Source organism: Sparus aurata, chromosome 18, assembly GCF_900880675.1.
Source record: "Sparus aurata chromosome 18, fSpaAur1.1, whole genome shotgun sequence".
Classification (NCBI taxonomy): domain Eukaryota; kingdom Metazoa; phylum Chordata; class Actinopteri; order Spariformes; family Sparidae; genus Sparus; species Sparus aurata.
In genome coordinates this window covers 6,085,674-6,229,852 of record NC_044204.1, presented here as the reverse complement: position 1 = coordinate 6,229,852, position 144,179 = coordinate 6,085,674, and the positions used below count along the sequence as shown (strand labels likewise).

Genomic DNA, 144,179 nt, shown 5'->3' with positions numbered 1-144,179 from the left:
TGTGCTAAGATACTTCAGGATGAAATGTTTCGATTGGCTCCTTTAGATTTTCTAAATGTTGTCGGACAGGAAGGATCATTCTGCACGGGTTGTGGCACTCAAACATGATTCACCCTTTTGCTGCTGATTCTTTCACAATGTAAGCCTATGGGGTAAAAGTGTTTTTAGGTCAGTGTGCCTCCCGTGAGGATGATGATGATTATGGTCTGGCCACAATATCATACTAACTTCAAAGCCTGGTGCACTCTGGGGGCTCGGATCCCCTTTGGCTTTGTCCCAATGTGTCAATGGCAGTGTTTGTCTATAGCTTGTCATCCATAAACACAATTGATCCATGTGTTTGTGTTAAATTATATGTTGAGTGCTAAGCTCTTAATCTTGTGGTGTTTATAGGCAGTTAGAAAATAACTTCAGGTGCTGTTCATGGACCTGATTCGCACGTAGACTTGTAAAACCAAGATGAATTGCAATCCGATTTCTGATCAGGTTAACGGATGAAGATGCACATGAAGCAAGATTTGTGATGACCTTAGATTCAGACTCAACAGTCAACCATCTTTCTCCAGAATCAATGATGCCGGGAAAACCTCCCGAACACAACAAAATAATAAGAAAATAGAGGAGAAGGGCAGGGTCTCTGCAGATACAGACACAGGTAATTACATCTGTACATTTCTTTGTTTTTTAAGGTAAATACATAATATATCATTAAGTGTAAAGAAAATAGTTTTAATTAACTGTTAATTGTATCTGGATATGAGACACTTGATCAGCTGTTGTGTGAAAATACACATCTGTGGTATTTTTGTCATAATCTGGTTTGCTCGGAAATCCATTGTCCTTGTCCTTGTTATATGATGAAAACTGGCATTCCTTTAATATCAGCGGGCAGCAAAGTCAAGTCACTTGCTGTGTGCTGTCAGTTCAAGGATTCACAGTGCGCTGAATCGAGTGTCGGAGGCACCCTGAACTCTCAGTGCCACGGGCAAGTCCAACACTCCTCAAACACCCTGATCTCATGGTTTGAGAGTCAAAGATGACTTTCCATCAGTGAAGTGAAAGGGACGTCAAACAGGATCATGTGAATATACAAGGCTCGTGTCTCAATTGCATAACTGAATTTCATTTTACTTTACTATGACTGTATAGCTTCTTTTAGTAATTCAGGCACAGATAAAGCTGTCCGACAGAACAAATTAACATCGATTATGGTAAATACATTTACTAAAGTGTTGTGAAATAGCTTAAACAAGCTTCAGCTCTGCGGGAGCTAAAGAGTAGATCCAATATAAAATCAGCTGCAGTGAACTGTGGGGAGCATAGAGTGAGTCAGCATGTGCTTTGCTAGTGGACAATTCTTATTTACTGATAATAGAAGGTGTTTTCACACACATTCTCTCTCATACACACACACACATACACAAAAGCATGATGTGTTTTGAAGCAACCCAGTTGTTCTAATTATCCAGTTAAACCTAGTTAAGATACCTGTGAGTGTGTTACTTTACACGATATATTAATGCAATATAATTATATATTACATACTTTCACTGCTTATTTGAATATATCCAACAAACAGCACTGTCAAATTATTTTGCAAGTACATTAAATTGCAGGATAGAGAAATGCCTGTACATAGCTTTCCCCAATGTATTGACTACACTAAGGTTCTATGATTACTGTAATCTGAAGTCTATATTGTTGGGCTAAGTAGTCAATTTATAAGTTAGGACTGTTGCAAAGCACAAAAAACCCAGTCTGTTTAAGCAGGGGAAATTTAGGAAGGTCTTCAAAAATTAAAAAAGGTGAATAGTTTTTTTTCTCTTCCAATTGTATAATAGTAAAATAGAGAATAACAGAGTCAATCCATTTCAGCTGAAAGGTCAGCTTCACACCAGGGCGCTCTGGGTCAGTCTGACATACAGCTACAGTGAAAGTCACAGTTTATAGAATACTAGAACAAGACAGAAAGGGAGGTTGTCCAAACGGCCTTGAAAGTATTGCAGTACCTACACAGGCTCAGCCATATTTATGCATTTAAACACGAAGAGGGGCTGTTGTGAGGAATACATCCGGGGCTTTAGAGTTTTACAGTAAAACAACCAATGAGCAAACATTACAATCATAATTCAATGCAATTTGCAACTGTGAATTCAGTTTTAACTAAACAATATGGGAGCTTAGTCTCTCTTCGTCGCTATAGGTTTTTGGCCTTGTTTTCTTTTTCTGTTCCTTTCCTCTTAAGTTGTTTCTCTGCGGAAATCTGGTGCCATTTCAATATATCGTCGTGGTCCTGGATGAACATCACAATCTAAGAAGGAGACAGTAGGAGACAGTTAGACGATCGCTCTCTGTTGCTTTGTGTCCATGTCTGCACTGTCAGGGCACACACCTTGTCCAGCTGCGTCTCTGTGTCATTCACATCCACAGCTTCTTCTTCTTTAACGTCGGTATATGACAAATCATAGAGGTTGAGGGTCGCCATCTTAATCTGTCCCAGGTAGAGGTTTTCCCTTGCAGCTGTTTTCACAATATGGATCCAATTGTTTTCCTGTGGACAGGGACAATCTTTTAGCAGTGTTCAATCTGGTGTTCTGACGCCAGATTGTGACTCATATTATTATGTCTGGCACCCATGTTTGAGTTTCAAAAAGCGCATCCTTCAGCTCCTTGTCGAGCTGGGAAAGATGGTTGTTCTTCTGCAGCTGCAGCGAACGATGCCGGTCCTCCAGAGTCCGAAGGGCCATTCTCTGCTGGGCGTCCTGCTCCATTGCCTTCTGGTTCCTCTGATAGAGCTTTTCTCTGAGGGGGAGGAGACTCGCCAAATAACCCGTGAACCTCTCTGCGCTGTCAAACTTTAACACACACAAAGATTACAGCTGGAGTCTCAAAAATCAAAGATGACACTTTCTTTTTTTCTTTCTTTTGGCCAATAACTATGTAAGTTTGATCACGAAAAGTGACGGCATGTAAAAATCCTTGCCTTACCTTACGCATCTTGGCTGCCCGCTCCATGACGTCCCTGAACATTCTGTGACTCTGCAACTGACGCTGTAGCTCCTGGTTCCTCTCCATCAGCTCAACATACTCCTCCTTCAGCCTCTTGATCTCCGCGTCCTTTTGAGCGCCCTCTTTCCGCTCCTCCTCAGTTTTCTCAGCAACTCGGCTAATTTCTTCATGCTACACATCAGGAGGTTGGAAAAACTGAACTCCACAATCTCCAGTCTATACAGGAGTCATGTGTGAAATGGTCCACATACTGTACCTTGACGAACATGTCATAGCTCGAGCATAACCCGTTCGCTTCCTCAGCTTTCTTGTTCAACTCTTCTATGCGCTTTAGCAAAGTCTCCAACACCAAGGCAAACACAGTAGTCAACAAGTTACATTAGGAATATTTATGATTGTTTGATTAATAATTTCTCATGTTCAAACAGCATGGCTTTAAGATCTGTGCCTTTGGAAAAAGGATCAGATGCAGACAGAAAACACAGAAAAGACAAATCAAAACAGACAAGATATTGAAATGATATTAAAATGCTTTATGATTTAAAATCATATTCTTCTTATAATGCTAAGAAATCCATCTCATTTGTATATTTCATGACTTTAAGGACATTCATATATAAACAAAATCATTAGAAAAATCGAAAAGGGTTCACTCTCATAAATGTTGATTTGATTGCCCAGTCCAACTCCCTTAGATACTGTTGCTAGTTAGGACATGCTTTACAAGATGCTTTTGGTGACGCAGGTGCTGCAGTGTTATATTGCCTGGTAGTGATACGACATAGCGCTAAGAAGCAGAAAGCAAGGACTGCAGTCCTGAATAAAAGGATATTTTAACAACGTAAAGTTTAATAAACAAGACAGAATGATGCAAACTGCGGCCAAGTCATACTGTTCTCAACAAAAATAAGTGAAGCCTTGACCTTTTTAACATTACCACAGAAATGAGGAGGAAGTAAACCTGACTGATGTTGGTGATCTGACATTAGGCTTGCTTATCTTGATGTAACGTTAGTTAATTGTCCCAAGATGTGACACTATTCAATGTGATGTGGCCGCAAAGATCGTGACTTTACATCGGTGGTGGGATCCACCAAACAGAGTAATCCACGGGTTACATCGCCCAAAATGTGTCTTTGGATACCAAATCAACAAAACAGCTCATATACAGTCAGGGTGTTTAGGTACATGTGCAGGTCCTCCATCAACATTAAATCTGAACCGTCTTGCCAAACAATTTTTTTCAAATGAAACAAGTCGAGCACTATCACATCCTGGTTCATCCTGGTACCAAGCTTGCTCAACTGTTGGAGCATGGAGCGAAAAAGCGTGGGACTATGGACGGATCAACATACATAAAAGCATCATAACCTTTGCATGGCAGAAATCCTCATAGCGTTGGCACGACAGCCTACAGTGATAACTGAGTTACCCATCAAATACCTTTTTCCATCCAGTCTTACACAATGATTTGTTGTCTGTTTTAGCTGCTACTGCCTCGCACCTGTGTTTTCTCCTCTTTCTTTGCTATAAGTTCGCCCAGCTCATTGTCTTTCTTCTGGAGGTCATAGTAGGCTGTGCTGTAGTTCTCCACGAACGATAGCAGCCTGTTCACACACAAGCAAGGTAGAAAATGATTAACACAGACTGCTCAGATTGTTTCAGGCAGCCGTCACACACTCTTATAAAAATAAACTCACCTTGAGCGCTGCTTCTCACGGACAGTCCTGGAGTTCATGACGCTTGGTTGTCTTTGTATATATTTCTTCCTGCTGTTATCTTCCTCCTGATATCTTTGTTTGCAGTCAACATTTGCCTCCAGCACTGTTTCTGTGGTAACCAAACAGAATTTGAATGCAAAGAAAACAACTTAAAAAACAAAGATTTTTATTTTCATTCAAAGCTGGAATGTGAAACTTTTGTCTCCTCTTTGTGGCAGTTAGGTTTCTCTGCCGTAAGCTCTAAACAGTTGCCGTGGCAACTCCCCTCTCTATGAATTTTGATGAAAAATGCAACTTTTAAAACTCTGATCTACTTCAAAATGTAAACTTATTTGGCAATTCCATTGCTTGAATATAAAAGACTTAATTTATATTTAGAAATTCCAAACTTCAGCTTCAACCTGTCAAAGTCACACTGTGCTGAAACTGAGAAGCCTAAGCAATGATTTGGTAACGACTGAAACCAAAACACAGCTACACCACTACTAAAACACAGGATTTAATCTTGTTGATCTATAAGTCAAACAATATTAAAACTGATAAAGTAGGTAGATGAATCAGTAAAACTAGTAATTTAAATGTAAACCAAAAGCTAAAACAAAAACTATAACGTCAGGCTGAACTCCCTGATGTTATCAATTATAGCTGAAAAGAGAAGTCGATTAATCAGTAGAGCAGTGATTCCCAAAGTTCAGCCGAAGCAAGAATTCAAGCCGTTCAAGCTGTTCAACTGTTTTCACTATTTACGTTAATTTCTGACAGAAGACAACATTTTATTGACAGTAACATCAAATTAAGTGAACAGTAATCAATATATGCTACTTTTTAGTTTGCCGTGGATAAAGTCCCCAGACTCTTTTAAATATGTGTTTGTGAGTTGTTGAGTTGGGGGAAACATAATAAACTCTGTGAAAGGGTGTCTATGAAAAATTCTTAACTACTTGGGCCTTCTTGTTAATCTGAAATACAAAGCATGGAAGTGAGATGATTTGAGTCCATTCATAATGAGTATCTGCATGAGCCCACCATCACAGACAGTTACTTCCTATGAGAATTGTGACCTTTTTCTCAGAAACAGTGAGAGTGAGGTGATTGTACATTTGAAGTTGTTAATATTTGAAACAAATCATTTCAAGTTTTGATTCACTCTCACTTTCTTTGTGCTGCACTCATGCTTGCTTTAAGTACAACCCTTAACCCTCATTTTCAACTGACAGCATCTGTCTCGAGCCCATCATGACAACGGCAACGTCATGCAGTCCTATAATAAAACAGAACAAGATGAGATTAAATGCTTCACAGTGATTACAGCCCTGTTGTTATGGCAGTCACAGGAAGACTCATGTAATCCAATGAACAATTGGATTACATCTCATTACATTACTGTGTATTAGATTACATTACAGTATAGCCGATTTTTCAATTAGTTCCAGTCATATTTGTCTAATGCAGAGTCCAACAACATGATGCATGTACAAAACATCGGCACTTTCTTTCTTCTTCCTAGTTAATCATTAATCTGTTTTTATAATAATGTTCTTGTCTCATGACTTGGGTTAGGTTTAGGCTTTCAATTGAAACACACCTTTTCTTGCTACCTCCACCTTCTTTTAAACATTTTTCCAAGTCCTGACTCTCCAACATCAATATCCCTAAGACCTTTAGTCCTCAGTAAATAGCACAAAGGCTTCCCTGACATGAGTGAAAGCATTGGTACCCTTTGGCCTCAGCCCTCGCTTGTTTAGATTTTTAAGGAAGGGTCGAGGAAGAGCACAGTTTTATTTACAGCAGACTTGCTAATACATATGTCCATCCTCGAAGAAAAAAAAGGAAAATCACACATTCCCATGATACATGCAAAAAACACAAGAGGAGTTGAAATTCACTATTCAACCCCTCTGCTTGTTTTTTTCAATCAGTATTTGGCAGAATATTTCTATGTTTTTAATCACAGCTGTGGCATTTTCTTGGCATGCTCAGTCTAGTCTAATCAATGGACTGAATTCAGTGTGATGCTGGTGGAAGAGCTGCGCAGCCTGAGATACTGAATATTGCTGCATAGATATTAAAAGAATACTGGGTATTTTCTTCCTTTTAATGATTTATCTGAGGAAGTCATAGTGCCGAATATGTATGTACACAGAATACATACCAAAGCACTCAATATACATCTAATATCCTCATCAGATTGAAGACAACATGATCTTAAAACAACTTGAAATGACATTAAGTAGATGTATACGATGAAGTTACAATAAGAAACAGAGTATTTGTACACACTTATACCTTGAAGCTGTGTTATTTCTATCAACCTCCATTTCATTATTTCTCGCTAACAATGTGTGATAAAAAAAAAGAAAAGAAAAAAAACACTTAATACCTTTTGCATTGTAATCATGTTTAATCCCTCATCAGCTCAGCGACTGATTGGAGCCATAATGACTGACAAAGTGTTTTCTTTGTCTGCAGGATGCGGTGACAGAACATTTTGTTGGCAGTACATCCTCTGAATTGCATTCTAATTAGTACTCCAAACTACTCCAAACTGTTATTGCCAGGTCCGCCCGCACACTTAGTTCACTCTTAATGGCAAGACACATTTTGGAAAGAAAAACTTTCAGACGCTGGCATTCAGTAAGGCTTTTTTTTTAACACCCTCCATATTGTTAAGTGCATCTATTCCACATGAAGTTGGCATTTCAGCATGCATAAGCCAGTATCGCACCAAGCAATTAAGAATTTAATGATGTAATATTATTGAGCTCATGTACATGCATTTAATTAGATCTGTGATGTCCAGAGTTTTACCATTGGAGGGGCAAAAGACCTATTTATAACTTATTGTATTGTTTCATTAGAATGAAAAATGGTAGCCCAGTTTCCCTTAAAACTACCTGTGCGTAGAGTTACTTTACCTGACAAAAAACAAAACAAGCACATACAAAACAAAAATCTGTGAAAGTGAACCTTATAGTGAAATAACTTTGGCCATTGGGCAACACAATGTTTTAACTTTTTGCAATACCCCAAAAAGACATTCCTGGATAATTCTACAGGAAACAGGCAGGGTGGTTTAAAGTGTAGAGAACACATACCAGTTGGCTGCAACATGTTAGGTTTCCACTATGGAAAAATGCCAATCACATATGTATGTATTAAAAGTTTCACTGTGACATTAATTTATCTTTACATGGAAACTTTAGTTCACATTTGAATAACAGCCACAATCAATGTGTGAAAATGTGGAATTCACATATGAGAAGAAAATGTCATGTAGATCCACAACACATGACATTTTCTTCTCATATGTGAAAAAAAGACAGTCACAAATTAACATTTGTAATTCACATGTGAAAATTCATGTTTCCCATGTGATATTTATATTTTTCCCTTTTCATTCATATCTGAATAACGTCATTAACTTGTTAAAATATCCACCTCACCTGTAGCCTTATTTTGTTATTAACCTGTAAAAATTTTAGTTCATGAGTGAAAACAGATTACAATTTCCACATGTGACATTTTCATTGGCGGAAAAACACTTTAATCTTGCAGTATCTACATCCAAACCCAGTCAGTTATTATGATAAACAAGTTGCAGGTCCTTCTGCCATTTCGTATGAATATGATAAGTGCAGAACGAAAAGCTAGTTTTTAACTTTGGGTTTGTACTGGTCATTAGATTATGTCATGCCTGGTGGTTAAAGTCTCATAACCAGGGATGCACAATATATCAACTGAACATTGGCATCAGCTGATATTTGCTTTGATGACTGCTATCTGCCCATCAGCAAATAAGACAACATTCACCGATGGCAGTGGACAATGTTGATCTGGTCACATCAATTTGCTGGCACATTCATTAGATGCTGGCTCGTGACATAAATCAAATCAGAATGATTTTATTTAAATAGCCCCAAATCACAATCACATTGCCTCAGACATCCTGTATCCTTAGACCCTCAGTTCAAGTAAAGAAAAACTTTCTATACTGTAAAATAAGATATTTTGAGCTATATTTTGAAACATCTGTGTCAGCCCTGAATTTCATATTCAGTAGAGCACATTCGAGACCGACATCTGATCAACAGGTCCACCTAAACTCTAAATCTGTGTGCAAGGTGTATTAAACTGCAGGTAACCATAGCAACAATGCTTTTGCTGAATGCTGAATTGCAAGATAATAACTAAGTAAACAGGTTATGATTTGAACACAGCCTACCTTGTGCTCCTTCGAGGAGTGTTGGAGGTGCCGACTTTCACCTCCAACGCTTCATGCTTGCAGAACAAGCAGTAAAATCAAAGAAACCGCTGTGACTCAGCAGGTCATCAGCTCCTCCTGTCCACACGTCAAAGTGTCCTTGAGCAAGACACTTAACCTCAGACTGCTTCCTGCATGCATAAGAGTGTGGGGAGAGTGTATTTTGTAAATTGTAAAAGGCTGACCCTTCAATTTGAACCTTAAAATGAAATGTGTTATCAAGACTCCCATCACCCTTTTTCCAAGGTCTCCCTGACAAACATCCTCAAGATTCACTGAATTCTTGCAGTTTTTACATGAAAATAATCATATTTTAAAGCAGCATATAGGCTATCTGCAGTTCGCCCGAACAAAGCTGCTATCAGTGCTTCCGAACTGTTTTACATTCATTAATTCTCATCCTATTTTGTGAAGAGCTTCCCGCTTTATTTGAGACAAATGCATCTCCAAGTTATTTGTCCACTCCTTCGGTTAAGTCAAGTCATAAATCTCTGCAGCTGACGAGGCTGCCTGGAAACACAGAGATGCTTTAAAGTCATTCCCTCACCGTAAGGTCGACAGAAAGGAGTCAATGCATCATTCATCATAATCATTCATCATAATACCTAAATGAGTTAACATTGAAATAAAGTCAGACATTTTTCTTGCCAAAGCTCATCATGTACAGCCTTTTTCAGATTTGATTTGCATGAGTGTAATGTCCTTGTTTGCAGATCTTTGGGGGAATCTAAATGACTTCTTTTCAGCTACTTTCTCATTTATGTGTGTTGCCTCAGTTTCAGTTGGAGAGATACCTTTCTCTGTTAAAGTAAACCAAAACATGGAGGTTGAAACTATTTAGCTTTTATCCATTTAGATTTATGTAGCAATTGTCAGTTAAGGCCTACACCAGAAATGTTGGTTTTGATCTGATACAAAGGAATGACAGGACAGGTGTTGGGACTTTCCATTCTAAGATCTTTGAATGTACTTACAGGAAGACAAAAGCCGCCTGTTACAACAGCAGCCAAGAGGCATATGAGACTTGTGTGCAGTCTACCTGGAACCTCTTACTTATGTCAACCTTTAATCCTATTCCTATTATATAAAAAAGATGTTACTGGGTCAGTCAATCAGTATTTTGGTGTCAATATCCTCGGCAGCAATCTTGGGACTGCATGTTGGATATATTCTCCATCCATACAGCTGAGAATTCTGCCCCTCATGATTTTCATCCAGTGTCCCCCTGGTGCTGGAAATATTATGCATTTAAATGCACAGTATGTAATTTCTGCAGCTATGTTCTGTCAATCAAAAAAACCCGAAAGGTAGAAGTTCTGTAGGATCTTTTATTCACTGTCTTTATTGTTGTTAGACCTGGGTAAAATGGAGGACTCAGATGCAGTCAGTGAACGGTGTTGACACACTTTTATTTTGACGTTTCTCTTAATTCTCGTCAGAATGGGCGACAAAACAGGCTGTGAAAAACTAGACTCGCCTGAATGGACGAGGACGACACACAAGAAAAACAGAAAATCACTCCTGAAGGAGGAAAAAAAAAAACGCACAAGGTCTACACTAATATTAGAATGAATAAATACGCTATGAAAATTACACAAAACAAAAAACCACTCTCAAGGAGGGAAAACCAAAAGGCAGAAAACTTAACTGAACTACTCTGAATAACAAACTACTGCAAGAACAAAGGACGCTCCAAAGGAGGAAACAAAAGGGTCAGCAAACAAAAACTATCTTCTAGACTAACCAAAAAACTATCACAAAATAAGGTCACTCTTCTTCAGAGGAATTGAAAAACATGAAAATACAAACTTGACAAGGCTCGAGGTTCTTGACTTGGACTGTGAAAAAGGCTGGAGGTACTCAACACGACGAAATACTCTGGCAACAAGACAGGGGAAGATGAGGACTATATACACATGAGGGAGGGTGACACAGGTGGAAACAATCAGGGAATCAGGGGAGACATCAGACCGGTGACACAGGAGGAAGGGCAAGTGACCTGAAACGAGAGGAGGATTAGATTTTCAACATAAAACAGGAAGTTTGCCAGACAAAACCCCAAGACAGGATATCCCTCACCGCGGTGTGACAATTGTTAAACAACTTGCCAACAACAAGTTTTGGCTAGTAGAGTGCATACCTCTGCCTAGGCCAACTCCTTTATCTGTTGTACTCTGTTGTTTATTGTTCTCACTCATAGATACCAGGTACCTTAATATGCCTGATTGTTTTAATCAACATCTTTGCATTAGTCTTTTCTGGGCCGAGAACCATCCTCTGTTCAAATTTCTTGGAGATTTGGTCTTAAGGTTTTTTTTTGTAATCCTGCTGACAAACTGACCAACCAACAAACAAATGGACAAAGGTTAAACAAAAAGCTACTTGCCAGGAATGTGAACTCAGAAATGTTGAGTACACCAAAGTTTTATGTTAGAAATGTACAGTATGGGTCTCCAGCATTAAGAAACTGCCGGATGCTAATTTGCATATGTTTGGCAATTTGCGTAATTAGCATTATTAGCATATATGGCTATATTTTAGCAAATTTTTGGCCGATTTGGACAATATTAGAGTGGTCGGGGTTACTGAGGATGCTGAATCCATTTCTGACATTTTCAAAATTCAAAATGGCAGCTTAAAGCAAAAGTGGCCATATTTCAACTCCCGGTGGACCGATTTTGATGAATTTTGAGTTGATTTTGAGATTATTTATATGCTTAATACAATGGACCTGCATTTCAGAATCAAGAGAGCACAAAGTCATTTGTGTGGATGTTGGTGTGAAAATGTAATGTATCTTCAAATTTCTTCAGTTCTTCTCAAATTTTTTGGCTGCGCAACTTTGTGTCATTGCCACTGTGGTTACTGCGTCAGGCGGAATACTGGTTGGATCGAAAGACGGACATGACAGAGCTTTTTTATTTGGATCATATCATCTTAATGCAAGTAAGTTGATCAAATAGAAGCAGATGTATGTAGTGCATATTTAATTGTATCTTTTAATATATAGCCTAATATCTCTATAGCCTGCTTCTAAACCATCTCTTGAGGTGGTTTAAATTGTTAAAATATGGTAGGAGTTCTTTTGAGTAAAATCCAGAGACTTAATCCACAGTAATTTATACATCAACAGTTAATGTTACCACAACTACCAAAAAAAAAGTTAGCCTACCTTGCTTCATCACCCCAACCCTAATAGCTCACAAGTTCTGGCGAGCAGAAAGAGAGGATGACTGGCTGTTGCAACAACAATGCCTTGAAGAGACGCTGCCCTATAGCTTTGCCGCCAGTCATCACAACTAATCAAGATGGATCACATGGCAACTGCACGACATGCAGCACCTTCCTGCTACTGCCAAGGATGACCTCCTCACCGGAAGCCATGTGAGCCCCCACTCAGATGGTGCAGCTGCAGTGAGTGGAGATATGTTTGGGGAGCAAACATGCATCAAGCAAGGGAAGGGAGTAGGAGGCATGAAGGGCATCTCCACCTACCCTTAGAAGGTCTCAGTGTGGATCCAATCTTTCAGCATCTGCTCCCATCTCTCCAAGTCATTGGAGAGTAATATTGTCCAAATCGGCCCTGCAGTTGCTGAAATATTGCCCATATAGGCGATTGATGCTAATTAATGCTAATAATGCTAATTATGCATATTGCACAACATATGCAAGTTAGCATCCGGCAGTTTCTTAATGCTGGAGACCCATAATGTACATTTCTAACATAACATTTTGGTGTACTCAACATTTCCGGGTTCACAATGGGGCTCTATGGGCTGGCAAATAGACTAAATAAGCTTGAGACGGAAGAGTTGTGGGTGCTAATTCTCTGTGGGTTTGTCAACCAGCACTGACTCACTTGATTAATTGTTCAAATGAAAATATTCATTAGTAAAGCTTTGGACAACTCCCCACATGGCTGGGAGCTCTCTGAAGCTGTGTTATAGACCACTGGGTGTCCCGGGGGCCCCTGACAGCGAACCACTCCTCCAACCTTTGTGCTGTGGAAGGAGATTGGCTGCAGTGCGACATTTGGTTCCCCAAAAGAGAGAAACATCATACCAAGACACAGCAGGGGAGTCGTGCAACACCCATCAGAGGGAATACTTAAAAGCTCTGCTCAGGGAAAAAGAAACGTGGTTTTGAAGTGGCAGTTTTGAAGATTTGAGCAAAAACCTGACGTCAGCGATGGCATCTGCTGCTTCATACATCTGCAATGTGTCTACATTATAGGAATATGGTTGTGTTTGTGTTTGTTCCACCTCTTACCTTCTGCTATTCCTCTCTCAGGTTTTAGCTCGGTGTGATTTTAGACATGAATATCACAATTTTCACAAAAAAAAAAAAAACATTACAATTCACCAAAAGAATGGAAATCTTCTCCTTTTCTTAATCTGATGCTGTGAATTAAGTACACTTGTAAAGACTTAGCTTGCTGTGCGTGGCATTACTGTATCAGTACAAGTGTGATCCGCAAGACAAAGTTCTTTATGTTCATTACAAGCAGACTCTGGGACTTAAAAGATTTCTGCGTGGGAGTTGGGAGCTCCCTACAGTGTTTGGGTTGTGGGAACAATTGCGGTGCGTGGTGTTCATGTCTCCCATGAGTTCCCCGGCCTCAGATGTTAATATTTTTAGAAATTGGGGGAATGACGCAGGTCTCTGATGAAAAAACAGGCATGGTATAAAGTCTGAAGTTGGTTGAGAGTGAGGATGTGGTGGAGGAGGAGGGAGAAGAGAGTGTTGGTGAATTACTTAGAGAGGAATAAATCATCTTTTTAATAGGATGTGATGGTAGTTGAGGTTATTAGCAAAGTAAGTAATAGAAGAAAAAAATCATTAACATTCACATTCAGACACCATATTTACATAATAAATCATAATACATCTGCATATTGTGTAGTTACTTTGGTAATATGTGGCTTAGAGAGTCCTAAAGCTCTGTCCCCCGAGAGAGTTATGACCAACCACATATCCAAACTGTGGCTGAATAAGATACAGAACCCAAAACTTGATGAGCTGCCTTTGTTTGTTATGTTTACAGCGAGGAGCAGCAAATGCTTGTGGCTTTACAGCTGTGACAAAACTCCCTGCAACCAGGTCTGGCTCCATTCAGCTCCACATAATTATATCTCTACTTCTGTGTTAGAAACAGCTGAGAAAGATTCTATTCTGGAAATACCACAGAGGGACTGAACCGTCTGATAAAGGAGAATCCTTTTCGAATATATGCTGGGGTCAAAGGTTATCTGCCTTGTTGTAATCATTCATTTTTGCCGCAAATCCTGCTGATTTAAGGTTGGGAAGAGCCTTGCAGGATTATTTGCAAGTTAACAGTTGCTGTATAACGATATGCCAGAGGGGACCTTAAAGGAGAACTTCGGCCGTTTTTAACTCATATCCCTGTTGATCGAGGTTACCGAGTGCTGTCAGTAGGAAAAATAATGTGAATCTTTTGCACAATATTGACCAGATATCAGGATGGCAGCTAAAGCGAACCTATTAATTAATTATTAATCATATCGTATCATGTGTATCTCTAGAGGCTTTGGGAGCTTGAAAATTTCGCTATGTGGACAACCTCAGCATTTCTGTAAATTGTAGGTCAGAGAGACACTGTTTATTGTGGTTCTGTTTATGCTAATTTAGATATGAAACATGTAGCAATATAATGGCACATAGCCTATGGCAAGCAGAGTGAAAATTATGTCATTCTTATTAGCCTATGCAACAAACATGTCTACACTAACAATGTCTGCTCGTTTTGTACGAGACTCATTGTAGGTAATTTCATTACTTAGTCTGCCGTGATGCAGCATACAGATTTTTGATTGTAGAAAGCTGAAGTATACACACATTGTTTTCAGGTACTTTTCAAAATACATTCTCACAAGACTAATAACATTACAGTTTCTATATATCTGCAACGTGCACACGAGCTCCCCCAGTCCAAATGGAGTCCTGACTGCAGAAACTCGTGTTTTGCGTCTCCTGAGAGAGTTTATAAGGCACACAGGTTTATAAAAATGGATGTGGTTGAAAGTCTGCACGCTCACTGCTCTGTGCAGACATGGTCCAAACAGCCCTGATGAAGTATTGATTTCTGGCCGGGTCTGGGTAATGAAGATAACTTTAAGCATTGACAGAATGCGTAAACGATCCTTTGGAAAATGCTTGACTGCCTCTGCTGCTGTCTCAGAGCTTGTCTCCTTCAACATTTTAATGGTCCCTGGTAAATATAAATGTAAATGTAAGCAAGGCAAATTGCTCACGGTGAGATTAGGCAGCAGTGAACAGAAACAAATCAATTTGGGCCACACAGTGCTTTAAAAACATAAATATCACAAAAACAAGTGTGAGTAATGTTTTGGGGGAAATTCACTTCCTCTAACTCATATGTCTAGTTTATCTACTGTCTTAATTTCTGTGTGTTTCACAGCTGGTATGGTTCTATATTCTCTGATTTATTGGCAATTTTTCATTTTGATTGCCTTGCTGATGCTGAATTCATGCCCTGCTGAAGGGATCAGGGATGGTTTCAAGATGGTCACCACATTGCAACATATCTAAATCCACCATATACTGAGAATAGAGAAGAAGCTTAATCTGGCTTCATGCAGGCTTTGTGGCATTCTTTCAATTCCCAAATATATTCCTCTCTGTTACTGTAAGTTGGAGCTAGCTAGGTAGCCAGCCCGAAGGCTCAGTTTATGTTTTTTGTAAGCCAACAATACATTCAAATCTGTAGGTTATATGTTCAACATCGTGTTACACGTTACACGTATATGAGCTCACTTTTGTGTTGGGGAGGCAGAACGGATGGTAGTAGACTTGCAACTATAGGCAAGAAGGCTGCAGAGCCAGTGACCACAGCTCTAGACTAAGTTTCAACATTTGGTGAGACCACTAGATATTTTAAGGAGACCTCGGGACAATTTCCAGCTGTGTCAATGGTGACAGAGACGGCCATTTAAAACCAAATCATAAACTTTTTCCAAAACCAAATGTTTTTTTTCTTTTCCTCCTAAACCAAACCAGACAATAAGACAACTGAATGTAAAGAAAGTTTTAATATACCTGTGGCACTGCCAACATTTATTATGGCAATTGGGTTGAGAAAGATCTTGATAACAGTCGTGCTTTGGCTACTTCAGCACACATGTAAGGAGAAAAATGGTGCAGTACCAACACAGTTTGAATGGCTATACCCTTGAAGTACTACAGCCTGGTGTAATGGAGTGGTCAGAGCGGCCCACTGAGCCAGATCCTCTGGCGAGCAAGAACAGCTCATCCATGTCACAAGTTCATGAACCAACGAAGGAAAGCCCAGAGAAATAGAAGACCTAAGAAAGGAAGCTCAGAAGGAAAGACAGGCATCAACTTTGACTTCAAATTCCACAGATCCCAATCCAATCAAGCATCTGCGGGACGTGCTGGAACAAGTTTGACCCATTGAGGCCCACCTCACAGCCACCAGGGCACGGAGGATCCGCGTACAACACCCTGAACACCAAAGGACACCCCCTAGAGGTCCTGTGTCCACGCCTTAACAGGTCAAAGACAAGTGTAATCCACACAGGGACCGCCATGGATCGGACATGTTCCGGCGTGTCCCAGAAATGTTGGAGTACAGTTGTTTACCAATTGCACCCATCTTTGATTACCCTCTAGAGCTTTTAAATGAGCACAGACTGAGGGTGGGCTTCTGGCTATGGATAAAGAAAAGACAATTTTAGACTTAGACCTTATCACAAAAATAAAGAAGCAGCAGTGTATATATAATACAGAATCACTGTCTGATCAAAAGGTCAGCATCATTTAAATCGTCCCCTGGGTAAGACACAGTCTGCTACCGTAAAGTGGCTTACATATTCAAGGTTTTAGTATTTCTGACCCTTTTTTGACATGTTCCACATCCTTTAAGCTTCTCCACTGTTTAGTAGTGTACAGCTGAAAAGCATGAGAGATGCGAGATTAGATGTTTAAGAAAAGTTATCCTTGCGTCTGAAGCCCCAGGATATAACAAGTACAGATATGAAACCACACACACAACACACACAATATCCCCTTTGAAATATGTGAAAACAGCGTGTTGTGTAAGTGCCTCCTCACTGCTGTTCATGTGTGATGTTTCTGAAGCAAGGAAACTCTTTGTAAGTTCCCACTTCAGCGTGCTTTTATAAAAGCTTAGTCTTCAGTGCACTCCAGAACGGATGTGAGGACAACAGACATGAAGGATATTTCAATTTTAGCCACAACATAACAGGAGATGATAGAGGCTACGTACATCCGACAGATCTCCATGCTTCAGTGTTTGAGGCTAATCTGGTGTGAAAGAAAGAGATAGAGAGCGTTTGAGATGTTTTTGCTTATTTGTCTATTCACATGTGAGCGCAGGATTTAATGTAATCTGTATGTATGGATTCGCTCAGATATCCATACATACAAAAATAGGCCAACATGGAGGCTTGGAGGTTTTACATTTGCCAGCGAATGCATGAATTTGAGCATGGACAAGTGAGAAAACAGTCCCAAAACACAACGGTGAAGAGGAGAAAACCAAGTTGAAGCTTCTAAAAAAGGAGCATTTACTAACTTGTTTGGGGTTGTCATAAAAAGTGTTTCTACAGTCTACAATGAGCAAGAACAGCACACTCAGAGTACAGAGGGTGATTATATTCTGAAAGGGCAGCGCAGACCTCCTCTGAAATGTTTGGATAAGTGGTGGCAGGAACGATGCAGACCAGGGAATAAAACATATAAAACAGTGGCTGAAGAAAAGTTAATTAACAGTTGTTCAGAATATCGATATAGAGAGTTGAAGTCAAGCCCCTTCACCCTTATTTCAGAAAAAACAAGTATATATGGTAGTGCAAGGCAAGACACACATTTTCTGATAATGTTTGAATTGTGCCATGAACTACATACATGATGTTTGTCAGTTTAAAATATAATTAAGGTGAAACTGTCATAAAATTAAGGAAATATAAGACTCGCTCACACTCGCTCAACTAACTAAATCTCCTTTCACATAACTGCAGTTATCAATGTGGCCAGAATGATTCAGATTTTCATCTTTTTTATTACATTTTCGGCGTAGTGGTGTTGTTGGTGTTGGTGACTAGCAGCTAAACACATAATTTCTTTTCGCCAAACTGTAACTTTCTTGAATTGGAAAATTATCTTTAAATCGACAAACGTCATATGTGTGATTAATGGCCTTTTTAAATGGGATCAAATATGCATTTGTCTCTCCCCAATGACTATAGTATTATCATCAGGTCCCATGGGGTCTACCGGATGAGACGTTACTATGCATCTCTCTTCCTAGAAGCCAGGGATAGTAATTATGTGAGTGCCTCTTCATCGCCATGTCAGGTCTTCAGCAACATGTTTAAACAAAGTTGACTCTGTTGCTCCAAAGTTTGGCCAAAACTTTAGATGAAAGTGTCACATCAGTCTAATAAGAGGGTATCATGTATGTGGGTTTGAATGCCTTATATATGAACTTGCATGGGCTCTGTTTTACATCTGAGACCTGAAGTTCATACAGTGTATGTGGGTGGGCCGACAGTGGGTAATTATCGAGCCCATTTATCTGCGGTGCTTCCTATGTCCGCCTTAAAGGTGGCAGCTGTAGAGAGTCGTCCTCTTTATCTGTGATGGATGCTGTAATTACAGCGGAGCTGGAGACTAAAATTGGCTGGAGATAAAGTTTGTTTTTGCCCCCATCACGGGACCCATTTACTCACTTCTAGTTTGTTTTAGATTAACAGGTTTTGTTTGTGACATCTTTACTTTTCAGACTCGAGTCCCAAGAAGCTTGAGTTAACTTTGCAACTCCATAACTGCTCATCCTGGGACAAATGTCTTCTGGGTGCAACAAATGCCACGGTATAGCCTGTCTGACAGTCTGTCATTTTAATTTACCTACATCAAAGGATAAATCAAGAACCTCTAAATAATAGAATACGCCATGGGAAGCCGCCGGATAGAACTCCTGACAGCTGCATTTTGTGAAACCTGCAGAGAGGGAGAGACTGACAGAAAGAGTGGGGAGGAAATTCCTTCGTTTAATTGCATTGTGTTTGAAATCCCCTAGTTCCTCAATAAGTGAACTCTCTCTCGGTCTGAATTTATAAACGATAATAAACTTTTTCTGCTTACGTGGCTGAAATAGGATCGTTTTCCGCTGACAGGAAATGTTTCCCCTGCAGGTAAATGGCCGATTGTTGCTGTTGAGCAACTAATGGTGAGGGATGTGTTAGGTGTGCAGGGAAATGCCTCACGTCTACACACATGCCTCGCAGCCAGCAACTGTTGGGGGAGTTCATCTGACCTTTCCTTGGACCACAAAAGCTCCAGAAGGACCAGGAGGATCTGCATACACAGTCCCATGCTTTACAGCTATTTTTCAACCCACCCGATGTTCCAGCAAGTTCAAGTCTTATGTATGGAGGTGCTTAAGGCATACTGAGATGATATGAAAACTAGAGATGATTGCTAGATAGCTGATAGAAGTAAGAGGGAAAATGAGTGCGATAAAAGACCCCAGTAACATTTTAATTACATGAAGTTAACTTAGACCCCATGAGGACACCCTCATAACCATACATTTCATACTTTTACTGTTATTTCTCTACTGACCCTTAATATACTTCTATCTGTCTTATTAAATGTCTTTTTTTCAGTGGGTCTAGAGAGAAGCCAGAGGACTTTGTTCCTGAAAAAAGGAAAAAAAAAAATATTAAGATTAATAAAAACAGTGTCTGGGTTGAACTCTCCCTGTCGGCCATCTGTGCGTCCCAAAACTGTAGTTTGTTCTTCCAATATGCGCAGAGCAAATGTAAATGTTCCCCTACACAAAGCCTCTGTATGCAGCCCTGTGTTTGTTTTACAGGGAGAACAACAGGCCTGCTTGCTGATTCACAGCGAGTGCAAACCCTGCTCTACTGATGCATGAATTTAACACGAGTAGTTTAATGTTTTTAACCTTCATACACCAGTGGAAGGGTTGTACCTTCTCTGTATTCAGTGCTTGGATTTGTAATGTATGAGCAATTTTCTACAGTTGGACCAAACCGCAGTAATTTCCCGTTCAGGTACTCGGTTCAAGGCTTTGAATTGTAAACCCTGCCTACTAACAACAGAACAAATGAGAAGAAGAGCGACCCGGTCACCCGGACACACAGCCATGCATCTCATACACAACCCACACATACAAAAATTGGGCGGTAAGTTGCAGAAGCATATCCGAGCTTGTCAACAAGACACTCATTTCTTTTCATTTGCAAATTGTTGGAGTTGTCTTTTTAAGACTATTCTTGCTTGCTTCCTGGGCTCTTCAAGAGGAGTTTTTTTTTTGTTGAGGGGAGTTCTATTTTATTTTAACTGAACTGCTGGTTGTAGAGTTTCTAATTCTTGCGTGTTTAGGGCTTGTTCGTAAGGAACTCACGAGGGTCTGTGCTGACAGACACGGGTCAACTGCTCCCAAACTAAAGCTTGATATGTCTCATCTCCCTGTGCCGTGTAGAGCGGATTGTTGTCCACTAAGACGTCAGTGAGCCACACAGTTGGTGGGTGGGATGTTCCTTCATGAAGCTTATTCTGAGTCCATCTCATGTGATGCACACGCCTTGCTTCCAGAAATACTCATGAGGGCACATCAATCAGCCGCTGAAAATAGTACCAAACTCATGTACTGTTTGAGTTACGTTTGCAAAAAAGACAAATACCTAACTAAAGATTAGTGACCTGTTTTTAGAAATGTATGTCTTCATTATGAACCAATGAGTTTGGGACAGAAAGCCACAGAGTCTTGACAGGGAAGTCCTTGGAGACAATCAAGTAGAAAGGTATAGAATAACACAAGCCTTTTATAGCAAAGCTTACCCCCTGAAAAAAACAGAATGAAGGAGTATGAATAAACAGAACTTGACAGAACTGAGATTTGAGAGCGAGAACCACGCTATAATTTAAACTCAGAGCATGATGGGACCAGAAAAACAAAAGAAGGGATGAGGGTTGGATTCAACAAATTGTCTGGATAACAAGTGAAACATTTTTTTTTTTGGTAAACATTTAAAAACAAACTCCCTTCATGCTTTACAGCAGAAAATACTCAACAGTGCTCCCTGAAACACTCGGCAGAGTTTTTCCAGCGCTCGCTGTCTCTCAGGAGTTCCAGCCTTTACCGGGCTAACTGAGCAGCTCCACTGGAGGTACGTGACTAATGTGCAGCTTAATCAAGGCAATCGTTTGAAAGGTCATCTAATGAGCGGGAGTGAAGATCATATGTTAGCCTTTATCCCTCTCTGTGGGACGTTGTGGTGAGCTGGGAACACCTGCCGTCTCCTGTCACAACATTAGCTCATGTTAATTACCCAGAGTGATCTCCTGGTTTCAGCACTTCAACTGTGAGCCAAGATGTGGGAAAGATCTTTAACAGATTCTTTATGAATAAAGGATGCATTCCATATATCATCTTATTTTAAAGAATTATAATAATGCAGAAGCTCCTGAATGGACTCTTCTTATTTTTTTTTTTTCTATCTATTTTCTTTTTTGAGCCAAAAATGTTTGACTAGTCTACATACAAGTATCAACATGTGTCACATAAAGTACATTACATTTATTAGAATGTGCACCTTCGCTTATCTACAGGATTTAATTCTGTTTTTTTTGTGTGTTTTCCGAATACATAATTCGAGTTTGTGTCAAATTCAATGTTTGTTGAATATTATTTGTTGTGAAACTAAAATAAAGCGTTTGTTCCTTAAAGCTCCTCCTCGCTTCGGGTTTCCCAACTCGTCAGATACTGACGCTTTCAGGTGGTGGCCGACCCGACCTTCAATCCTAAAGTGTCAGTATCGGACGAGTTGGGAAACCCAAAGCGTCAGTTTTACCATCTTACAAACAGGAGCTTTAAAAAAAAAAATCTGATCTGCCAGGGTGCAAAACGGCGACGTATTTCATTGCTCGAAGCGAGACTTGCGAGAAGATTTCTATGATATTTAAAGGTTATATATGTTTTTAATATGTGGAGTGGAGGTCGTCTGACTCGAGCACTGCCTAGCAATGCCTTGTTCTTCTCAGGCGTCCCCTGGATCCAAAAATCCTCACATGGAATTTTGTGAACTGTGATTTTGTTCTTCTGTTCTGGACATGCCACATCTATTGCATGTCAGTCTGTCCTGGGAGAGGGATCCCTCCTCTGTCGCTCTTCCTGAACTTTCTTCCATCTGCTGTTTTTTCTCAGTATGCCAAGTTTTTCCTCACTCGACTTCCGTCTTCTTTGTAAAGGTTTTCCTATAATCCTAACACATGAATAAAAGTGTGATCATTTGCTAGTCATTTTTGATACAATCTCAATAGAAAACAGCATAAAGAAAGTATATTTTATGTTTTACCTCACCAATTTAAATTACATGTTTATTCTGAATTTGATGCCAGTGACAAGTTTTGAAGAAGCTGTGACGGGAGCAACACGAGTTCACTGCTAACAGGTGATCGTGGGTGTGAAAGGCCCTGAGTCATTCATAAGCAAGAATAAGGCGAGGTTCAACATTTTGTTAGACACATGATTGTAAAAAGGATATCACTACATGGGCTCAGGAACTCTTCATAAAACTGTCAGTAAACAGAGTTTGTTTGCAAATGACAGAATTCCGTTTAAACTCCGCTTTTCTTTATATTCTCTCACTGTGCATTCTTTTACTTTACCATATGGAAAATACGGTCATTGAAGACCTCACCAATCATATTACTGGCACTAGCGTCAGTAAGTGGAGTTCTGTTACACCCTTCCTGATTTGTGACTCCTGAGTGAACCGGCATTGCAGCAGATTGCGTTTTTATATCCTCATGAATCATGATCTCGCTTGGCTGCAGTCACTTTCATCAGCCGAACCACACTCTTCACAGTCCTCTCTCAATGCTGTGGTACACTGCCAGTATTCAAAGCCAAGGCTCTTCACAAAGAGACACCCTCCACTGAAACAAGACACAAATAATGTTATTCTATAGGATGATCAACAGACGATAAGAAGTCGAAGATCAGCACGAGGCCAAAGCTGGATTCAATCAGCCTCCAATGTAGCTAGTCAGCAGGGTCAGGCTGTGTTTACACTGGGGTTTCCTATCATTTCCATGTATTATTTGTCGAGATGCACTGAGAGATTGACCTTGACATATCTGAGGATGTGTAGCCAGAGGACAGATGTCTGCCACTCAAATGACTCACCGACCTTCAGTCATCTTATTGTTCTTAAATATGTTGCCAAATCAGTTTCTGTCCAGGCCTCTTCCTCCCCTGGCTCCTCTCCTCTTCTCTTTGTATCTTCGTCTTTTTTTTCCTCCCCTTCCTTTTTTCCACCCTTTTCTGCCGTTTCTCCTTTATTTTCTCCTTTCTTACAATTTTGTGTTTTTTTTCTCCTCATCTCCTCTTGTCTCCTCTCCTCTCTTTCTCTTATTCCCCTCTTCTCCTCCATCCGATTTTAATCTCAATTTGTATCCTCATCATCCTTTTCTTTCCTTCCTCTCTCTTCTCCTCGACCCTTTTTGTGTCCTCCATATCTTTTCTCTCATCTAAGCCTTTCCTCTTCCCCGCTTCTCTTTTAGCCCTTTTTTGTTTCCTTCATCTCTTTCCTGTCCTCCCATCTTTTCCTCCTCGCCTTCTTCTCTCCTCCATCATTTTTTGCCTCCACCGTTTCTTTCCTGTCCTGTCATCTTTTTCTTTCCTTCCTCTCTTTACATGCGTCTCCTTCCCTTCCTCCTCACCTAACTTTACATATCCTCTCATCCTTTTCTCTCCGTTCTCCCTCCTCCTCAATCCTTTTTCTCTCCTCTCAGTTTCTCTCCTATTCTCTCTCCTTTCTCATATTTTGTTTTCGTTTTCGTCTCATCCTGTCACCTCTCCTCTCTGGCTCCTCGCGTCTCACTTTTCATCCCCCCCCCACCTTTTTCTCTCCTCTTCCTCTTGTACATCCTCGTGTTTTTCTTTCTTTCCTTCCTCTCCTCTCACTTCCACCTTTTTCTTTTCCCCTCTCATTTTCCCTCCCCTTTGTCACTTTTTGTGTTTTTTTTCTGTCCTTGTCACCTCGCCTCGCCTCGCCTCCTCTCTACCTCTCCCACACTCGTTTCTCCCCTCCTGTTTTCTCCCCGTCGCTGCCGACTCCTGTGTGTATCCTGTGGATACTGAAAGGTCAGTGAATGTGAGGCCATTAAATGCACACACATGCATCGCTCTGTGAAACACCGCAACATTAAAGCAAGGACACAAAAAAAACCCACACTTTTAAGTACACAGTGTGTGAAACCTCCACAGTTTATTTTACATATAATGCGACCTATGGACTGTGACATTTAACTCACTTTGTTTGTGACGCCACACGTAGAGAAATGGAAAGAAATTGGTCTGGATCTTTGAAGGAAAATGCATGACATTTATTTGAGTTGACAGGCTGACAGTAAGTTATGTCGCCTTTATTCACATACAGGCAACAGTAAGCGTCCTACTGAAACTGATGCACATCTCACTGCTATTGTGTGTAACCACGTCATTTTGCTAAGGTAACAACATGCTCTGATTCACTTTGGCCAGTTAAATAAGAGTTAATTATATTACACACAGCATGTGTGTGGCGCATGAATGCATCCCAGCGTCCCAGCGGTCCGAGCGGTTTTGCTTTTTTTCCGCCGAGTTCCCATCAGACATCAGTCTGATCAGTCTCTCTCTGCCGCTCTCTTACGTAAAACTCCGATCCTCCTGAGAATCCAACATCTGCGATCCAGCCTGCCGTGAAGTCCTGTCACACCCTGGACATCAAACTCATTAGTATTGTTTTGCCAATTTGAAAATAATCTTTTCTCAATCGCAGTAGCTGTTAAATGCACAGTAGAGAGCTCAAATGCAGGCTGAGATCTTTTCTGTGACTTCTACTTCATTGCTTCAATAAAGATTTCAGCACTGCTCTCATCAGTGTTTCCAGCAGCAGGCAACAGTTTTCAGCGGGTTATCTAAACTGATAAACTCCCAGTACATCAGCACATGGATCAGAACTAAATACTGTGCTGAAAAATGGCCGCCCTATTCAGCCCTGTGAAGTTGGCTCACAGGGTGCATATGCCAAAAAAAAGCCTCTACGAACTTCCTTATGCTTTTTAGGCCCATAGAGCATGCTCAGTAGAGTGCATCTCCAGCCAAGCTGGCTGAGAGCATGCATGTTCAAGACTTCCTCTGGCCAAGCAAGATGATTTCCTGTTGGCTTCCAGTAAATCAAGTGGGATTAAAAAATAAAATTGATTAATTTATTAATTATGTTAGAAAATGCTCATTTGAAATCTCCTGCAGAGGAAACAAAATGTGACTGTACTTTTTCGCTGTACATCATCCAGTCTGTAAGCTTTGTATCCATGAGGCTGCACAGGTTCATACAGCCTCTCTCCTGTTTATGCACACAGTGCACGTGAGACTTCAGGCATTGTACCTGAGCGGACTGTCTGGTTTGAAACGAACTGCCTCCACACAGTGAGTTTCTTCTTCTCCACGACACACTGGACGACGTCCTGTCAGAGAAGCCGTCTGTGAAGGGAGCCTTGTCGCCATTAGGCACAACAGTCTGCATGCCTCCATGCCTCAGTGGACGCCGCACTTTGCTGTAGTCCATCTCTCTGTGTGTGACGGACACACCGCCGTCGTCAGTAGCAAATAGTGATGATAGGAGGCGTTTGGCAGCTGCTGACAGGGATCTGCTCTCGAGGCAAACACCCAGTCTTGTTTAATTCAAAGCCCCTTCCACAGAAAGTTGGCTCAAAGTCAGAGAGCCTCTAACAAGCTTTAAAACTTATCCAGAATGCTTTCATGTCAGTGCTCATCATCTCAGCCGCCCGCTACTAGTCGCCCGCTAATGAGACTTTAGCCTCCACGCCGCATTCCTGGCCTTTCTCTCTGGTCGTTGGGTTACGTGTTAGACAGCGAGATGCCGGAGACGCAGCACGGACAAAACGCTTTTAAAAGTCTCATTTGCTGTTGTTACGAGTGATGCCACCGCCCACCCCCTCCTCAGTCAAACATAAAACACACACCCACACACACACACACTCACAAACACTGTGACTCTGCTGTGAATTGCAGATTCTCATCCCGTGTCCATGTTATTGTGTCAGATAGATCTAAAGGGATAAAAAGAGACAATGTTGGTGTGGATGTTTCTATTTCTCCGTGAGGAACTTACACATTTACTTGTTAGTGTACACTGATAAATAGATTCCACTTTTCATACATATTTATGATCTCAGCGATTGCCTGTATATATTTTTTGCATTGTATCTTGCTGACATTTCGTATTTGCTCTCTGCCTCCCTTCGTTGTACTGCCACTGCTTCACAAGCAATTTCCCTCGGGTCACATAAAGTTGGATGCTATGATAGCTCATCTCATTTTGAACTGAGAGTTAAATCCTTCAGTTCGTCGCGGAAAAACTGACCCGAGTCTTTCCCAAAGAAATCCACAGTCCAGAGGCATTAAACAGCTTAAACACATTATAGTTGTGCTTTAGACATTAGTAAAGAGTTAAAAACAGCCAAGTGTCTCAGTTTCAAAAAGTCAAACCATTTCACATCTGTAATTAAGGCTGTATAATCATGTGCACTTGTAGAGTGGATGTTTTGCATTTCCTCTAATTGGATCATTGATCATTATGAAGCTTTGGTCACTCTGAGTAAGTGGCAGTACCACCTGACAGAATATACTTTACAGGTCTTTATTTTCAATAGTCCTTCCATGGAATCATCTGCTGCTCTCCCACTGAGCAGTATGAAGTGTTGATGCCATGTGTTTATTTTTTAAAACACAGAATTAACATGATGTGATATTACTGTGCTGGCAGGGGTCCTGCTGGTATGTGCTTCTTTTTAAACACCTACCATGTTCCTTGGTCATGATGACCATGTCCATAACCTCACAGCGTGTACCTGCACTTTCCTCCATGACTTCTCTTCTTATATTGCCCTCCTTCTCCTCTCCTCTGTTCTCTCTGTTTGAGTCTCTCGTCACCTTCGTCTTTATTGAAGGTGTTGATTCCACTTTTGAGGCTGCAGCTTGTGGTGCTGTTGAAACGTATTGCCTTAGACAAAGAGGTGTTTCTGTAACCTCCCCCTATTGATATTAACAATAGAAAGACATAAGAGTGATGCATTAGACTGCATTCATTATACCTTGGTGTACGTGGTGAATGTGCACGTGTGTTATAGCATGCATTTTCCATTTTATCTTCTACAAATTACACACACATAGAAGTAATTTGCGCCAGCTCATATTTCTTTATGGAAACATACCGCTGCCATGATTTACTGTGAGACTCCAGCACACGCTTTGCATTGGAGCAAATTGTTGCGGGTTAACAAAATATGGGCAGCATTATATTTCCTCCCAAAATATATTAGCCAGTGCAAATTAGTTTTATGTTGATGTTAATTTCAGGTGACAAAGTTCTAAATATTCATCTCTGAAATGAGTTAATGTTGATGTGTATGTATACTTGCTATTAACCACAGTGTAGGGACCTTGACCTCCATCTGGAGGACAAAACTTGGTCCCCACATGGTTAATCATTTATCTTAGGGCTAAGACTTCTTGGTTTATGCCCCAGTGAGGCTCCAGTTACAGTAAAGTGAGTGTAAGCTAGGAGACAAAGATGTTGTTCTCTTAGAAAAGGTAAAAGCCACATACTGCAACAGTAACTGGCCTGTGTTTGAGGATCCACCCTTCACCTAACGATCCAAACGCTTTACTTTCTTGCAGCAAAAAACATTGAAAATCTCCTCTAATAGCACTGACTTTAAGCTGCTCTATGTTAATAGGTTCACACATATTATCTGGAGTATAAACTAAATCAACTACACACCGACCCAGGGAGGATATTGACCTCCACCGCTGAGGTTTTATGTCTTCATCGACTAGTGTGATTTCACTGCGCTGGCTGAGATTTTGTGCTGAGAGGGCAGATGTGGGTTCTTTTGTTCAGTGCGTGATGAAACAGGATGTGAGGAAGAAGCGATTGGCTCTGCTGAACTAAGGAAACACGATTTTTGTGGCAGGAATCTGAATTTGTGACCGTCCTCGTTTTGTTTCTGTGTATTTCATTCATTCGCACATTGTGTATTTACTCATTCACTGACCAATCCATTTCATGCACGCATCGTTAGGATACAAGACATGTTACCACCCTTTGCTTAATCATCATCTCATTGGACGCTGCTGGGCCCAAACTTGGTATAATAAATATAGTGAATTTTGTATTTTTAGAGGAAAGTCGGATGTTTTTCTAGAAACTTCTGGTCAGTCTGAGTTGTTTTGAAGCCTGTATCAGTCACTGAATCTTGTACACTGGCCTCAACATTCAGCCAAAGTGGTTTTGTATTCATTTCCACTTGCAAATGCATCCTCATGTGCCTTTTTGTTCACTAATGAGTGTACAGAGCAGATACGTTAATGTAAGGGTTTGTTGCATTAACATGGTAATAGCATACTGGATGAAAGCTGGTGCAGTTGGTCTGTGAGTGCACTGTGCAGCCATGGCTATAAAGGCAAGATGTAATAATTTGTCAGTCACAACTCCAGGTCTGGACCCTCACATCTTCTGCCTGTTAGTGATAGCCTATTAGTGCCTGCACTCACATTGCTCCAGCCACAACCGGGCCTGAGTACAGTTACCTCTTGTCATCAGGTCATTGCATGGTCACAACCAGGGGTGCTGCCAGGGATTTTGGGCCCCATGAAAAGAAATCTAATTGGGCCCTTGTCTAGGCCGGCAAAAACATTTGATGCGGTTTTATGTAAAACTGTGAATTTTAAGGATATTTTTGACTATCATTCCCATATTTGAGACAACAAACAACAACAAACAACATGAGAGTTACTTGGTTACTGCTCACTGTCTCCCTTGTAGTCCAGCAAGCAGGTCTAATTTATCTCCACCACAACTGTAGACTCACAGGTGGTAGCGTTGGATCTGGGGAGAAAAAATACATATATGAGGCTATATGGTCGTTGCTATTCAATCTTCTGATTTCAAGAAAATGTAAACATTTCTCTGATTGTACTGAGAGTTGTATTGAGTCACACAGTCTGCATGCACCATAATGTTCTCCTCTGTTCCTACTGCAAAGCAGGAAGGTGAGAGTCCCAAACTACTATCCAAACACTCTATTTTAGTGATAGCTAAATTTGAACTATATCATATATACATATGCATATGCTCTTTTTATTTCAGAACAGTTTTTAATACATGAAAATCATTCTGAAATGAATATGAATTATGGGCTATTTGCACTGATTAAATGTTGATGAAATGTAGGCTAACACTAGTCTGTAGCTAGCTAGCTTATGTCACTATGGACAATAGGCCAACAGGTTAATACCACTCACAGACTGAAGGCTACCCACCTTTCTTGGTGAAAAACTGGGATACAGATTGACACCCTTTCCTTTGTTTTTCCTCTCTCTCTTTCGTTTTTTTAAAACCAGATTTTGATTTAGGTAACATTGTAGTTCTGGCACATCTACTGACTGTGACTAAACACCGTCACTCATAACCAGTGTTGGGGTAACACATTACTTTTATAACCTGTAGTAAGATCTATCTACCTATCTACCTACCTGTCAGTTTCTTTGTAAAATTTGTCATAAAATGTGTGTGTGTGTGTGTGTGTGCAGTGGGTGTCACTGAAAAAACTCATACAGTACATACAATCAAGTATAATAATAAAGTACCCTTACATGTTTTATTGGTTTATGGCTTTTGTTAGTTCACCAAGAAACACACACTCTAACAAATAAACTGAACTAATACAGACTTAGGAAGTTCATGAGTCCTGCCACTCCCTGCTGCTTATTGAGGGACACTAACGTAAACTAGTATTGTTATTAACATCATCTAGGCCAAAGATTAGTTTCCATACTTGTGAATTACAAACAAATACATACACCAGTGGCATAACAGTGAACAGCAGCACTCTAAAGTGTATCTACTGTGTATGTGTGTGGAGGGGGGGGGGGGGGGGGGGTAGTACATGCCCTCTCACATCATGTGAGTGTGCCCTTAGTGATCTTAGGGGAGGGGGGGAGGATGGCAGGTTAACAAGGGAGACTCAATGTGACCATTTGCGAACACAGAGGACTGCATCCAACGTCATGCCTCCTGAAAAGCAAATTCTTTTTTTTTTCTTTTTTTTTTACACAGTGTTTAAACGCTGTGTTCCACAAAAAAAACATTTTTCTTTTCTCCTTCTGGCAGCAGATAAGATCCTGTTTGCATAATTCTGATGTGATAGTTCACAATAAAGAACTCAGTCATTATTCAGCCATCTTCACTGAGCCCAGATTGTTTAACTTTTTTTGTGACTGGCAGAGCTGAACGCACTCTCTCGACTTGCATATCCCAAACACCTCACATGTGGGGGACGCAGAAATGCAAACACAAAGAAAAACAAAAATCCAAACCCCAGAGGTCGATTCTGCTGCTGCATTGTGGACAGAATGCCATCTTGGACTGAGCTTTGATTAGCTATGGTCACAACAGTAACAGCTGACTGCATAACTCTCATCACTCCAAGACATCTAATCAGAGATGAGATGTGCGATCGCTCTCCGAGATGAATGACACGTTTCTACCAAAGGCCTGAAAGCTGATATGGCCGACGGAGCTGCCTATAACACGACGGGAGAAAACGAAGGAGGTTTGTTGTGTGTGCGAGCAGCGCGGCCTGTCAGAAAATGTATAGAGGGGGAGATGGCGCGACTGCAAACATACTGATTCTATAGTCGTATTAAATAATTCAGGGCTTTTACATCAGTAGTGGCATTTCCACTAATGGTAGCCGAGAGTGATCCTGCCCAGCTGACTGACTGACTCTCATTACAAACACATACAAACACACACACTCTACTCACACACACTCTATTCACTATAAATAGGCCGATGGCAGGTCCAGCTTGTTCTCTCTACCCCGGCTTGCTATGAGGGGGAAATTACAGGCTGTTAAGTGAAATCACAGGCTGTTGTACCAATAGTAGGAGTGAGCCATTTGTGACATGCTGTGTCATTCATTTCATGTCATTTCTCATCATTAGTGAGGACTCTATACAGCAGACAATCGCTGAGTCACTATTTGAACAGGAAAATATCCATGACAGCCGAGGGAAGCTTTCAGTATATTTAAACGGCTAAAGGGGTTAATGGGAAGGGGTGAGGAACACACGTGCCACGTCTGGAGTCGTCTGGATGCTCACCTGACAATACTAGAGTTGTACTTGAGAAAAACAACTATTCAGGCGGCTCAATCTATTTTAGTGGGTTTCATGAAATTAGTTTGATTTAAAAAAGAAAAATACATGAAATATGTAATAAATAAATCAACCGGACGAGACAGTGAGTGGGTGAGTAGACATGGTGGGCGTGTTGGCAGTTGGCAATGGCAATCTGTCAACTCTTCCACACTCAATTTCAATTCATGACTTATTCGTTTTCAAGTTTATTTTTCCTTTTATGTGTGCAGTATTATTATTTCGCATTAATTTCATGACAAGAATTTAGAATAATTAAACTCAAAGAGGTCCAGAGAATTTTTTTGTGCAGTTTGTAATTTTACAAACAAATGACAATTTGGCTTTTTCAATCACATTGCCTCAGTAGGCTTTATAATCTCTACAGCGAGCAACATTCTCTGTCCCTAGACCCTCGACTATGAATGAGGAAAATCTTACCAAGTTGAGAAAAAAAAAAGGAGGAGACACAAAGGAGGGATCTCACTCAACAGATGGACAGACAGCACAACAAAATAACAGTTTACAGATTTAAAGGACAGAATATCTGATTCAAGGAAATTAAATACAATATATGTGAAGGGTGTGGAGCCAGGAGGACGTCTGAGCAGGCCAGGGCATCGCCAAGTGGTGCACGACCTCCTCTCTACAGTGGTGACCTGGAAGAGGACAGGCCACTCAAGATAACTAGAAATAAAAAAAAAAAAATTAAATCAGACTGAAGAGGCGTTACGTTTTACAGATGTTCAAATGTAGGAGATAGTAAAACAGCAGAGAGCAATGATCCATCAGAGCCCAGGGTATGTAGATGTCACCATGGTATGATCCAATTAACATATGTCTTCTTCATATATGTAATTTGCATATTATAATGCTATCCTCAGCATATAATGCGCATACTGGTTAGTGTGTGTCTACATAACACTCTTAAATAGAAATAAATCCACAATGTCACTGTTGTAGTTGCCTACATATCATATTGTGTCTATTGATCTGGCTTGATATATTTTTTTATTATTTGAATCTATTTTTTATACTCGTTTATATTTGCCTCTACAGCCACGACAAAAGAGATGAGGACACAGACTGAAGGCAAAAAATGAGTAATTTATTTAGGTGAAATAATAATGTAGAACCCCTAAAATAAAGTACAATGAGATGTGGTCACCAGTCAAATCAGCGGCGTGGGTGCGTGTATGCATGAATGCCACGTGTCATGACATGAGAAGATGTTGGATGGCTGAAAACAGAACGACAATGAGCAGGGAGAAGAGAGAAAGGAAGGCAGATTTTATACACAGAGCACAGGGGCCCAGGTGCATCCAAGTATGTGATCAGCTAGCACTCCGCCCTCCAGATACCTGTAGCATCATAAAAACAATAGATTAAGCCAGGGGACCATCGCAACCCCATTCCCACTTAAAGCAGGAAAGGCAACCCGCCTAGGATTTCATCTGAAGTGTTCCATTGTACGCCACTGACGTCACGTTTCACAGCACAAGCGGAAAACAGTTGAGAAACAGAGGAGAAAACAATAAACCCACTGTGAAAAGCATCTGTAAAATCGTGGATCATTGATTTTGTGCGCCACTGCCCCTGCGAAATGATTCGTTTCACTGTCATAATTTGATCCATCTGGTCCGCCAACATTTTGAAAGTCTAGAAGAGCCACATGATTCACTTATTTTATCCCCTTTCAAGTCAGCTGGGTGCTAAACCGGAAGTTAGTCGGCTTGGTCAGAGATCCAGGTATTTTCACCACTGAGCAGCTTTCACAGGAATGAACAGGGCTCCGCCTCCAACACTGTGTCCAGTAATGAAACGTCCTTAGTAGACTGCATCCCAAATTCCTTCCTTGATTTACGCGCCACCACAAGATGTTGATAATGCATAATCGCTTTACACAGCGATCTACATTTAAAGATTATTCTGTCCTGTCAATTGAATATTGTAGTCAACTCATTTAAAACAAATACTTCAGTAGCTGTTTTAAAAAAAAGAAAAAGTGTGTTAATGTTTCATCTCACTGAGTGCTCACTTTTAAAACATATGCACACACTAGTCAAGATCTTTACGACAGGAGAGGACGGTGCTCATACTCTTTCTATCCACAGGGGCTGCTATAATCACAGACAATAAAAGTTTTCCTTCTTGCTGCTTTAATCTCACCGATCTCCAGTGGTGCTGCTCTGCCACTGAGCCTGACCTTCAAACTCGCTGTGAAGGGAAGTGCGGTTGAATGACCATTTGTGCGAGAGTTCAAATCCCAGACACGCATCCGAGCAACTTCTGTAGTGATCTTTATCAATCCACACTCCTCCAGTTGCTCCAGGGGTTGCATTCAAACTCGGCAGATCCCGGGGGTGCATATGAAGCCGCAGCATGTTATTGTAAGATGAGTCACCTTTTTGCTGACTAAATAAAGGTTATAAAAACCTGACATTTGTCCCACTCACTTGACGCCGCGGTAGCTGGCATGCAGTGGCACTGAGAAATGCCACAGCGAGCAGACGGAATTATGTGTCCTCTGTGGCACGAGATGCAAGCTCACGCTGCTGTCGTGCGTGACAGTTTTTTTCAAGTTGTGACAGTGCTGGAACATGACAGCCTATGTGTAAGCTGATCTCAACTCTCTACAGATAGAACAATAATACAAAAAAAAGAACTGCCTTGAAAAACTGAAAAAATATGGTTTTTTGGGGTGAAAGACATCCTTAGAAAGCAAGAGGGATGATGTCTGATGTGTCTCTGTGACACGGAGTCTCTGAACACTGAGTGGCTTCAGGCTGACAGAGGGAAACTGAGTTTATGTTCTGGCTGTACTTCACCGTAGGGGGATGAGACGGAGCTCTGAGACAGGCTGATGAGTGTGTGTGTGTGTGTGTCTGTGTGTGTGCGCTGATGTGTGTGCATGTCAGGGGGTCAACTGAGGCACAAGACTTTTCTGACAGGATAATGCAACCAAGCAGCTGCAGTGACATTGATTTATATCCAGGTCTCATCTGCTGCGTCCGCCTTTTTCATTCTAATACCAAATGTGCGAAAATACATGTACATCTATTCTTCCTGTGTCTGGTGTTTCGTTCAGTGTAGGCGCAAAATAAAATATTTATAATGCAATCCTGAAAAGCAAACGGGGCGAAGGAGGTTTCGAATCTTTCAAGTTTATTTGCACATGAAAGGAATATAAAAAAACTAAATTTAAAAGGAAAAGGGAAAGGAAGGAGAGGGTGAGACACAGGAACTCCAGTGGGATGAAGAAAATAATGTGACAACAAAATAAGAGGGAAGTTCTGTGCGGAATTGGGTTTTAGATTTGTGCTAGAGTGACTCACCTCATTTCAAGCTGTCAAAAAAAGGTGTTACATTGTCTCCATCTGCACAGAGATCCGTCTTCTCATTTATGGAAAATTAGATTCAACAGCAGACTAAATGAAGAGGAAATAGAGCCAGGTGGATTGGACAGAGACAACAACAATCCTCAACACACTGTTATATAAAAATGACACCAATTTTGGTTTCATAAAGCAAAGAACAAATCCCAGCGCTCTCAAGTGGCCTCGGGTCTAAACAATCTTTCAGCGGGTCCCATAGCCAGAACTGGAAATTACACACTAATGATAGCTGACTGCCTCCCCAGATCGTTGATGGAGGAAGATTGGACTGACAACACTGATAACGTTGATCGCTCCATCTTCCCCGCCGCTCTCGTTCGTCATTCGGCGCCACCTTCATATAAAGGTTACACATCTATCTGTCTCAGTGGAGCTGCGTCTGTCGGTCCTCACGAAGAAGTGAGGTCTTTGTCAGCAAGGTGAGACAGTAACCTTTTCATCCAGCGACCAGCCAATGAGCCCCAGTATTCCTCAACTAGCTGAAGTGGTCAGGGGCTTTATAATGACGCGTCAGTTGTGGTTAATAGACAGTATTCTCGTATATTTAAAAGAGTATGGATGCGAGAGAGAAGTAAAATCCTTTTTTTATTTGTATTTATCCGCTTATGCATGGTCTCGAGTACAGTGAGCATATTTGAAAGCTGTTTCTAACCATTTAAGCTCAGATACCATGTCCCAGCCACCCAGTGAAATATCCCTAAAGCCTTGTTTATAGTTCAGTCTTTGTATCTCTATGTCATTTTGAGATACAGCACATGAATGCGTTGTCAACCTGGATGCCCAGGCTCAGCCCTGCTTCCAATTTTGACTCTCTAAATAATTTATCCACCGTTTCACAGACGCTCCTTTCACAATGTTATGGGAGCTGATGGGATAAGGCCTTTTGGGGGCGCAGTGCGTCACATGACGATGTAATTACATGGTTTGGCCACTATGAAAACTGGCTTCAAAGACTGGCGCTCTTCCTGGGGGTTCGTATGTGCCAGGCGAGCAAAGCAATTCTCATTGGACTGAATTCTTTTCCATCATCTTTTGGTTCGGTATCTAGTTTTATTCAGATGGCATCATGATTTAAAATGGTAGGGGTAGTTGAAATGTTACCAGGGCACAGGTGAAAACAACTAAATAGAAATACTTTTAGTGCGATGTTAACATTATTTTTCTGGTGCTTCTTTTTTTTCCTGTCACTGAAAATACATGTCTACTCCAGTGTATGTTTAAAGGGTTCATATAACTCAATGTATAACTAATATATAACTTACAAATACTTACCGAGAATACTGACTTTTCACACAATATAACTCATAATCAAACAACACACTGTAAACTAAGTATATAGCAACACTGAGGCTGCTGGGAGGTTTCACTTGCCTACCTCTGATAATTGCAGCCGTGATCAGTATTACATGAGAGCTGATCATGGCTTTGAGCATCAACCCCTAATGCTCTTATTTCAAATTAAGAGCACTCTCTTTAAGATTACTTCATCTAAAATTCACAAATGAATCCTCGAAATGAATTTCAAGAACCAACAGATTAACAGATGTTTGAAGAACGTCGGCACATATTTTCACTGCCACTTCTAATGTTTTTAATCCACCGAGCTTTATCAGCGTGTAGACAAATACTCCATATATGGAGAGATATTAGAAACTGTGACCAAAGAAAGATAATGAATTACTTGATTAGAGTCAAAGTGGCTTTTCAAGTGAATAAACAGAGTTGTAAATTAGCTCCGTTTGAGCTTGTGGTTTTAGTGAAAGTCCTCTCTATGATCTGAAATGCTGCTGGTTTTGCGTGTAAGTGATTGAACACTGAGGCCAGGTACTAATCAGTTTGATTACATGGCTCGGGTGGAAAGCAGCAGGGCTTTGAATCCCGAGGACTGGGATTAAAAACCATTCTGTTAAAGCAATACAGGACTTATTTATAACAGGCTGATAAAAGCTTTTCAAAGCACTCCGGCCTAATCAGTGTTCAGCCTGTGCTCTAATCACTGAACCCTCGCCGATTTGTATCATTATCACCTGTGTGTTTAGAGTAAATGCTCTGGCCTCGTTATCGGAAGCAGAGGCGTTGCTGTGGTCAGTGGAGTGAGGCTCGTGCATTTTATGTTAGACTTATGTCTGAGAATTTGTTCTTCGCACCTTATTAGTTCCGTTTGTAAGCAGAGGAGCAATGTTGCTCTGTCTAATAAGTTGAAAATACACACTACATCCACACAAAGCACAGAGCGTTAGGGTGAACACTGGGTGAGTCCTTGATCTCTCGTGGGTCTACCCAGGAGAACCCTCTAGTTTTTAGGACAATATCTTGATATTGCTCCTGGTGACTCATAGTTGTTCAGAAGTTTGGAATCACCTTTTATATTGATGCTTTTCTTCTTTCCTTCAATAATGGCCTTTTACAAACAGAGATATGAAAAAGGGTAGTCAGATAGCAAGGGCATTTTTACATCTGAAATTTTGGCTCCCAGAAAACAGTAATTCAATCATTTAAAGTAATTTTAGTCGATGTCTCCACAACAGGGGACAACACTGGTGTAACTATTTTTAATATATTTTACGATTTTTATTTGCGTTTTTATTTGTCGAGAAAATGGTCCCTTCATCATCACTGAACCCACATTTCTTTGGGCCCTCCGCAGTGTGATTTTTCAGTATATAGTAAATGCTGTGATCAAATTGGAATAGTGCTAACCCTGGACCTAGATCTGTTTTTATCTTGAGGTTTTAGGATTGGCAGTGCTTAAGCAACACACCTTTTAATCCCAGCTTGTTTTAGGTATTATTGTGCACTTGTCACACTGTGACACAAAAACCTGTTCCTATTTAAATCTGCACAGATTTTGATGCTAATCCAACTATTTCTTTTATAACTATTGTATCTGTTGTGTTTTTATTTTTACTAAAGGATGCTCATTAACATCAGATGAAAGGAATGCTGATGAAAACTATCCATCCACTTAACTCAGGTGCACTTACATTTGTTTGAAAGTTGATGAATGTACACTGTCCTTATTGAAAAATAAATAATGAAATGAAATCTTTTTTTAAATCCCCCATCATGTAGTGAGATTTCCATGTTTTTTTTAATTTAGTTTTTTTAAATAATACAGCAGGTCTAGGTGCTAGAGTAAATACATACTGAGAAAGTATGAAATTGCTAAATCCATGGAGAAATGCACCTAGAAATTGTGCCTTCGAACGAGCTGTCAGGATTTTTTAACAGGATGTGATGTCACAGCTATACAGTTAACACCCTGGGGCACGCCCACAGCACAGCCATCGTTGTGGAAACATCCTCTGAGGCAAAGTGGAAACACAAGAGTGGGTGGTGCCTGCTCAGGCATGTAAGAGCTGACCAGTCAGAGCAGACTGGGCTATTCAGGAGGGGGGATTGAAAGGGACAGGCACTAAAACCGAGCGTTCAGCCAGAGAGTGAATAGAGGTGCTGTAGCAATGGACAGTATAAGTAAAAAATAACGATAGCGCTTCTAGGAGACACCCAAAATAAAAGCATGAACCTGAAAATAAGCATGATATGGGACCTCCGACTGTAGCTCAGGATTTCTCTGTCTGCGCTGTCTCATTTTAAAAAAAAAGTTTTTGCTGTCCATGAGCAAAACATTACTTATTTTGCAAAGCCTTCATGCAACACTATTAGAAAAGAGAACTTTCTACAACATGAAAGCATAAAAGACCATTCAAAAATATAGAGCAGTCCCCTTAGCCCTCTGACTGTAAGACTTTAAACTTAGACTTAATTATCCAAATAGGAGATACACACAAACAATCTTGTAGATTATTAGATTGATTCTTTCCTTCATTGTAGAGTAAAGATGATTCTTCTTACATTTCTAAAGCATCACAGCCTCTTTACAACAGAAGTAATACGAGTCTATGATAACAGTCTCACTGACAGAAGGGAGAGGGGCTCTCTGTGGACTGCTAACTAAAGAGAGATCTTCATGTTTAATTCATCTGTATCCTTGTTAATTTGGGAGAAGTGACTTGATTTCTTACTACTGCACATGGTCAGCTCCCCTGAACAGGGAACTTGACAGTTGCTTAGAGACACAGACCTTCCCAGCAACACATGAGCAGCTCTGTAGTTTAAACATGAAAGTGCATTCATAAGCTTTTGTATATAGAGCGAAGGCATCTCGGCGCTTCGTCTCTGGCTGGATGTACAATAAGTCACTAAGTTCACGAAGAGTTGTGCTGTCAGTGAGCCGGTCCTGTGTTTTATTAAAGCAGTGACACCCACAGTCTGAACCCTGGCTAGTAATAAAAGGAGAGCATGGATATTTCAGGAGAAAAGAGATTTAATACTTGCATCCACAAAGCGAAACCGAAAATATCTTTAAAAAACTAGGTTCAGTTGAGACATTTTGAAAATGCATTTATATTTTATATTATTGTGATATTGTGACAAATTTAAAGATACCAGGAGAATGTTTCCTTTTAATAAACTTCAGTCAACGTTCATATAGTTTTCTTCTTCATTGACTTTTGCTGGTGCATCACTGTGTTACTCTTCACGTTACCGCCACCTGTCAGTCAGTGAAATGATATGACACCAGTGGCAGTAACGTATATGTGCAACCTACGAGCCACGGCAGCATTGACTGATACTGTTTTCAGTGAGTCTGTGTGTGTCATCATCACAGCTAAATGTTGGCGTCGTCCAGGTGATATGTGCTGAATTTGAGGTGAATCGTTGAGTTTTTCATAAAAGCATGAAACCTGGTAGAGTCGTACAGTTTGGCGCCCTGAACATTTTCAGATTTGCAGCCATGGAAGAAACGCTTTCGGCTGTAAGTGAATTATGTATTTTGCTTCATATCTCCAAAACCAAATATGAAAACACAAATAAGGTGAAGACCATAAAGTGCTCAAGTAAACAGCTGATTGAACAGTAAATTCAGTGACGCTGTTAGAGGGAAAATCTGAAAACCTAGGAGTTGCATGCACATTGTGAAAAGCTTACAAAGCTTAATCCTTTTCATTCACTAACCCCGTTAATACAGCAGACTGGAGTCACGGGTCAGAATGTGATCATGTTATTGTTTTTGTAAGTATTTTTTGCCTTTTAATGGCTTTATTAATAGGACAGCTTCAGCAAAGACAGGAAACAGGATGGGGGGGGGCTAGGTCAGACTTGAACCCCGGGCTGCTGCAGCGAGAACAAAGCCTCTGCACATGGGAAACCTGCGCTACTAACTCAGCTAATGGATGCCCCAGAATGTGAACATGTTGAAGTGCAATCCCATCACAAACTGGTCTCCAGTGTTGTATATAAAGACCTACATATTGATGGAACATGATGATCTTTTTTTAAATTAGCTAATGCAGTACACTGATGAAGATAAGGGCTGAGGAAATTATGCACATTAGCCAGGAAGTAAATGGAACTTAAAGAGATTAAGCTCATGCTTATTTTGTTGTATATCAAAATTAGAAAAAAACATACATATTGAGCAAACATGATTTAATTTTATATATCTCACATGTTATTTATATATAAATAACATATTTGGTAATACTTTGACGAAGCAAGGGTCATATTGATACGATGCAAAAAGGTTAGCAGCATTTGTTTGGTTTTGAAGCCGATGGAGTCTTAATGGAACCACATTTCTCTGTGAGATTCTTAATGCATTGCTTCTCTGAAAGCAGATAGGACACTTGTAATCCTCTGCGGGCGAATAATTAAATAAAAGTTTCCCCACACGTCAGCTGTGAACTCACGATCCCTTTCAAACTCGTTCAACCTCATTTCTCACTGTGAAATCGAACAATCGCCACACAAGATCAGTGTTTTAAATTGCCATGAAAACTAAATTTGTCAAATCTCAGTAAAAGCCAAGTGAATTTCATGGCACGACTCTTCACCCCGCTGCAAGATAAAGTGGCACTTCAACAGCGAGCACAATCTACATCCCGGCACCTATTTTGAGAGGAACACTTTCACTTATCTGCCACTGTAATGTGGCCACCAGAGACCAGCCGTGTGCGCAACACCCCGAGGCAACGTGTGATTATGCTATCACTTCGCTATTCAACAGCCATTATTTTATTGTCGTGCAGGATGAGAGGACAGGGCGCACGGTGAAGCCGGAGGAAGTCGAGGCAGACTGGTGATCCTCGGGGAAGGACCCACCCCTTCATACACAGACACAGACACACACGCACACACTGGCAAAGGAGCCTCTAATGGTATAATGGATACAGCAGAGCACCGAAAAAACATTCCAATTGCGAGTGTCTGAAGATGGATGGGTGCTCTCTGAAATCTCTCTCCCTGCCAGCGTGTCTTCCCTGGGGCCGAAATAACATGTGAGATTTGAAACTGAAGAAGAAGAATGTTTTCCAGCATGCCAACGACATACCTTGAAAGCTACTGAGCAAATGTAAAGCTAATAGAGTCGATCATTAAGCCGCAGTTTGAGGAAATATTTGTGAAAAGGTTTTTACAGTTTTCTGCCTTAACTTTATTACTAAATAAGCATTTGGGATGTGATGAAAAGATAATGCAATTCAGTGGTGGGCTAGGCGCAATTTCATTGGCAGCAACGGGTTTACTATCGGTGCTTACAATCCAAAAGAAATAATCCAGGTGTGATTTGCAGTCAAACATGTCCCCTCCACTGGCGCCAACATAGGAAGGACAAGAAGACATTTTGTTCCCCCACTTCTTGGTGTAATTGTACAAAGTGGTAATGTTTGGTGGTGATGATATCTAAGCTTGTGGCATCCAACATGCAGCTTCTTGCAGTTTTGTAACTATCTCTCCTAGTGTGTGACAGGTCGCAGCATGTTGTCACAGTCGAAGAGAACTTCATGCTATTATTACTTTGGTAAGCCATAATGTGTGTAGAGAAGTTACTGAAAGACTTTGTGGTTTGGAGCCACAGTTCTGGAAAGATAATATACAGTCATTTAAAAAAATAATAATTTGGGGGCCATTTTGCTCACGGTGCAAAATGTAAAAAAAAAAAAAAAAAAAAAAAAAAAAAGCACTGGAACCCCGCCCCAGACCTGCAGGCTATTAAAGGCTGGACATACTGGATACGTGTGCAGCGATGCTGCGTGGCCTCGCGTCTCACTTTTCAGTCACTCTCATGGGTCTCCTGCCCCACGGCGTGCTGTGAGGCTTACCCTCAGAACATACAGTAGAAATATAAAAGACCAATGTACATTCCAAAAAATACATTAAAATACATTCCAGTGTGTTGTCATTTTCTTGTACAACAAAGTAAAAGAATATACAGAACATGCCAAAAAAACTCGCAATGCTAACATTTCAAATCAACATTGTTGGATCAAGATGTGAATGATTAACTGAATTAAAGTTATATTTCAGCTGTAACTTTCAGACATGATTCCAGATCCTGAAATGATGTCGGAAGGGTCGACAAAGCTTTCTGACCTACAATTTACAGCTTTTGGTAAAGCAGAAAGTTAAAGAATTGTTTAGTGTTGCGCTCTCCACGTGCCTTTGATCAGTTCCACAGTCAAATTACAGCAGATGTTTATGTTGTCAGTGCAACAGCTGAGTTGATGTGGCAGCTGTTTGAGTTTGAATGCTGTGGCAGACTGCTGAGACTGTTGTTACATGAGATCAGACTAGAAATTTGAAGCTGTAAAGGGCTAAACATGTGCAATGCATCAATTGTGAACTGCATCTAGGAATTTCCCTGTCCACATCTGAAGATAAAGAGACTATCAAATGAACCATCATTTACCACAAACCAAAGCGCAGCCTTCAAAATGCTATTGATTTTTGTCCGAGGGACTACTTTGATTCGCATTGACTGCTCGGTACAAATTGCATAGTCAAATGCATTCTTACATTGTGAGGAGCCTTTTAACAAGATGGATTTTAGGAGGCAATCATTAAGCGTAATGGAGTGAGGTGGTGAACACGCAGCCAGGACTGATTGCGCTGGAGCTGTGAGAGGGATTCCCTCCGTACAGATGCTCAGGATTTGGACTTAAACTAATTCCGTTTCACGGTTGGGAACAAGAAAGGTGATATCCTATCACCTTAACATTTTCCAAAGGGGGGAAAAGCAATTCAGACACATCCCACCATTACACTCACAAGACAGAGGATTGATTAAAACTGCATCAGAGAGTTTATGAGAGAGAACTTACAGGAAAGCAGGAGGAAAAGATTTATTGCCTTGTGAGAGCGTAAAAGACAAGGGAGTGAGTTAATCAGAGCAAAATGAGATGACCTTTAATATCATGCCGGATCTTCACTCAAATTCCCGAGGCGCTTTGATTGTGTTTGTCATGTTTTTGCTGCCCGGCGGCAGAGAGCCCCAGACTTCAGGAGAATGAGGTTGATTGTCGATAAAAGAAGTGGGAAGATGAGATCTCTTCCTTTCAGATAAGATCTGCTGAAGCTAAAGGAGGCCATTTGTCATCCGTGTCTGCAGCTTTTGTCTATGCTTTTCCTGGCTCCAAAGTCTCATCAAATGGAGGCTTTGTTTTTCTCATGAATACTATATTTCACTTTCAGCAGGTTCATGGTAAAGTCTAGTAAAACTGTGTCAACCAGGAATGAGATCAAATGTCATTTCGAACCCTTTATTGAATCTGTCTAGGCAAAGCTTTCAACATTTTTGATACTTGACAGCCCTGCATAAAGAAAACAGCCATGATCAGATCTGGTTTGATGGTTTCAACGCACCTTGCATAATTGTTTTTGGTGCTGGGGTACCAGTGACATCGGGGTGACATTGGGTTCCCAATGGGCCAATCCAATTGCCAGAATAAATGTTCTGCAAACCAAGAACATTTTGAAAATTCACATTTCTTTATTTATGTAGTGCCTGGTACTAAGACTACCTTCAAAAATGCCTGACAACGCCACCTCCCGCTAAGGGGCAGGAGGAACCCTTAAACCTTTAATGTCTACAATACAATTTGTGACCCACTCTGACTTCCCCGAACAGAAACAATTTACCAGAGGCGTATCCTGCGCAAAAGTTAAGTTGGCTTTATTACAATATATAGATCAAATTTCACTAAAACATAGGCATGAGGCAATAAACAAAACAATCTCATTGGGTGGTTAAAGTCAATCAGTTCTCCTCACAATAAGGGCGGGTCAGCCATACACAGCAACAATATAATGACTGTGGGAGACAGAAAAAGGAGACAGCAATTCTACCACCACACACATGCACTACACATGTAATAGCACTACACACTTAACCTCTATTTACATATGATTTATTGCAATGAATTACATGCAGTGTCACGACCAAATATACACACCACTACAGAGTGTCACCCGTGCAGTCCCACCACAGAAGGAGGCTGTGTGTCAGTGCGGACCCGGCCTTTCACAGAGTCAAGCTGTAGGTACAAAAAGAGAACAGAAACATTAAATGACATCACCATCCAAATGACTACTACTCAGTACTTTAAGTATTGTAGAAAATGTACACCAATTGCCCCAAGCCTACAACTCAAATAAACAGCAAAAAGTAAATTAACAGTAGAAAACAGTGGCTGGCCTGGTCCTTTAAAGAAAACACAGAATGCATTAGTTGCCATCCCAAGGTTCAATATATTGCACATAAGTAAAACACTAAAACATAGTAATACAAATATAAGCCTACTTTGCAAGGGCATACAAACTCCCGTAATTAAATAATGCGGGAGCAGAGGGAGCAATCCAGTGCATCAACTATTAAAAAGGAAACAAAGTTATAAATACCACAATCTAAAAATACATTTAAAAAAATACAGATAAACATGTATATTGTTTACCAGTATCTGTGCCACAGCATCCGTCAGTGGTCACGTCAGTCCTGAACTGAAACATAAATAAATAAAATATACTTAAAATATCTTTCAGGTAATGTTACCATTTCCACACATGTTAAAACACTTAACACAAAGAGCGCTGGCAGCACACGGACACATGGTGACAGGTGAGACACAAACAAAAGGCTAGCACAAACCTGAGCTATGTCTGGCTTTCACCCTGAATGAGAGGGAGAGTACACCACACCAGGGGTCCGTTTCACAAAGCAGGTTTAGTGAAAACTCTGAGTCTGTTAACCCTGAAATGAGGGAAACTCTGAGTTTTCCGTTTCACAAAGGGAGGTAACTCAAACCAGAGAAAGAGGGCTAACTCTAGCCTGTTTCACAGAGAGAGGTAACTTAAGCTCTCGGTCAGTTACCATGGTAACATACTCTCTGAACCTAACCTGGTCGGGACCAGGTTTTTCTCAACAAACCTCGAGTTTCTCTCTGTCTCCGCCCTCTTTCAGCCACACACGGTATTTGATTTCCTCATTCATTCAGTCAGCAGGCGAGTTTTGGCATAGTGTAGTTCTCATTGATCATTGCAAAAATCAGTCAGTAGGCCTTCATTAAAAGTTATATTAGGTGGCGACTATTTTCACTACCATGGCATGTCCTATTGATAATGATCCGTGGATGAAGGTGCAGCATTACTGCGCAGAGAATTAAATATTCGTCGGGAGATGATTATCAGACCGCGCATAGATGTTCTCGCATTTCCAGACAATTATCTTTTTGAGCGGTACCGTTTCACGTCACAGTCCATCATTTACATACACAACCTAATCCGTCCTTACATTTCCAACATTACCAACCGAAGTCATGCTCTCACATCCCAGCAGATATTGTGTTGCGCTGCGTTTTTTTGCAAATGGGAGTTTTTTATACAACGTCGGAGATGCAGAGCAGTGCGGTCAGAAAAGTGTGCCTCGCCCTGAAACGGCTACTAACCATCTTTATCATTTTCAGCTCCTCTGCCTCCGTTAGAGGTGGCGATGCTGGGCCACCACCCGTTTTACGGGCATCTGCTTTCTTTCTGTTGGCTGAGTAGAAGTCTGTGTTAGTTTAAATAGGCTTAATTATTTAACAGAACATGATATAGATGAGAAGACATTTATGTGTGTGAAAATAGCATTATGTTGGGGATAAAACAACTATACAGTCAAACAGCCACTTAATATTTACTTTACAATGTAAAACATGATCAAAATGAGGTACCCCCATGAGATTATGCAGAGGTCGAATGTTTTTATGTTTCATCTTAAGCTGCAGCCAAGTGCGCTTTTCAGCCGGGGTTGCACCTAAATGAAATAAATTAATAGGCTACCACTCAAGCAGTTTCCCCCTGTAATATTACTGTGATTGGAAAGGACTACATTTAAACTTACGCACTGACCCGAGCAGCAATGTTCTCCCATGCCGTCTCCCTCTCTTTTGCTGCTGCAGCGGTGTTACACTTTCTTTTAAAAACGTGCTCAAACTTACCGTATGAGCGCATTAATATTTCCAATTTCAGTGGGGTGAAAAACGTAGCCCTCCTCTTCCCTGTTGCCATGGTGACTCGTCGAATCAGGGCTCCATTGATGCTGTCTTTTTATACTTGTGGTGCACGTGCTTAACTCCAGGTTAAACTACTCCGAGTTGATCAAACTAACTCAAATCAGCTGTTCTGGAACCGAAAACTCAGATTTTCCTATCTCAGAGCAGATCAACTCAGAGTTCAGGGTTAGACTCAGAGTTTGTTGAACCTGCTTTGTGAAACGGACCCCAGGTGCTGCAGCTAAGGCAAAGGGCTCTCCACTGAGACAAGCAGCACTTTACCACTTCCTGATTGACAGCCGGTCACATGACTGCAGGCAATCAGCTGGTCATATGACCACGTGTCCATGGCAAGTATCACACTATCCCCACATTTAGCAACAGGCTCAATTAGATTTCATTTTGTGACAATGTTGTGGTGTGGTTAGGCTTAGGAACAAAAAGATCATGTTTTGGCTTACCTGGTTCTGTTGCCACTAACACGGCTGGAAAATGTCCCAAAATTATAATCAATGATACCCAGTGGTTTCATGCTGCCAAATGCTGAAATGCCATCTTGAAGTGGGGTCTCTTTGCTTACCACCTCCATCTTCTGACATGAAAGTCAGTTCATACACATGTGATGGGAACATGATATGTCACACACTGTAGTTGTTTATGCTGTTTTTAGAACATAAAATGCCAACATTTTATTCCAGCAACTGGGCCGGTTTCCACTGTTTCCCGTCTTAATCCTAAAATACGCAAATAAGCTTCACAGTAGCCTCAGCTATGTACTTAAACCACCAACATGAGAGTGGTATTGATCTTTTCATTTCATCACCTCACCTAAATATTGAAATATTCTTTTTTTTTTGCCATATAGATGTACAACTGACTTCCCGAAAAGCAAGCATAAATATATGCTCCAATAAGGTGATGCGGCTACATCCTGAGTTGAGGACCAAGTTCATTTATTGAATCTGGCCCTCGATGCAAAGCTCATCCCTGCTCATAAATTATTGATAGAGTTTGTGCCATGAAAGAGCAGCGAACCCCAAAAAGTCCAAATGTCACTGGTGTTAATGAGAAATCAACTCTTGAGTGTCTGGAGAAATATCACACTGTGGAGGTCAGATCCAAGCCAAGTATAGAGTGCAGAGGGTTTGATCTCATTTGCTCTGATAAAGGTGAAAAGTTTAGATTTTTTTGAAAGTCAGCGTGTGTGTGTGTGTGTGTGTGTGTGTGTGTGCTGCCATTTCACTGGGTTTTTTCTTTTTTTTCTGTGGAAGTAAAAATACATTCTTCTGATTTAGAGTCTGTCCTATAATTTGATTAAACCCCATCTGTAGGACGCTGGCTCAGCATTAATAGATGCATTTTTAAATAATTAATTGGCAAGATAGAGTGTAAATTTCCCCCTTATTATAAATGTATGGAATTGTTAAGGTTGTTAAAAAAGGCTCTATGGGGGAGGCTACGTGATGCAAAGAGGGTAGGAGTGTGAAGATGGAGCTCCCGGACTGAGCATGTTTTTTTAACATTTCAGAGATAGTTTAATACTGCCAAAATAACACCACTGAAAGAGTAATGTCGTTGCATGATTTTTGGACAAAAACACCCGAGAACAGACGAGTTTTGCGATCCAAACCTCAACCAAACAAGTCAAAACCAGAGACCGGCAGATGTGATAAGATGGCAGAAGACAAAGAAATAGACAGCCTGGTGGCGAAGGTAAGCGAAGGAGTGTTAGCTAAACTCAGCTCCAGTCTGGATATCAAACTCGACCAGATAGCCAAATCAGTGAACTCTGTGTGTGAAAATGTAAAAGTTGTCGAGAGGAGGGTGGAGGACACAGAACAGAGGATCTCCAATGAGTAGCAGAGCCTGAGTGAGGCTATCAACAGGCTGGAGGATCAGGAGAACCGGTCCAGATGCAACAACCTAAAGATCATCAGAACGCACGGAAGGAGACAACACCAAGGACTTCTTCGAGGCAAGGCTGCCAAGAATCCTGAACCTCACGGTGAAAACGACCGGATCAAGATGGACAGATGCCACCGCAGTCCTGCACAACTCCGGACGGAGTTGACGAGACTGAGGATTGTCTACATTCGGCTCCACAACTACACAGATAAACAACTGGTCATGCAGCGGGCACGAAGCATGGGTCAAGTCGCCGTCTCCAGGAGCTGCATACATTTCTTTGAGGATTTTTCACCCGCGGTGGAAAAGAAGCGGCGTGAGTTTCTGGAGGTAAGAAGTCTTTCCAAGCACTAGTGATCCCCTACAGCAGTGGTTCCCAACCTGGGGGCCGCGCCCCCCAGAGATCACAGGGGGGTCGCACAACTTTGTCTGTTCTGAGGTTGTGAGGTTAAAGTTATATTTGTGCAACCCTCTGAGGTCGATTGACGCGCTGGTACATCAAAATCACGTGACCTATTTAAGATGACGTAGCAGCAAGACGGAGCCTCAGTGAGTCTCGGTCCGACTTATGTGAACAGACTTCAAGCTGTGTACCAGTTTTTAAATTGTGTTGATAGGCCAAGTAAAACCCGACTTATGATAAATAATGTACGGCACGCTTTTTCGTTAACATTACCGTCACGTTTGCTGCGCATTTGGTGCAGGAAGAGACGGTCAACACGGACTTCTCTCACGAAAGTGTCGGCAAGCAGGAAAAGTTTGCGAGCAAAAAACACGTTCCTATTGGTGGAAAAAGGCACCACACCAGCCAATCACAAAATCACATGGCAAGACACGTGATTTGGTTGCTGGGGGACAGGAGGAAGTTGTGGAGGGACCGACAGTGACGGTGAGAGAGTTGAGAGATCCATCCATTTTCGTCCGCTTATCCGGGGCCGGGTCGTGGGGGCAGCTGCCTGAGCAGGGACACCCAGACTTCCCTCTCCCCGGACACTGCCTCCAGCTCTTCCGGGAGGATCCCAAGGCGTTCCCAGGCCAGCTGAGTGACATAGTCACATCAGCGTGTCCTGGGTCTTCCTCGGGGTTTCCTCCCGGCGGGACATGCCAGGAACACCTCCCGAGGGAGGCGTCCCGGGGGCATCCGAAACAGATGCCCGAGCCACTTCAGCTGGCTCCTCTCGATGCAGAGGAGCAGCAGCTCTACTCCGAGCTCCTCCCGGGTGACAGAGCTCTTCACCCTATCTCTAAGGGAGCGCCCTGCCACCGTGCGGAGGAAACTCATTTCGGCTGCTTGTATCAGGGATCTTATTCTTTCGGTCATGACCCAAAGTTCATGGCCATAGGTGAGGGTAGGAACGTAGATTGACTGGTAAATCGAGAGCTTCGCCTTTCGGCTCAGCTCTCTCTTCACCACGACAGACCGATACAACGTCCGCATTACTGCGGCTGCTGCACCGATCTGCCTGTCAATCTCACGCTCCATCCTTCCCTCACTCGTGAACAAGACCCCAAGATACTTAAACTCCTCCACTTGAGGCAGGAACTCTCCCCCAGCCTGGAGGGAGCAAGCCACCTTTTTCCAGTCGAGAACCATGGCCTCGGATTTGGAGGTGCTGATTCTCATCCCAGCTGCTTCACACTCGGCTGCATATCGCCCCAGGACATGCTGGAGGTCCTGGCTCGAAGGAGCCAACAAGACCACATCATCTGCGAAAAGCAGAGATGAGATCCAGTGGCTCCCGAACCAGATCCCCTTTGGCCTGTGGCTGCGCCTAGAAATTCTGTCCATAAAAATAATGAACAGAACCGGTGACAAAGGGCAGCCCTGCCGGAGTCCAACATGCACTGGGACCAGGTCTGACTTACTGCCGGCAATGCGAACCAAGCTCCTGCTCCGGTCGTACAAGGACCGTACAGCCCTTAACAGAGGGCCTCCGACCCCGTACTCCCGGGGCACCTCCCACAGAATGCCATGAGGGACATGGTCGAATGCTTTCTCCAAGTCCACAAAACACATGTGGACTGGTTGGGCAAACTCCCATGAACCCTCAAGCACCCTGCAGAGGGTATAGAGCTGGTCCAGTGTTCCACGGCCCGGACGAAAACCGCATTGTTCCTCCTGGATCCGAGGTTTGACTATCGGCCGAATTCTCCTCTCCAGTACCCTGGAATAGACTTTTCCAGGGAGGCTGAGGAGTGTGATCCCCCGATAGTTGGAACACACCCTCTGGTCCCCCTTTTTAAATAGGGGGACCACCACCCCGGTCTGCCAGTCCAGAGGCACTGTCCCCGACTGCCACGTGATGCTGCAGAGACGTGTCAGCCAAGACAACCCCACAACATCCAGAGACTTGAGGTACTCAGGGCGGATCTCATCCACCCCCAGTGCTTTGCCACTGAGGAGCTTCCGGACTACCTCAGTGACTTCAGCTTGGGTGAAGGATGGGTCAACCTCTGAGTCCCAAGCCTCTGCTTCCTCTATGGAAGGCGTGTCAGTGGGATTGAGGAGATCCTCGAAGTATTCCTTCCACCGCCCGACGATGTCCCCAGTTGAGGTCAACAGCTCCCCACCTCCACTGTAAACGGTGTTGGTGGAGGTCTGCTTCCCCCTCCCGAGGCGCCGGATGGTTTGCCAGAATTTCTTCGAGGCAGACCGGTAGTCCTCCTCCATGGCCTCCCCGAACTCTTCCCAGACCTAAGTTTTTGCTTCCGCGACTGCCCGTGCTGCCGCACACTTGGCCTGCCGGTACCCGTCAGCTGCCTCAGGAGTCCCCTGGGCCAGCCAGGCTCGGTAGGACTCCTTCTTCAGCTTGACAGCAACCCTTACATCCAGTGTCCACCACCCGGTTCGGGGATTGCCGCCGCGACAGGCACCGGAGACCTTACGGCCACAGCTCCGGACAGCCGCATCAACAATGGAAGTGGAGAACATGGTCCATTCGGACTCAATGTCCCCAGCCTCCCTCGGGATCTGGTCAAAGCTCTCCCGGAGGTGGGAGTTAAAGATCTCCCTGGCAGAGGGTTCCACCAGATGTTCCCAGCAGACCCTCACAATACGTTTGGGTCTGCCAGGTCTGTCCAGCTTCCTCCCCTGCCAGCGGATCCAACTCACCACCAGGTGGTGATCAGTTGACAGCTCAGCCCCTCTCTTCACCCGAGTGTCCAAGACATACGGCCGGAGGTCAGATGACACGACCACAAAGTCGATCATTGACCTCCGGCCTAGGGTGTCCTGGTGCCACGTGCACATATGGACACCCTTATGCTTGAACATGGTGTTTGTTATGGACAAACTGTGACTAGCACAGAAGTCCAGTAACAAAACACCACTCGGGTTCAGATCGGGGAGGCCGTTCCTCCCAATCACACCCCTCCAGGTAACACGGTCGCTGCCCACGTGGGCGTTGAAGTCCCCCAGTAGAACAACGGAGTCCCCGGTTGGAGCACTCTCCAGTACTCCTCCCAGGGACTCCAAGAAGGCCGGGTACTCTGCACCGCTGTTCGGCCCATAAGCCGAGACAACGGTGAGAGTCCTATCCCTGATCCTAAGGCGCAGGGAAGCGACCCTCTCGTTCACTGGGGAAAACTCCAACACATGGCAGCTGAGCTGAGGGGCTATAAGCAAGCCCACACCAGCTCGCTGCCTCTCACCACGGGCAACTCCAGAGTAGAAGAGAGTCCAGCCTCTCTCAAGGAGTTGGGTTCCATAGCCCAGACTGTGGGTGGAGGTGAGCCCGACTATTTCTAGCCGGTACCGCTTAACCTCCCGCACCAGCTCAGGCTCTTTCCCCCCCAGCGAGGTGACATTCCATGTCCCCATGGCTAGAGTCACCATCCGGGGATTGGGTAGCCGGGGCCCACGACTGCCACCCATATCCCACTGCACCGGCCCCTTCTGAACCCTCCCGCGAGTGGTGAAAGACCCGGCCACCAGGCGCTCGCCTGCGAGCCCCAACCCCAGGCCTGGCTCCAGGGTGGGGCCCCGGTGACGCCAATCCGGGCGACGTGAACGTCCTTGATGTTTTTTCTGTCATGAGTTGAGAGATGTGTGTCAAAATGAACAAATAACTGTACAGTCACACATGTGAAGTTGTGCTGAAAATAACACCAAACAAGGCAAGGTAAATAGTTTTTAAGGTGAAATATAAATGGTAAAATCAAAAATAGTCAAAATGGCCAATTATACCCTGGACTGCATAAAATCCCAGTAACACACCCAATCAAAACTCTCTATAATCCAAATTGAAACATATTTCTTGGTCCACATTTAAATTCATTAAGCTATTTATTACCAACACCCCTATGAGGTAGACCTATTCTGCTCTCTGGTAGGCCAATTCTGGTCGTGTGTGTGTGTTTGTGTTTGTGTGTGATACACCTGATGACACAAAAAGGAAGAAATGTATCTATATACATTGTAAAACTAGGAGAATATAGCTGTTGTTTATTTTTGCAAATAAAAGTTTGTAATTAACCACTTTATTATTTTAGTGTATGCGGGTTGGGGGGGCCTGGCTTGTCTTGGACACAGGCAAGGGGGGCTTCAAGGAAAAAAGGTTGGGAACCACTGCCCTACAGGATGCTCCGCGATGCTGTGCATCACTCATGATAACAAGGCTCAACTATTCAAAACCACAGCAGATGTGGAGAGGTATGTTGAAGAGTTGCGTAAGGACAAGACATGATGGACAAATCCAGTGTGATCCACATTTAAGTTAAACGAGTCCAGTTATGGACTGTGCCAATATAGAGTTTAAGTTGATATCATGGATGATGTTTCAATTCAGTGGAATGGACTATCTTGAGGTTAAGTCTGCTGGTATTAATATTAAGTAACACCATTATGATGTGTTTAAGGAAACAATGAATCCACTGCTCTTTTGGTTAATTGATTTTCAATCCTATGTGTAATAAAGACAGGCCTATTAGCAATGAGGATTCATCCTATGCTTCATGGCACATTCTCATTTGTCAGGGGTTAACCTTTAGAGAGCAAAGGGGTGCTGCTGAACATACACCAATACCATAGGTAATAAGCAAAAATAGAAACACCAGTGATGACGTGTATACCGAATGACCGCTATCTCGGTAATATGTATATATTTCACATAGAGCCTGGGGAGCTCTGTTCTATCCTACAAGTGTTTGAGTAGTTTTGATGTCTAGGAAGGAGGGAAAGAGGCTAGAGACAGAGTTAGTTACAGAGGAGCAAAGACCAAGGGGGCCTTGGAGTTCCAAACATTCGACTATATTATTGGGCAGCACAAATGCGGTACATATATGAATGGGTGAATCCAGACACTACAAATACATGGATTGATATAGAGTCCAGAAACTGTAGTATACTGTCACTGAAAGATTGCCCCTTTGTAAACCATAAGAAAGTGAAACTGGAGGTTCAAAATAACTTTATTGTTCTGAACACATTGAATCCATGGAATAAGATTAAGGCTGGTTTTAAACTTGAAAAACATTTTTCACTTCTGGCCCCAATATGGAGGAATCCAGATTTCCCCCCCTCATGCCAAGATATAGTGTTTAGACTTTGGCAGGAGAGTGGTCTAGACTGGCTTACAAAACTTTATGAAGGAGGAATAATGGAATCATTTGAGGGCTTGAAGAGTAAATGTTCTTTGCAACGGTCTCATTTTTTTCGGTATTTGCAAATAAGGCATTATCTATCAAAAGACCTAAATGCTGTAAACACGTCCTTCTTGGAAGACCTCCTCAATCAAACCATGCCAAAGAGATTTATTTCTTACATTTATGAAACCTTTGGTTTACATTTGAACTACTCTACTGACCATATTCGAAGGCAGTGGCAGACTGACTTCGAATGTGAAATAACAGACAATGTATGGGCATCGGTTATAGAAAACACACATACGTTTCTGTGCTGTAATAGTGATAGAGAGAGACAATTTAAAATATTACACAGGTTTCACTGTACACCATGGTTGAGGGGCCAACTTGGTCTAAATTCTTCCACATGTATTAAATGCAACTCTGAAACAGGTACATATGCACATATGTTCTGGACATGTACAAAGATACAAATTTTCTGGAGAGAAGTGAGGGACGAAGTGACTTCCCTGATTGGGTATGACTGGCAGCTGTCACCTCTTCAGTGTGTTCTGGCAGCTAGGGTGGACAGTGCACAAAACAACTCTAATGCCAAACTGATTGGAATACTCTTGTATGCAGCGAGAAAGATCATTCTCAAGCTCAAGCTCAAGCTCTAAGGACACCCCTTCACTGGACGATTGGTATAAGGAGGTACTGAGAATACTCCCACTGGAAAGACTGACCTACACCATTCATGACAATGTGGATGGATTTATTAAGATCTGGCAACCAGTACTGGATACGGTGGACCCCTCTAATCCGAACGTTGTCCTATCTGTTTAATGACAATGGAGCTGGCTACAGCATATCATAGTACTTTAAATGTAAAGGTATTATTCCGGTGGTGTGTGTATATATATATATATATATATATATATGTATTTATTTATTTATTTATTTATTCTTCCCCCCCCCTTTTTTTTTTATTTATTGATTTATCTTTTTTGTTTTGTCTTGTTTGTCTGTTTGTCAGTCCTGCTGTATTTGTGTGTTCTTGTTGATAATGTAGTTCAGTTGGAAAAGATAAAAAGGAAAAGGGGGTTCTGTGTATGTTGAACTAAAATGTGAATATGTGTTGACGGAACTCAATAAAAAGATTAAAAAAAAAAAAAAAGTCTCTTTTGTAATGACTTATAATACTGTATGACTTTATTCTATTTCATCTAGGTGCAGAGACACTTCACCACCAGGCAGACCAGGCTATGACATTCTGGATGTGTCTTTTACAGAAAGTTTCAGGCTTCAGACCGTTAACACAGCAAGATCGAGCTGTATTCGAACGACCCTGACTGAGTTTGAAATCCACATTTGTTCACAAATTATTAACACTTCGAACATTTCTGGTTTTACTCCGAAATACTGTCAACTATTTCAGGAGAAGGAGCAGTAAGTGAAGTCCATCATTCATTTTCTCTACATGCAACAGCAGCTTCTCACCTTTAACCTAATGTAGGGATGTGCATCTGAGTGTGGTCAGTAGATTGCGACATCACATTTGCTACAGAAACAGCAACATCGATTTTCCGTCTGGGATTAAGCATTGCATTTCAATCTTCTCATAAAATAACCTACAGGTCCTGTCACCTTGCGCTCATGGTCCCACCAAGTTCTTCTGCTAATTTCTTCACTTTCATGTAAATAACAATAAATAATAATAATGTTTAAATGCTGACTGAGACTGTGATGACATGTCCACATATTTTCTTGGTCATGAGTTGAGACATGGGATGGGAACCTGCAGACATTAGACATACTGTAAATGTTAAATGCAACCCTAACCCTTTGGCTTTGATGACTCACATGGTCATCTCTGGGCTAAAAGGTCAAATTTCTAATTCTGATGATTTTTGTTGTCCATTTACCAGCAGAGGTTATTTTGTGATATTCAGTAGATAAGGAGCGAAAAGTTTCTTATGTATAGAATAAAATGGTCTGTTTATATATGGTAACACTTACAAATGTAATGTCTCTTAAAGAAGAACAACCGTGTAGAACCTTATGTGAGTATAAATAACATAAGACAAAGATCCCTGTGTGCTCAGTCACGTTCAGCAACCATTAGTCTATTACTACTTTTTTGTGCGAGCTTGCTTCAGATTGTTGTTGTGCTTCAGAAACAGAACATTTTTTTCAAGCAGATTTTGTTTGCCAAGCTCGGGAGAGATGGCGGAATATATTGTTCAATACTGAGCTGCAAACTAAGCTGTAATTTTGTAATGAAACAAACTGTAATGAAATGTTTGACAGCTGCAACTGCACTGTTTGTGTCTTGTAAACCTTTGAGGGTTGGGCACTGTGTGGGCATGATTTTGAAAATGACAGACATCAAATTAAGGAAACTTTAATTGTATATAACTTTTCTATACAGAGTCACGAAGTGCAATAAAAACAGCAGTTAAATACTAAAGTATCTGCAAAAGTTAACCGTATATTAAAAATGTACAATAATGATATAATAATTAAGATCAAAATTTTTAAATAAGAACGTTAAAATTTGAGAAACAGTAGACTCTCTCAGGAACAATCCCATCAGACCAAACTGTTCTGGTGGAGCTGTACAGTCAGTGTTCAACAGACTGCAGTGGGCATTCATTCAATTGTGACTGAGTCTGGTCACATTAGTGATGGAAAGAATTCATGCACAGTCAACTTTCCCTGGAGAAACACGATAAGATAAAACAAAGTTTATTGATCCCTGAGGGAGAAAAGGCTCGCTTCAGCGGCAAAGAATAGAGATGTCAGTTCACAAAGAAAAGATCTTAAGATACTCGGAAATAAGAATGAAAAGGCAATGAGGGATTTAAAAGGAAGCAATAAAGTAGAACACATATTAAAGATCTTTCTGATTTTTAAGAACTACTGGGGAATAAATAAATGTCAAGGTATGATGTCATGTTATACTGTCTAAGAGGGTTCATATGAGGAGACAGAGGATAGAGAGAGTGTATGTGTGTGGGGGATGAAACCCAGATTCAAAATGATTCTAAGTCGCCCTCCAACACCTTGAGCTAATATGATGGTAGAGTCATGGTTCTAGGGATGGCTAACTTCATCGGTCAGTCAGTGGACCACTCTGGTCCCGAATGAAATATCTAAACATGCACAAAATGGAATGACATTGAAATTTCAGGGATCTTCAGGGATCCTCAAACTTCTCCACCAATGTCACCTTGAGCCTTGAATTTGTGGTTTTTAAAGAAATGTCTTCAGAACTACTGGACAGATTGTCATGAAGTTCTGTTCAGGCATTCATGTTACCCTCTGATAAAGATAATTGTAATGACTTTAAAATGATGTGACTTTTCTTCTAGTAACATTAAATGGTCAGAATTTGGCCAGCTGCTTCTGTCTATGGGACTCTTGGATGTGGGCTGTTGTGCCCACATCTTACAGAGACATGTCTCCACCACAGCATCCCAGATCAAGCTGTTGTACTCTGTCTGCGGACCGTGTTCTGGGCTGACGGAGCGCAGGACTCAAACACAGCCGCTGAAAAGTCTTTCCTAAAATGCTGACAATGTGAGAATGATCTCAGAGAAAATGTCTTCAAATTTTGCATAAATGTCCACTTTGACTCAAGTATATACTGATTAGAATGTGACACTCAAAGGTCAAAAGACAAATTTTTGGCCATTACTCCACAATTCATGTGATAATTCTGACAACATTTTGAATCAGTCTCTAACAGGATAACATTTTGAAATTATCCCATTTTATATCCAAAAGGAACTTCAACGTGACATCATAATGTAAAATTGTTCTGGCCATTATTCAGCACCATAGCTCAGGAACCGCATCTTGAATGGTGCACAGAGGCATACAACTGTGAAGTAGTAATTTTTAATGTATTCATTCTTTTTTTCTTTATTTTTTATGTATTTATTTTCACATTGTTCTATGTTTGTGTTGCATGAAGGGACTACAACTTGATCCATGATTGTGTCTGCTGTTGAGTCTTATCAGCTCTCCAGTGTTGGTTTGTGTGGGATTTAATGTTGCATAAGCTTTTTACTCCGGTGAATGGGATCTGGAAACACCTCTGCTCTCTGACATCATTCATCTCTTCCATTCTCTGCGGCCACAAAAGACATTTCATGTTACTTAATATCTTGCTTTAACAGAAGACGCCTGAGGACATTTTCTTTTTGCGGCTCTTCTCAGAAGTAAATCAGGAAAATGGGACTGATAATGATTTTCAAAATAAATATTGACATAAAGGAATGTGAAAGTCGCTTGGGGCGACAGATCCATTTAATGGCAAAAGGCTAAAGGGATTCTGTAGAGCTCAGAACAAAGGGCAAAGGTAGAGGATTCGATTCAGCATGTGTCTAAAAGTAAAACTGTGCAACATGTTCGCATCAACAAAGGTCTGTTATATACAGCAGTGATTTAACATGTATTCAATTCCTGACCATCTTGTATTTGTATGCATATTTACTATGCAAAACATTTTCATTACTTAAATGTATTTCAAAATTTAAGGGTGAACATAAAATAGCAATTGCTGAGCAGACAGAATGCTTTTGCCATTTATAGGAATTCAGACTTTATCCACCACAAAACACGAAGAAAAATATCAGCTGCACTGTGTGACTTATTGTAGGTTGCAAAACATCACTGACACGAGTGCCTCGCACCAAATATATAGTCACGAACAGAAAATATGATGAATAGGCATCTGTGTGTCATTTTAGTTTAAATTGCATGTGACAAAGCTTTCTCATAATACCACTCCAAGCTCCCAGCCCGGACGGCTAGCTGCACGGCTCACTGAGCTAACTAGCTAACAGCAGCTACAGTTGGCAATTTAAATCTTTATTTATACATCAATACAAGTTACATTTGTTGAACAATTTAGATTTTTTTTTTTTTAAATAGCTACAATAGCGTCTGCCTTTGCGAACAGCTTGACGGCCCTCTGATGTCGAGTTTTGCAACGCAGTTTGACTTTGCTGATTTAAATAAATCCTCTGAATGTGATCAATTCCAATCTATGTACTAAATTTGGTGAACATTTTTCCCTAAGACTTGATGGTTCTGAATGAAGAACAACTTATATTATAATATGTAATATAGGATATAACATAAATGGGAAATACATTGAAAACATCCTGTACTTAAGGTATCGACCAGGACTCAATGTAAATCAACAGTGAGGCACATCAGATAAAGACAGCCTCTTAATGACTTTGTGTAACCTTACTCTAAATTAAACTTTCAGATATTGTCTAAAGCTTTGGGCAGATTATGTCAGTGATTAACATTCAAGCTGCAAATGCTCTAAACAACAGAGCTCAGACTGTTTCACCCATTTGATTAGCCCACAGTCAAATGTTTATGCATCAGAAATCTTTTGATATCATCCTCATGCTCCTCATGACTTGCCGTGTTTCAGCCTTCACAGATCACAGAGTAACCCCCCCACCTTTCATGTGAAAAGCAGTATATGTTTTTTTTTTTCTTGGCTAAAATATAAATTACTTCAATTAATAGAGTAAAACGCAGGAAGAAAACCATTCATGACTTTAAAAACAATACTGCACATCTCTTATCCAAAATCTATTGCAATAAAGAGTTCAAAATTATTATTTCCAGTCAGCTCGGAGACATATATTAGATTAGAAACTATAGTGTGAGATCACATCGAACAGACCAAATGTCTGCGGCTTCCCCGGCTACATCAGACAGCTGTGGAGGATAATACCAAATGATGCTGCAGCTGGTAGTTCTCTTTCTCCTCACGTCCTGCAGATCTGGCTCCACTTTGAAGCTCAGGAAGCTCAGCGATGGAGTAGGATTGACGGATGCTCACACTCTGCTATCTCTGCTTCACACTTCCATCTAAGCCTGTGTGTGTGTGCGTGTGTGCGTGTGTGTGCGCGCGAGTGTGTGTGCGTGTGTGTGTGTGTGTGTGTGTGTGTGTGTGTGTGCGTGCGTGTGCGTGCGTGTCTGTGTGTCTGTGTGTGTGTGTGTGTGAATCTGAGTGTCTGTGTGAGTGTGAATTCACAGGAGAAAAATTTGCAACTGTGTGCATGTGTTCGTGTTTTCCTTGGCAGGTGTTTCCTCTGCATCAGTGAGCATTCATCTCCATGATACAGCAAAGAAAAGTGTTTCCTCCAGTCAGCAGCTGATTTTACATTTCTGCTTTTGCCAAATGGAGTTGAGTGCTGATAGTTAAGTCACATAATATGACTTTATTAAAAGGGACATATAACCACATTCATAGCCCTCAATTAATGAGCGATAGGATGTTGTGTCCTAGCAGATGATTCAATGTAGCTGCATTTTCCACTGGATCATTATACCTTGTTGCTGTCAATCAGGAAAATTATGAGGGGAAAATCATTCTTTGGCAGAACTGCTCTTGGTTCAAAGAAATCTGTAACCTGTGACAATGGGTCCTACATGTAAGTACTGCTTCAGGACTGAGGACACAAACCAAAAGGTCAGCTTCAACTGATAGCACATAATACGTCCAGTCTCAAAGCCAACCAGTCACCAGAATAAATGTTGACAATGTTTCCTTCAAAGCTACAACTTTGTTGACTATACATGACTAAACTGATACATTTTATGAACATTATATTTCTTTATGTAGCAACTTCACATTTATGTATGGTAACATTTTCAATTGACGAAGCTGTGCATATACTCTGGTTAGGTAAAGGCACAAAAAACACTCAGGGTTATGTTTTATTTTAAAATACTTGTTTTGCCAAAAAGGTTTGTTATTGTCATTGATTGAATAGATTTTAATAAGATATTGATATGCCATGTGATAGACTGGCAACTTTTCCAGGATGTACCATCCCTTGTATATTTCTGCAAACCACGGATATGTCGAAACTGTAAGTTTAAAACGTATCATGTCAACATTTTTTATAATACATACACTGATTGTATCGTCAAGGATGATGATAGGATGGCAGTGGCATGGCAGCTCCACTGTTTCAGATAGTGTTCCACTATTGTAAATGCGAAACCCCCAGTTTTTTTTTTTTTATTACATGTTGGGAAAACACAGAAGTGTACATTGCCAACACTTGCTCTGCTAATTTCATTGGAATCCAACAAAGGATAAGTAGGAAATAGATGATGGATGATGTTGACAGAACTGTATATATGGCCTGAGATGACAATGGCCGAAAAAGTTTAAGGTACAGCTAACATAAATTTTAAGGTTCATCCCTGAAAAATGGAATACATTTCACTGCAGTAGTCACTAAGATATGTTATCAAAATTAGAGATTTTATATACATCTAAATACACCATTAATACACATTAAGTGATTATTTAAGATAATAGTGCCTGTGAGAGCTCTTAAAGGGGTTAGACAAGAGGACACATATACATTTCTATTTCCGATTATGTATCTGGGCTTTAAGGACTTTTTTGTGTACATAGAATACATCCATCATGAAGTCCTTGATTAATATTATGTGCAGGAAATAGTTGGCAGGAGCATTATTAATCCAGACCAGTTTCTTTTCTGACCTTTTCTTTGCACACTGGAATGTAAATGAGTAGAAGAGCTCGGTGACAAATGTTGAATGTGAAAGCATGCGTTGGGAACAATGTTCATGTTACCAAAAAAGGTATTCCTGCTCACTCTGCTATTTGAAAGGGACCCTAAAATTTGCAGTGCATCACCTAGGAAATACATATTTGAGTTTAGCTCTCCAGTGCTAAAAATAAGACTTCAGGTCCTTTCACCATGATGGACAGTAATTATATCTTATCATATCACCCATCATAAATCATACATTTAAAATGCAGATATGAAAAAGGCCATCCAGCTCTCATTATCAGGAAGTGACCTTTGCAGATGGGTCCTTCCTTTTCTTTCATTCAATTGTGTCTGCCAGTCCCATTCTTATAGAGACAAAATGCCACTGAAAAAGTAATGTAACACAGAGTGGTGCTATAGGACAGATGAGGAGAGGCAGTGACATTTCAGATTTCTTGTTCCATTTCTGCAGTCGCCCCCTGAAGAACCCACGAGTGGTTTTCAGCCTGATCCAATATTTTAAAAGGGACCGTGCATGCCAGTCCTGCCTCTGAGGATGACAACTGCCATGGGGCACTCTGACAGTCCAGGGCCCATTATTTCTGTTTGAAACAAGCCACATGCTGGGACATCTACTGTGGAACAGTGAAAATAGTGTCAATCAGCAAAGAATGAAATGTCGAGGACTTCCTTTTAAAACCAGCGGGGTCCCTGAGGCCAAGTGGTCAGTTGGTTTGTATGAACATGCTTCAAAAAAAGCCCAGTATGAAATTCAGGAGGGGGCCTATGGTCTTGAAGAATTAGGCTAATCTTGGTCTTGAACCACCCAAACCCCAAAACAATTGTTGCCAGTATACATTTCTGCAAACCACGGTTATGTTGAAACTAAACGCATACATTTCTTTATGTTGCAACTTGTAATGATTCTTTAGGCAAAAATGTATGTATAATGGTGTGCTTATGGTCCGGTTTAGGCACAAAAACACATGATTAGGGTTCGGGAGCAGATCATGTTTCTGGCTTTAAAATGCCTGTTTTCGTTGCCACAAACACAGAGTGGATGTCCCAATGGCTCATCAAAATTATCTTGGTTTTGTGGCGACAAACACGGCTGGAAAATGTTCTGACGTCTCATTAAAAACAACCACATTTGTCATCACAGACACAGCTGAAAAATACCCTGATATCTCATTAAAATCACCCCAAAACATGGCTAGACTTCTTCAGCGCAGTCTCAAACAGTGGTCAAACAGTCATGACATGAAAGTCAGCTCATATACAAGTAATGTGAACATGACATGACACATATTGTAGAAATGTCAACATGGCATGTATAATTTGAACATACCCATGCTTACCTCTGTTGCCTGGCCTGTCTTTTCCATGTCTTGTGTATGCTTTTGAGGGACAGTACATAGCTTGGGTGGATATTTCTCCTTAAGTGCACTTCTGTTTCTGTTTAAGTGTTTGTGTCCCATCAACTAGCTTTGTTCCACCCGAGCGGCACATGTTAATTAACCCACCACGGATGAATTTATTCTATTATTGGATTCTTTCTGCTTGTGAGTATTCCAAATGTGTCTGAGTCCTCTTTTCACTTCATGCGTCGGTGCGGCTCAGTTCGGCGTGTTGGGACTTTACAAGAGAAAACAATACGATGGTAATGCTTCACAAAAGACGGGGAAATTGGACCTGAATATGTCGACCTCTTCCCCTCAGGACTACATTCCCCTCAGCAGGGTCTGACAGAAGATGGATTTACTTATTATCGTGGCTGTGCATGCTGATGAGAGAGACGCAGGGAATCAATAACTCCCCTGGAAGAGTGTGAGGGCCATACAAATCCACGGTCAGGCCAAGTTACAAATGAGGCAATTTTTTCAGTAAAAGTAAGCATCCACATTCTTCGGCAACGTAAATTATTAGACAGTTACTGAGAAAATTAGCACTTTAATGAACTGCAAATAGCCTCCCTTTGTCTTCTATGTTTTGCATAATAACCTCATTTCAACCTGCTCGATCTGCCTACTCGGAGCTCTGCTGAATGGCTTTCTGAACACAATTAGGCCTTAATTGTGAACCTCAATAAAATGATCAAAGGCTTTTTTGTGCCTCTGCACCTCAGAGAATTTTACAGTGTCATATGAGTAATGTGCCTCTCCAAAAGGTTAAAGAAGCCTGTCACTTTGAATCTTGAGACTTATTCAAAGATTAGAGCAAGAAAAGCAAAACATGTCACTCTTCCCTTCAACAGTTGAGCTGCTCAGTGAGTGCGTGGTATGTTTTCATGAGTTGTGAGAAATTAAAGATTACTTTTAAATGCAGTCAGTTACTGTGTACAAATTACATGACATGTTTTGTAATTGTAACAAAATCCATTAAATTACAAAACAAATGTGATCCAATTTGAATACTTTTGATTTACTGAAGTTATGCAGGAAAGAGGTGGTATGGGGAGCGTTTGATAATTGGGAAGATGTCCCTGAAACATCGACCAAATGACCAAATGCCTCCAGTCTCGTAAAGATAGGAGGTTGGTGATAGATGGTCAATGTGAAACCAGAAGTCAATAGTGATCTTTTACCTTACTAACATAGAAAAGAAATTTATTTTACATAATGTAAAGTGTCATGGCAATTTCTTGTGAACACAGGACCGATTACAGGACAGATTAGTTTTTCTTTATTCAACACTTGCAAGTGGACACTTCAACCATCAACATGTAATCATTCTGACTGAAGGTGCAAAACATCATCTTGTGGGTTTTCTGTTGGCTTCTGTTGCTGCCCAAAGGCCACATGGAGGACTTTTACTCTTCGTGCAAGAGGAGCACTCTCAAAATGTTCATCTTCCGCTCTCAACGTAAATAAAAAGGGATTAAATCTCTGCTTTCCATAAATCATCATTTAATAGCAAGTAATATTACTACAAATATTACTTCTGCAAGGTTTTCCACAAATGGGAGTACTTGTCAAAGAAAGCCTTTATTCTTATTAGTTAAATTGGAAAGAACTTAATTTTTCATGAATTCCAAGCATAGTCAAAGTGAGGTTAATATGGAACCAGTCTATATGCAGATGATGTCATTCTTTTACGGGCCACTTCACTGTGCAATCAGTATTCACTTCAAAATGATCATTTTAAAGCAAAACTCACCAAAATGCAGCCTATGGTCCTTTTGTGAATTTACCTGAGTCAAACTTTCATTTAAAAGCATAATTACAACAAAAGCGCCACTTTTATAGGATTTACCATATTTTCTTTTTCAGGTCAAAATCATTTTCAATGGGAGTGCATGGGGCACTTCTAAGGTAGCATCGCTATTTTTAAAACACTAAAGGCCCCCACACACTGCCCAGACGTCCAACTGCCTTATCCGACCACTCTCCGACCAATCTGTTGCCTCTTGTCTGACACGTTCGGCAGTAAAGTTGCATTGAACACACCGCTTCGACGTGCTGCCAGCTCCACAGTAGCGTGTATGTTCTGCGCTTGCGCGAGATGCAGGTTTATGCTCGCAACTCTCTTTACTTTCGATCAAAACTAAACTTAACTATTTCAGACAAAAACAGCTGCATACTAAACATGCAGCGAGGCATTACCAAACGAACACAGATTAATTCGTCCTGAACGGACATAATAACAGCTAGTCTCGTGCCAGTACTCCAAAACATGAAAACAAGAAATGACGGAACAGAGTGCATAGAAGACCAATGCACACACAGTATTCCAAACCCTTCCACACACCGCGCTGATTCGCTAGATCTCTCCTCATTCAATCTCCGAATGAGATGTAACAGGGAGGAGGATGGACGCTTTCTACTCCCTTATGAATTGGACAGTGCTACAAACTTTTTTCGATGTCCCCAAAATCAGCTGGAAGCAGCGACCCACCCCAGCAGCAAGCTTTAGGTGCTTTCCACCTTTACTCTCCACCCTGTTACGTCGCGTTTGGAGATCGACACATATCGACTGGCAAGATGGTGGCGAGCAGAAAAAACAACTGGTAAAGTGAGTTGTTCAAAAACTTTCTTTTTAGTAAACCCTGTGTACACCCATCTACCCATCACTTGTTTCACTATGTATCTTCAGTGAGGGGGTAGGATCATAGCTTTACATACATCTTTACTTCAAAATAAACGTTTTCTACACATTAACTACAAAATGCTAGTTTCTACAGAATGTTTCATAGAGAAGCTAACTAGAATGCTCAGGTCTACATGCTTAAGTCAAATTGTGGCCTATGATCTGATCTGGTATCCTCATCATCATTTCTGATTTTTTCTGCCATACTTGAGAAGTCTTGCCTGTTTGGTTAGCCAGAGGCGGTGGCAGGTTTTACACCCTACTATTGATTAAGAACAGATATAAGGCCTTAAGAATTTAATCTAGATAATCTAAAGCAATAATGAGTTTATTCAGTCTCCAATAAAACGGCCTCACAAGGACAACTTTGAAGCTATTGATGTTTTTCGAGCTCTTGGTCTCTACACTACTTTTTAGTACAGACTTCCACTCAAGCCTTTATTTTCCCTTCAACAACTAAGAACTGGCTGATATTTCACACCTCAAAGCTCAACACAGCCTTTGCTACCTTCCGAAAGCATGCCTTTCATCCGGCTGAAAAGATGCTGGTACGTTGCATGACTGTCCATGAAGCCCTCTAGTGAATTCCCCAACAACATTACAAAAAGGACGCCTCAAGTTGTAGATGTCAGACTTACACGAATGCAGACACTGGAACAAGCAGAGATAGAGCGGTAATTGAAAAAAGAGAGCTTACCCCACTCAGAACCATCCACTTGTGTCAGCACTTTGTGGGTGTTTTTTCCTTTTTTTTTCTGTAAATACGAGCGGCCCCGGGAGCTTTTCAGCTGAGGGGAGGCAGCGGCATTCACCCGGTAAGTGGATAGGCTCTATTTACATTGTCACGGGTAGAAACGTGCCCTGCTGAGTGGGCTACCTCTCTTATCCAGACTGCTCAGGGACTAACATATATCAGTTCACATGTGTGCTGCCTACCAACACAATCCCATCTCTAGCTCAGTGCTTTATCACCTTGATGACCCTTCATTTATCGCACTCCAATGCAAGCGGCCAGGGCTTAAGCAGACACAATTCTGTGCCTCTGTGTGGGTTTGTGCACCACCTGAATGCAGCTCTGCGGTTACAGTGTTGCTCCTTCTTCCTGTTTACAAGAGGATTGACGATATCAATAAAGGCCTCTCAATGAGTCTCTTTTGGCTCTATAATGTGTCCATTGGGAATAATGGTAATGCCAATAGGCTCCTCCACCTGGATGATAACCGGCAACACCACCCCCATCACCAATACGTCTCACAACACACACACACACACACACACACACACACACACCCTCCACCCACTACCACTCATGTCTCAAGGGCTGACAGAGAAATCAACCATTAGTGAGGAGTTATGAGTAACTTCCCGGCAGCAAATTAATGGACCTTTGCTCATTGTGTTTGGCCACAGGGTACACTCGAGGGCAAAGCCCTTAAAGAGACAGAAACAAAACCAAACAAACAAATGAGGCTTTGTTGCCTGATTTAGCTGTTATATTCAGTTTAAGTTGTCTGGTGTTGTCAGCATCAGCTGGTTATTGGATATTTTAGATGAGCTATATGAAAACAACTTTTTAACTTGTGTGCCTTGAGCAAGTTCATATAAAAAAGATGTGATAGAAGCAGGAACAGTATGATGGATTGGTGGATGTGTTGGCCTTCAAGTTCAACAAATAAGATTTAAATTCCCAGCTGCTATGATGAGACTTGTATGTGTCCTCCTCCAGCAACCTTCCTGTTGTCTTTTTATTCCTGTTTTCAGCAGAGAAACAACAGCACCGATCATGTTTTCCAATGCTAGATTGACCTACGTGTACCCGTCCCTTCCAAGCACCCTCCTGCATTTAAAGGTACAGTGTGTATTATGTAGTGGCATCCAGAAGAACAGACTTGGCAAAAATGGAATATGACATTCATAAGTGTGTTGTAATTGGTGTGTGATCACCTGAAAATAAGAGTCGTTGTGTTTAAATGACCCTAAAAAGAGCAGTTTATATATCGACATAAGGAGAGGGTCACCGTCCACAGAGGTCGCCATGTTGCACCGCAGTGTTTCTGCAGTAGCCCAGAGCAGACAGACCTCTCACTAGTGTGGGCTTTTTCACATTTTAAAATAATAGTGGGCAGTCATCAGAAATGCACCTGTTGGAAGAAGAAGAAAAAGAACAGCAAGTGGCTGCTGTTTAGTGTCAAACTATTTGTATTTAAAGTGTGGGAATCGTTTGCTGAAATTAAAACTTGAAGACACTAAACGAGATCGACTTAAAACATAATAAACAGGAGCTGCTTTCCAAGAGCAAAATCTCTGATGATAGAGAAATGTTTGCAGCGTGATGGCGAAGTCTTCTGCTTTCTGCGGGACATGTTAGAGTAATGTTAAAGATAACAACCGACCGTCATATATATTTCTCCCCCGCTGCTACTGGTACAAAACCTAGTTAATGTACAATGTACATCAGCAGTACATTCGTTTCAAGGAAAGAAATGTCGCCAAGTATAACGTTAGATATTAGCACACCGTAGCCTCAGTTTGTGCCTCTCAGAGAGCTGGAAGTAATGTCGCGTTAGCAAGATTTATTTAGATTTATTCCTTGTCTGTTGCAGACAACGTGTGGAGCGATAATTAACTGAGATATTGAGGGCTGGGAGTGTGCCAAGTAATGACTTAGTATGACAGATAAACTGAGGAGAAGTCCAATTGTCACAGAGTTAATACATTCTGTGAATATCTTTCACATTGCTCCATTGTCTTTGTATGATGCTAATGAGTTGTTTTTTTTTTTTTTAATGTTTGCATTAAGAAAATTGTTTTTTTGCCTGCTAGCTTCTGGAACTTCGTCAACGTCTTCAGGAAGGGAGGGATGAACAAGAGAGTGGTACAATCTAGAATCTCACCGCTAGATGCTGCTGAATACTCGAAAATTGAAATACTTGAAAATTGGTCTAGCAGATCGCCTCATCTGGCCACAACATGGCTGCAATGTAAATCTCTGGGGCAGCTATGACCGTCAAAGTTACATCCATTGAAAGTACTTGTTTTGATGCTTCTCATTCTGGAAAACATCTTTCTCTAAATTTCTTGTGAGATGAGCTGTTAAAGTTGTTGTCGCATCTAGAATTGTCAGTTATTAGTTAAATGTTCAGCCATGTCTTTGGAAATACATTTTTGCTGGCGATTCCTCTATGTAAACTCCAAACTCCAACTCGCTCCTCAAGAGATTTCAGAATTAGACTTGTGCTTTTGGACACTTTGACATGAGAGAACACAGTTGCACCTTGTCTCCAATCCGCAGTAAACAATGCTTTCCTTTCCGGAAGGTAATCCATCCATGATCTTAGGGCTGTGTTTAAGTTGCCTTAACTTGAAAACTTAACTGAAACCTAAACCACAGAGGTTGCAAATCAGAGTTCATAATTTGGATGAACATGTCCTATTTTGCTTGTTAGGCTATGGGGACTTGTTTGGAGGTCCCGAACTCATCACGAAGACCTCGTGAATGGACGGCTCAGCCACTTACATTGTGAAATGGTACTGTAAAGCTTTTGGACCAAAATCCAGGGAGATATATGACACAATCTAAAGTATCCCGTATTATAAATTGATATCTCCAATGTCATTGACATGTTTTGTTTTGTTTTTAATTCTGCCATGGTACAATAATGTCAACAGTAGACCATTTGTACTCACGTTAGTGAATCATGCCGCACTTGTTTGTGTTCCTCAGAAAGTGAGTAACCACTTAGCACAGAGAGTACTGATCAATTATCTCCCTTCTGTCATCAATGCTCGACACAAGGTGCGTTGTGTGATGCCCCACTACCTGTTCACAGCATACCACTCGGTTCACACAGCATGTGAAGGTTAATATGTTTTCTTCCTTCATGTAAGATACAGATCAGATAAGATAATCCTGTATTGATCTTCTGAGGGGAAAGTCGAGATCTAGAGCAGCAGAAGGACACACGTAGTACAGATAAAAAGAGAAACTCAAAAAGAATAAATAATTGATTTTGTATAAAATAAGAATAGAATCAAAAAAGAGACTTTACTAGGTCATAAAGACACAAACCTGCAGGCAATAGCTATACAAATGCAAGACTTGAACTAGCACTGCCTTAAGCACAGTGACATAGCGGCGTTATTAATAGCAGAAAACTAGATCTGATATGTTCAAGTCCATCAATCCATCGTATAGTATGAACTGGAAAATGCAGCATCAGATTTCCTACTCTGTTCTATTTCCGCACGAATCAAACACCTAACATCTACTCCATCAAATCAGCAAAACAAATGCTTAATCATTGGTATCAGCTGAAAAGCAGCACACACGCACAACGTCTCAAAACAGCCAGCGCATCCTGTTCCAGCAGCACACCTGTAATCCTCTCTTTAGCTGATAAGACATCGCAGAGCTTCACTATTATTTGTAACTTATTCTTATACGGTTTTATTCCCATTAAAAAGCAATGCCACTGGATCTCAGCAACAGGGGGTATCTGTCTTTTCAATGTGACGTTGTTTGCATTTCTTTATTACAATTGACGTGCTCAGAATCCTTCTCTCAGAATGCAGGACACAGAGGAAAATGCAGAAATGAAACACAAATACAGGAAAATAGTCATCACTGATCTGAGTTCTGTCACATCAGTGCTGAATTTTGCATTTGAATAAAACCTGCAACCCAGAGTATGTATTAACAGAGAAATTTGCTGCCTTGACTTCCCAATAAGTTCTGTTATCCTCTAGCCCAGTCGGCACAGTACAATTTGGGCAGCTTCATTTTAGCAGAGCAGGAATATGTTAAAATGTGAACTTGTTGTATGTATCATATCAAAATTTCAGCATTAATTACTTTAATGTCAGTACGTGTAAGGGATTGTGGTGGAGTTACAGCCCAGCCAGAAGGCGGCTCGCTTGAGACAGTGTTTCAACACTTGTGGAAACTGGATGTTTTTTAAGGCTATCAGTACAAAATTCAAGCTGTGTTTTTTGGGACAGAAACAGGTATTTTCAGGCCAGACACACAGCTTTTCCCAACCCTAATGAAGTGTTTTTTCTGCCTAAACATAAGCAGACCATAAGCACAGCTTTGTCACTATATAAAACTGAAAATTTAACACAAAGAATTGTAACGTTTCAACATATTTGTGGTTGACAGAAATGTATTGCCAATATTTATTCTGATGATGGGTTGTTTCATTGAAACTGGCTCATTGGCTTCTTGGAGGGTGTCTCTCTTATCATATTATCTTTCATTTTAAGTCTATTATTATTTAATGTGTTCTGATGAGCATTTCCTAAAGTGCATGCTTTTGTGTACTGTCCAAACACAACACACATATAGTGAGGGAATGACTGTGTACACTTCTGTCGAGAGGTCAGATTTTACGCATGTTACAAATCCAGAGTGAAATTTTTAAAAGTGGGACAGCTGTCTGATGAAAGTCTCCTGGATCCTCACCCTCTGCCTCACCGATCGACTCATTCGTCTATTCATCTCTTAAACAACCTGCCCTTGGCTCCATGCTTTGATTTGTTGTTATTGTCAGAGCGGTGAGTATTCAGCGTGGCCAAATGGTCATTTTATCGAAGCATTTTAAATGGTTTCCATGAGAACAGCAGAGATGGTGATTGCGAGGATCGTGCCAGAAATGCAGAGTCATCCGTCGTGTTTAGCAGAAATGTGAAAACTTAACGGGATTTAATTCATTAATGTCAGGATGTGCTCATTTTGTCCGGAGTGTAAACTAATGACACTCTGAAAGTACTTTCTCCTTTGCTCTTTGGTTGGAAAACGTTGTGTGAATCTGAGCTGGGAAGTGTTTTGATGTCAGACATTAATTCATAACACCACCCTCCATCACTGAGCAGGTGGAATTTGAGCGGCTATGCGCTCACAAAGTGTTAGTTTCCTTCCTGACAGACCAAAGAATGGCTGAATCTCTTTGTGGTGGTAATGTGTTCTAATTATGATGGAGACGGCTAACTTTATTGCACACCATGAATGGCACCGAACATAAAATAGGATTTTCTTTGTTTTTTCGCGGAAGGATGAAGTGATTGCATTACAGCCTTTTGTGTCCCTGTCATTCCTCAAGCGTGGTGGCGTCTCCCTCATTGGTAAGCATTCTCCACACAGCCTCTGCTTTGTCATGCCAGAGGACGGACAAATTATATTAACGTCTTTGTTCTGCTCTTATGTTAACATATTCAGAATGACTGGGGCGTTATGGAATTGCAAGAACAGCACTCCTCCCCTCACCATACTCTGTGTGTTTCCTCAGCATTTCCCAATATATTTCTCCATCTGCAGAGACAAATGAAACCAAACGAGGTCTGCTCTGTTCTTGGTGCCAAATTAATTTCCAATGTGGACGGAACTCACACTGATCATGTGAATCATGATTGCCCAAAACAATCAAACCATGGTCGCAGGAATTCAGACTGAAGTGATGCTGTGCTGAAGATCATCATCATTATCATAACCTTGAAAGACCTTCACTGGCAGAGAGAAGACAGTCAGGAAGGCCTCGGAGTGATAGCTGGGCAGACAGCGCCCTCTGTTGATCAGCCTGGGGGGGGGGGGGGAAGGAACAGCACTAAAGCAGGTGGGGATGTTTTGGCACATTAAGGCTGCTGATCATTAAAGGGTTGTAACAGTCAAATTATAATGAAAAGCTGCTCTTTGAAAACTATTTATGCTTTACATGTATGTAGAAGGAGATAGAGAGAAAACCAATCAAATGAAACCATTACTGACTAAATGAAGATCCTGATGGGGTCAATTGTAGCCTCTTCTAGGACTCTTGTTAATCCCTGGACCGGATTTGGAGAATAACTGATCTCATGTGTATATTAAATATACATATATAATGATATAATAAATACCATGAATGCTCCTTATTGCTGTTAAATTCTTGTTATAATATTACTGAATGAAATTAGCACCTTACACCTGTCAAATACAGGGTATATGTTGGTAAGAATTTTAGATCAGGTTTGTGACATATAATTATAAGTAAGTAATTAATAGATAGTTTTTCTTAGGCTATGTTACTGAATATTTCTTTTAAAAAGCAATCTGCAGAGATGAGAGCATCAGTGACTCTGTGTTTACAACTCTTAAGCGTTCCATGTATATATAAGAAGTGGCAGCCATAGAAGTGAGTTAAATGAAATGGTCAGTGACCTGCAACACTGGCTGGTGAACTTGATTTCAGCCCAAGTTATACTGAATATTAAAAGAAACTCACTTCTCACTTAATATTCTTAATAATCTGGACTGTAATCAACATTTGACTGTCTAAACAAGCAAGGAAAAGGTTGGTGCACTTTGATTGGCAACATTGCTTTTACAGGTGTTGCCGTATATAACCACCTTGTGTTCATATATAATATATGATATGTAATATTTCTGTTTACTGTGATATTTTAACCTGCATTCATTTTCAGAGCCTTTTTGTATGTATTTCAAAATTATATAGCCTCTTTACACGTTGAGCGTTTTATTTTGAAGGTTCCTGACTCCTCCCACTACTTCCGTGTTTGCGTGCGCCCTGCGTGTCGGTTTCTTGCCCTTAATACAGACTCTTAAGTGTGTTGTTGCTTCTTTTTTGGGATAAATAATCATGTCTTTGGAGGTGGAATCCGCAGAGTAAGTAGTCTAGTTAATTACTGTTGAAGAAGAGCAGTTTGTGTAATACATTTCCGGCTAATAATTCCGTATTGTATTCCCTTTTCACTGGGGCCTACCGCATCCTGTGCTGCAAGCTGCTAGAGTTAGCGTGCTAAGCTAACAAGCTACCTTACAGAAACCCACTCCCATGGATATTAGCTTCTTTTAAAGCGAAGTGACCCAAGAGTAATTTCAGTCTTAAGTGTTTCGATGTCATATAGAGTATTATGTATGTATATCTACAGCCCTTCTCTATGGGATAAACACAATTGGAAACGGGAGTTAGAATAACTTAGCATTAGCTAACGTTACACTGCCAGTTGTCATAGATTGAGCTCTGATCGGGGGTGTTACATGTTCCAAACTAAGTTAGCAAAAGTCAACTGATTGTCACGTGTGTTGATAATGTGAGTGATCCAGTTTCATTCAACTATGGCCCCCTATTTCACACATTGCCGTTTGAATTGCTTCAGCAGGGTTTTCTTCCAGTGTTTGTGTATGTAGATAAATTAAGTGCTTTGTGTTTTCCACAGCGTGATCCGTCTGATTATGCAGTACCTAAAGGAGAATAACCTGCACCGGACTCTAGTCACCCTGCAGGAGGAGACCACCGTGTCTCTGAACACTGTGGACAGTATAGAGAGCTTCGTGGCAGACATAAACAGCGGCCACTGGGACACTGTCCTGCAAGCCATCCAGTCCCTCAAGCTGCCAGATAAGACTCTGATCGACCTTTATGAACAGGTGAGCTTTGGATAAATCGGTCTACAGCTTATCTGAAAATCAACTTACATTATGCTCATACTGGATTTTGATATCCTCCAGTATGCCCATTACATCTGTAAGATCTTTAAGGAGACATATCATTGCCTTATTTTATTTTTTCCCCTGTCTACCTTTTCTTCTACCTCATAAACTTAATTCAGCAGGTTTCTGTTTGTTTAATATATCAGCATCTTGTAGTGATGGAACCGACTTTGCTATGTAGCTGCTCATCTTTGGCTTTGTCTCTTCTTGGTGCCTGTGTAAAGTTGTTTGTGTTTGTCATGTCTATGCAGGGTTGCCTTATTTCACTTCTTCAACTGTATTCTGATACCTTAAAAAGTGTTTAGATAGAAAGTCCCAACATTTGTTTAGCTGTTTTCATTGCTCATGTCAACAGATCTCTTAATGTAAAAACCTTGTGGATCATGCGTTCCTCTAAATCTGATGTTCTGTGTTGCAGGTGGTGTTAGAGCTGATCGAGTTGAGAGAGTTGGGCGCAGCCCGTTCACTCCTCAGGCAGACCGACCCCATGATCATGCTGAAACAGACCCAGCCAGAGAGGTACATCCACCTGGAGAACCTGCTGGCTCGCTCTTACTTCGATCCCAGAGAGGTGAGTCCACACTAAGCTACTCATTCACAATCCTCACTAGAGCAACAAGATTGACGTGTAATACGTTACAGTCTGCATCTGCCTTCAAACCTCATATTGGTTAAATTCAAAATGTTGCATAAAGAGAGCACTTCAAAGATGCCATTTGTGTGGAGTTTCTGATATTTTTCTCTCTGTTGTTAAGGCGTACCCAGACGGCAGCAGTAAGGAGAAGCGGCGGGCAGCCATCGCCCAGGCCCTGGCAGGGGAGGTCAGCGTGGTGCCACCCTCTCGTCTCATGGCTCTTCTGGGACAGGTAAGTGATCTACTGACTCAGCATAAATTCACCAATGTGCATTCTAATCCTGACAGATGCTACATATTAGCATGGTCGTGTCTCTTGATTAATATTCTCGACACATACAAGTTATGTTGCCACCAAAGAAAAAGTGATAGTTATGTGTGCTCACTGTCTGTTTTTTCTCCTTCTTCAGTCTCTGAAGTGGCAACAGCATCAGGGACTTCTGCCTCCTGGTATGACCATCGATTTGTTCAGGGGTAAAGCTGCTGTTAAAGATGTGGAGGAAGAGCGTTTCCCCACCCAGCTCAGCAGACACATCAAGGTACCCACACTGTCCCACAGTGTTAAATGTTGTAATCAGTCATTATAAATTTACACCACCTAGAATTATCACAAATGTCATGACATGAATGTTTTAAATATTCTGATGTGACTTGTTTTTCTTCCCTGGACAGTTTGGACAGAAGTCTCATGTGGAGTGTTCCCGATTCTCCCCTGATGGTCAGTACCTGGTGACTGGCTCTGTGGACGGTTTCATCGAGGTCTGGAACTTCACCACGGGCAAAATCAGAAAGGTACATTATCTAAAGTACAATTCATGCAAACCAGATTTACAGCACTTGTTTCTAAATGGCTTCTGCTGACTTTAAGTAATTGTATGCATTGTGTACAACAGGATCTTAAGTACCAGGCTCAGGATAACTTCATGATGATGGACGATGCAGTGTTGTGTATGTGCTTCAGTCGAGACACAGAGATGTTGGCCACAGGAGCTCAGGATGGGAAGATCAAGGTAGACTTGACACATTAGTTCCATTTCTCTTATTGATGTTACTTCCATTGTTGCGGTAACAGTTGAATATAAGAAAAGAAAGGATCACTGGACAGGTCCGTTCTCTGGCACACAGGAAGTACAGTGCTTTCGCTCAACAAAACTTTTACCTACCAAATATCGGCATTTGTGGTGTTTAGAACTGCACTTAATAATAATCCTCACAATTGATTAATCTGCCAATTGTTTTCACCATTAATTGATATTGAGTCTACAATCAACTGCTCATCACAATTTTGTAGTGCCCAAAATAACGTCTTCAAATTTCTTCCTTTGTCCAATCAGCAGTCCAAAACACACAGATCCTTCATTTACTGTCATAAATAAATAAAGTCCTCACATGCAAATGTTTTAAATTTTTATTCTGAAATGATCAGTTCATTATCAAAATAGTCATTAGGCCATTCATTTTTGATATATCAACTAATCATTACAGCTCTAGTGTCATGTTGCAAAAACAAGTTAAAGTAAGCCTGTGTCAATGTTTATGTGTAGGTGTGGAAGATCCAGAGCGGTCAGTGTCTGAGGAGGTTTGAACGCGCTCACAGTAAAGGAGTAACATGCGTCAGTTTCTGCAAAGACAGCAGCCAACTCCTCAGTGCCTCCTTCGACCAGACGATCAGGTAAACTTATATCTGACCAAACACTCTCACCCTTCTTTTACTTCTTCCAAACTCCAAATACAACTAACAACATCATTATCTTAATTGACAGGGCATCTGTTCACTGAACGTTTGTTCTTGGATCATTTTGTTAACATGTATAAATTCTCCTTCTTTGCCTAAGAATCCATGGACTGAAGTCAGGTAAAACCCTTAAAGAATTCCGCGGTCACTCTTCCTTTGTGAACGAGGCCACCTTTACTCCAGACGGTCACCACATCATCAGTGCCTCCTCGGACGGTACAGTCAAGGTGTGTGAAGCAGCTGTTAGAATAAGATCTCTCACTCACCTGCGTTCAAGCTACACAGTGAATCTTTTACTGGCATTAATGTGGCTGTATGTATGCTTTGTATCTCTGGTGTCAGGTGTGGAACATGAAGACCACAGAGTGCAGCAGCACCTTCAAACCATTAGGCTCATCAGCTGGCACCGACATCACAGTCAACAACGTCATCCTGCTGCCCAAGAACCCGGAGCACTTTGTAGTGTGTAACCGCTCCAACACGGTGGTCATCATGAACATGCAGGGACAGGTCAGTTCAAATCATAGCCATTTTAAGCTCAAAATATTGTTTTTTTTTCCTCTTAAATTCAAAGTAGTAAACGTGGAATATTGTAGAATTTTTTTATTTTTTTTATGGTGTTCGTTTATGAAACTAACCCTGCCTATCTACCGGCCCTTTAACATACATGCTTTGTGTGTGTTTGAATGCACTTGTGACTCTCTCTGTGCAGATCGTGAGGAGTTTCAGCTCTGGTAAGAGGGAAGGCGGTGACTTTGTGTGCTGCACTCTGTCGCCCCGCGGCGAGTGGATCTACTGCGTGGGTGAAGACTTTGTGCTCTACTGCTTCAGCACCGTCACTGGCAAGCTGGAGAGAACGCTGACGGTACGTTATTGGACTCAGGAGCACAGATTAAAGTGTCCAAAAATATGATGGCACATTCCCTCCTCTGCTCATGCTACACAATGCTCTCACTGTTATGTATTTGTTTTAAGTCTTGACATTGATGTTGTATCTCTTTTATTTTACTTTTTTAAATAAGTCAATAAATAAGAATGGACAGAGAAGAATCTTACCTTTATGATCCCTGCTGTATTTTGCCAGTTTCTAGGAAGTCTGTGTAAGTCATATACGTTTTGGAATCTCTAAAGCAGTATACTGTATTATACTGCAGTATACTATTATACTAGTATTAAAAGTCTATGTGTGGACAATTTCTTTAAGTATGTAATTGTTCACAGTTCAGATTGTGCAAGGAGGCCATTTTAAGGATGATACCAGAATACTTACCAAACACTTTAGATTTAAATAACTGTGCAGTTATTACTAGAATTCTGCAACCACTGTATGAACACTTGTTTATGATCCCATTTGACTCAGGAGTGAGGAGCTAACACTGCCAGGGGCTCAATTCCTGCATAATTAGTCTATCTAGAGATTCACACTCTGATGTTGCTCTTCTTCATTTTGAGTCAAAATAATTACCCCAAGAACAATGTTCTTATGTGCTTTTTGCTTTGATGTCCAGAAATTATTTTTAGCATGATTTTATTGTGCCACTTTTCCCGTAGCTTGTAACTTAGTGGGTTTGATGATTTTAGGTTGGCATTGTACAAGATTGAAAAGCTATACTAGTGTCACAACATTGGTGTTTCTAACTTCGATGAAATACCTGAAAGAATATCGATTTTCAATTCCACCTTGAAAAATGTGTACTGAAACTTTTCAAATATTCAGAATTGACATGTTCAGTATGTATCAATAGTGGGGAGAAGCTCATTATTAGCAATCAAAATGATCTATATGGCTTCCTTAAACTGTTACTAGACAAGTTTTTTGCCTTATTGTTTCATTATGAAGTCTGCTCGATGTAATGACACCATCAGCATCTAGACTGGGAACCTTGAATCCTCACTTTCACTGTGCAACTTAGTCTGCCACCAGGCACTAAATCATGGAAAATCGAATGGCGACTGGTGATCCAGTCAGGCTGGCAGTCTTGCACCATTTCTATCTATTTTTGTTTTGGTTTTGTTTGCACTTGTGACAGCAGCATCAACAAAAATATCACTTGGAAATACTAGGAGGGGGATTGTCTGTTTCCACTTCCATTGTCAGTGGATTAAATGGTTCTTGCTCTTCCTCCCTTCAGGTCCACGAAAAGGATGTGATCGGCATCGCCCACCACCCCCATCAGAACCTCATCGGCACCTACAGTGAGGATGGTCTGCTGAAACTCTGGAAGCCTTGAGGTGTTGAACCGAACTGAGATTGGACGTTCTCACACAGCAGCTGCTCCCCTCACTCTGGACAGTGTTTTTTATATATTTTCTTTTTCTATCACTGGGGAATCCTTTCAGGTCACTGTGAACATGTTGATGATCTCCACACCACACCATACAATTTACATATTCACACATAGCTGAATATTGGAAACTAATAGCAGTTTGGGGTTTTGGAGTGTTTGCACAGAAGAGCCTTAATTTGTTTTTAAAAGAAATTGAGTTTGTCCACCAAAGAAAAGATTTAAAGCGTATTTTACACAGCCACGTCATTTACTTTTATATGATTTTGTTAGATTTTGTGTCATGTTAAGTGGTCAGTGTGATTTTGGAAAGAAACTCTTTAAATTGTAAATCCTACATAGTTATTTCTAATTCATTAACTGTCCATTCTGCACATCAAGACAGGTACTTCCACGTTCGTCAAGATTTTCTGAACAAAAGAAGTCGAAAATCTAGTTCATTCTAAATCCATTATATGAAAGTCACAGTTTAATAAGGTTCTTTTGTTCATCACCCGAGCTTTGCAGACATTCAGTAACTTAACTTCAGAGTGAGAGAAGGGGGGGTTGTCAGAGTTTGGGGGGGGGGGGGAGGAGTGTAGATACTAGACTCTGTCCTTGTTTTGAAAATTACACTTTTTTGTAAATATATTTTTTATTTGCATGTTTTTTTTTTCCAAGAAGACCTGGTTGAATAGTGTGTTGTTTTTTTCTTCTTTTTAAATTCCAACAAGACTTGAACAGCATCTTATGGCATATTATTTTATATGCATGTATTTGTATTTGATCTGTCAACTAAGAGAACCAAATAATACATTAGGTCTACTGATTACGTCTTGTTACGTCTAAGTTTTCCTGCATTGAGTTCATACGTTTTGAACTTTTCAGATGTACACATTTCAAATTAATGTAGGTCTGTCTGTGCCATTAAAGCTGTTTAACCAGAATAGTGAAGTGAGCATTTTTGTGTTTAACTTTTGTGTTGGGGAACCAGAATATGAACACAATTGAATATGAAAAAATTTTTTTTAGACTCTGTCAGTAAACAGGGACACCAGATGTCAGTATACAACTGTTACTACACAGCTTTGTATTTGGACATCAGGCTTTTAAAAACATCTGGATAACGTAATTTCCATCCATGCATGCTGCCTCTGTGTAATAGAAGGATGAAGAGTTGACTGAGCTTGATCCCTGAACAAACTCTGATGTGATGGTTGTGAGTACAGCGGCTCTGCAGAGAGGAGCGTCAAGTCAGCCACAAAGACAGATAGCAGGGGTTTGAGCACGTCTTCAAAATAAAAGCTTGCTTTTGTCACTGAAAATAGCTGTATGACTTGCACAACTATCAGCCTCAAATATTGTTTCTGAATTGTTCTCCATGGAGGTAATCAATCATACTTTTTACTAAGACTACAATCAATAGACAGTTTCAATATTAATTAATCTACCTATATTCTCATGTATTTTTTTTTTGGGCTGTAAAATACTGGAAAATAGAGAAAACAATCTCATTAAAGAATGAAGTCTTTAAATTCCTTGGTTTATCCAACCATCCATCTTAAACATACGCACACATATATATATATATATATATATATATATATATATATATATATACTGATTTGGTTTAATTTATAATTAATTAATACAGGAAATATTCACATTTAAGAAGCTGGAACTCAGAAGATGTGGGGCATTTTGATTAAAAAATAATTTAAAAAATCAAAATCAAAACATTTAGCCCAGTAATTCATTTTCTGGAGGTCAACTCATTGTCAACTCAACCTTTTTCCTCACTACAACACAGCTTTTATTTTCTCAACCTGTGATGGGAAGTTGTTTCCACATTGTCGGTAGTGTGACAGAGTTGCAGAGCGGCAGGTCAGGGAGGTTGAACTAGTGTTTAGTGTTAGAGGAACTTCTTCTGGTTGCAGCTGCTATGGCAGGAGTTCTATACTTCAACCTGCTTTTATTCCTGCATTGGGGATCATTTATGCTCATTGCAGCCATGCCTGATGATGACTGGACCACTGTGAAATCAGATGCAGCTTTTACTACAACCAAGAGCCTTTTTTCTGTAGGGAAAACCAACACAACGGAGGCTCCCACCACAGCATTCACAGCCAAGTCAACAACTAAACCTCCAGAAACAAGCACAACTACTGAAGCTCTGACCAAAGACCCTAAAGCAGCAGAGAGAACAGAGACAAGAAAAGTAACAGAAGAAGAAGAAGAAGGTCCTTTAGAATTAGGTGAGTTGGAAACAATACATTTCTGTGAAACTTTGCATTGTGTCTTTGGTTATGTGTTCGGTACATATAATAATGAGTCGATGATGATCAAATAATCTCTATAACATTCTTACAATACTTATAATCATGTTTATAATCATCATATGCTGATTATATTGTAGCCTTGTGAAGTTGTTATATGATTTCTACTTCTTTAGAATGAAATGTAACATGCATTTCTTTTTTTTTTTTTTTTTTTTTTACATTTTTTACATCCTCATCAGTTTTACATGTGTCTCATTGCCTTTTCCAGACACAGCCTTGCTGTTAAAGTTAACAGTTAACGTGGACAGTGTTGTGTATCTGTGCAAACACTCAGAAGCTCCCTCAAAACACAGTTACCAGAGGTTCATTTTGTGGAGTAAATGTGCAGTTGAGTTTGCATCCTGAGGAGATAGATAGATAGATAGACAGACAGACAGACAGACAGACAGACAGACAGACAGACAGACAGACAGATAGATAGATAGATAGATAGATAGATAGATAGATAGATAGATAGATAGATAACCTGCAAACTCTGGTGGTGTTGTGGGATCAAGAAATGCCCCTCAGTATGTCAAAAGATTAAAAAGTCCAATACCCATTGATTAAGGAGCTGCCATTGAAAGGGAATCCAGTTAGGGGACCCTTAAAGCCTGATAGATTTTCATTGTGCAGAGAGCTGTGTTAGTCTTTGCATATGTGCGGTCAGGGAGTCAGTGTCCAAGGGTTGGGGGAGGATGTTTCACATTCTAGCCTGTGTGCACTGAGATATTTAAGCTGTGTGTTTTCTGCTGATGAAAACCAGATGGGCTGCATGATGCCTCATACCAAAAAAATGAAGAACAAGACTCCTCACACTCCTCAAAACTCTTCCTGAAGCTGTGGCTGTAGCCAAACGGCTACAATGTAAATAGATGTAAAGCTCAATGAATCCAGTCTCAGGTTTTTAAAGCCAGTTTGTGCTGCTAGCTGTAGCCTTCCATGGTATTCTCTGTCAGTGGCGGTAAAGATGGCTGCCTTCTCTCAAATACAGTATAACCAAACAAGGTGGCACTTAGCTTGTGCTAAAATTGCAAAGTATTTAAATAAAAGAAACTGGAAAATGTAACACCATAGCCTTTGTGCTTTGATCACCATCTAATTCCATTATATCAGAGAGAAAGCAGACATCTTTACAGCCAATATCTCCAAAAGCTGACACCAGAACAACCTAGATGGATAAATAGTAGTACAGATGAGAGGAAAAATATGTAATGCATTGCATTTGATTTTGGGGTGAACTGTCCCTTTAATATGTTAACGCTATCATGCAAATTGTAAAACTAAGCTAACCAGCTGCTGTCTTAAGAGTGTTATAAATCATGTAATGTGACTCTCTGCAAGAGAGTGAATGAGTTTATCTCCCGAGATGTTGATGAATTATTTTACCTTAAAGTTAAGTTTAATGTGAGGGTGAATGAAAGGGTTCTTCCAGGTGTTTCTGTTTACATCATGTTCTATGAGGTAGGCATATTGCCTACTATGCTGTAAATGGTTTGCAATTTTGTAGAGAGAAGGACCACCAGGAGCGTTAAGGTAGCAAAGAAGAAGCCCAGAACAATCCAGAAGAATCGCAAACTCATCGCCAAGAAGCCCAAGGTTGTTAAGAAAGCCAAAGCTCAAGTCAAACAAAGAGTGAGCCCGTCAGTGGCCATGGAGACAGTTCCACGTATGTATAGGGGTCAGCCCTGGTGTATGCAGTATGTCACTCAGACAAGGGTCAGATATTAGTGGCAAATAGTTTGAAGTGCTTTCAGTGCTTAGCTGTTGGGTTTACCGTTTCAGCACAATCAGAGTGGCTTCGAGTAGTTTTTTGATACTTACTACACTGCTTTTGGTTGAGACAAACCCACCCCGGAAAGCATCAAATACAACTATTTGCTAACTTAACACTAGATTCAGACCCACATCTGATTCTTGTGGGCCCCATACTGGGGCAGCACATACTGCATACCTAAACTTGTATATTTTGAGTAAAATTAATCCAATCTGCTGCTTCAAATCACAAGCTTCACTACAGCCTTAAAGAGTCATTACACTCTGTTTGGTGTGCGCGTCTGTGCTTCTGCCTCCAGAGACCTGCAATTAGTCTCCCAGCTGCTTTGTGTGCATGCTTTCTCAAATATGTGTATGTATACATATTTGTGCTGGACCAGAAATTGAGTCGACCGAGGCTGTGTGTGTACACAGTGTCTGTACATCTACTGTGTGTATGTACAGCAGAGGCAAGCCGAGAGATTAGCTTGCGGAGGTCAGCTAGAAATAAATGCTGAGTACACAACTTGTCACATCATGCCAAATCAGAGCTGACGCTCATTAAAATCCACTCAGGCCTGTCAGACACTGCTTGAGTTAGTTTTCCTTTGAGTGATACAATATGTGCAGAGGTTTGGTGGCCACAGTTCAGCCTCTTTAAGAACAGTACCAGCAACACGCGTACGGGACCTTCGCTGTCATGTGGTAAATACTGTGATGTTGTTGCAGTTTGGTTAGGTTTAGGCAAAGAACACAGTTTGGATTAACAAAAGTGTAATAGTTGAGTAACTTGTTTACAAAACTCATGTTAAGTTACATACTGGACGTGAGTTAAATTAAATCGACATTGACTTTTGCTGGTCTCTGGGTGTGTATTAATCCACCCTAATTTCCTCCCCACAAAGACATTCTTGCTCTTTATACTGCGTCACCTGACTACCTCCTTTGCTCCTGCCTTAATAACTACAGCCACTAGAGGCTGCCATTTCACAATCGACGTCAATATCGATCATAAGAAGTGGCTCGCACAGACCACCAATAGGGCTGTTTATCTGGTGAGGATGGCCTGGAATAGGAATCATAAGGCTTTATGAGTTTATGGGGGCTCATGTCTAGAGACCCAGGGAGACTGTGTCTTTGATGACTCATCTCAGGGCTCCATCAGTTAAGAAGGTTAAAGGAAATTAAAAAGGTTTTGGGGTCTAAGCATACCTTACTGCTGTAGGTGAGTCATGGTCTTCGTTCCTTTATAAAAACATTATTTAGAGGAAAAGACAAGATCCTCAGCTTTCAGGCTGGGAAGAATCAGAAGACTGACCGTTCTTCTCCCCACTAAACCACATTTTTCTTTTTTTATTGTTCAGGACCACCAAGTGCTTCAAGGTTTTGCACCCATGATTTATTTGCTCTCACAGAGGACTCTATTTATCCAGATAATCAGCTGGGTTGTGGGCCGCTTTAATGTGAAATAAATGTATTTCTTTTTTTGCGTGGTTGTCAGTTTGCCAAGTCTCTCTGGCTCAGCTTCAGTTGTTTTCGTAAGTTTGGTGGTTTGGCAGGAATCCACTGGTCAACAGCAACAAAGAGACATTAGTTTTAAGAGCTGAGCAACATTTTGTGTCACAAGCAGCTCAGCAGATATCCAGCTGGACTACAAGGCAGAAGGGGGATATGGTCTTTAAAGGGAATGCCACCTACATTTAGCATCCACTTACCCTGCCTCTGTACCTCCGCCTTAGACTTTTTAGCAGCCAGTAAAGCTTCCCGACAGGAAGAGGCAGTTTGAACCGAATTGAACCCTCCAGACAATGTGAGTCTGTCTGAGGTGTTAATACAGCAGCAGAGGAGTCCGGACAGGTTTGAAGAAGTTCTGCTTTCTCTGTTTTCGCTCACACTTTAATTTCTCCGTCAGTTTGTTTCTTCAGCTCAATTTGGAAATTCTATCAGTGTTAATTAAGTAGAGGTCACAATATTTCAATATGAAACATATGAACAAGTATTTAAACTTGAATTCAGTCATCGTGTGATACCCCTTCAGCTGACGGAAAGTCAGGGAAAGTTGAAGTAGATGGGGACTTGTTTTAAAATGTAAAAAAAAAAATCTACTGAAAAAAGAATGGCTCCATAGAGTCCAGTCCAGGGAATCGAAAACTCTGGATCATTATTTACACCCTTTTATAAACCGAAATCTTCACTGTAGCTGCTAAGCTAAAAGCTCCAGCACGCACTACATCTGAAGTGGCTGCATGGGTGTAAATAATGTCTTTTCAAATTGACGTGGATCTCAAGGCATCAGCACAAATGGATTTTGCGCAATCTTTCGTTCCTATTTCAGTTGCTTTTGACATTTTAAATTAGTCCCCATTTACTGGTTGCTAAGGAGAATCCTGCAGCACTCTTCTGCTGTGAAGCTCCAGAAATGTTCTGTGGACTACGAAAGGTGAGGTGAGTAGATAATGACTGAGTTTTCATTTTTGGGTTGTTTTGTTGTATAAACTTAAAACATAATATAATCTCTAATTTGATGTTGTTGATGATGGTTGTTGAGAACACGGCTCTCTCAAATCTCCCATAGGTGTTCAGTTGGGTTGAGATTTGGTCTCTTAGATGGCCACTGCATATGATTTATAATGTCCATGCTCTTCACACATTTAATAAATCCTGGCATTTGAGAGAAATCTTTCAGTGTTATATAATGTATGTGCATTATATACAATCCGAATGTCTTCTTTCCTCTCTCCTGAGTGATTTGATTTCAATCATGCATACGTATGTCAATATATATGCATATGTGAGTTTGTGTGTTTGTATAACTGCTGTATATGTTGTGTACACACCTGCATACACTGTGTTACTACAGTTGACCAAAGAGCAAGTGAGTAGAGATGCTGGTGTCATGAGTATTTATTAGTTCCCAAACTAAGCTGGACTTTGAAAGTTAATTTGATGATATAATAAGTGGATAATGCAACACAGACACACAAATTTATATTTCAAATTCTACTTATATTTGAGAAAGGGGCTGAATCAGGAACAGAGGTGACACAGAATTACACATGAAATGATTCAAGCAGGATTTTATTCAGCAAAATTCACTCTGCAATTCAAGACACACATAAATGGATATCGTGTACCTTGACTTTTTTAACTTGACTTCTCCATACTGTAGTGTTGACTCTGGTGAATTACACACTCAACTGGCTAGTCTCTCAACATTGTCTGTGTAAAAAACGTATCCAGAGTTTTTCCTCTGGAATTCTAGTGTCTTCCTACTTTGCTCCTCTGCCCTCTAATGTCATGTTGAAAATGGTGAAAAAATCCCTTTTGACTATTTCAGAATGTCCTCCGCTGGGTCTGGAGTCACTGAAGGTCAAAGACGCTCAGCTGAGAGCATCATCATATAAGCGCAGAGGACTGGGCCCACACCGAGGCCGACTCAACATCCAGGTAACAAGCAAACCAAAGACATAACCATTACGTGTTACGTACAGAGCAGCAATAACCGTGTTTGTTTCTTTTCCGTTTCCTGTGTGTTTTACAGTCTGGTTTAGAAGATGGTGATGTCTACGATGGAGCCTGGTGTGCTCAGTACAGAGACAAGAATCAGTGGCTGGAGGTCGACGCCCAGCGACTGACTCGCTTCACTGGGGTCATCCTGCAGGGTCGCAACTCCATCTGGAGGTCAGTGGTAAAGAATAAAGTAAATATATCGTCTGGGAAATGTGGTTTTGTAGAGATGAATGAAAATACGTGTTTCAGTCCACTTCTTTGTGGTGATATTCCTCCTAAAATCTGTTTTTTTTAATGTAAATACTTTTCATCTGATGTGGCTACTCACAACTTCAAATTAAAGTTAATAAAATTCAACGCTGTATCTTTATCGTTCTCTAATTACACAAATTTAGATGTTTGTCCTGCACTATTTGGGTAAATTTTCATGATGCATTAATACCAGCTATCCCAAACTCAGGTTGAAAAAATCTAATTAATAGAAAAATATATAAATGTATAATCAATTTCTTTTATGATGGGGTTCATTTTTTGGACTCTCTTGCAAGGTTCTTCTGTTTTCTACATCTGATATGAACTAAATGTTTCCTGTTCACACAGCTGGGACGTGGTGCACACCTACAAGGTGCAGTTCAGCAACGACTCGCTGGTGTGGAAGCCTTGTATGAACGGGACTGAAGAGGCTGTGAGTGAACATTAAACATTCAAACTGAACTCCTTGCTCTGTACTCCTTTGCACATGTTACCAAGCTCGTCTGATGTTTAAACCATTAACCTTGTGGTCAGAGAGTCCTTCATTTGTCTCTTAAGGCTTTTGTTTTCATGGTGGTAACAGCTAGTGGGTGAATTTGCATTCGATGATTATTCCTCTCTCATTTTCTTCAAACAAAGTGTTGAATGAGATGTATCCTAAGAAATGTAGGCTAAGACAGTGTAATTGGAACGCTCGACTGAAATGGACTAAAAGCCATGAAAACAGGCAAGAAATCTGAAGGGCGAAAATAATCAAATATAACACAAAGCTTAGGCTCCTGCTGCCTGGTGATTAGTTCAGTAGTCACAATTTACTCTACTACACAGCTCTGGCTATACAATGTTAACACAAGTCTATAAACTATAGTCAGTATCAATCTATAGCTTTTAATGTTGTAGCTCAACCTTGGCTGAGAGATCAGATAATCATTGTCTTCTTTTAAAATAAGGAGCATCCATCTGGTCTGTGTGGTTGAGTCCATTACAGGGTTATATTTCCGAGGTGCGCCTCAGATTCTCATATGTGGAAATATTCAGTATTTTATTTCATTTCACGTTTAATATTTAGTTGTGTTTTTTTTTTTTTTTTTTCTTTGTACATAAAAGGCAGTTTGAACATGTTACCTTGCAACATGTGCTAGTCACAATGAATGTTTGGGTCATTTTGTAAACAAAAACAAATGACTTGAATGAATGAACTGAATGGAAAAAAAAGAGATGAAGCACTTCTGAAAATATGTAAGTTGCCTAGATTTTTAAAGAATAAAGTAGCCGGTAACACTTAATTTTAAGCAGTTATGGGTTAATTTCCCATACATTTTGAGTTAATTAGTATGGTAACTTGGGGGCAATTCCAAAAAAGTTTTAAATATGTTGATTAGTAATTACCACCTACTTACTATGAAATCTTTGGACCTGTAAGATAAAATGTAATTGAGTTGGTATAACAAGATCTCAGATCTGCAAACTAGTTAAAAATGTTGCTGTTCTGTTGAAACTCAGAGAAAAAAAATGCTGGTTTCAAACTCATCGACTTTCTCTCTTCTATTTTTCATCTAATAGGCTTTCATTTTTTTTCTTAAAACCTTAAATATGATAATATGTGAGTACTCACTAACTATAAATGAATGAACAATTACATAACAAGCAAGTAAAAAAAAAATGCCACATAATTGATAGAAAATTAAATGTTCCATAAAACGTCACAGAGAGGGGTTATAATATTTTAAATGATGAAATATGAACACATCCTGTACTGTATTTCAAAGTTATTCCTTCATGTTTAAATTCTTGCAGCAGACACATAATGGAAGCTCTCTGGAAGAAAAGAACCAAAGGAAAAGTCATTACAGTGTAATTTACCCATAAACTGTTACCACCATTCCAACAGAGGCCTGTACAGGAAAGTTTTGTGATCGGTGTGTATTGGAAGACATGACGGGACAATCTAACAGTAAGCAAATTTCTTCTTTGTGTTAGGAAGGAGAAAGTGCTGTTTTTTGTTTTCTCCATTTCCTCGGTCACCGGGCTGTGTGATCTGGTTAGGTTTTTGCCAAGACAGGTCTGGAAACACGGCAGCATTGGTCAGGTTGGTTTAGCCAAGTGGTTTGGAAGGCATGTGTGCCACAGCCACAGCTGACAACCAAGTGTCAGTCATGCAAAGAAGTCTTTCCACAGGGCACCAGACTGGGTTAAATGTTCCACAGAGAGAAATTAGTAAAACAGACATTGTTTTATGAGTCAATTTTTAGGTCTTGAGCTGTCTTGAGTGTTTAGAGACAACAAAAAGTGTGCATCAGATGACCACTGTAGACAGAAATAGATCATGGCATGATCATAATTTGCAATGATAGTAAAGTAACTGTTGAGGCCAGTGTTTAACCTCACAGCTAGATCCTAAATCTGTCTTTTGTGGAGCCAATGATCAAATATTGAGTAGTTTTTTTTATGAATGAATGTTTGTTTACAGTGCAGTCGACAGTGGAGTCGGGCAGGTGAGATTAGGCAGGTTAAAAAGAGAGATGACATCATGACAAAGAGCCCTGCCTGGATTTAAGCAGTGTGATTTCATGTTTTTTCAGATTTCTTGTATTCAAGGATCACTTTGCGATGTTTATAAAAATGTAATGACATACCAACAAAATGTCCTCTTCAGGATTTGTGTACACGGACACGCTGAGTGTCAGGAATAATGACAATTTGTACCCATGTACACAAATCCTGTAGATTAAATTTCACAAACTGCTGTGATCTCGGGGTCGTGTCTTGTGCTGCAGGTATTCGAAGGAAACCAGGACTGCAGAGACGCCCGTCCTCGCCCTTTTCAACACTTCCACGGTGGCCCGTTACATTCGAATCAACCCGCAGACCTGGTACGAGAACGGAACGCAGGGTGACATCTGCCTGAGAGCTGAGGTGTTGGGCTGTACACTCCCAGGTACAGGAGGCCAGCTACTTAGAACAATGTTTTTATGTTGATTTAATTGCTTTACTTTCACACTATGTTTGGTCACTGTAATACACACCTCTCCTATTTTACAGATCCGAATAATATCTACGCTTGGCAGACCGAGGCGACTGGGTCCAGAGACAAACTGGACTTCAGGCACCACAACTACAAGGAGATGAGAAAGGTAAGACACATCTGTATGTGCTGCCTGTAACCATCCTGATGATTTTCTTCAGTCAACTCAATGAGATTTAAGAATACCAGCTGAACATTTTTAATGTAAATGTAAATGCCTATAAATAAAACTCCAGTCCAGTGTTGACAAATCCAACACTTTCTGGTTTTTGCAGTGAGTGTAGCAAGCTCCCACACTGTGTGTGTGTGTGTGTGTGTGTGTGTGTGTGTGGTCTGGTCTCAGCCTGACCTAAAAACAAACACAGTGGGAGCTTTCACTCCCTCATGGCAGCGTCCTCACTGAGCTGCCACTACCAGCGGTCTGTTTGGAGACACCGTGTTGAATCTGATGGTCAGAAAACAGCCCACAGAAACAGAGACCCGCATTCCACGTGCCACCTCCGATAATTTGGATTCATCACTGTCCCCTTTAGTTACTTTTCTTTAAGTGGCATGTGATACAAATCTCGAAATGCCTTCAAGTAATGCTTCAATAATGACACGCACTTTAAAAAGTTTTTTTTTCAGTTTTCAAAGTGTTCCTGCCTCATGTTCTTATCAGGACTAAAATCCTCCATGTTTACTTCTGGGGAGTTTTAATTTCTCCATGCACTTAACACAAGATACTGTACATCTGTGTCAGGTTGTCTGAAATCAGAAAGTCCTGCAAATGGGGAAATTTGTGCGACACAGCAGCCAAAGGACACATAAAAATGTAAGAAGAAGAGCCAGAGCAGAAATAGAAATAGATTTGCATATACATAATATGTACAAACAGTGTAATTATAAACAGTGTGGGCAGTATATTGTTATTGCAAGACAGATCAAGCAGGAGCATTTAAGCATTTACAGCCTCTTGTGCTGAAAATGAGTATTACAAAAACAAACGCTTACGAAAATGATCCTGACAAAAAAAAACATGCATGGAAAAAAATTCTGCCGATTTTTTTCTCAGATGGAAAAGAAGGATTTTCTTCTCTGTTTTCCGTCAGTTATCAAACAAAGCAGAGAAAACAGTTCAAATCAGAGAAGAACGACGTTTTGGCTCACCATAAAGAAAAAAGAAAATCCTCACTTGCTCCTCAGGGCTTCCGTAGAGAAGAAACAGTTCAATAATTTAGGGTGTCCCCGCTTTGTGTCATGCATACAGAAAGTCATAACTTGTTATGATTCTGAAGCATCTTCACACTGGCAAAAGAGGTAAAAAAAAAAAAAATGTAATGGCAGAGAATTTTTTTTGCCTCTCACAAACTCCATTCTCAGTACGCCTTTTTTTTTTTGTGCCTTAGGCAGTTACCAGTAGATGGCGCTCACAATCTGACATCTCTAATAAACTGTGTTGACGTTTCCCAGCTGATGAAGTCGGTGAACGAGGCGTGTCCTGACATCACCCGCATCTACAGCATCGGGAAGAGCTACGCAGGCCTGAAGCTCTACGTCATGGAGATCTCGGACAACCCTGGAAAACACGAACTGGGTGAGACACGCCGGAGACGCATGCGACGAGCAAACGTTGGAAAGGAAAAATCTTCAATTCCAAGGTGGATCGTGGTTTATCTGTAAATGTGGAAGATTCAGCTGGTAAAGTTTCATCGTTTTCATCCACCACAAGTTAAAATCTCGAAGAAACCTCAAAGGAATTCTTCTCGAACCAAAACTGCAGTCTCCCACGTAATGTACAGCTGCCATAGCGCTTCATCTCCAGTCAGAGGAATCATTTGATCTAATGACGGACAGATGCTTTGTGATCAGTTATCTACGAGGTCTGAGGGGACTTGCACAGTTGCTGCCACTGTGTTCCTCCAAACCTGCAGACAGCCCAGCACTGTGTGAACATTAACTGATACAGACCAGCGTCCCTCTGCGTTTGCCTCGAGGTGTACAAATGTTTTCCTTGGCCTCCTTCGCTCTGCCCACATGGCAGCAGAACGGAGAGGTTTTCCCGCCGAAAACACACGGCAGAGAAAACAGCACCAGAGAGAGAGAGACGATCACATCTGTTCACTCAGTCTTTCAAATCTGTATTCAGTTGTCGAATGTGATCTTCCCACAGGGGCAAAAGAATTCTACCAGAGGATGTTTTAGCTTGTTTCAATGCAGTTAAGGTTTCAAATGATGATTTATGTGTACTTTTCTACCTGCACAGGGTTTCCGCGGGGTCTTAAAAAGTCTAAAATTTGACTATCTCAATTTTGGACTTCAATACGTCGATATTTCGCATATAGTTAGGTCTTAAATATGTACGTTCATTTACCGCTTCCGTTGTCGCCTTTTTTTGGTTGTTTGTTTTTGTTTTGTCGAAATGTCCTGATGAGCTTCACAGTCCGCTCTGTGTGTTGTACTTCTATCTGAAGCATCCAGGAACGTAACTGGCATTTTGCCAACAGCCCGGTCAGAATTTATCGGGTTACAACCATGGGAAAGTGTAAATTTAAGTGTTGTCTTGAACAACCAGAATTCAGGGTCATCCAGTTCTGCTCGACCTGAGCTCTGCGCCGCCTCTGCCTTCTCGCAGTCAAGCGCGTTCAAACAATCTTCGGCTCAACTCCAACGTTGAAAGTGGACATCTGTCTACGACTAGACATCAGTCAAACCAAAGCGCGCACACACACACACACACGCACACACACACAGGTAAAAATTAAACTAAAACTACTGAATCACTTGTTAAACTAATTAATACTAAACTGAAATAAAAACAAACTGAAAAACTAAATTGAAATAAAAACTAATGAAAATTTAAAAACTATACTAACCCTGACACACACTCACTCATTTACTTTTCTTGCTTCGTGTAGGTCTTATAAAGTCTTACATTTGACTTGTTCAACCCTGCAGGACCCCTGCTGCAGAGGAACACATGATCCTTCAACATCACCACAACTGCTTTTGTCAGGACCTTGTGTCTACTACTGTGTGATGGTAGCCAATACAAAGGAAAATATCAGTTTCTCCCCCCGTTCAGTCTGCGCCATGATTTTTCATCCTTCCCATACTCTGTTATTTTCCAGCGACCAGTGTTAGTTTGGTGCCATCTTTTGCTCCATGCGTTGGAACAATCTTATGTGATGAGTTTCTCAGTATTTTTTGCCATCTCACTGGTTACAGTTGGAACCTGCACACTGTGGTCAGACTCCTTCCTCCTCCCCAAATTCCCTTTTTTCACAGTTATATAACTTGCGTGAATGTCGTTCTCTTTATGCTTCTTCGTGTTTTGTTTGACTGTAACTTTCGTGTTACTATTGATGCTGCTGTCTTGGCCGGACCATTGACATTTTTATGTATCTCAATGTGTCTGATTAGAGATTAGATAAATAAAATAAGTAACATAGAAGAATCGTTAGAGAAAATACTGCTGTTCGCTGCTCGGGATAATAACAGTGGCCTTTCAACTGTAAAAAGCAAAGCCAGACAGCATGTATAGCTGCTTTCCTTCTTAACGTCACTGAGTACTTTATTTTACCTGACATTTAGTCCTTTCTAGCATCAAACCCTCAACTAACAAGGAGCGAGGGAGACATTAATCATTTGATAATTGTGGGGATTTTGCAGTGGGATGCTTGTTTTGCACCAAAAGAAAACAAAAAATCGCCACAAAAAAAGTCACCTCGACACTCCATGAATGTGTGCTTCCCCTCTGACAGGGCCGACCTTAATATGTGTGCATATGTAGCCTACAATTCCCAGAACAAACACACTATCAATCTGAACGTGTCCCGGTTCAGTTGAGAAGATGGCAGTGGTTTATTCCAACACATGGGTCAAAAGGTTAAGGTTTGCCACTCGAAGCAAACATCAGCCAAAGTGTGAATAATTTGTGCCGTTTGCTGCTTGATTTTGTTGGCTCAAACCAGAACACCGATTCAAGGGCTTCAGTCGTGTTTCCAGCTCCAGTTATTGAGGCAAACTCAAAGTTAATCAAGAAAAATATCATTCCTGCTCACTAAAGCCCAGGCTGATAATCTGACTTAATTACAATTTTGTTTTCATTTCATTTATTTGAATTTCCAAAGTAAGGGCAGCGATTCAGAGCTCCTGACCCGGCTTCAAAGCGTCCTTGAATATTAAACAAAGATGTGCTGTTTTCAGCCTGCAAACCACTGACAGACTCAAAACCTCTAAATAAATATGCATTTTCTGACTGTATGTAACTTGTCGATTGAAACTGTGTCATTGTTTTTGCACACATGCCGATGGTTGTATGCAATAAAATCCAGATAGCGTGTGTGAAACGTATGTGAGTGTTCGGTGTTAGAAGGAGACTGAGCTGAAGCTTCTCCTCAGAAACAGTTGTGAGGAGGATGTGAGATTTCAGAGTCGCCTGTCAGTGCAGTGTATGCAGACCAAACAGGAAACAGGGCCAGGTCTTTCAACAAGGTCAGTGAAGGAGGTGGATCTGTACAGGGGGTGTTTGAAAAGCCCAGATGCTGTAGATAGTAGGAGTAAGCCGCTGCTTCTTCAAAAAGTTATCTGACTTTCCTGTTGGTGTCTTGCGCTGTCCTGTTTTGAATCTTAAGACGGCCTCTCTCTGTATTTACTCGTGTTTGCTCTGGGTAGCATTATTAAGACAGAATCAGTGCTCTTGACTCCCTTCCTGTGTCTGTGTTTTGGCGCCCCCCGCAGGAGAGCCAGAGTTCCGATACGTTGCAGGGATGCATGGGAACGAGGTGCTGGGTCGAGAGCTCCTGCTCAATCTGATGCAGTTCATGTGCCAGGAGTACAAGCGTGGGGACCAGCGCATCGTCCGCCTGGTCAAAGAGACTCGCATCCACCTCCTGCCGTCCATGAACCCTGACGGATACGAGATGGCTTTTAAAAAGGTGCCTGGAAGAGCATTTGTTCCCAGACTGTGCGATGGCTCCATGACATAACAGCAAACACTCTATCGGGCTTTCTTCTCATCCGCAGGGTTCAGAGTTGTCAGGCTGGGCTCTGGGTCGCTACAGCCACGAATGGATCGACATGAACCACAATTTCGCGGACCTCAACTCAGGGATGTGGACCGCCATCGAGCTGGAGACAGACCAGTCCAAACTCATCAACCACTACTTCCCCATCCCTGAGCAGTACACCTCGGAGGAGGCCTTTGTAAGTTTTGTGTAGACATATCACACGCACTTTGGAAAGAGGTGTTCGTAATCAGAACCAAATCTTCATCCCTCCGCTTCTCATGTATTTAACAATTGTTCTCTTGTGATGAAAACAGCAGCTAAATGTCTGTAACTTCACAATGTAAATGTAGAAAGTGTGTAGGCTATAAGCTGAGTTGAGCTGATCCTCTGACCCTACTCTTTTTAAATTAAATCTCCAACTCTAACTCTAGGTGGCATCAGAGACCCGAGCTGTCATCAACTGGATGCAGAACATCCCATTTGTTCTCAGCGCTAACCTCCACGGTGGAGAGCTGGTGGTCACCTACCCGTACGACATGACCCGGGACTGGGCTCCTCGCGAGCACACACCCACTCCTGATGAGAGCTTCTTCCGCTGGTTGGCCACAGCATACGCCAGCACCAATCGGGTGAATGCCGCTCCTACTGTCACTGCCGGCTCTCCTTTCTAAATCCACCTCCAGACTGTGACTGATTGAGAGACTGGATGAACTCAACATGTTATTGTATGTTATTTAACCAGGTGATGTCCAACCCAGACCGGCGGCCCTGCCACAACAAAGACTTCCTCAGGTACAACAACATCATCAATGGAGCCGACTGGCACAACGTACCAGGAAGTAAGAAAGAGTGTGTTTTTAAGAGGAAAATTAACGAATCTATATTTTTCAAACTTTATATCACACACAACATTATTTTTTCTTCTGAAAAGCCTTACACACAAAAAAAAAAATAGTTTTTCGACTTGAAAAAGAAATTCTCCAGTTCTCTGTTTTTCTCCTGGAAAAATAAGGTTTCCAAATGTTTTCACAACACTCGTCTGATCAAACTCTCCTGCCAGAACAGTTTTTTTTTTTTACACTCAGTTTCGCTCTTCTTCTGAACAAAATTCACTTCAGTTTCACATGACAATTTTTTTTCTCCTGGATTTTATTTTTTTGACTTTTGGTGTCACATACAATGTTTTTAAAAAAATCTGGATATTTTTCCACACATGCCATTTTATTTACTAATTTTCATATATATGAAAATTCTCTTGAGAAAAATGTCCATATATTTTCACAAATCTTATGTGCCCTAACAAAAAAAGTTCACACATAACGTTTTTTTTCACCTGAAAATATTTTTTTAATGTCAGGTCAGACCTGACATTTAAAAATGTTTTTCAGAACACTAAAAAAATACAATTCTAAACTTGGTGTCAAATGGAAACAAAATATTCTCGTGATTTTTTTTTGTTCACATTTTCACAACAGGCACAAAAATGTGCCTCGCTACAAAAAAAATATTTTTTCTACTCAGCTTCACACAAGATAAAAATAATTCTTCTGAAAAAACAAAATTCACCTAGGAAAAAAAGTAGTTTTTTTCACTCCAACAACAAAAAAAAAAAATCAGGATAATTGTTTTTTCTCCCCACGTTTTCTTAACACTTCAAAATTGAGCCTAATCCTAATCTTAATCCCTGTTATTCCCACTGTTAGTGTTGGTCCAGTGCAATGCATCAAAGAAACTAAACTGAAAGTATTGAATAAACTTTGTGTGTTTTTCTTTCCTTGCAGGTATGAATGATTTCAGCTACCTGCACACCAACTGTTTCGAGGTGACGGTGGAGTTGTCCTGCGATAAATTTCCTCACGCCAGTGAGCTTCCCATCGAGTGGGAGAACAACAAAGAATCTCTGCTGATTTACATGGAGCAGGTCAGGCTGCTTTGGCTAAATTCTCATATCTCTATTTTCAATGCTATATTTTCCATGCTTCTTCTATTCTTCCTATAATTTCAAATTTAACTTACCTTAAAAGTGAGAATATTTCTTATACGTTACTTTTTACAGTACATTGTTGTTTTATATCTACAGCACCAGTAAAACTCTTAATGTCTCTTGTTTTCTTTAGGTCCACAGAGGAATTAAGGGTGTGGTTCGTGACAAAGACACAGAGGCTGGTATAGCAGACGCCATCATTAAAGTTGATGACATTGATCATCATATTAGATCAGGTGCAGTCTCACAGCCATTGATATCAGCATTTACTCACTTTACACTACATATGATTACTTATATCACTGTGTTTATATATTACTGTCATTTTCTCTGGAACAAAAATGTATTTATTATCCCATCTTCAGTTGCTGACGGCGACTACTGGCGGCTGCTGAATCCCGGTGAGTACAAGGTGACAGTCAGCGCAGAAGGCTACCTCCCCTCCTCCCGCACCTGCCAGGTCATGTACGACCACTACCCAACAATATGTGACTTCCGCCTCACCAAGGTGCCCAAACAGAGGCTAAAGGACATTTTGGCGAAGGGAGGTAAGCTCCCTAAGGACCTGCAGCTGCGGCTGAGACAGCTCCGCCTGCGTAAGCTCCGAGTCACCACCAAGGCCATGAACCAGAGGCGTGCTGCTGCTGCTACTGCCAAACAGGCCAAGAGGGTGTGATGATGAGAAATATGAGAACAAAGCAGGACTTGGTTCTGTTCACTCTGGGTTCAGAGACTCCCATCTTCACTGGATTCATAGAACTTAAAGAGCTGTTGTTATGGAGGATAAGGCAGCTGGGCACCATGTTGTTCTACACCTGAGAAATGAACAGGCTCACCTTCTGCTGTGGAGCAGCAGAGCCACTGAGGGAACAGTTGGATTTTTATGGACGCATTTATGGTTGATTGTAACAGACAGTTTAGATATCTTTACCATGTTTCTTTTGATGTTTCAGGTTGAATTGTTTTGTTTTCAGCAAGTTAAATTGCCACAACACAATAAAGTAAACTATTGACAACAACGTCTTCATTTATACATGAAAAATAAATGTTTATACCCGGTGAAGCCATTAGAGAAGGTAAGCTGAGTGAGAATCATGTTGACTGGAGCAAAACGTGTTCTAAATGATTTCCTCAGAGGTTGGATATCTGGACTGTTTGATGTGCAGTACGTTGTTGAGTGTCTGAACTCCAGAGAATGAACACTTTTGGTACAAAGAGACATTAACTGAATCTTTATTTGATACATAATTACCATTTGACTTTACAGTTAAAAACAAAAAAATACAAACAAAACTAATTTATGTAAGAACAGCGAGCTTCCACTTGACACCGTTTCTCATCTTTGGTGGCGACGGAACATCAGCAGCTATGACGAAAAAATGAAAAAACAGAAATTACGTTACATCATCTTTAGTGACTGAACATTATTTTATATAGACTCCTACTCTCTTCACACTACAAAAGTGAAGTGAAGATTTTTTTTCTGCTGTTGGATCCAAATTGTTTTCTCTCTTGTGTTTATGACTTGAGAAACGGTGGGAAAAACAGGTTCTTATCATAGATAATCTTACAAAGTTTCTTATTTATTTGTGTTTTATCTGTGAAAACGTGACAAAAAAGGTCTCCTGCAAACATTTTGTTTTTCACTCAGTTTTCCTCATGAAAGAAAAGGAATACAAGGCGATTTATTTTCAGGATATTTTTATCTTAACATGGCAAACCAAGTGAAAAAAAGGAGATAATTTTTTCTTTTTTACCATAATAAATATTGCATATGTGACATTGGAAAGAGATCAGCGCCAATTATAACACATTACATGTCAAAAGAAAGATATGATAGTAATGTTACACAACCTGCTAACACACAATAGATGTATCTTGTGTTTAGTGTGCACGGAGCACATAAAACTACCCTGGAAGAACACGAGTGATTTTCGTTATATTTAGAACATGAGGTAGTGATGCACTTCAGCTTCTTGTGGTCCAAATGAGTATGACAAAATGAAAATCCAGTTTTGGTCGTGGCCAAGTCGTGCAATTATATCATCATATGATAAACTGGGGACTTTTCCAAAAAGCTAACATTGTGAAAGCCTCACATGCCCCACGAAATGACTCATTTTACTGTCAGAATTTGGGCAATTGGGTCCAATAAAATTTGGAGAGTCTAGAAAAGTCCCCCGATTACATTTTATCCCCATCCAAGTTAGCAAACCAGAGGTTTAGCCAACTCGTTGGCAGAAGTCTCAAGTGCGCATGCTCTATGGCATCCCTGCTGGTCAGCCACCGCCACAATTAGGGAAACACTGGATCAGTCTTAACAACTAAATCACCATAAAAAAAATATACCTGACTTGCTCCTCAGGGCATGGCACTTTACAACCATTTTATTTATTTGCTCTCGTATGGCACAGATCAGATATGCATCAACAAAATAGAATTTGGTTGTGAGTGACCCGTGTGTCTGTATTTATAAAGAGAAGAAGAACACTCATTTAACACTGCTCACCTTGTTGTGAAGCTGCAGGTCTCTGCTGCTGCTGCTGCTGCTGCTGGAAAGAAGCCATGATGCTGTTTGCGGTTGAGTTTGGTCCAGTGAGCTGAAAAGCAAGAAGGAGACCACAATTTAAGCAAAACATTTGAATGTATTTATTTTCCTCGTGTGCAACAGACCTGACATTAGATTGAAACAAGTGTGACAAAAGCATGTCACTGAGTATACAAATCTGATTGTTTTACATTTACCTGAGCTTGACTGTTCTGCAGTCCTTCAGGCCACACCTCAGGGACTGCTGCCTCCATCATCTGCAGAGCTTCCTCGTAGGTCAGCTGTATCTTCTCCGCCTGTTTATCAAACTGGAACAGCACCAGGGCCTTCAGCAGGCTGTGTACTTCCTCTGCAGGGCAGAAAGGGGGCAGACGAACCTCTTGAGTATAGTTTAAGTTTTGTGAACAACATCTCCCATCATCCCTGGCTGCTTACTACTATTACTATTATCTAAAATATCACGTAAAGTAAATAAATGATTAAGAGTGTGTGTACCTCTCATCTTGTCCACAGTGGTGATGATCTCACCCAGAGCATACATCAGAGCTCTGTCCTCCATCGGGCTTCCTTCCTTCAGACTCAGCTTCTTCCGCTCGGCTTTGCGACGGTTCTTTGATGATCTCCTGCAGGCAGTAACAAAATTACATTATTCATCACAGAGACTACATAATCTGAACAAGTTTTAGGTGTGTGTGTGTGTGTGTGTGTGTGTGTGTGTGTGTGTGTGTGTGTGTGTGTGTGTCTTACGAGGAGATGCGGGAGTTACTCTGGGAGTATTTGGAGCCGGTCATTACACTGCTGGCTTCAGAGTAAAGCTCAGCGTCAGGACAGTCTGGACCATCCTCATCTGATCAAGAAGACAAATTTAGGTTTTAATCATGAAGAGACAGGTCACGAAAAAGAAGAAGAAAAATATCAAAACAAATAAGCAAACATGTTGGCTCAGATACTGTATGTACCGTCAGCTCTGACTTATACTCACCCAGCATGTCCAATCTGGCCTTCTCTTTCTGCTCTCGGACCACGGCCAGTCGGGTCCGGTGCCGCGTGAATGTTGCTGCTTGAGCCTCCAGGAAAGCAGTCTGAGCGCCGACAGCTGACACAAGAAAACATGATACATCATAAAAAGACTACTCGCCAACAGGATCTTTCTTTTGCCGACTTCTGTTCCCTTCTCTGGTCTGTACAGCAGGATAACAACAGGGTCCATCTGATTTCTCTTTACCTTCCAACAGAGCAGGTTTGAGGTTGGTTTCAGTGATGTCCTGTCTGTTGTGCATATAAATCTGAAGCAGACAAAGACAACAGATCAAATGAACAGACTGTGCTGTATTTTTAAGCACATTGAGTCTATGCCTGTCGTATGAAATGTGCTTTATAAATAACCTTGACTTGTAAACAAAGTATTTTTACTTTATACCTGGATGCTCTCAAGTGTTGTATTAATGTTTGTAACTCTTTACAGAATGGTAATATCACAAATCAATAAATCAAGGAAGAAAAGTTGAAAAAAAAAAAAGGTGGTATTTTTCACTCACCAATCGGAGCGCCTCCTCCCAGACGGCACCTGTGATCAGAGCCAAGATGGCCTCCTCACAGTCCTATTGGAAACAGAAAAATGCAGACTTTCAGCCTCAACAAGCAGCGACAAACAAGAAGTGAAATGTTGCTTTGTGATTTTCAAAATATTTTAACAAAAAAAAAAGAAAAAAAAAATCACTCTTAACAGGATCATTTAATATCTTATGATCTGCTTCATTAGAAGCCATGTTGTTGAGCAGCTTCTTTTTGCAGAGGATCTTACTTTGGCGTACTGGTCTAACAGCAGAGCAGCTTCTGAGTACCGTCGCTGTTCAGTCAGCTTCTCTAGAAGAGAAACAAACAAACAATTTTAGGATTTACGCTAACCTGTCTGACTGACTGTCAACCTTTATTTTCATCAACTAGCTGTCTGGGTTACCTGCCAAGTCTCTGGCCAGCAGAGCTAACTGGTCCGGTGGTAGAGGCATTTGCTGCGCCACACAGATGGCATTTCTCCAACTGGAGCTGCCAGCGAATGCCTGCAGGGCGCTGGTTAGCTCTCCGCATCGCCATAGCAACAGGCCGGCCTGCTCCGCCTGTTGCTGCTCCACCAGGTGCTGGGCATAAGTGCAGCTCAGAGCCTAGAGTTCAAGGGTCAAAGTTTACGGGTCAATGCAGGAGGTCACTTGTTACTGTTGAATTATTACGATCCCATTTCAAGTACTTTAAATCCAGCACTGTTTATGTCCATATAAAGCATAATGAAAATAAGAGTTGTCTGAAAACAGGAAGGAGTTTATTGTCAAGAAATTTCCCATTTTAACGTGATGGGACCAACGGGTATGTCTTTTAATAGAGTAAATATTTGGCACTCAAATGTTGTGACCACAAACTGGAGTAACTTGTGGGTGAAGAATGTGAGTAGCATGTGTGTTTGTACCTTGTAGTGAGGTCTGTCTGCTGTGTACAGTCGCAGCGCTTCACTGTATAGTTTCTGCTCCTTCACGAGCTGCAAAGCTTCAGGGAAATGTTCATCTCCTGAACAGCAAAGATTCAGTCACAGTTATATTGTGCTCAGCTCAAAAACACAGCTGGTCTTTGCAAAACACTGGCACATCATTTAAAGTTTTGATGAAGAGGTTTTACTTGACAGATCAAAGTACTTATCACTAAGTGGTCATTGATATTGCACGTTTGTGAGTGTAAGAAAGGAGGAAGCAGCATGTTCATTCAGTGTTTGCTTTCTTGTGATGATTGCCATCTCATTTTCACGTTAGCCAGGAATCTTTTTATTTCAGAAATCATGACAGAAACATTTGGACTGACCACACTTGCTGAGGTGCTGCAGGGCTTTCCTGTAGCGTTTCAGGTGTTTGTCGATGGTGTAGCGCTGGTAGTTTGGTTCCAGGCTCTTCAGCATGTTCAGGAAGGGAAGGTACTCTTTAGGGTCCTGCAGGGATAGTGGACAAAATTGGCTGACAAATACATCCACTCGTTACAGCTTAGTTAGATTATACGTGTTTTGCTTTTTAGACTGTCTGGAACGATGAAAATTCATAAAAAAAAAAACATTCTTGATATGAAAAAGGAAACTTCTGTGTAAATATATATATTTTTTAATTTTTTTAAAATTTATTTCTCTTTTAATCATTTTCATCTCGTACTGACTCTTCTTTCTTTTAACTTCATGTTTCAGTGTACATCTCGGGTTTTTTGTGATTCTCATAAACACACATATACATATATATATATATATATATATATATATATATATATACACATATACATATATATATATATATATATATACACATATACATATATATATATATATATATATATATATATATATATATATATATATATATATATATATATATATATATATATATATATATATATATATATATATATATATATACACAAATAAATGTTTCATTAAGACAGTAAAGATGCACTTAGATAATCAGCTGTGACATGAGAAAAGTTTAAAGGAAATGTGTTGGAAGTTTATCTAATTTGATTTTGGAGCACCTTGAAGTGCATCTCAACCTATTAATGTGTAAATCTGTGCGATATTTGGCAGCTTGATTGCGTCTTGCTTTAATTTTGACTCCACATGTGGTGTTTTTGTGCATAAATCTGCACGTCAATGAGGAAAAAATGTTTCCTTGAAAACTTCTTGATGCTTTTAGACATGGGGGTCATGAATATCACAGGTGGTAGTGAATGGAAATGAGGCTTTACTTAATGACCTCATTTACATAACTGACTGTATCTGATAAAAAAAAAAACGTCAAACGAGATAATGAGGAGGTTTGCGATACCTTCTGGGATTTCTCAGCCACCATGAGCACGAGATCAAAGTCGTACGTTCCCAGAGAGTGTTCGTACAGGTCATTCACGTTGACGAGGAAGAGGAGGTACTTCAGCGCCTCTTCAGCACTCACAGCACCGGGACCTTCAGAGGGGTTCACTGGACAAACACACAAACAAAAACCAAATGACCAACTGAAAAATCATCTGCTACAATGTGTTGCGAGAGAGAAGCAAGGTCATCAGTGTGCTCACCTCGAAGCTCGTGGACTTTCTGCAAAGCAATCTCCAACTCTGGAACCGTCTTCTTCACATGAGCCGTCAGGATGGACAGAAAGAACCTGGGCAGTTGATACAATTCAAGTTTTATAACCAGTTAATGCAATAATGTGGTCCAGTTACACCGAGTTGCTTTTAAAGTCGCCAATTTTTCATACGTTTTTAAGTGTTTACAGGTTGTTGGGAGTACTACTGTGTATGTGAGGAAACTAGTAGAAAACTTTTTGTGGCTCCAGAAGAAGCTGCTTTGATCTGATAAATTGCATTCAGTGATGTCACTCACTGGCTAAATGGCATTGTGGGTAACGTTGAACATAAATGAAGGAGAATTTGATCATTTTAGAAACCTTATTTAACATGCAGTAAACTCAATTTACGCAGCGTCACAACTTTTTTGGGATCAGGTTTGTAGATTAATTGTCCAAAAACTATTAGAGGGTTGGATAAAATTAGATGGACACCAAACCTTTGATATTGACATAATTTGACCCTTAACATTAAGCATGCAATGTTTAGAAGTTATTCTCAGTATCACTGACTTGTTTGGACCCATCGATTCCATGGTGCTCCGTAAAGCATCACAGACTACATCCACCTTCTTCTGCCCAGAAACATGCTGGGTCTGGACCAGGCTGCCGTCAGGACGAGGGTACATGCTGCTGGTCGTATCCTCCTCCCTGGGTACCAAAGACAAAACAACTTACACAATGTACAGATAAAATATAAAAGCTGAGTTGGCTTTCCATAGCTGAAATTGTACTGCAGCAGATCTTGAGAGTCTTACTTGAGCTCAGTGAGGAAGAGATTAATGTGGTTGATGGAGCTCAGTTGTGTGATGAAGTTTTCTATGTTCTCCAGGAAAACCTGCAGGAAGAGATGGACAATAAAAACAAGACCAGCCAGAAAGAGACTAAATCAGTGCAATAATAAAGATGAAACTAGGCATTGTCTTTTCATATTCTACAACAGAAGGTCAAGGACAGAGACATAAAACAGCCATAATACTGAAAAATACATACTGAAACACACTTTACTTTCCAATTCTCTTTTCTGTGACATCTTCATAAACCTGAGAGTAATGTATTCTCTTGTCACTTGAGCACACAAATTACTTGCTTTATTAAATTACTTTAAAGAAGTAGATGTACGAAATTTACAATTATCAATCACCCAATATGGACAAAGTTAAAAGATGTGATGTCACATAGGAAACACATTAAACCCTGTACGTACCTTTGGGTTGTGGTCATAAATTAAGTTCATGTTGATCCTCAGCTTCTTCATACACTCAAAGGCATCTCTGAACCTCAACCTGAAAAACCAAACACAAAGAAATAATGCAATTATCATTATTACTAATACCTTTTCTCACTTGTTGCTTCTATTCGACTATTCTAATTCCGACAATAACACACTGTCAGGAAGATAACCGATCAATGTAGTTACGTATGATAGAGGAATATCAAACTCACCTGTCTAACCACTTCCTGAGCTGAGCCAACACTAGCGCTCGATGATGCACAGTCTCCAGGTTACCACGAGGCATCTGGATGAAAAAACAACAAAACATATCAGATATAAACACACCTCCAAATCAATTATATATAACGTTAAGCCATTTTTAATTTGCATCTGGAGCTTGGCTTTTACATTCGTAACACACAGTCGCAGATGTTCAAATGTACAGCACTGATGTGGTATCAACTTGTGTGTGTGTGTGTGTGTGTGTGTGTGTGTGTGTGTGTGTGTGTGTGTGTGACACTGACCTGTAGAATCACTCTGGTGTCTTGTGGGACCACAGTGACAATTCTGGAACCTCTCTCCACCCGCCGCAGCGTCTCGTCATTCTGACCTCCATCTGAGGCCAATGCTGCCTGCAGCCCTGTGGGGTCAAAGGTCGTTCAACTTAACCATGAAATATACCAGTGGTAAAACCAACTTTACTACTCATTTCAGAAGTACGCAAAGACATGAAAGAGCAATCAGCCAGAGGCCAGCTAACAATGCAGCTTATGTTAGCATCTAATGTGCCACTTCCCAAAATACTGTACTTCACTGCAAGCTGGTAAAAGCAATAACTGAAGCATAACCATATTTATTAACGTGGGTGATCAGATTCTGATTCTGGCCAATTCGAATTCATCGTGTTTACTAAATTAGAATATCCAACTGTTCTTCAGTCTGAGCTAACTGACAACTACTTTGAATCCAACTGTATCAGCTCATCATACATTTCAATTTTAGTACATAATACTATGTATCTACAGACCATGTGTGTGAATGTTTTTTGACCAGAACAGATAGACACTGCAGATTTTTTCTGTGAGGGTCTCCAACCTACCTTTGATACTTGGCGTGCTCAGTTGGAGGCAGCGACAGGTGTGGGAGTGTGTAGTGATGAGGAGGAAGTCATTGCAAACCAAAAAGGAGGAAATATTGGAGGCCAGCTAAGAAAGAAATAGATATAAATGAACCTGGTTAGCTTTGTCTCGTTATGAACATATTTATAAAGCTGGTAAAATAAAGGAGAGAGCATACTTCTGTTTCTCCAGCGTACAGGTGGGATCTGTCTGTGAGGCCCAGTAGACATTCCTGAAGACATGAAGGCAAATAGAAACATTTAGGCCTGAAGAAACAATCTCACTTGTAGTTAGTGATGCAATTGTATGAATATGATAGTATTGTTTTTCTACCTCCCCACTGATGCTGCACAGGGCCGTCTGAACGCAGGAGACAGGGAAGTTAATGCAACATCCGCTGGAGTCACGCCAGTCCTCCACTGATGGCTCAGGATGGTCTACACAGAATTAAAACAAGGGTTTTATTTTCCTGCAAACAAAAGCATTTTCTAAACTTCTCTGATGATCTCCTCGGTATGGAGGCACTGAGGACTGAAATGAGGAAATTATAGTCTGGTCAAAATAGTTTGCTTTCCTGTGTTTACAACCTGGGGGGGGGGGGGGGGGGGGGGGGGGAAGAGATATCAGGACAATCTTTTAAAGATCCTTCATTTTTTTTCCCATCTGTGAAAGTATTTTATTTTCTCCAGGAAAACCCTTTTTTTCCATGTGTGAAACTAAGTGAAAAAAAAAAACAAGAAATCAAGTGATTTTTTTTTTCCCACAGGTGAATTTCTTTTTCATGCTTTAATGGACCAAGGTAAAATTAAATGTTTTTGTCAGATTATAATTTGTGTTTTCTATTGTTTTATGTTTGAAGTGCTGTTATAACATGAGTAGCATCAGTACTAAGCGGCTCCAGCAGAGGGGGCGCAATGATATTTTTTTTTTTAAATTCAAACTTTCCTCTTTTTTTTTGGTTTCACACATGAAAAAGAATTAACGAAAAATACATAAAAAAAGCTGCTAAAAATGTTTTTCCTCATGAGAAATGTCTTTTTTTTTACTTCGTTTCGCCCATGAAAAAAGATTTCCTGGGAAAAATATCTGTTGTATCACAGTAGATAACACACTTATTGTTTCTTCACGTTGAAATTTTTAAAAATTTTTCAAGTCCTAAACACATGAGAGAAAATTATTTAGATCAGACTTAGAAAAAAAAAATCTTCGCTTGCTCCTCGGGGCTTCTGTACCTTGGTTATGAAACTAAGCATCAAAATTTGTAGAACCAAAAATTGAACCAAAAAATCCAAAGACATGCCTCTCATATAACAAGAAAGTACATAGAGAGTTTTTTTTTCTTTGCTGCTAAAATGACTTAAGGCTTTTTTTAAAGACCATTTGAGAGTTCAGTTTATTGAAGAATTCTGAATACCCTGTGAAGGAGCATGACTCTACCAGGCTACACATTATCATGTTGTTAATGGTAATCAGCTAGAAAATTACCTCCTATTTGGGAGGCTGTAAGTTAACAGCCTCTGGACAATCTCCACATTGTGCAGTGTGCTTTTCAAATCAAATAATGCATCTACAATTAGTAAAATTCAAACAAAACACCACTTAGCAAAACATACAATTCAGTAGCAGAAAAAGAGTGTTTGTGACTGACCCCAGAGCAGCTTCCTGATCTGTCCATCCTCCAGCTGTAGAGCCACGGTGCCAGACTGGAAGCAGTGAACCATACTGACCACAACACCGTCCACTTCAATCTCAGACCTGAAACATGGTAACACTGGACTGAGTCCTGACTTAAAACATGGCAATTAAATAATTCAATTGAATGGATTCAAAACTGCAACTGCTGCTCTGCTGACCTGACAGCGAGTGTGTCATCAGTGTCTTGGGCAGAGTGGAGCATCAGAAGGGTGGAGGAGGTTGGCAGCAGACCAGGGCACACACCTACAAACAGCTTATCCTCCAACCACAGCAGCTGCCGCAGGGCCAGAGGCTGTTCCTGGTCAACCTTCACTCTGCAGGAAGATGGCAAGAAAATCAAAGTGGAGAGACAGATAACTGAGAGAACACACTGAGCATTTATCAGACTGCTAGCATCGTTAGCCTTCAAGCTGGATACCAGCAGCACTACAGATTGCTGTGTTACCTAAATGTTTTCTGGAGGACCAGGGGACGAGACACCATCCGGAATCCATTTTCTGTTTTGTCAGCCTTTTCTCCTGTATCTGGACAGAGAGGTCGGTGAAGTAAATAGTGCAAATTGATCAGAATATATATCAGTGCTGATGTAAATTTAAAATATGTAGTTAATATGCTAAATGCAAAATCAGCCCAGACGTTCACGTTCATAGATTCCTTGTGTACTAAGCTTGTTTCCTTTAGTTAGGTCTGGGTTTTGCACTCATATTCTCAAGTTTAGGGCTGTAACTAACGATTATTTTCATTGTCTACTAATCTGTTGATTGGTTTCTTGACCATTAGTTTGTTCTTTGATTAATAAGAAGTCGGAAAACGCCCCAGATGCTTGGCTCAAATGTCTTTTTTTATCCACAACCCAGATATATTCAGTTTACTGCCATGAAGGAGGAAAGAAACGAGAAAATGTTTAAACAAAAGAAGCTGGAATCAGATAAATTTGATCCATTTCTTCTTCAAAAATGTACACAAACTGATCGACTATCAAAACACTTTGACGAATTAATCAATAAGTCGTTGCTGCTCTACTCAACTTGTGACATGAGATGGGGGATTCAACAGACTTCATTTTGTTCCCATTAATTCTGAGGATTGCTATCTTTATGGAGACAATGTATAACCCACCTTGGCTGTAGACTGAGATCTGTCCATCAGAAGTCAACGCTGCCAGCTGATTGGTCCTCTGAGGTTGGCAGAGGAAGGTCACCTGGTTGACTGGCGATGACAGCTGCAGCTCAAATGCACACATGGGCGGAGGAACCACACACTGCCTGAAGGTTGTCACCAGGATTTTATCTGAGGTGGTTAAAATGATTATCAACACCCCGCTGGAATCAGCATACAGTTCCATGTCCTCTCGTCCCATTGGCTCTCACCTCCATCAATCACAGCCACGTTGGCCTTGTCAGTGGCGTCCAGCCCGGGGCTCCTCTCAGTCGTCCATCCCCAGTCATAGGTGATGCTGGTCCAGCTGCGGGTCACCACGTGGACAGTTAAGGAGTGCTGAGGGTCCCAGTATACACAGACAGGAGCCTTCTGAGAATCTCTGCCAAAGTCCAGACTCTGCTTCAGATACCAGTGATAGTTCCCCATCGTCCAGAGCTGGACTAGTAGGAACATGGACAAATGTCAGGCAGATTCATACACTTGTTCATTTATTTAAAAAATGCACATTTAATTTTCTTCCTTTACTCACTGTGTTGGAATATGGTTATAGGGCTGAATGCTGCTTAACAGTAAAATGAACTGTAAACTTAAGAATAAACTAAAAAAATTCTGTTTGACTTGAAAAATGTTATGTGTGACTGGATTAACTTCCTGTTGACAGGCCTGAGGGGCGGGCTACAACTTACTGTAGGTGTTGACTTTTTTGTCTTCTCCAGCGGTCATGTCCTCCAACCAAACAGCTAAAACAGTGGAGTCATTGTTCCACAACAGATCCTTCACCTGAAACACAAACATATCAATCAAAGTGTTTTTAAAAATAAAAAGCACTACATTAAATGTATTATTCCATATTCATAAAATGGTGCGAGAGTCAGGGCAGGCTGATCATACAGTACCTTAACCTGATCTTTGCTGAATGGGAGAGTGAAGTCACCGTGCAGTAGTCCGTTCTTCTCCATGAAAACCACACTGTGTTTGTTGGGATGACGCTGAGTGCTTGCTATCAGGCTGCCTGAAGGTCTGAAACACCAGGAGAACATTTAGCATAGGCTCACACATCCAGACGACTTTGTATTAATTTGTAAGAAAATCCCTCTGGCAGCACTCTTACTTCCAGCAGAGCGCCTGCTCCAGACCATTGATGGTCTCACTGGTGGACTGCAGGACACCCTCCCTGTTCCAGACTCGGACCTTCCTAGCACCGGTTTGAGGACAGACGGCACTGACGGCAAACAGCTGACCATCACCTCGCCACGTCACCCGAGGCCTTCGGTCGTCCCAGGCTGCAGCTGACTGCACCTCCTGAGATTGCATATTTTTCATTAATTTTGAACCATTTCTGTTACATTTTTGTTTGTTTCCAAGCTATGACGTTTTTGTGGTTGGAACACTGACCTGGATCCTCCTCTGTGCTGCCTGTTTACCCTCTGAGCCATGGAACTGAGTCTCCTTCTTCCCCCAACCAACCGTGATGAACTTCCCTGCAAAAAACCCACAAAAAACATAGTTGATGAAAATGCTTAAATAAACATTATCATCACTCAGACATAATTCATATATTTCTGTATTTCATGAATCATCTTGTGCCCTTCTGTGAGTCCTACAGAGGCCATCTGGTGCCACCGTACCTTCACCAAAGTCATCCTGGTGGATTCCAACCTCAGTGATCGGCTCAAAGTCTTTGGTCATCATGATGATTGTTTCCTGACCTGTGAGCACAAATTATTAGTGATTTACTCCTTTGTAACACTGCTTACTGTTTAACAAAGAATAAACTAATAAAGCAATACTCTGTCATTAAGGTTATATCTGTGTGTGTATCCAGAACAACAGTGTGTCTGGAACATACTCATCTTATAAGTTAACAGAAAAGCTTTAACAATTTCCACAAAAAGAAACGGTGCTCCCTTCGCATTTCTAGAACTACCGATAAGTTCCATGGTATGGTCCATATTTTTGGCACTTTGTTTTGTGTGCAGACATAATCTGACAATAAAGCTTAGACACTGAGCTGGGGTGAGGTTACAGTGAGGTTACTTAATTCTTTACACATTTGTATAACATACTGACCAGTGGTGAGAACGACAAGCTCTTCATCAGGACTCCAACTCATCGAGGTCAGTCCGCTATCCACACTGCCAACACACTCCAACTGCGGAACATAATTACACATATTTTGTGAGGACCCTCATTAGCATTGGCCCTGACTTAATACTAACTCTAACTTTTCATGTTTCTGCATTGCGAACCTGGCAGGTGTTGAGGTTGAAGAGGACGACATCGCCACCAGCTGTGGCCAAACACGCCGACTCGAGTTCAGCCAGGTCCTGCAGTCCAACCACTGTACCGCTGCCATCCTCTGGGAGGAAACCCTCGGCTGTCAACGAGGCCTCGCTCACCACCTGCAGAAGAGAATGGAGGAAAGTTGATGATGAGTGAAACAACTGTCACTTCCACGTGTAGTTTATAATCAAGATTCTTAATAGAAAGCATAAACCTTTCCTTTGTTACATGTTTGAAAATCCAATTTGGACTTTTCATCTTACCATCCTCAATGCAAAGCGAAGAGACAAGTGCAATACGTCATCAGCAGCGTACCTGTCCAGTTCGTGGGTCATACTCTGTGATGGAGTAGTGAGAAGCGATCAGCAGCGAGCCGGTGTCCGCCCGCACAGCCAGACACTGTGGTGAGCCTGGACCCTGCAGCTCCGAACTCTGCAGGCTCTTCAGCAGCTTCAGGTTCCGCATTTTACCTCAAGACGGGCTGAAAACAGACCGAGCCGAGTTCTGGGTGCAAAAGGTTAGGCAACACCTGAAACAGCAAAATTAAAAAAAATGCTCAGTACTGAAATCGCTCTCTGAGTGATATATCAGTACGTTACAATACTGTGATAGAAACACCAGAAACCTTATTGGGAGTTTAGCTTTGGTATTGTATTAAACATCTATTTAACATTGTCTTTAATGGACTTACACTAGTGCAGTTGGTTTAAATGACAATATATCTGTCTTCTACACAAATCATCGACTAAGGGTTTGCTTTTAAAGTTTTACTGTGTACCAGTTTTAGAGGATTTATGTCTGAAAGTCTCGCCTGTATTTGGCTGCAGCCCTCTCAAGCTTCAGTTTCAAGTAAACAGACATTTGTTGACTTCTCCTGTTCTCGCAAAACACTACATGTTGTCTTTCTTGTCCCACTATCCGACGAAGCCCTGTCGAAATCGTAACTATTTTAAACCGCAATTTGGAAAGCGGCACTCTAAACTTACACTCTATCAAAACAGGTCCTCTATCATATCTCGAGTCAACGCAGTATTGCCAGTTGAGTATTTTCTGTAAATCTTGTTCGCTAGTATCAACAGCCATGTCTCCGTGATTTCTTTTACAAGGCATCAGCACATCATTCTTGTGATTGGAGATAGATTATATGAACCAACAATAGCGGTGTAGCTTTATAAGTATTTCTATAGTTTAAATAAGTAGCTTGTTAGCAGTTTAAGAGACCAAACTTACAGTTGTAGAAGGAACAACTAAGTTAGCTTCAGTGTGTCCGAAAATGGAACCGGCTAGCTTACTTACATTCAAGAACGAGCGACATTCTATACAGCTGCGGTAATTATATTTACCAAACGGAAAATGTCGGCTTTAAAAATTCATTAATGTCTCAAGAGAAGTGTAAAGCCTACCGAGAAGAAACAGCTTGTCCAGCATCAACAACACAACGCATGTGGCGCTGTCAGACTAGTAAACTTTCACCTCTGACACGGATGCGTGAGGTGACAGCGGTGTCGCCCTCTGGCGTCCTGGAGTAAATTTACATAATAAAAAATATATATATCTACTGTATTAGTCTGTATCACAAACTTTCTATAAGAGCGACTTAGGACCCGAATTCTACTTCGGAATTATACAATCCTGAAGGAAAATGTCTACTTTTTCAGACCTCACTTAAAGAAATGCAAATGTTATGTCTACTGATGTGAACAGCTGCCTGTACATTGTGTATGTTGTTTGGTTGTATTCTTTGGCTCTCTTTCCTTCTCTCAGTTCTTTTATATTCATATCTATATCTATATTTATATTTATATTTATATTTATATTTATATTTATATTTATATTTATGTGTATGGTTGTTTTCAGTAAAGGTAAGAAAATATCTTCAATATCACTTTAAAACTAATCAAGTGGGTGCCATTTAAACATTTGTATCAAATACTGATTGACTATTATTATATTATGGCTTATTCGATTTTTTTTAGATCATACTTGATCAACTTATGTACATTATGAACTGTGTACATTTTCATTTTATAAAAACTTGATCCAGAATAACATAAAACTGCACCATTGGTTTTGCACATACATTATATATATTCACAAATGGATCGGGGTAGGCTAATGTTCTCTGCTAGTTCCCTGACACTGATGTAAGCATGTATGCATTGATATATATAAATTGATATCAATAAATATCATACCACTCATCTGCAATTGGTTATTATCTTTCCATTCTATTACTTACTACTTAAAGCTCTCCTTCGGGTTTACTCATATTCTATAAAATTACCACCTCCTTATTTCAGTTTTTTCATCAAGTGTTATAATCAAATTGACAGCAAACATATTGGTTGCTCGTCTGCTATTCTGGAGACAACACGGATGTCGCTGCCATTATAAGTATTTTATTTTGTAGAGGGCTCACCGGACGTCGCGTTTGTTGGTTGTAGTTGCCGCGAGTTGACTGGCTGCTGACTTGACAACAGGTGAACGTGAGTTCAACGTCAGAGACACGGCGGGCAGGACGTGACACCGGGGGTGAACATGCGAGGAGAGGACGGTCACTGAAAGGTAAACGTTTTATCATATTTGTCTCTCATTTTCTGCCGTTTTAATCACACACGTGGCAGCAGACAGACCGCATTATTCCTCAACATTAAACCAAACAAGGCGTTTTATCCCGCCCTGCGGCAGTTTGCGAACGAGCTTCTGTTCTGCTGGTTAAAATCCTTCGACATGTCTTCTAAAGTGATAACGTCACGCATGAACACTGGAGTGAGGAAAATGCTTGAAAACACTGAAATCAATGTATCGTGTTGAGTGGCCCCCGCCCCCCTCTCCTCTCACTCATAGTATCATCATAACAGGCAGGCTGGGTGTTGTTTTAGTGTCACTTATTAACCCACAATATCATTGTTTGCTATCGTCTTATCTCCAAATCCAAGCGGTCACTATCATGTCAGACTGAGGTAGTCTTTGGTGGACATGTTGAAGACATTGGGGAAGGACAGTTCATCTACAGTAAGGGTGCTTGAGGTTAAAACACGACATTCCTACATGTCCTCCTCCTGCACATGGAGCTAAGACTCATATGGAGAACATCTGCTAATACTGTATATAACATAGACTTCTTCCATATGTATGTGTTGTCTCTGATTTTGCACTTATCTATTATAAAAGAGATATAGTTTGAATCATGTGTGTAAAGTCAACCATGAAGTTGTATTTACAGTCTCTAAAGCCAGTTTATTGCACAGTATATCATCTTCAGTTATCTGTGAAATATTGATATATTACATTTGTCATGTGAAGCTACTAAATCCGTCTACGTCCTCCTTTTCTTGTTGGATATAAACCATGTGGGGCAGACATGGAGATAAGCGTAGACCCTCATTAGAGATAGCTGGTGGTTAACCTAGCCCAAACAGACCCAGAGATAGACCCAGATGTTAAAAATGATGTTTAGTCTGTCCGCATTTGTTTATTCAGGTTCTCCCGTGATAAGGAAGTCAAGGTTGCCGTTATGTTTTCTTCTTCTTCTTCCACTGCTTTTTTGAGTGGAACTGGGCTAAAGGGCAAAACCTGAGGCACAATCTATGGTCAGTTTAACTTCAGTTCTTCTGTGAAAGATATTTTCCTTCTGTGTTTGTGGATAGATAGATAAGCTTTATTTTCAGACTCAAGGTCCATACAAAAAATAATCTGGAGTCATATAAGTTATAAAAACCTTTTATGACTCAGTTATTGTAAATTTTGCAGAGCTTACTTGCATTTATGATGCAAAGTGAGTTATCAGTGACATACTTCTTTCTTTTTTTCCCCTACTGGAATATGTTTCTTTTGAGATAGAATGCCTTTAAATACTTTAACTTCTTTAGAATAAGGGTATCAGATGTTAGTTACCCTCCCGCATTTTCATTCACTGAAATTTCCTCACTCTTCACTGCCAGTCTTCCTCCCCGGTACGATGCCAAGATATCAAAACTCCAGTTGGTGGAGCAGCTTGTGAGTCCATGGCGTTCAGAACCATGTGAAAACTAAATTAGCCAAATGGCAACAGAAACCGACCCACTATAGTTCAGACCTACGAAAACAAAGCGCAGGTGTGATGACACCTTTAATCTCACTGTCGTCCTGCACTTATACTTCACTCATTGTGGTTAATTCCCGCAGCAGCTTGAGGATTTGTCAGGACGGGTGTTTAATGCTGACCAAACAGACAGGATGCAGTCATCACAGCTTTTGTTTTCAGCTGTGTCATCTTTCCTCAGCTGTTTGTCACTCAGTCAGCAACAGGAAGACCTTCACTATGTGCTGTTAGCAGTCTTGGTGACTTCCAGCTCAGGAAATGACAGTATTGCATTGATGCAGATTCAAAGTGCTCTGGTATAACATGTCTGATTCATATCGAAGACTGCCAAATACGTTCGTTTTTTAGCACACAACCAAAGTCAAGTCCTGTGTTTACATGAATGCACACATGTACAGAAGCCAGAAACTAGACCAACCCCTCATTTGCCGTAAACATGTATCTATATTTAGCCCTTTTCCTCACTCCTCACTCCACCCAGCTCTGCAAGTTCTTTCACTTGGCTCTTTATTACTGTCACGACCTCTCCACTCCTATCATGACATCATGCTAACTCATACACTTCCCTGAACAGGAAGAGCTTGGCACCTCATGTGTTGAGAGAGATTTGCATTAGTGCACTGATTTATAGAAAATATCTTTTTAAATGTAAGGCAGTGATGTGTTCCACCCACAGTCAGTCCTGAATCAAATCTATCTGAAAAATCTGAAAATGTTAATGCAGGTCAGAATATAAAACAATAACAACAAAGTATAATAGTGCTAATACTATAATATAACTTAAGATGATATTGTTCTTTTAGAGAACTTTGACCAAATACATGTGGAACCGTTTACTATTGAAAACTCAACTTGTCAGTGCTCTAATAGTGCTCTCATAATAGCGGTGTTGGAGGAAAAAAGGATTCTCCCTGGACTTTCTGTCTCCATACAATAGGAGGTCATAAGTCTCTTGTACAGATGTTGAAGTGTGGATAAGGATAGTGATTACTGCTCAACAGCAATCTTCGCACAGTCTCTGCAACCTAGATATTCAAAGCTACTATTGATATGTCTACAGAACAGATGTCTGACGAACCAAGGTGACTAACTGACCTGAAACCTAGTTCTCTCAATCCCAAAAGGTCTAACGGCCTCAGAAACGTGCAGCCTTGACAGAAATGTGTGGAATGCTTTTTAAGGAATCAAGCTTTTTTACTACAAAGGCAGATGTCGGCTCTGATAAAGACATTTCCGCCACATGTCATCGAGAGATTTGAAGAAAAGCCTGAAGTCTGTTGTCAATTTGCAGAAACCTTATTCCCCCTGCAACACACCTTTTAGTTTCAGATCAACATAAGTCAGCTGATAGAAAGAATCCAGTCCTGCAGCATTCCTTCCTAACATACTGATCTGATGAACCAGATTAGCCGGTCACTGCCTTCCTGCCTCCTTCATTCCAGACTCATCGAGTCCGACAGCAATGAATTCCTTCATTGTCTCCCCGTTCGTGTTATTCTCATTCTCAGGGCTCATCAGCACATATTAAGTGCTGTGTGTCTGTGTGTTTGCTTCGCCATTTTAAATAACAGTGAACAATTAATGAATCATCTGGAAGTGAGGAAACCTTTGTGTAGGAAAATACAGAAATACTTGTTGTTTTAATCAACAAGGTATTATAAATGCTATGCCTATGAAACCTTCATCTGTTATCACTGAAAGGTTGACAAGTCCAGTGTTGTCATCTTCCTCCAAACATCTAATCATCAACATGTGGGTTAAACAGAGATGACAGAGGTTAGGTTTAAAGAAGACATCACCTGTCTTTAGGAGATGAAACAACAGCTTTTCTGTGTTGAAGGACGGTTTGTGATGAGTAATGATAGATTGATCTTGTAGTGTTGAACTGTGTCATTTAAAACCACTGAAGCTGAAAGAAGGATTTTCAGAGAACTTTATTCATCTTAAAATTCTGTTCTAATTTCTTAAAACCTGTTTTTTGAATGTGTAGCACACAGACTTATTGCAATTGTTAAACAGAGTTACGTGTCATGAAAGCAGCATTTTAGCAGGCTAAAGGCCACATTTTCAAGTTTCCTTCATTTTCAGTCTAGCGCCAGCATCAGGTTGGAATTTGAATTTGTCCAAAACTTTGGTTTATGACCAGTGTGTTTTGCTTGAAGAAATTTTGGATACTGCTGCAACAGGCTTAAAGGGATTTCACTTTCTTTATCTGTTTCTCTATTCATGCATGGAATTTCTTGTCCGAAAAGCTACTCAGAGTGATTTCCCTTGCCAAAAAGCTCCCCTGGTTGGACATATACTTGCTGTTGAGCAACACGTTTGCATAGTTGATCTTATAGTTGCCTGTATACTATGCATGTTCCTGGATACCACTAGATTGCACGCTTAAGCTTGTCGTTCCTTTCACTTTTGCCGCAGACTTGGTAACTGACTCCTGACCCTGTCATATCCCCATATACTGCTGCTACACTACTCCTACCGTCCTTGTACATATTGTATCTTGCATATGCCCTAACCCTAACCCTTAATTTTTGAGGACATGCACAACCAATGCTCCAAACAGAAGCAAGATATGCGAGCCAGCCCTCATGCATACTACAACGTGTTAGAGCCAAAGATATACTTTCTTTTAAAATGTTGTAGTATGCATTGTTGAATTATTTTGGCACCATCCTCTTGAACTTTATTTTAACTGTATGAAAGCTGTCTATTAAAACCCGGATACAACTAATTCTTTATGCACAGCTGGACACTTAAAGTTGAAATTTTAGGTGAACTCATCCTTTTATGTTTAATGAAAGGGGATGGTTGTGCTGTTGACTCTCAAAATACACAATACTCTCAACTTTTATCTTAATACCGTTTTTAGCTAACCAGGTAGTTGCTCTACACTTACCTTGTTTTGTGTGATTGTTTGAAATAAAGGACAAACACACATAAATCTATTATTTCCGACTGAACACACCTAAAGGAGGGAGCTGTAAGCCTCTTTTTGTCTCCTTCCACCAGAGAATCAAGACAATCACTCTGCAATTGGAAGAGGATGGGCTGTCCCGCAGTGCTTTTGTTTCCTGTGAGAGGAAAACTTCAATCACTTCAAACGTCAGTCCTCATTGGTCCATATAGTGTTTCATGAAAACCCTCTAGGTGTCGTCTGATTGGTCTTTCATTCCACTGCGAAGACTTTGCAGCCAATTGGTGTCTGCCTGGGTGAGTGCCACTTCCTCTTCCCACCAGCTGCTGCAGTCAATCAGCTTATTCAGCAGCGCGAGTGTGTGTCCGTGTGTTTGTGCGTGTGTGTGTGTGTGTGGTCACCCTTTCCTCCCCCTCCCCTCTTTTTCCTCTACAAAACAGCCAGCCCACCCTCCTTTCCACTCCCATCCCCCCTTTCCTCACTTACTCATACACTGTGTTTTTCTCTCACACACGCACACACTCCTGAATAAACACTCACACACTCCTGCCACATGAGGCCCAGCAGCAGCCTGATGTGTCTGAGTCACTGGAGAAAGTTACATCGGTGCGTGTATGTGTGTGTGTGTTTTCAATGCAGCAGCGTCTCTGCAGCAGATTTCTGCCTCACTTGGGACAGAGCACAACAGGACAAGGAGAGAGGGGAGATCGAGGTTCACCGCAGCTGAATCAGGGATTTTGCACAAGGTAATGATAGCCTGATCTCATGTAAAAATGCTGTTTAATGATACTCTGTTACTCTAATACACACTGCAGTCGTCAGACGGTGAAGTTTGGTGTGGTTTGGGTTCGGCTTGTGGACTGCAGATGTCTCATCCTGATGCTTTGACACACTTGTTTTGGGATTTAAAGAAAGTTTTTGCGTCAGATTGCAGCTTAAAGTCTCCTACTGTACGTGTGTTTGTGAGCCATAATTGTTGTTATGGTTTATAAAGAGCTTATAATGAGTTGCAGTGTTATTCCTGAGTTTCAGGACCAGAATGAGCTTCTGAATATCTTTTATCTACATGCTTCTTTTTTCATTTAAAACATTTTAATTAAAAAAAAGTTCTCAATTGTTGAATTTTATCTGACCACAAGCAGCCTATCAACAACTTCTCACATAAATTTTAACACAGGCAAAGTTTTGACTTAAATGGGAACTGATCAGACAGGTATACACTGTCAGTTTTTGATTATGGCAGCAAATTGATTCCTGTAGTACTTTGAAAGTAATTAGGTTTGATGCACAGCTCTACTTGTAAATCTCAGTTATCCCCAAGTCTGGGTCACCATATGCCGCTAAACCCCTAAACCTTTTGTTGGAGGGAAGAGATAAGTCTGTGTTAAAGAATTACATCAGAATGAATGACAGCAGTCACTATTTCAAAAGTGATCCACAGTGATGGACACCCAACAAATAAGTTGATATCCAGTGAAGCCATGCAGATAATGAGAACCAAAAAAGAGACTGAAGAAAAGATTAAAAACATTTAATGGATTGGAAAATGTTAGAAACACCTCTCAGTAAAAACCCAATAAAATTTAACAGAACCATAAACGTCAGTCTCTATAATTAAAAGTATAATTATCATTAAATCAGCCAAAAATAAAACTGTCATAAAAGTCGGTCCTTTAAAGCCACAGCCAACTGTTCAGCTGGACCATGTAATATAATAGCTAATTGTCACAGCGGTTGCAGCATTAGTCGCTCTGTAAGCAGCTTGCTAGTCTCTCGGTGAGCCAGCATGTGTTGTTTCAGCTCAGAGGACCCATGGCAATACATCTTTCTCATGCATGTTTGTGTCAAGTGCACAGCATATGAGTGCACTTCAATTCTAAGTGATAAACCTTCAATCAAAGCAGGAATTTTTCTTTATCTGCCCTGAAATTCTTGGAATGTTCCTGTGGAGGATACATCTGGCACCACATGTTTAGAAAAAATAATATTCTTTAACTCTTTCTTCACTCTTGTGTTCTGTGAAAAACAGATAGAGGGCAGAACATTTAAGTGGTCTTCTATATCACTTACATAGATATTCGCTCTTGTAATCAGTTACTAGACTGATTGCAGATGATTAGGTCCTCGAACTGAAAATGTTCTTCATGTAATACTCATTTTTTTTTGCACTTTGTCATGTATGCCACTTCCAACATGTATTTTGCGGTGACATAGCATGCGAGGAGATAACAAAGGAGAGGTATTTGGAATGTCTCCAATGTCCCACAATTATTTTTACTTTTTAAAGTGTTTTTTCATGATGTTAGAGGACAAAGTGGCAGATACAAGCTAATATGTCACCACAATCATCGACTGAGATACCAGATTTCTTATGCTTTGATTATTAAAGGAACAGCTCACCCAAAAATGAAAATGTTGTCATTATCTCTTCACCCCTGTGCTGATGTTGATGAGAAGTCGGGTGACATTTTGTAGTCCGCAAAATGTTTCTGGAGTTTCACAGCAAAACAGCGTTGCAGTGTTCTCCTAAACAGTTGAAGTAGCTGGCGACTTGGGTACCGAAAAAAAAGCCTTTAAGGCTCCATACAGCTCATCCTGCGTAATCCAAGCATCCCAAAATTATTTAAACAGGTGTTATTTACACACTTAATGCATTGCTCTTAGCATAGCAGCCACTGTGAAGATTCCGGCTTAAAAAGAGCGCAAAACATTTTCAGATAACTTTGAGATCTTCGAGCTTCTGGAGTTTCTTTCTGGAAACTTCTTTGGACTAGCTCTATAGAGCCCTGTTATGTTTTCTTTGGGTTGTTTTTTTATGCTTTAAAACAGTCCCCAGATTCTTAGGTTGTTCAGGAAAATGCTGCAACACTGGTGTTACTGTGAAGCTCCAGAAATGTTGTGTGGACTGAGAAACTTAACCTGACCTTCCATCAGTATGATCGTAATGAGATATTGAATGAATTTTAATTTCTCGGTGAACTGTTCCTTTAAAGCCTGAGTGACCCTTCTTTGTATTCCAGTATTGTTGTACATCCAGTGTTGTCCATCTGTATCCACAATGAAATGAGGACATATGACTCCATGCAGCTGTTGAGCCTTACGCTGATATCTCAGGCACTGAATAAGGGCAGAAAACCTTTTAAAAACTATTTTAAGATGGGTACGCTTTGCAGTGGGTTAGGGTTGCTTTTCATCACATTGGAGATGCTTAACATTGACTATGAGGAACATATGATAAGCTGTTACTTATGAGGATACTATTTAAAACATGACAACACTTTGTCTAAACAGTGTTTGTTTTTGACAGTGATCTCCAACATGGAGGTGCCCAGAAGGCCTCATCCCACCTCCCTCACACTTGCTCTCCCTAAACCGGCCTCATCCGCTCTGTCACCCCTCGGAGCTGTCGAGAAGGTCGCCAAGAAAGAGCCAATGACGGATAAGCTCCAGGAGAAGAAGGATGGAACCACAGAGAAAGATCAGTTTGAAGAAGAGACATTCCATACAGAGGAGGAATCGGTTGTGTCCTCAGAACTTAAAGATACAAATACTTCCACTGTGGAAACAAAACTTTCGTCACAGGATAGTTTCTCGGATGACAGTTCAATGTCAGAGGAGCGGTTTGCAGAGGATTCAAAAGAGGCCAAAAGGAAGTCTGAGGAGGAGGAAGCAGCAGCTAAAGAGAGGACAGCCCAGAGACAGCTGATGGCCATAGAGGAGCTGGTCCAGTCGGAGAGGAATTATCTTCACTTGCTGCAAATGAGCACTGTGACCATCAGGAGCAACCTGCAGAAACTTCAGGTATCACATGCATGCTCTGTATGTCTGCAAACTGCAATTGTTTTCAGTATCAGTTCAATAATCTGGGAAATATCAGAAATGAGTGAAAAATGTCCATCAGGTCTTATTAGTCCAAAGTGAAGGTCTTGAAAATGACATGTAATGTCAGTTGCTGACAGTCCAAAATCTCAAACATTAGATTAACGTACAATAATAAACAAAAAAAGGTTGTGAATTTCCCCAGCAAATGTAGAGTCAAACTATTTAATCACATTACAAAATCTTTCCTCGAGTTATCTGATTTGTTTAGGAAACAATTACTGTAAAGTTCATGCACACCAAATGAGTCTTATTAACAGAAACAGATTAAAAACTAAAGATAAAATGTGTTAAATTACCACCAAAAGTCATTAAGGGAACAAAATATCTTGTTAGAGTTTTGAGACTATTCCCTCTTAAAGGAACATTTTGCACAAAAATGAGTAGCTGAGTGCTAACATGTGAAGTATGATTTTGCTATGAAAGATGTACTGAGTTTCATGTTAAAAATGTAATGTCAACAAATGGCCAGCATTTACTCCCTGTATTAGAAGATCTTCCAAATTTAGCTCTATGAATAAAACGTAGTCACTTCATGTTGAATTGGTGCTGCAGCAGCACAGCAGAGAAACTGATATGCAGAGGCTGTTTGGTGGTTTATCACCGTTAGCTTTTCATTACATCTGAGTATTATTGCTGCCAAATAATCATTTATTATCGGTGCGGTAATGAAATGGGCCCCCATAAAACACAATGGAATCAGGCTTCATGGGCTGGAAGGACTGAGCGCTGGATGAGCATGATAATGATAACACGCTGAGGGAATGGGAGGTGAAGGGAAAGATAATGAAATGAAAAAAGAAATAAGGAATGGAAGAGCTAAATTGTGATCTGATGACCTGTTGAGGGAGAGATTAGCCGGTGTGTATGGGAATGGTTGATGAAAGAGACATTTAGAAAGATATTTGTCAGTGTCTTAGGGCATTCGTCCAATTTAAAACTGAGAGACAATATGCAGATGTGTGGAAATAAAATGAAAGATGGAGGTGAAAGTAGTATTAAAATATGGATGAAGTGATAAGATAGATGGAGGAAGGACAGCAAGACAAAGAGAGAGGGAAGCAGCACATTGGGGCAGAGAAATAGTATAAATGTGTGAATGAATGAAGCCATTGTGAGACAGGAGAGTGGCTGATTTGTTTTCCATGGCAATGTGCTGATTGTTCCAGCAGTGCCCACTGTCTCTCATTAGAATAGAGGAGCTAAACAAAATGGTTGTGTATCAGCTGTGCATTACCATTTGTAATGTAAGGGAGCAGAAACACATGCACATGTTGTGCGAGGCATTCAATTTGATTATATAATCTTACTTTTAAACTTATGATAATAGTTCAGCCAGAAACCTCAGTTTAAGAAGTACATAATGCTGATGCTAATAATACTATTGTATTGTGGATATCATTTTTGTAAGCTTTACCAGTTTACATGTTTTTGTCTTTTTTGTTGAAGTAGCTGAACAACCCATAACAAGTGCCACTTGGCAATAACTGTGACAAGGTACACATAGGCACAGTCTCACAAAATACTTTTGTTTGAGGAAAAGATTGTGTAACATAAGCTGCATATTTAAATAGAATCTTCGTCCAGTTTGCAAATCCATACATACAGGAAATTAATGGGTGTAACTTTCTGTAACTGCAGCCGCCTCCAGCCAACCTGGACAGTATGTTTCTCTACATAGAAGATGTGATTGACGTGTCCAGTCGACTCCTCAGCCTCCTGGACCAGAAGCAAGTTCAGCCCGGAGACCCTCACTTCCTGGAGACACTCTGTAAGGGACAGGACTTAACTTTAATTTTGTTTTTACTTTTAATCAGTATAAGCCCCCAAACCTCCTGATGTGTCCCTTGGCAACATGGGCGTATCCAGCCTTAGACCAGAGGAGCTGTTAAAGTTGCTGCTGGTTTTACTGAGGCTTCCTCTTTCTAGATTGTTTGCTCTGATCACACTTGTTGACAGGAAACAAGAAAATCTTCTCACGTCCTGTTCACATTCATGTGAGAAACTTAACAAGTTCACAGTGTCAGCAGGGTCACTATTGTTGGTAATGGGTAAATCTTACATTTAATGCACACACATTAGAGCTGCTTGTTTATTGGAAATGTCTGCTAAACATTTTGCTGGTGGTGATCTGGAAAGGGGGCAGTGAAAGTGAAGGATGTTTTTTATTCACAAGTCAAGAAGTGTCTCTTCCAATGACAACAATTTATAGTTTGTCAGGATGGAGGCTTTTGATTAAATCTGGCTGTCTGCATGATGTCTATGATGACTTTACCCAATAAGAGTGTTGTAGTGTTAACCAGAATGGTGGGAGCATCACTTAAAGCATGAGTTGTGTTTAACATTATTCCAAAGGTATTTTTCCTTATTTGCATAGAGCACTCAAATAAAATGAAAGGTACAGCTAATTTGATAATAATGAAATGACAATTTTATTTAATCATCGGTTAGCATTTTAAAGGTGTAACTTATTGCCTTTTTTGGTGTCAGAATTATGCTTTACCCCTTTTTTTTGTGGTGTATGATGTATGTAAACGCATATTTTGTTTTACTGACAGGTGATTCATTCCTCAGCCTGTCTTCGGACATTGAGGAAGCCTATAGGGAATACTTAGCCAACTACAACAATGTTACAGTGGTGGAGAACAGCTACAAACAGAAGGAGGCACTTTGGAACGACATTGTCAGAGTCATCAAGACCTCAGCGTAGGTTTATATCATTTTGTCCTGTTTCACACTGGGACCAACACGACTCATTTGATTCCTGAAGTTATGTTCACTTATGCTATTCATGTCTCCAGGCCTGAAGTAAATGCCACCTCTCTGAGCTTCTTCCTGGTGATGCCGGTGCAGCGGATTGCCCGCTACCCCCTCCTCCTGCAGACCATCCAGAAACACACGGAGAAAACTCACCCGGCATATGGCCTTCTGGAGCAGACCGCTCACACCTCCATCGCCTTGAACTGTCGCATCAATGAGTACAAACGCTTCAGAGAAGTCGGTGAGCTGATGATATAGAATCATTTTATTACCCTTTAGGACAGGGTCCTTTCAGATCTGATTACTCCCATAATCAGAGATTCAATTCCTTTTGTATGGCAAAAGTTACAAGAACTTTATTAACTGCCCCTCATTCTGTGATTGTAGCTGACAAATACAAGAAGACAGAAACCCTAACCATTAAGGACAAGATCAACCGACTCAACTCCCACAGCATCGCAAAGAAGACTGCAAGGCTCAGCCAGCACATCAAACACGAGACTGGAATAGCAACTAAGGTAGGAAAGAAGCTCAATGGCACTCGTTTTAATACAACCCCTTTCATACTCGAGAAATAAACCACCTACATCTGGCTTCTGCCTTCAGTGGGAAAGGGTACAAACAAGATTTATTCATTGACTCTAGCTCTGATCGTGTGGTGGAAACATGACACCTGGGTGGGCATGCTAATTTTTGCCACTTTTATAGCGTGATGCTGTGATGTGCGTTGGAGTTCAGGATGTTGGCACATCAAAACTTTTCCATTCCTTTCCGTTCAAGCAGCGCTCAAACATCATTCATTTGGCATTAGATTTGAAAGAGGGACTGACTAAACTTTAACTTTGTCACTGGCTGTATTCTATTAGCACTGTATACTTTTTCCAGCGAGTTGGTGACGATGAATGTCACACACCCAAAAAAACAGAAAGGCAAACTCATCGACTGACAGTGGGAAAGCATTCCATCACCCATTTTTTGATTGGTTTACCTGCATTTATGCCTAAAATTTGGTGTAAAATGGTATAACTGGACCTGGCAAATGACCTTCCCTTGGTTGAATAAGACATTAGAAAGGAGAACTTAACTCATAACAATTTAAGAGGCAACATGTAAACTATGTTGAAGAGAGGATGCTTATATCTCAAGTAGGGCTGCACGATTCTGGAAAAAATGTGAATCACGATTTTTTTGCTTAGAATTGAGATCACGATTCTCTGGCACGATTTTTTTCACAAAATGTTTATTGCACTGATGAGTAAAAGAAAACATTGTAGTATGGCAGAGGCATAAAGCAATGTTTTTGGGTTTTTTTGTTCAAGTTCTATCATTGGATGAGAAATTATTTTTACAAAAGAAAAAAAATAATAATTTGTCTCCAAGATGAGAGGGAATCCTTCAATCCCTCATGTTGTACAGTGTTTATTGGGGCCGTATCTTTGGCTAGGTGATATGTGATAGCTGCTTTGATCGGCTTTCTAAAACGGAGGCGTAATATTCATCGAGCAAACATGCGACGTGACATGAAGCCCGAAGTTGGGCTGGGAACAGTTGACAACAAATTTGTCTTCAAAATAAGAGCTTTACATTGCACCCCATTGTAGTTTAGAACTGGGTTCTTAGCGGGGGGCTTTTACTTTGAAAGTAGCGACCGTTTCTAGCTTGCGCTACAACAACAAGCTAACACAACGAAACCGCTAGAGATCCAGGGGAAGCTAGCATCTCCCGGATCTCAGCGGCTGTCCAGTTGCTCAACTAGCAGGCGAGGTGGAAATAAGAGTACCCTCTGAGGCGGCAAATCGGCGGACCTAAACAGACCCCCAATTTGCCGCCCTCTGCCTAAAACCGTGGACCTAGTTGCCCAAAAGGACGGGCAGATTGGCGGCTTGCTGCCCCGTCTAAAAACGGCTTCTCACTCCCTCCTTCCAAACACTCAACTGCAGGTGGGCTTCCTCCACTGAATCACGTGTTGTAAAGACGCTTTACCACAGGTTGAGGGCGGAGGCAGCGGCAGTGCTGCGTTGGGGGGCACTTAAAAAATCCGGGAGGAAAATAGGAGCATTTGTTTGTGCTCCAGAATCGCTATGTGTAGAAATAAGATCACGTGTATGTGTGAATCGAGATCGCGATTTTTTTACGATTTTTTGTGCAGCCCTAATCTCAAGGTAACGTTTCAAGGCAATAAATTTCAAGGTCACGATCTCCCTCCAGCAGCAATGCAGTAGTTAATAATTAATCAAAACTGTGATTAAACAAGCATGATATGACCGTATATTGAACCTGCTGTTTGCTCTGGCCTGCTACTTTGCGCCTTGCAATGGTTACAGTTGTCAATCCAATGAGGATTTTTTTAAGGTCTGATCAAAGAGTTCACCTCATCCTCACATGTCTCCTGTTGCTTTATTTCTAGTAGCTTCTGACTGGATTACATTTGCCTTTTGATCCTTTTACATCTCTCATATAGTATGTAGGTCACAGCTGCATAGCGTATAGAATATGAAGAAATCAGACTTCAAAGCTCTGCAAAACCTACATTTCTGTGCTTTCACCTATCATGTAAAGCTGTTTGCTATAACTTGGTGATTCGAAACAAGTGCAACCACTTCCTTAGAGGACAGAATGGACTACTGGTACATTTCCCATGTGTGTTTTACAGAAAATTAATGATTAATGTCGTAGGACTGAGGACAGAGAGTAAGAATTGGTAATGCGTCTAGGAATCACGTTGACAAGATGAATTGAATTGCTGCATGTGGTTAACAGTGTTCTGCGGGGATCTGAGATCTGATACAAGTATATTAAACTGATTATTCAAATTGTAGGATGTTTAACCATGTATAGCATCAATTCACAAGTGCTGATCCAGCAGCTGGGGAAGGAAGCTGACATTCTATAACCAAATTTGATAAAACACTTACAGAAAATGTTTTCTACTCACATTATTATATATAGTTAATTTAGGCCTTGAGCTGAACATTTTTTGAGACATGTGAATGAATACAAAATATGCTTCAAATGAAACATCACATGACAAGTCAGAGCCATACCGCCCCGAATGTACTGTAATAAACAAAAAAACATTTTAAAATATGATTTTCTACTTGAAATGGATCAGAGCTCCATGCCTTCTTTTGATAAATGAATAATGAAGTGTCAATATATATGTCTCCCCACGTGTTTTAGCTGGTGGATGAGGAGTTTGACGCCCTGGAAGGTTTCTTTTATGTTTTGGAGCATGGGATCCTGGAGCTCCTAGAGAATGTGGAGATGTACCTGCACCACCTACAGGTATGTTATACTACATTATGCTAACTGAGTGATAATTTTATGAAGCTCTTTTTATAACACTTTGCTTATAATGTGTAACACCCAATATCTTAATTTCTATTTTTCATGGTTTAATTATGGAACAATAAATATCCTCTTATGTGTCAGGATGTTATTTGCCTCGGTTCGAGACACCAAACAGGAGGTGGCTCCATTGTAGCTGTTCACTGTAATCAAGAAAGTCTGAGTGTAAATATGGGTTTCTTTATTTACATTCACACTGCAGACAACAGTATCACACTAGGTGTGAATCTTTACTGGCTTTGCCATGCAATTCGATAACAATTCAGTTGTCAGTGATTCTAATGCAAAACGATTCTCGATGCATCTCGATGGATTTCAGTGTATGGCATCCTCCAATAATCTGTATAACTGCACTGCTGCTTCTTCATCATTTAGATTGCCCTTTGATTCAGAAAGTCCTTCCAATAATCAGACTTTACCCATCTGAGACATCCCTCCTTATAAGTTACCTTAGCCTAATGTCCGCCCACAATTCAAAGCATGAGAGCAACGTAACTTTATTGTCCAGCTGAGGCTGAACAATCAACATAAGGTGCAGGCTCTCGATTATCCTCTGTCTCTGCATCAGTGCAGTATCTTCCACATCTGCATTGCGATGCATCTTTATCATCGAGAATTTCCACACCTCTATATCATCATGTCCAGAAACTGCAGCTCAGATCTCACTTGAATGTTTGTATCTATTCTAGGAGGTGACTTGTATGTAATAGCAGCATGTGACCACAGAGATGTTTTGAAAAGACATAAATTAACTATGAAAGATGCCATCATGTCTGTGTACTAGTGCTTCTCCTGATCTACTTACTGTTTTTGATGGTCTTGTCTTGTTTTCTATGCTGACATACACTTTACCTCAATTTCAAAACCTTTTGCAGTCAAAACAAAAAATGTGTATATGCTGATATGAGCATCACTTATCTTCAGTTTGAGTCATTGAGCGAAATAGATTAAAAAGTAAACTGAAATATGCGTCAACTTCCAATAAGGGGAAAATCCCTCTTTGGACACTTTGGGGCTCCATGAGAATTCATTTTCCACACTTCTTTTTCAGCATTGTGTTTACTCAATTACACATATTCACTTTAAGCAAGCACCAAGTCAGTGGGTTTAGTGCCTTGCTTAAGGGCACCTGCTGGTCTCAATTGAAGGATGAAGAGATTGTATATCCCCGTTCAGATTAGGCTAGCCCAGACTGTAATTGGTTACTTCTGGTCTCTTGTGGAGAAGTGGAACAGAACTGGATATTTATACTTGAAGACGTTTGAGTCACGCTGTGTAAACTCAGAGGCTCCTAAATTCCCTGAGGTCAAACACATGAGTTTCTGTGTGTTTCCACTCTAAAATTATCATCTGTTGAAGCAGTTTTTCCTCTTTCTTTTCCCAAACCAACCAACCAGGATCAGCACTGTATCCTCCTTTTTTTTCATAGTTTCCTCCTAATATAACTGCAATGTATTTTTACCAGGCCAGAGAATATGTTTTTTGCTGGGAAAACTGACTGTTCTTTTTTATATTCACAAAGCAAGGTCTCTTAACAGCCTCGGTCATTCAGTACTCCCAAAATCAATCAACGGAAGTCACACCCCTGTGCAGGGTTTGACAGCTCCTTTTTCTGTGTTGGTCTGCAGGGCTTCCTGGCCTGCAAAACGGAGGAGTTTGACTTGGATATGGATGGAGAAAAGGCACCTATTTGCTACAAGGAGATTACTACCGCTCTCAGACAGTGGATTCTTCCTACATTTGTGAGTCTACCCAACCTTCTCATTCAGATACCAGTAGTATTTCGGCTCTTTACCTCAGTTAAAATTGCAATACCACAGTAATTGCACCGAAGAAAAAAAGTACTGAAACCAAAGCCTACTAGAGTATTGAAGTGAACTCACTTGTGAAGACTCGGCCCTGCCAGTCTGAAATGATTGATGCATTAACAGTTACTTGTCTCACAATAAGCATCATCTCTGCTTCTGTATAGGAGAAGAGGATGAGGACGTTAATCCACAAACCACTGTGTGCGCTCCGTGACCTCCTTGTGGGCCCGAGGAACCTGATCAGGAAAAGGCTGGACAAGCTGCTCGATTATGAATTGATTTGTGAAAAATCAAGTCTGAGCTATGAGGAGCAGGATGTGGCCAACACATACAGGTAGAGAGGGAGAGAGCGGGATCTGTTTAAAATTTTTGCATTCATATAAATTCAATTTGATTGGTTATTGCTGACTTGTCCTCTCTTCACAGGACGATGAACACGTTGCTCCTCAACGAGCTTCCTCAGTTTAACGGTTTGGCTCTGCAGATGATTTGGAGCATGTTGGGAACGTTCAGCTGTCTGCATAAAGACCTCGCCTCAGACATGGAGCAACTTTTCCAGAGCTTTGCACAACAGGTAATCTCATGATGTGTTATCCACTCAAGCCTCTGCACTGGTGACAGGATAAAGTAGAAAATAGATAAGCATTTTGGCCAGTTCTTTAAGATGGTGCTGGGATTTCTGGAGAAATTAGCAGGATGTTTAGTCATGCGGTGAGGGGGAGAACGAATAACTTGCACCAAATCAATTTTCCAAATAAGTTTTTAAAAATGTGGTAGATAACAGGATATACAAACAACTCTGTTTCAAAGGTTTAATTCAATTGTTGTACTTATTTTGTTTCTTTCTCTCTGTGTCTCTATGTTTTGTTCTTCTTCTAGCTCCCTCACAGCTCTCTTGACCCAAGTGCATTCTGGGGGTGGGCCGAGTCTGCAGTGTTGGAAGGTGCGAGGAGGATAGAAACTTTGTGTCGTAGTGTAGAGGACACACTTAATGCTCCTGTCGTCCAGGTTGGTACAAACGGAGCTGAAATAGTTTTGTTGCATTGCTGTTTTGTTGGTATGTGTCTTATACATAATTTATTTAATCAAGTTCAAGTTTTGTAAGTCAAAGATCTGTCACATGTTAACAGACAGGCACGGTAATCAACAGGCCATAAATTAACAATATCATGAAAACAACACAGTCAACACAACAAAAAGTCACTTGACACCTGACCTCTGTCACACTTTCTTGTTTTAAAACAGGTGCACAAAAAATTTGAGCTGCTTAACTGGCACTGACACGCTCAGTACCAAACATTTACACAACACTACATGTCCTGCTATATGAAGATGTTGTGAAAGGTGCAGGACAGAATGTGCCAGGAGACACTAATGTCCTTTATGACAGTTACTAGTAATAAAACACTGTGTTGAGGGATGTTTAACATTTTTAACAACTGCTTACAAACTGTCTGATGCTGTTTGTGACAACCACCACCTTAAAAAAACGGCTCTATGAAGTATTGAATCTTGGATTCAAATGACCAGTGAATGTAGATGCAGCTGGTAATGTCCGTCAGTATAGTAATGTTAACTTCAGAGCAATGTAGCGTTAATCATCACCCCAGCATCACGACCATGTGCCACAGGTGTCAGTTCTTGAGAATGCAGAGGTTGTACAAAATTATGTTCTCTCTTTTGGAAGCTCTTTGTGTTTACTTCACAGTCCATAGTTTTTTTGGCCTACCAGTCCAACCACAGTATAACCAGAATACCAGGCATTAGATATCATAAAAGAATCTAAAGTTCACTTCTACATTAATCACAAGATATTAGTATTTTATGGTTACATGCTACACATGTTCATCCCTGTTTTACATCAAATTGGAAAAAGCTGCTATTATATTCTTACTTTTCATACGTTTCTGCAGAAAGAAAGCTTTCTTAGTCCTTTAAATGAAAATATAAGCATTGAATTCCTTTTTAAATCGACGCAAAATATAGGCTATCCTAATCAAGTGAGGCTCTTTGGTCTAAAAAATCTCAGCAGCTATTACATTATCCAGTTCAACTACCTGTCAGATATCTTGAAGTCACATTCGTTTAACCTACCAGGAAACCTGCTTTAGTAACCTACCGAAAGAGCAGATTGGACAGTTTATGACAGGTAATCATTTTGTACTGTGCTCATACTGTCATCATATGTTCAGATTTACACCATTCATGAGTAACTACAAATCAGTAATAGATAAAAACACTCGGCATGTGCTTCGGGTTCTGTTACTTCCTGGTTTGTTCACATATTCAGTGACAGGAAATGTAACATTTTTCTGCGTAGCTGTCATTCCGAGTAGGACTGTGATTTTTCATTGCAGGCTGGACAAGGTTTGATGTGATTCATGACTCTGGATTATGTTTTCAAGTATTTTTAAAGCTTCTTCCTCAAATGAGTGGATTCTCATTGTTCAACAGCAGGATTGCCTCTTATCTTATTTGTAAATCTGCAGAATTAAAAATTGAATATGCAGTCAGAAGCTTAAACTAAAGATTTTATATTTTCTACTTCGAAACTTATTTAACCCAGTTTGGGATGTTACAAGAAAGTGAGCACACATGTTCATCAGTAAAGTAAAGTAAAGTTTGTATAAGTTCAGTATAAATATAAGTTTGTGTATGTCAGTCAGCAACCAAACTGTCCTTTTTACCTTTTCACATCTAATTGATATTTAATTTCTGTCAATTTAACTCTACACTCTCTTCTGCCTTGTATGATTTTTCTGTCAGCCCTTGAGTCCATCCTCTCAGCGCCGTCTGAAGCAGCTAACAGATAAGCACGGTTCTGGAAAGATCTACCAGGTGATGGGGACGGTGGTGGGCAGCCGGGACCTGGACCTGAATCTGGCCAAAGGGGAGCTGGTGGCTATTATCAGTGAGGCAGACAGCCGGGGAGACAAGCGAAGATGGCTGGTCGATGCAGGAGGTAAGAACTAACATCCTCCTACTATCAACAAGAAGCATTCATAAAAAAGATCAAATCTTTTGTCTCAGTCTTTGTTGCTAATTTCACTAAGACCGTTTTGGCTGTACATTATTTTTATGTCTTTGATAAAGTTAATTAACTGGATCTCTTGTGTGTTCATTCATGCTGACTTTTTCTGCCCATGTTAACTTCAGAGTTCTTGTTCCAATTATTAATTTGTCTCTGAAATTTAAATGTAATTGAAATGTAACTGTTAGTCTTAGTCTTAATTTTTGTTTAAAATGAAAGTAAAGTGAACCTGAAACCTGCAGACATATTTATGAGAGCATCATTTGTGATCGTGGCTGGTGCTGGCATTAACAAGTGGAGATTTGAGATATGAATTAAGAAGCGGTTACTGTCTATATTAACAGATGTGGAGATTAAAAAACATTTACTAAAGTGAGGTTATATGATATGTGTAGCATGTAGAAACCCAGGGATGATAGAAGCTTCAGGTATTGCTATAGAATATATTTTGTTGATGAAGATTCTCAGTTATCCAGGTCATGATAATTCTGTAAATAAGGACACGTTTGAGCTCTGAGTTTCAGTGTTGTTACGGCCACTTGTGGGTCATTGATTTAACCGGCCTTCATGTGGGTTGTTAGGGCTAGGTGAGCCCATGTGTGAATGGTTGTTAAGCTGTCTGGGGAGAGAACTCAGTGCTGCATTGTAGGTCGGGGATAAGTAATGTTGTAGACAAGAAGCCTTTTGGATGAGAGTTGATACATCTTCAAGAAACTGAAAGATGTCCAGTCGCCTATAATACAGCACTTGGAGCTGTAGAAATTACTTTTATGCCAAAGCAGTTTTACTTAAATACAACTCATTGGCCCCATCTTTTGGGTGTTTTTGTTACTGCAACCACCAAAAACTAGTGTAACTCAAGGCAGTTACACTGTGGGTACAAGCTTGCATCTAAGTTGGAAGTCTCCTCCAATGAAATGCATTTTTCAGCTCTGACAGATATTCACATGGTAACATTTTACAGCTTTCAAAGGAACAACACCTCCTTTATCTGTGATTGTTGCACGCAGGCAGAAGAGGTTATGTTCCCTCCTCGAAGCTGCTTCGCTATCACCAGCCAACAGAGGACCCGCCCCCTTCGCCACACCTGACCCTGCCTGTGGGCGGGGCAGGAATCAGAAGACACTCCTACACCCCAGAGGGCCGACCACTGACCGTCATGAGCCAACCATGCTTCCAGGTGATTGATTGATTCACTTTATTTATGTGAAACAAACTTCTCACTCATTACACATAATCCCTCTAATGTTTAGAGGATTAGGGTAGATGCTGGAGCAACTTCCTGCCTACATTTGCATATTAAAGCTGTAGAGAGTGATTCTTTTCAAACTGTCTCAATCCATGCCTCAATGCTTTGAGATACAGAGTTCAAATGATCACACAAATCTTATGTGAAATAAATTAGTTTAAAAGGGCCTCGCTCGTGTTGGTTATATTGCAAGGTATGTGAAGTGACATCTCCACTTGCTGCTCTGAGTTTAAATGATCTAATATCAGACACCTGTGTGTGTGTGTGTGTGTGTGTGTGTGTGTGTGTGTGTGTGTGTGCGTGTGTGTGTGTGTGTGAGCATGTTTGTATATGACAGAGAGAGAATCTGTGCTTATCCAGCCATGTTTAGGTTTAATTATTTGTGTATCCATATCTGTAAAAGGGCATAATGGAGCATGGGAAAGAGTGCATGTGTGTGTGCGTGTGTGTGATAGATTTTTGTACTTGCGCTTGCATGTTATTAATGGAAAGGTCCATAATTAGCTGTTTAACCTTGTAAGTGGGTTATGGTGAGAAGGGAGTTAATTTATGTGAGGCAGGACTGCAGGCTGAGATAGAGCGTGTTCCTGTGTCTGTGTCTGAGTGTGTGTGTGTGTTGTGAGATTGATTTACATTTGCAACACATGTGAGTGTGAGAGGGGAGTGTCATGGCTTGTAAATTTGCGATGGTTCATGTGGATGTGTACATGTGAGAAAGAGAGATTTAGGTGAGTGGATGAGAAAGCAGGATTGCATTAGTTGCCAGGTGTGCGTGTGTGTGTGTGTGTGTGTGTGCGCGCGTGTTATGACTCCTCACTGCCTGTTAAAGTGAGTGATTGCTCCAGTGACCTTATAGAGACAGGTTTTCATGTGCCCTCCTCCCCATGACCCTGAGTCTGCTCATATACAAAATATACACACCCTCAGCCCTGTCCTCACTACTGAAGATAAAACAATGAGTGTTCTTTCATCCACACTAAGCTGCTGTTTTCCACTACAGGAAACGTGTCTTTTGAAAAACTAGAATGTTCTTTTGTCAGTGTCTGAGGAAAATGGGGACCATGTATCACTGTCAAACTATAGATACATGACAGTGTAGTAGAATTCATCGATATGGCACATTCATCTTTGCTGTGACTTTCTCTGTGACAGACAGCATTAGACAGCATTCGAGACAAAGACAAAAAAATTCTCAGTAGGATATATACGATTTTTGTTTATAGCTTCTGATTCAATGCAGCAGAAGCTATGAGTCTACAGTGTCATCTCTTGTAATTATAGTAGAATCGGAAGTTGACCATGTAGAATCCAGAATATTTGTACTTTTTAAATACTGTCATCTCAGTGCAGGGTTATCCGAGGGTGGTTTCAGCCTCTGCATGCAGGTTACTACATTGTTTGTTTTAGGCACTGATTGGATCTTATCATCATTTTAATAACATAACAGCCTATGTTATAACAGTTAAGATAAGACATTTTTATTTAACATTTTTGTGATTTTGTAACAGGTTTTATAATATAACAAGATGAAGTGATATGTTATATCCAGGAGGGCTTTTTCTTAACATTATTGGGTACATACCTAGTATTAAATAAATAAAAATAGTGCCATAGTAACATGAAAATATCTTGTCATGATGTGAAGAGGGGCTTTTTAAAACAAAGACTGTTTTTATAGCGTTAAACACATTTCACTCTGATATATATGTATATATATATATATATATATATATATATATATATATATATATATATATATATATATATATATATATATATATATATATATATATATATATATATACATATATATATATATATATAATATATATATAATATATATATATATAATATACATATATATATATTATATACATATATATATATATATATATATATATATATATATATATATATATATATATATATATATATATATATATATATATATATATATATATATATATATATATATATGTATATATGTATGTATGTATGTATGTATATGTATATATATATATATATATATATATACACGCACGCACAGTGGCTGCACTTACACTTTGTGTCTACATCAAATGTAGATCTATCAATTCCTCACATTAATAAACATTAAATGTCTGGCTCCTGTAGACTTCTCTGTCTCTCACATTTGTGGCCCCACCATGTTGTCATGACAATATTCAAACACACTGAGGCGCCGTTTGGCTACACCACCCTCCTCAACTCTGTCATTTCCAGCAGAGACTGCTGCACCTTATATTCTCTCAGCTCCTGCAACATGAATCACTCTGCAGCGGATAGCCATGGTCACTTCTTTTTTTTTCTCCTCCATGTCTCTGCCCGGCAAAATGCTAATTAAATGCTAATTGGTGTAGGCTGTCAGGGCAGCGCTAATGTCGTAGCTGAGAGGTGAGCTGAGGTGAAGGGTTTGTTAATGACACCGAGCAGCCGGCTAAACTCGGCTATTAGCACTGCTGGGGCACTCTGTCATACCAACACCGGGCTCATTAGAAAGCCTTCATTCTGTCTGCATGTGTGTATGTGTGTGTGTGTGTGTGTGTGTGTGTGGTGATGAGATGGGATTTGTCAAGACATAACTAGTGGGCTTAACCTTTTCAGGGAATATTACAATGATCTGTAGTTGTGTTAGTGTCTGTGAGCCTGTGTGTGTTCGCATTTGTACCTATATGCATGCATTATGTTAGTTTGCTCTATGTGTTGTGATACTTGTGTCATTTTTTAGCAATGTCCTGGTCAAGTTGTTTGGTCCCAATCCCAATCGGAGTCCATCAGTACTTGGTATCTGCCATGGACTGTATAAAACATGGACCTAGTCTTAGTAACATCACCCACAGGTTTCTGAAGAGCTGTATGTGAAGCTCAGTGTAGTGACTCTGGTCGTTGCCGTCCTGGCTGTGCCTGCTCCTGAAAAAGAGAGGTGTGGTTAAACATAGTTAATAAACCTTGTGATTTCATATGATAAATGAAAGATACAACTAGAGAATGTGACTGACACATGCAATCAGCTTGAGGAGTAGTTTTCAAAAAAGACACACTGAGTCCACTCTGATTCTAGAGTGGTGTAATAGAGTGGAAGTTCTTCCCTCACCAAAGGTCTTTGGCAGTGTTCAGGTCCCAGCTGCAGGGAGCAATTTGAGCAGATAACTGACAAATTAAATGTTAAAGTTTAAATTTAATTTGTCAGGTTACTCAATTAGCTGAACTGAATTAACATTAATAAGTGACAGCTGATGTGACATGCTGCTGGCAACATTTGTCAAATTAAATGGTGAAAGTGAATGAAATGTTTCCTACCGGCTAAAAATGAGAGGTTTTGCTTTGTACTTTGTGCAACCCTCTCTGTTGATGATAATTACCATCTGTGTTTAACAAAGTTTGTATTTTGCTACACTTAGTGTGTCACTCACCAAATAATTTCTTCACAGCAATCTAACTTTCCCACACACAGGCAGTGAAATGTGATGTGGCATTAGCAGACTGAGGTGGACAAACTACAGTAAATTTCAGTAAATGTCAAAAGACAACTGAGATGTCTTAAAATGTAAAATGGCCACTTTAGAGAGGATAAACCCTGTAGAGTTATGTAACAGCATAACCTTTCCTTTGATGCCTCTTACCACACTTTACCTTTTCGACAATTTTACTTCTACGAATGATGTTAGAAAATAATTTGTATCTACATTTTCCTCTTATCACATCAGTTTGTTCTCTGCTATGGAATTAGCATTAAATCTTCTCAGACTACCTTGCATGGCTGACTTCTAGTCTTGTTTATGACTCAGCATTCTGTCTTCCAGGTGTTTGCGGCCTATGACTTCACAGCAAGAGGAAACCATGAAGTATCTGTTCGAACTGGCGAGCCAGTCCGTGTCCTGGAGCCCCACGACAAACGAGGGAATCCTGAATGGAGTCTGGTGGAGGCGAGAGGTGGGCAGAGAGGCTACGTGCCCTCCAACTACCTCGCAATCATGCCTGTTGGGACTGGACCAGCTGGAACTCACCAGCCCTACTGAAGGGAACGACGAAATGAAGGAGAGAAAAAACTGCAGATTCTAAAGTATCAGCATGTACAGTACCACAGTGGTTTTAGGCTTACAGCAGTATTTTTGAAATGGAGAGGCACCTTCTTGTAGCATGTATTACAAAGTGAAGTTTTTTAAAACATAATTAAGACGGTTTGACAGCCACAATGTGAGCCAAGTTATGTTCTCTACTTTTTCAGTTTTACAGCCTGAATTTTAAAAAGCAAACCAGAAAAGTCCAAAATCACAAATAATGCATCAACAATCATTACAGCATACAGCGCCCTCTATGCTTAGACCCTGATTGGATAACGATTGTTACCTTTTTTAGGTAAGGGCCTATTGGCCTTCATTTGTAGGCCATTTCTGCACTCACGCAGACATATTTGAAAATGCCTTTTTTGGTCCACACTAAGAATGTATCTTTCCAAAATTGTTCTCAAAGCCAGATAGTGCCAACACACAGATAGATATTTTAAAAACACTGACATCTGAAAAAGATGGTGGTCGAGAATTACCTTATTTTCTTTTTTTTTTTTACTGTGGGCCTGGCCTAACTGGAGTTAATCTATGTGACACACTGGAAAAAATAGGTGTGGTGTCTTGCTCAAGAACACTATGGCAGAGCAGATGCTTAATAAGAAGGAATTTAACGTTGTATTTATAAGCTGAAGGATGATCATTTATGTTGCACAGCAATTTTTTATTACCATTGCTACAAAGCCCCAGAGATGAAGTAGATGAGGAATAGTATTAGAGGTGTATTGGGGTTAACAGACATGTATAAATACAAGGACACTTGAATTTAAAACCATTGACTGTATGTTCTAATTACAGTGTTCATGTGTTAGTGAGTTAAACTGCAACACACAGAGAGCACGAGTTGGTGTGTGTGCGCGTGTGCCTCTGTTTGATATGAAATTGAGCTGACAGGTGAATGTGTGTGTCCGTGTGAGAGTGTACGTGTGTTGAGTCTCCTCCTCCTCACCTGGAGGCAGGAGCAGTACTGTATCGAGACTGACAGGTACACAGCACTCTCATCAACCCAGACTGTGTAATGTGATGTAAATGTTAAATGTCTCCAGGGCCGAGTAGGAGAGAAACCGAGAGGAGAAAGGGAGAGGAGGAGGAGGAGGAGATGTAAAGACAGAGGAAGGAACAGGGAGACAAACTGAAAGAGTTGGAGGGGAAATGTGAAGATCAGCAGGCGAGCAGGAGACTCAGCAGAGTTATCCTGTTAGTGTGGATGTGTCTTTTCTCTCAGCCTCCCTCCTTCTCCTTCTCTAACCGTAAGCTGATTTAAATTCACTCCTCTCTCCCTGCGTGTGCAAAGGCAATGTGTTGCTGTTGTGCTTTCGTTCACTCAGCTACTATTACAGTGACGACTAAATTGCTCCTTCAGGTTTTGGGCTTGAAAAGGTTTTAATCTTGGATATAAAACATTACAGATGTGACTGAAGCGGCCTACTTCTGTATTCATAGCCACCTTGATGATGCTGGTTGCCATGGATACTGTTCAATCAGTGCAGGCCACGTCTTCCTGTGGCAACTCGTCAAGTCGGCTCGACTGTGACAAAACATTTAGCAACGGCAGAATTTAATTGTTATTGCCAGTTTACCGAAAGTTTGCTACAGGTGTACAGACCTGAACGACAAGAGGAAGCATTCTGCACCATGGTCTCAGTGGGTCCACCTCTGTATATGACACATAGGTCTCGTTCCTGATCCTGGAGTCAAGTCTTCATCTCTCATCTTTGTCCATTATTGATAATATGTACAATATAATGGGAGATCTAGATGTTGAACAGAACAACAGTCATCGATTGATGTCCAGATATTAAACTATCGCTAACGCAATAAAAAGCGCTTCATATCTCAACATGTCCGTGTTAGTCAGCAAGACAAAAAGCCTAACCAAAACAGCACAAACTGTACATTTTTGGCAATTAAGCCCCGCCCCTTACAATCAAGAACATTTCCTTGGAGTAGAACAAGCCCCATTCATGTCTTGACGAGGTTAAAAGATATTTAAAGATCCAGTGTTTGGGGTTTCGGGAGATTTAGAGGCAGAAATGGAACAGAATATTTACCAGCCATGACAGCATCTGTGATTGCCAGGTGTTTATATGTCTGACTGTTTGTCAGTCTTTCTTTCCAGACCCTGACCTGTAGCTGATTTATTTTATTGAGGATTATTACATTTGTTTGAGTGTTTCTATTTCTACTGGCTCACGCTTTCTGACATTTACAGCACTAGCAACCCAGCAGCAACTCACCCACCAATTACAATGCATTGTAATTCACTCATGTGATGCTACTCAGCCCGTCAAATCTGTCTGTTGAGCTCAGCACGGTGATTTGAGTTGGTAAGATGGACACACAGATGAGAGAATTTGGAGAGACAACAGATGGAGAAGTCGAGATTAGACTTGCATGTTTATTCTTCCCACAAACTGTTCAAAATTAGTACGACTTATATCTTAATAAGTGGCGTGGCAATATAGTAGCCCAGATTGGACAGGCCACTGTTTTTAGCAGCCACCGTGGGGGAGGGTGAGATGAGGGGGCTTTCATTGGTTGCAGTCTGTAATCTCACAGCTAGATGGCACTAAATCCCAAAGATTGGACCTTTTTATTGTTAATTGAAGATTATATGTGTAGGTAGACACAATTGGTATGAAGTAGTAAGCAATCTACGCATATACAGTAGAATTTGAAACCTTCACAACAAAGAAAATTTGACTATTTTGAGAGGGCAGCACCAATTAAATCTTTCAGATAACATGTCCACGATGGTGGCGCCTTCTTGACAGCAGCTGCACATGACATTCCTGAAAGTGGACGAGAATGTTTTTGCATAAAATGTGAGTGTTTTTCCGCTGGTTGGTGCTGTATCAGCTGCTGTGGGTGTGAAGCACGGGGAGGGAGGCTGCTCAGCTGGAGCTTAGCTGTTCCCATCCATCTGAATGTCAGGACGTAGCAGAGCAGCAGGAGGGACAGAGAGAGAGAGAGAGAGTGTGTGTGCGTGCGTGTGTGTGTGTGTGATGTTACTAATATACCAAAATACCAGATGTCCTCAAGGTTAGTAAGAAGGAGGAAAATAAGGAAATCCCCCCTGGCTGACAACATTTTATCTGCTTTCACCTCTTCATAGGCCAGTTTGAAAGGAGTTCAGCCTTTAAATGTTAGTTTAATGGTAATGGTGTAATATATTGTATTTTTGGATCTGTTCCGCTGTTCAGTCTTCATTTTAATTACCATTATTAACTGCTTGAAGCTGCTACTGCTACTACTGGCTCCTTCCAATTTGAATCCATTTTGTTTTTGAAAGTACTTTCTTATTCCCTGTGAAAATAAAAATTTTCCACAATTTTTAAAAATTAATATGTAGCCGTAATATGTAGCAACTAAACAACATTATTTCACCACACACTATTAGAGAACATAATGTGTATATTATTTACAAGCATGTAGTGTAGTTAAAGGTGGATTTTTCCATCTAAATCAGGACAAAATTTCAGCTCGGTATAGTAGTTAGGACATTAACATTGTCCTTCTAGGTCCATTGATAACCTTCCAGAAATCGTGTGTGTGTGTGTGTGTGTGTGCGCGTGCGCGCGCTTTTATTACCAAAGAGGGCTGTCATTTTTCAACTCACAACACTAGAGGGAGTAGAGGACAAAGGATGGTTGATGAGGGAGCCTGTGTCTCACTGCAACTGGAAAATGTGTGTGTGTGTGTGTGTGTGTGTGTGTGTGTGTACCTGTGTCAGTATTGGTGCTTTCCTGAGAGCAGCAGCTGAACAGTGACCTGTACATTCTGTTCATATTGTTCAGTTTACCTGTCATTTATTTTCTGTTAACCAACGTGACGTGTAACATGTTTAACCTGCTGATGATCTGGTTCTACAGTCTGTACAGCATTTTTGATTATAACTTATTGTTTTGTTACTGTTTCGTCATATTGTTGTTTTTAACTTATTCGATGCCGCGGGGGAATATGACCTGAGATGAGTCAGGTAGTCTTTGAAGTGTTGCCAAAGTTATGATGTTGAACTCCCTCTCACACATGTATTCACACAGCAGATGGGAGTTTCTGCAGTGCAGCAGTAGTACCTGTCAGGGCAGCTGTGAGCTGACTGTGTGGCTTCAATAAAACTAAACGGTAAACCTGAGTTGAGTGTCCTCAAGTCACTTCACACTAAAACAATATCCAAAATATTGATAATACAGCCTGCACCAACGAAAATCAGTTTAATCATCTAGAATATGATTGAATAATACATATTTTAATGATTTGTCTTGTGACAGTTCCAGAAACACCCAATATATAAGTAAAACATGAAAAATGTAACCTGGGAACCAGATGAATCTGCGAGCTCAGGTTTTACTTGCTCTGACAGATGCTTTTGGTGCCACTCCTGTTCAGCCAGATTTCCAGCTTACCTGGTCTGTGTTGGGCCAGTCACAACATTTTTTTTTTTTTTAATGGCTCGATATGAAACGACCAAGTTGGCTGTGAAAGAGAGGCTGGGTGTCTGGGTCACTGGAGAAAAGGGTTTATTTTGACCAAACCAGAGGTGACAATTGTCAGAACGGCGAACTCAGATGGTTTTGGTGAGTTTATTTTCTTTCTGTTCAGTTTTAATTTAGTCTAAATTTAGGACAAAGTACTGTTTTTGTCAATGGAGTTTGGTGAGACCAACATATCTGCAGTTTCTAGCTAAATGAGATCCTCTTCTTTAAGGTAAGTACTCCATACATATGTACAGGTTATTGCGAAAACCTTAGTCCAAACTGCATTTCAAGAAACACATCTATGTAGTGACCAACTGTTACTCAATTTATGGGGCCAATACTGATATATCAGCCTATGTACATACATTTTTGCAGTCCATAAATGTGGTTATCAAACAGTTGTGTTGCGGAGGCAGGATACTTTACTTTGTACTTTACTTTGTTATAAAAACTTATTATTACTCATAACTCAAGCCTCTTTTTCAGCATTATTAACTGAAAAACATTTTCAGCGCATTCTGGACAACATATTTACCAAAACTGATCAAACAATATATCAGTCTGGCTCTGTCGGGTGCAAAATAATGTTTGGAATTATAATTCACACAGAATAGCAGAAGTAGACTGAATTATGACAAAGTTTATCTGAACCTCATATGATACACTAACAGTTCAACTCAAGTAGATATCCAGTCTTCCAAAGTTAGTCATTTTAGCCTTATTAAGGATTTCACCTCGCCTGTTGCTAGTTTGGATCCTAGTTGAGAAAACCTAGGACTCTGGAGCCAGCGACAAGAGTTTATTTTCTCCCTCAACCACTATCACTGTGGCTCTTTAATTGAAGCACAGAAGCCCACAGACGGTGGTGTCGTCTGAGAGATTTACTCTCTGCAGACAGCAGTTATGTCAGATTCTTACAGCCTGAACATGTTTACAGAGTAAACAGAGCTCCTCACAGGTTTTAGGCTCTGCAGTGCGAACAGGCCTGTTGGATGGGCTGGATTCATTGCACAGCAGCTGTCACTACATCATCTGCAACTAATCTAAAATATCGTGTTGCCTAGTGTTGTTCACATCCTGTCCTCAACTCTGTTATTGACAAAAAAAAATAATAAGAAAAACGCCCTTCGACTTCGTTCTCATTTTTCACCACAGTGTATAATAAAACAAAAGTTAAACTCCCATTTTCTCTGAATCATTTTGCCTTTTCCAGAGCAGCAGGTGTGAGTTTGAACTGCTTACAGGCGCCTCTTTCATCTTTGTACACCTCCAGTGCAGCCAAGTGCAAAATAAATGCATAATAGAGCACTGCAGCAACACACACACACACACACATACACACACACACACACACACACACATTTATATTCTGCACTGTGTTTAGCTTTGTTTCTTTTTTGGGTGAATTCAGTGTGGCCTTCACTGAAGCGATCACCTGCTGTGTGAATGTAAAGCAGCTCAGCAGCAACAAATAGTTCCCAGAGAAGTAAAAATGGGGGGGGAAAAAAATGATGTGACAGTGTTTATTAAATTCCAGACACACTATGTATTTTGTCGCGAGCCAAACCGAAACAGCGAGTTTGTGTTTTTCTCTGCCTGTCGGATGCTGTTCGGTCTGCTTTTACCTGTTTTGTTCTCACTGCAGACATCAGGCCACAGGTGCCCTGATGGGTTGTTTGTCTCCTATTAGCATAATTTCTGTTGACTTTCAGGCGGACTTCATTAGAGTTATTGATGAAGCGACAAACAAAGAAATGCTAAATGGAGGAGGGGGAAACAAATAACTCCCAGTATTGATTTGTGATGAAAGAGACAAAACACAAGATGACGAATATCATGGTTTCAGTGGACTTTTTGGAAATAACATGACTTTCAGGAGTCTGGACAACAGCAGAAAGAGGTTTGGACTGGTGAATACACTGACATGTATCTGACATGGCCATTTATGGAGATATGTCCTGTTATATGGTGTCTATATTGTCTAATGATCATTTTTTAAACTTGGTTGACCCTTTTTTCATTTGTCTGTCCTAGTTTGGTTTGATTTAGGCAACACAACTACTTGGTTGGGTTTTGGAAAAGGTCATGGTTGGGTGAAAGTGCTTTCACAATGGTAACCATGCCTTTTTCTATACATGCATATTTTTCCAGTCTTTTTACCTAGTTGCCAAGCAATTACATCACAAAAACACGATTGGTCAGGTGGTTGTGTAGCAGCATTAAT

General features: G+C 40.6%; 5 protein-coding genes across 11 annotated transcripts; 3 read left to right on the top strand and 2 right to left on the bottom strand.

Moving 5' to 3' along the window:
- Nucleotides 1-1,926: 1,926 nt before the first annotated feature.
- On the bottom strand, nucleotides 1,927-4,863 carry LOC115568456 (cilia- and flagella-associated protein 73-like). The gene is made up of 7 exons (XM_030395745.1): nucleotides 4,710-4,863; nucleotides 4,514-4,616; nucleotides 3,266-3,349; nucleotides 2,989-3,180; nucleotides 2,634-2,855; nucleotides 2,393-2,551; nucleotides 1,927-2,311 (listed from the first exon to the last, which is right to left on the bottom strand). Exons 1-7 carry the CDS (start codon nucleotides 4,745-4,747, stop codon nucleotides 2,198-2,200), a joined length of 912 nt encoding a protein of 303 aa, XP_030251605.1. The 5' UTR covers nucleotides 4,748-4,863; the 3' UTR covers nucleotides 1,927-2,197.
- Nucleotides 4,864-72,726: 67,863 nt separating this feature from the next.
- On the top strand, nucleotides 72,727-79,265 carry smu1a (SMU1 DNA replication regulator and spliceosomal factor a). The gene is made up of 12 exons (XM_030397303.1): nucleotides 72,727-72,857; nucleotides 73,412-73,622; nucleotides 74,104-74,256; nucleotides 74,441-74,551; nucleotides 74,730-74,858; nucleotides 74,992-75,111; nucleotides 75,213-75,329; nucleotides 75,864-75,991; nucleotides 76,155-76,281; nucleotides 76,397-76,564; nucleotides 76,767-76,919; nucleotides 78,187-79,265. Exons 1-12 carry the CDS (start codon nucleotides 72,832-72,834, stop codon nucleotides 78,283-78,285), a joined length of 1,542 nt encoding a protein of 513 aa, XP_030253163.1. The 5' UTR covers nucleotides 72,727-72,831; the 3' UTR covers nucleotides 78,286-79,265.
- A 936-nt stretch (nucleotides 79,266-80,201) lies between these two features.
- LOC115569086 (probable carboxypeptidase X1) lies at nucleotides 80,202-97,172 on the top strand. Its single transcript, XM_030397002.1, is given in 16 exon segments — nucleotides 80,202-80,573; nucleotides 82,147-82,305; nucleotides 85,729-85,838; nucleotides 85,933-86,072; nucleotides 86,502-86,586; nucleotides 88,931-88,951; nucleotides 88,953-89,091; nucleotides 89,196-89,287; nucleotides 90,631-90,754; nucleotides 93,901-94,097; nucleotides 94,186-94,365; nucleotides 94,601-94,798; nucleotides 94,912-95,008; nucleotides 95,951-96,090; nucleotides 96,287-96,389; nucleotides 96,519-97,172. Coding segments are annotated over 16 exon segments (2,409 nt in total). The 5' UTR covers nucleotides 80,202-80,260; the 3' UTR covers nucleotides 96,830-97,172.
- Nucleotides 97,173-97,362: 190 nt separating this feature from the next.
- On the bottom strand, nucleotides 97,363-111,821 carry elp1 (elongator acetyltransferase complex subunit 1). Of its 3 annotated transcripts, none has more exons than XM_030396999.1 (36): nucleotides 111,720-111,821; nucleotides 110,632-110,845; nucleotides 110,283-110,435; nucleotides 110,104-110,185; nucleotides 109,662-109,742; nucleotides 109,429-109,514; nucleotides 109,145-109,335; nucleotides 108,930-109,053; nucleotides 108,720-108,813; nucleotides 108,243-108,473; nucleotides 107,992-108,162; nucleotides 107,318-107,396; nucleotides 107,031-107,186; nucleotides 106,826-106,932; nucleotides 105,511-105,614; nucleotides 105,356-105,409; nucleotides 105,159-105,264; nucleotides 104,584-104,699; nucleotides 104,290-104,363; nucleotides 104,051-104,129; nucleotides 103,602-103,681; nucleotides 103,357-103,494; nucleotides 102,794-102,879; nucleotides 102,550-102,698; nucleotides 101,549-101,672; nucleotides 101,163-101,260; nucleotides 100,662-100,863; nucleotides 100,506-100,567; nucleotides 100,240-100,302; nucleotides 99,927-99,987; nucleotides 99,684-99,797; nucleotides 99,449-99,548; nucleotides 99,197-99,324; nucleotides 98,899-99,050; nucleotides 98,663-98,753; nucleotides 97,363-97,519 (listed from the first exon to the last, which is right to left on the bottom strand). In XM_030396999.1, the coding sequence occupies exons 2-36, from the start codon at nucleotides 110,779-110,781 to the stop codon at nucleotides 97,452-97,454; spliced, it is 3,954 nt and encodes a 1,317-aa protein (XP_030252859.1). In that variant the 5' UTR covers nucleotides 110,782-110,845; nucleotides 111,720-111,821; the 3' UTR covers nucleotides 97,363-97,451. The 3 variants fall into 3 exon arrangements, with proteins under 3 accessions (XP_030252859.1, XP_030252861.1, XP_030252860.1); XM_030397001.1 differs by having other exon boundaries at nucleotides 110,632-110,797; nucleotides 111,720-111,774; XM_030397000.1 differs by having other exon boundaries at nucleotides 111,613-111,729.
- Nucleotides 111,822-112,765: 944 nt separating this feature from the next.
- Nucleotides 112,766-141,612, top strand: arhgef37 (Rho guanine nucleotide exchange factor (GEF) 37). Of its 5 annotated transcripts, none has more exons than XM_030396937.1 (16): nucleotides 112,766-112,881; nucleotides 117,413-117,613; nucleotides 117,960-118,063; nucleotides 120,625-121,118; nucleotides 122,838-122,967; nucleotides 123,755-123,902; nucleotides 123,998-124,197; nucleotides 124,344-124,474; nucleotides 127,137-127,241; nucleotides 128,933-129,046; nucleotides 129,277-129,446; nucleotides 129,539-129,686; nucleotides 129,992-130,120; nucleotides 131,879-132,074; nucleotides 133,154-133,323; nucleotides 137,214-141,612. In XM_030396937.1, the coding sequence occupies exons 4-16, from the start codon at nucleotides 120,636-120,638 to the stop codon at nucleotides 137,427-137,429; spliced, it is 2,340 nt and encodes a 779-aa protein (XP_030252797.1). In that variant the 5' UTR covers nucleotides 112,766-112,881; nucleotides 117,413-117,613; nucleotides 117,960-118,063; nucleotides 120,625-120,635; the 3' UTR covers nucleotides 137,430-141,612. The 5 variants fall into 5 exon arrangements, with proteins under 5 accessions (XP_030252797.1, XP_030252796.1, XP_030252798.1 ...); XM_030396936.1 differs by having other exon boundaries at nucleotides 117,957-118,063; XM_030396938.1 differs by lacking the exon at nucleotides 117,413-117,613 and having other exon boundaries at nucleotides 117,957-118,063.
- The last annotated feature ends 2,567 nt before the right edge of the window (nucleotides 141,613-144,179 follow it).

What these genes read in the sequence shown, in the direction of transcription:
- LOC115568456 (XM_030395745.1), bottom strand. Translation starts at nt 4,747, where the DNA reads ATGAACTCCAGGACTGTCCGTGAGAAGCAGCGCTCAAG. An exon ending in CGTGAGAAGCAGCGCTCAAG is followed by an intron (nt 4,617 to 4,709) that starts GTGAGTTTATTT and finishes GTGTGTGAACAG; the next exon opens with GCTGCTATCGTTCGTGGAGA. An exon ending in TTTTTGAAACTCAAACATGG is followed by an intron (nt 2,552 to 2,633) that starts GTGCCAGACATA and finishes CCCTGTCCACAG; the next exon opens with GAAAACAATTGGATCCATAT.
- smu1a (XM_030397303.1), top strand. Translation starts at nt 72,832, where the DNA reads ATGTCTTTGGAGGTGGAATCCGCAGA. An exon ending in TCATGGCTCTTCTGGGACAG is followed by an intron (nt 74,552 to 74,729) that starts GTAAGTGATCTA and finishes CTCCTTCTTCAG; the next exon opens with TCTCTGAAGTGGCAACAGCA. An exon ending in CCACGGGCAAAATCAGAAAG is followed by an intron (nt 75,112 to 75,212) that starts GTACATTATCTA and finishes TGTGTACAACAG; the next exon opens with GATCTTAAGTACCAGGCTCA.
- arhgef37 (XM_030396935.1), top strand. Translation starts at nt 117,932, where the DNA reads ATGTGTGTGTGTGTTTTCAATGCAGCAGCGTCTCTGCAGCAGATTTCT. An exon ending in AGACTGGAATAGCAACTAAG is followed by an intron (nt 124,475 to 127,136) that starts GTAGGAAAGAAG and finishes CACGTGTTTTAG; the next exon opens with CTGGTGGATGAGGAGTTTGA. An exon ending in TGAGCCAACCATGCTTCCAG is followed by an intron (nt 133,324 to 137,213) that starts GTGATTGATTGA and finishes TCTGTCTTCCAG; the next exon opens with GTGTTTGCGGCCTATGACTT.
- elp1 (XM_030396999.1), bottom strand. Translation starts at nt 110,781, where the DNA reads ATGCGGAACCTGAAGCTGCTGAAGAGCCTGCAGAGTTCGGAGCTGCAG. An exon ending in GTCCTCCAGAAAACATTTAG is followed by an intron (nt 107,187 to 107,317) that starts GTAACACAGCAA and finishes ATCTTCCTGCAG; the next exon opens with AGTGAAGGTTGACCAGGAAC. An exon ending in GATGACACACTCGCTGTCAG is followed by an intron (nt 106,933 to 107,030) that starts GTCAGCAGAGCA and finishes ACCATGTTTCAG; the next exon opens with GTCTGAGATTGAAGTGGACG.